General features: G+C 39.5%; 2 protein-coding genes across 3 annotated transcripts; one reads left to right on the top strand and one right to left on the bottom strand.

Moving 5' to 3' along the window:
* Positions 1–29,182: 29,182 nt before the first annotated feature.
* On the top strand, positions 29,183–141,928 carry pcdh1a (protocadherin 1a). 2 transcript variants are annotated; one of them, XM_026182570.1, is made up of 5 exons: positions 29,183–30,011; positions 37,831–38,645; positions 39,227–41,413; positions 110,288–110,507; positions 138,010–141,928. In XM_026182570.1, the coding sequence occupies exons 2-5, from the start codon at positions 37,851–37,853 to the stop codon at positions 138,378–138,380; spliced, it is 3,573 nt and encodes a 1,190-aa protein (XP_026038355.1). In that variant the 5' UTR covers positions 29,183–30,011; positions 37,831–37,850; the 3' UTR covers positions 138,381–141,928. The 2 variants fall into 2 exon arrangements, with proteins under 2 accessions (XP_026038355.1, XP_026038354.1); XM_026182569.1 differs by lacking the exon at positions 29,183–30,011 and adding an exon at positions 32,826–34,191.
* Positions 125,049–128,175, bottom strand: LOC113030836 (uncharacterized). Its single transcript, XM_026182571.1, has 2 exons — positions 126,048–128,175; positions 125,049–125,882 (listed from the first exon to the last, which is right to left on the bottom strand). The coding sequence occupies exons 1-2, from the start codon at positions 126,375–126,377 to the stop codon at positions 125,214–125,216; spliced, it is 999 nt and encodes a 332-aa protein (XP_026038356.1). The 5' UTR covers positions 126,378–128,175; the 3' UTR covers positions 125,049–125,213.
* Positions 141,929–144,179: the final 2,251 nt, after the last annotated feature.

Genomic DNA, 144,179 nt, shown 5'->3' with positions numbered 1-144,179 from the left:
CTAACTTTACATTATCACTGGTTATTTTCATGTCATATTTAAATGGTAAATAGCTATTACTTGAAGCTTAATTCACTATTAGTTCACTCAATCTATATCAAAAAGCAAACGATAATGCAAACAGTGGTGGTAGAGTTTGTCAATATTCAGTTTGTTGTATATTTGTTTGTAGTATAGCGATTGAGTTAGATTTGGGATATGAATATTTGCTTCACTTCAACTACAGAAATCTTTTTGGATTGGTGATTGCAGTCTGTGAGTGTAAGCTCTCACCTCTTTATCTTTCCAGCTACTTTGATCAGTGGAGACAGTTGTGCAGACAGGAGGGAGAAGCTGGCCCCTTGAATTAGTTGTCTGCCCAGCGTTGTTCTTATGGTTTGTTACTCACACACAGGCTGTGTTGTGTGAAAAAAAGAAATACGACTTTCTGTCACTTCTAATTTTTCATTATGGATGTATTATAGATGAAATCCCAACTTGTCAAATGTCTTTAACTTATTTGTAGAGTGATTGTCATCCTGCACAACCAAATGATAACTCCTGAGAATATATGCCAACTCATGCATTTAAGACTATAAATATCTGTACAACAATACAATTTTTGCATTGTTGTCTCTGTACCACCACAGTGGATTTTAAATTAAACAGTGAGAATATGATTGGAGAATAGACTTTAATTCAAGTCAATCACAAATGTCCTAGGTTAACTGTTTAGGACATATAGCCATGTTGTACACAATCCTGCACTGTTAGAAGCAGAAAAGTAATTGACAATTGACTGATAAGCAATTTCACGGCCAGGTGTTCAATTATCATGACAAATTAAGTAGTTAAAAAGATCTGGACTTAATGTGTTTAAGTTGCATTTGGTAGCTGGTTGATGAAACTCCCAATATGAGGTGAAAAGACATGTTGATGGAAGTGAAGGAGGCTGAAAAACCAAGAAATAAAGTGATTAGGGAAACAGCACAAACAAAGTCGCCATAACAACAAAAGGGAGAGTACATCCTTATCAGTCTGTTTACTCTCCTGCATCATATTGTATAAATCATATGTTTGTAGTGGCTGTCCTGGGGGGAAAAAAGACAAGTTGTTCATGAGCTCGAAAGCACAGGTTTAAATCTTGATTAAAAAAAACATTAAAATATATTAATACCAAAAGATCAGTTAAATTAAAGGCTTGAAAAGTGAAGGAATGTAGGTACTGATAGTGTAGGTAAATGCCAATACCTACAGGGGAGATTAAAAAAATATTAATAGAAAATTAAGGTTGGCAAACCAACTGGTTAAATGTATTATTAAGACATTCTCATACATGCTTATCAGAAAGTTCTGGCTGAGCCAGCATCCGGTCAGCTTGCCTTAATTATTAGACCTGGTAGGAGATGCCCTCTCCATCACAATCAAAGCTTCCTTGGTAATGTAATAAATCAGTTTTTAGGACTTTTTTTTTCACATTCCATCTTCTCTACATCACACATGCTGGCCAGAGTGGTTAGTCAAGAAAATCAATCACTGAAGGTCGTTTACTTGCTAATCCTAGCTGTGCACGTGCAAATCATAACTAATCTCAGAGCAGTGAATGCAGAGCCAGCATCAGCTTGTCTAGTACAGTAGTCTCCCATCAGTTCACCATAAAAGATAAGAGGTTTATCCACAATATACATACACAAACCATCAGAAAAATAAAGTGCTGGCATCTCAGCTGGAGAGAGCTACAGTTCCCTGGGAGCATGAAACAAGCAGCGCTTGTAGCCAACTGTAGCCACTAGAGGGCAATAATATAAAGATGGATCCAAACAGGGCAGGAGCTTTATGACATACAGTAGCTCTCAAAAATGATAAGGGACATTGATTTATTTTTTTGGTATATTTGAATTTGCTATATCGATTTTAGAATTTACATTTTTATTACTGTATCTCATGTTACTAAGCACGCCACATCATCCTTGAAACAAACTTATGTTATGGGCTAGTAAGGATGTCATTGGAACTGGGTTGTGAGTGTATAATAATGATGTGACTGTTGATTGAAGTAGCAGCATACATATTGAAGTGTAAGTTTCTCAAAGCAAAGAAATGGGATACCGAGTTACCAATAATGGATGCTTTTTGGAAAGCAAAAACTGAAGGCAGAAAGATCCACAAAAGAGCTCTAGTTGTAGGTGGCATTCAGCAAGGGCCTGGTGGAACTACTCAAGAGAAGAAAATTATGTTAAAATTATTTTAGATTCTCCAACTACTTTAGAGTTTCTTAAAACATCATACTTTTTTTTAATTAAAAAAAAGGTTGTGCATCACTTCTGTTAAACTACCTGAAAAGTGTGCAACAGAGGCAGAAGAATGCAAAAGTATGCATCCATTATATGTTGTGTGGGCTTCCACTGTCTATCTCACTGTTTCTTTCGATCTAGCTTGTCTTTTCGTACAAGTGTGGCTGACACAATGTTTCAGTTTTTACACCTGCTTTTCCCTGACACAAAATGTCAGACACAATTTCCTCTCTCACAGTGGTCAGTCTGCATTAATAAATCAGGCCTCTTTGCCGGAATGCCTTAAAGTACATATTGCAACAGACCAAACGTGTGATTTTCTGTGTTGCTGCGTTTCCTTCATTTTTCCAAAACCATTTCTTCTTGAGAACCTATGTGACACTTGATAAAGCAGACACTATTTGACTGTTTAGGGCCTGAAAGTAAATAGCATTTTGCTTACTAACAATTAATAATTAATTCTGTTAAAGGACTATTTATCTATTAAAACTATCTCAATTAATATGCACAAAAGATATTCAAATACAGACTTCTCGTTTCAAACCTTTGTCTTTAAGGAACTGAAGGCAATATTGCATATTTTAAATGTGGAAATCCTCATTTTCAGGGTTTTGTGAACATTAGTGGTCTGTTTTCTAATGACAATACTTGGCCAATGACATAACCTCTTGTAATTTGAGAATAAAAATATCAACTTCTGTAGATTACTGAAGTGAAAGCAAATTTTTATCTTCACAAAAGAAAATGTTTTATAATTGAAACATGGGCAGCAGTCACTTTTTTTAAAAAAACTGTGCTGTGGTTAGGAGTTATGCTCTAGGCTGTCTTGAATAGACATATGCGAGTGTATGCAAGAGTCTTAAAGAAAGGTTCTTATTTTATCAGTCCTTATAAGACTGGTTCTGTTAGGCAAACCTTGCTGCTCTTTCATGCCTTGCTCATATCACCATGGCAACACACCAGCCCCTGCAGGCGTCTGCCAAATTGACAGTGTAAAACAGAGCGCACACATCCACCCATTCATCCAACCCCTTTTCTTTCTTTGGCACAGAGATGGTGCGTATATAGTTAATTAGTTTACATATACGTATCATAGAGGTGATTTATCTCTTGATACAAATTACCATACGTTGCTTATAAAATCAATGATGTTTTTTTTCCCCCCATTTCCAAGGGTTAATTTGTTGGAATTCAAGAGAAGCAAATTGCAATAGGTGTTACTGACCAAAAGCCTTACAGGTTGAGATAGAATCAGGCGTAGGAGCAGGATCAGAGTGTAGGAGGATTTAATAGACCCTTACCTGCAGGGTATACAGGCATTTTCAGCAATTGAGCTGTGATGTTAGTAAGCTGTTATAAAGCTGGAGATGACACATGCTGTGACAGTTCACTGCTGTCTCTCTACATAAAGACCATCTATGTACTTTCAGCACACAGCATGCACCAATAGATATGCTTTTTAGCATTCTAAATCTATTATATTTGACATTTTGAATTTTGATAAAAGAGCAAAACACAGATGTGAGTAACTGCTATGACTAACGTATAAAATTGCATGCAAAAATTCTAAAATATATATCTGGCAGTGTGATTTTGGATTGGATTCCGTGAACACAAAATGAACAGTGCAACCTTCAAAAGACTTTTTTTTCTGGGATCTGTAAACTATGAACTGATACCCAGCAATCTGCAAAAGTATTTTTAATAAACAATCCCAAAGAATGGCAGGAATATTCATTGTATGATTTATAATGCACTTGCCACTCTCAAAATTTCTGGTAGCAAAAACAAATTATTACAATTAAAATGTTGCTTTGCAAAAGATTTTAGATCAGTCAAGACAAGTAAAAAATGAATCCTATTTACATAGTAAATAACGGTTTTAATCTATTTTGAAATCGAACACTCATCTATATAATGACAGTTGCACAGACATATTTATTGCACACAATAAACAGTTATACCACAATCTGTACATTCTTATGAAAAAAAACATTTCCACATATATGGTCAAAAGCAGGTGATGAGGGCCTTGCTGTGCTAAAGATTGAGATGATCTATGCTCATTAACAGTCCCTCGTGCAGTCTAATTAGCATGTAATAGGACACTAAATCCAGCACAGGAGGCTTGTTATTTAAGGATAAAGCTCATCTCTCATTTGAATGCATTTTTCATAAGCTGCTCTAATTAAGTTTCATTAGCATTATTAATTAAACATGAAAAGCTTCTCATTTCCTCTGTATCTTGGCGTCCACTTCAAAACAGCATAGAGTGACAGTTCTCATGGTCATAAAAATCTCCATCATGATAAGCGATAACTATGTCACAAAATCTAGGAAACTTGAACCATACAAAATATCAGCTCATAATATGACTCATGACTGAGTTGTAAGGTCAGCTGTTCCGAAATATTCATTCATAATATTCAAAATAACTACCTGTGTGAACTTCTAGCCCAATGTGACCCTGTGGAACACACTAGTGCTTTAAAACATTATAATAAAAAGTATCACAATATGTGGTTGAGGACTCCAGCAATGGATTAAAAAACCCTGCTGCTCAAAAAACTGTTGATCTGTATCCCCTAGGTTCACCCAGGAAGGCTGTGAAATTCACAACTATTCATTTTCAGTCCAAAGCTGAAGCACTGTCATCCTTACCATTTCAAAGAAACGACTTTTAAAACCATCTTAATTCTGTCTCTCTGTCACCTCTAAATCATGTAGAGTCACAATTGTAGAGGCCATCTGGCATACTGGCAGAGTCTGGCCTTGATTTCAGTTAGTGCACATTAAATACAACTTATTACCACATGATGAGAATGAAAAGCCTTAAATTATCTTATGGCATTATTGTAAATTAAACCCCATATTATATTAAATTAAAAAAAATAAACAAATAAATATACAAATACATAAATAATAATACAAAGAAGCAGATGCAAGTTTGGCATACAAAACCAAGAAATGCTTCAACCCCACTTTACCGTGCATCACTATTGTAACACTATTTATTTATTGATTCTTTTAATTTGCACAGTTTTGGGTTGTAACAATAATGAGGCAAAATGTTAGAAAATACTTATTTTGAGGATTGGGATGCAAACATAATATCTTTAGATATAATATCTATAGCCATTATTGGGTGATTGCAGGCAAAAAAAAAAAAATCTAATTTTAACGTTACACAAAATACACGCGTTTAGGCTTATACGTATGGAAGCCCGTTTCCGCCACTAAATGAAAACAAAAAAGCTAGTATCCATAACTCGAAATTTTGAGTTATTTTCTCGAAATTTCGACTTATTAACTTGAACTTTTGAGAAAAGTAACTCGAAATTTCGAGAAATATAACTCAAAATTTCGAGTTACTTTTCTCAAAATTTAGAGTTAGCTCTGCCAATCAAAAATATACGTGAATGAGGTCGCTTTCTTGTTACCCGGAAGCATATGGCGCAGAGGAATGCGCACTCAAAAACGGATCCTAACAAATTGGCGCTTTCGCGAGTACGTTTGCTGATAGTAACACCATGTGATTCAGCTAATAACACAGGGCTTTCATCATTTGTGAAGCCAGGCTGAAAACACTCAGCAATCTGTGCATTCACGACTGGATGTAAAACCGGAAGCTTAGCTGTAGCATTTGTAGCTGAGGGCTTCAGCTTCCGGGTAACAAGGAAATAACGTTATTCATGTAGATTACTGATTGGCAGCGCTAACTCGAAATTTCGAGTTGCTTTTCTCTAAATTTTGAGTTAATAAATCAAAATTTCGAGTTAATTTGTCAAAATTTAGAGAAAATAACTCAGAATTTTGAGAAAATAACTCGGAATTTCGAGAAAATAACTCAAAATTTTGAGTTATGGATCCTTTTTTTTTTTAGTGGCGGAAACGGGCTTCCATATACATGACAGTGACAGAGGAAAAGAAAAGAAAAAAACACAAATTGTGTTGCTGTTCACAACAGAAGCCACATTATCCCAAATACATTTATGTGTTTGTACCACAAAAAGTTGGCAACAAATGAAGTAGCAGTGTAGAAGGTGGCAGCAAAATAAAGAGTTGTGAAATAACAAACAAAAGGAAATGCAAGCATTATAGCTGCTGAACACACGCGTACTCCAAACGCTTTCCATGGTTGGCACACTCTTCTGGTAATTGTCTTTTTCATTGCCTATTGGTGATCCATCCAGTAGATAGTTTGCCAAATGTATATCAAAACAATTTCAAACTAGCAATAGATACAGCTGTGGTCAGAAGTTTAGATACACTTATTATGGCAATGGATGTCACAGTAATTTTAGGCTTTAAGTTGTTTATTTAAACATTTTTTTTTCTATGGTGGAATGATTGTGCAGCATGCATCTTTAATTACTTTGGAAAAACAAGAGGTGGGTGCACAAGTCTGAATGTCTTTTGGACTTTCTCTAATCGACACAGGGTAAAAACTATGTGTTATTATGCATAATAATTACGTAGTGCTGAAAGTTCTAAAATTTCTTTTAGTTTGACAAGGCTAAGGCCGATTCATTTCTTGTTGGTGATCATGATTGACTACAACTGCTAGTTTCTCCTTGCCAGCTTAAAAAGGATTTGTTTGACAGTACACATTGGACGGGCCAATACTGAGACCAAGTGAAAAGTCCAAGGAACTCAGTGAACATCTAAGAAGAATTATAGTTTACAGAAGTTGGAGAGCTCTTTGGGAGGTATTTAAAAAAACAAAAACTACAGATTCAGTTTAAACAGCTGTGCAGAAGTACAAGCTATTCAGATGTCACCACTTTGTCAAGGTCAGTTTGAAGACCTGCACTGTCAATCTCAGATCTTAGAAAAAATGAACTATCCAGGAACCACCAAGGGTGAAGACTACCATGAACTGGAAACTGCTAGAAAAGCTCAATTGAAATTTGCAGCTATATTCATTCGTAGGCCAAATGCCTTCTGCAGAAAATCCTCTTGGAGATTGGCAATATGCAGCTACATGGGGAGGCAATCTGCCACTACATTAGACTTGCCTGGTCAGTATTGGATGGTGAACCTAAAAGACTGAAATGAGAGGTACCACTGGTTGTCCCTCCACGGAAATGGTGTAAATGAATCAGTGGGCTTCCAAATCAAATTCCCATCCAAATAAATAATATTGGTGTTTCTTCAGTGCCCTCTTGCTGGCTAAGTCTTCCTTCTCCACAGTGAAATATGTAATTTCACATGGCAACTAGAAAATGTTCTTCTCCTTGGGCCAGGACTGCTCCAAGGCTGAATGAGGGAGCATCTACTGGCAGCAGAAATCTTCTGCTGAAGTCAGGGCTCCTGAGGACTGGAGAGGGAACACAGGTAGGCTTTCAGAGTATCAAAGGCATTACATGTTACTGGGTTCTTTTGGTCATTGCTGAAAGAGGGACTGGGGTAAATCTTCAACCAGTCCTAGAATGGAACGTAACTCCCTTTTTGTACGAGGCTAAGAGGAATTCCTGGATGGCTTCTACCTTATCCACCTGTGGAGACACTTTGCGTCACCCCACTTGTTAGTCAAGGTAGTGTGTCTCCTGCTGTGCACACTCAAATTTAGAAGAGTGTCAGTCACGCCCTTTGGTATCCTTCCAAGGACCTCTGACAGGTGCTGCAGGTGCTCTTCCCATGTATTGCAGAAGATCACCTGCACTGCAGTACTTGCTCCATCACCCTCCTGAAAGTGGGGGTTACCCTGTGCACAGTAAATTGGGAGAGTCCAGCTGGTGTTTGGAAGGCTGTGTATGTTTGAGAGGACTATTTCATTTCCACTTGCCAGTATCCCTTACACAAATCCAGAGTGGGAATGTACCTGGCATTTCCAATCTTCTCTAACAAATCCTCAATGCATATTCACAGCAACTCATCCTTCTTGAAGATTACTGGAATGCACCACTCTGAGTGGGAAGGCTCTATCACCCCAATCTTTAACATCTTCTCAACTTCCTGTTGCAATTTTTCTCACCAGTTGTTGTGGAACCCAGTAAGGATGATGCCAGATGGGTCATCCATTCTTTTGACCAAACTTTTGGTCATCCAAACGTTTGGCCGGGCTGGTATTCATGGTGCTGTGCCTGTTGGTCACACCAGTTCTTTTGTTTTTTTGGAGCCTTGTGCAGGTTGATCTCAAACTTCTCGCTGTGTCTTGCCAGTTAATCCATAATTTCGAGTACACACCATGCTAACCCTTTATCCCTTTTAGTGGAGCAAGGCGACATACTACCTAATGGGGAAAGATACCCTGATAGACAAGATGCCCAGTGGGAGGAGGAAATGGGTAAAGGAGGCCTATATCATTAGACTAAATGCGATTACAGTTACTTGTGGGTAACTTGTGGTCAAGCCGTCATGATAGGTTTTAGGATGGCTGAGTTATAGAAGAACTGAGTTTAGAGGATTTGACTTTGTAAATAGTGTATTTTTTTTCTTTTTTGTTTCTTTGTTTGTTTACAAATCGTCCTTTTGTGCACTTTGAGAGGTGGCATAATAAATTACACCTTCAGAAAATCGTTGCCTAGATTTTTCCCCGTCACCTATTGGACCAAGGTATAAAAAAACCCATTTGACATATGGTGTGACTGTGGGACATAAGGGGAGAATGTGTCTCCCAGTCCAGCACACAGGGCTTCCAGGTCCACCTTATTTAATTAAATAAGGTGGAACTGTACTTGTTGTAAATGCTGATATCTATATCTTTGGCAATTACAATGCAATGCACAGAAATGGTAGTGTGTCAATTTCTGTGTATGTTTTTAGATTGGAGATAAAAAGTTGGAATAAAACTACACACATGGCAAACCACATTTTAGTTTCTCTAACTTTGTATTTTTTTGTGGTAAGGCAGTAGTTATCATCTCCAACACTGGCAAGATGGATACTGGCTTTAATCTTTTAACACAAACAAGTATATAAGCAACTTCAGGATCCCCCTGGCAATTTTGCAGTATCGCCTAAAAGATATTGTATGGAGTACGTCAGATGGTAAAATGTATGTATCTCTTGGTTTCTTTAAGTGGCTTCCATTTTTCTTGTATTAACTAGTGTTACATTTCTCTTTTTGGTGGTAGAGGTGATTGAAAATTATGATACTGTCAAAACTCACTGCAAGAAGTTGCCCTGAATCCTCAGCATAGCGTATGTTACCCTGCAATTTTAATCACAACATTGACTAACACAGGGAGGGCTCAAATCACAGATAGAACTAAGAAACTAGCAATGTTCGGCCCCCAACTGATTACCTGCCAATGTGGCTGTTGGAAATAAAATGATATAACAAACTATTTTTAGTACAACCCACTTACTGGTATTGTACCACTGAAATAACAATCAACAGCATTGTCATACCACAAATAAACACTGTGGAGAAATACAATCTCTGAAGAAAAATTAATATAACTACAGGAATTTCAAATTCAAACAAAGAAACACCTAGGAACTAACTTTTTTAAATGCATCTTTCATTTCACCTCTGTTTGTGTGTGATTCACAACCCTAAGTTCTTTTAACAAACCCAAAAGTTCTACAGCATACTTAATGTTCTCACTGGTCATGACACAGTGGGCAGAAAAAGGGAATGTTTTATTCTGTGTCCAAGCTAAGGAGTTAAAAAAAAGGGGGGAAAAAACTTGTAACTGCCAAGCTTTACATTTTACTGTGAATAAAGGCAAGAACAACCAAGTGTTGAGAAAAAACAGTGACTTCATTTTAAAAAGTAAAAAGTATATCCCTCTTGAGCTCAAGTTAGGGCAGTCTGACAATGAATAGTAAAAAAAAGAAGGAGTGCCCAAAAATAGGTAAAGACTGAAGAATCTTTGAACCCATTTACAGCAGTGAAGTAGTAGTGAAACTAAACTCAGACTAGGATATTTTTTTACACAACTCAAGGTTTTTGCTGTTGCTTTTCAGTTGAACTAGTCTAATTTGCTTATTTACAGTCATAAATCAAATATTTAAACTGACAAAATTACTTTTACAGTGTAGCTTCAGGCATCAAAATAATAACCAAAGTCCCAATCTATTGGCAAATTTAGCAAGTGGAGGCAGTCAACAGATAACAGGTTTACATGCTCATGATGGTTACCTGAAACTATTAAATGCACTGGTTCAAGCATTGAGTATGATGGCAATTACCTGACCATTTAAAGCCGAGGCTGATACAGAGTGCTGTACACTGAAAAAAAATATGTTGTTGGATTTACTTAATTCAATAGTGGACATTGGTTGCACACAGATGTTTTGCTTTGGCAGCAACTTAAACAATTGAGTTAAATTAACACATTTTATTCATGTTCAATAAACCTGTGCAATTTTTGTTGATAAAATGTGACTTAAACATGTTTTGATGAAGTAATTTGAGCTCAACAGCAAGACAGAGATTTGTGAACTTTTCAGTAGCACAGAAGAAAATGATCCCAGACAAAAACTCTTGACTTTTTAAACCAGTCAACATGCAACACCAGCATCTACAAAGCAATATCAAAAGTTCCTGTTTGACATCAACTTTATAGTTTCCAGAACATATATTTTTAAAAAAAGATAAATTTTTCTCATTGGGCCAGTAAATGCATGATGAAAATTATGGCATCCTGGAATCAGTACTCACAGGTAATAGTTGACTGTTTCAATGGATGCAGCATTACTGACCTAATGCAATACATATACAATTTGTAGTTAAAGAATTTTAAAGTTCTTACTGTCATCATGGCAGCTACATCCTTTAGCTTTGTGGCCTGTTCCCCCGATCACTTTGCAAACACTTTCAGCAGACTGTCAGAGAGAAACTCAGCTCCGTCAGAAACCTTGACTGTAAAGGCATGGTTGGGATGCACTGGAATGCTGCATTTTATCTGAAATGACATAAAATTATTTTGAAATAACAGCAGGCACTGTGCTTGGTTAATCATTAATGTTTTGTTGAATAAAACCTGTGTTTCCAGATCTTATGCAATTAAAAAATCCAAAGATGTTTGTTTCTGATTTGCAACCCAACAATCCACAAGTTACAAGCTCATTTTAGTTCAAGTGTGCATTAATGTGAGTCCAGTAATCACCTTTCTGACAATACATATAGGTATAAGTTAAACCTTTGGCAGATTTTGGATTTCTCAGTTGTATTAATAGGGTGATCTGTTTGAGTATGCATGCACCTAATAATTAAAAAAAATCTATTATAATTAAGTTACAGACACCTTAAGCGAAAATAGAATATACTTTCTCACCATAACACCTTGAACCCACAATCCATCAGCTGACTCCTGGTGAAATGCAGAATAGAGGTCGTCTCTCAATGTGCAACAAAAAAAACAAAAAAACAAAAAACAAAAACAAAAGGACAGCAGGTGAGGGCAGGAGGGGTAGGGATGTAAGCTAGCATAATGCCGCTGATGATATTAGCTAAAGCTGTTCAATGTCCAAAATCTCACTAACACCACGGTGCAGTAAATACACAATGTAACTGAAGAGTCAGTTGGCAAATCTATTCACACAGAAAACCAAATTATGTTATGAGTGCCTCGTAATTAGGTTTAATGTGATATTACGGCTCTTGTGCCAAAGACAAATTCAAATGAAAAAGCACCAATTCTTTGACAACAGATAAAACAGCAAATAAGCTAACGGCTCTTTTTTAGCATGTTACATGGCGACACTCTAGACGTTTAACTACATTTGGCTGAAATATGGTAAATATTAATTCAAAAAATCTAGACATACCAAAAAACGTAGAGTTGGCTGCTCGACGTGACTGAGATGGATGCCTTTTTTAAACCATGATCCAAAGCCCGCGAGATGAAATCACACGTGGTTTCATGAGATTTAACGTTGCTATCTTATTGACTTACTTCACCTGAACATGATATGAACAATTTAATACACCCTTTCTGCATATCATGTAGTTTTTATACTATATAGTTACATTTAACTTTAAATGGTAAATGGCCTGTATTTGTATAGTGCTTTTCTAGTCCCTAAGGACCCCAAAGCGCTTTACACAACTTGTCATCCACCCATTCACACACAGGTGATGGCAAGCTACATTGTAGCCACAGCCACCCTGGGGCGCACTGACAGAGGCGAGGCTGCCGGGCACTGGCGCCACCGGGCCCTCTGACCACCACCAGTAGGCAACGGGTGGAGTGTCTTGCCCAAGGACACAACGGGCCTCGAACCGGCAACCTTCCAATTACAAGGCAAACTCCCAACTCTTGAGCCACGGGGCGATCGTGGCTCAAGAGTTAAAAGATGAGGCAATTGTGTTAAATACATGCAAGCTGCTTACATAAATCCATGAGACAAGAGGCAAGGGAGGGATGTCTAACTACTTGACAAGACTGCAATCCATCAAAATTTGCTCTGCCCCTGAATCCACTAATACTCGAAGCTGGGAATCCCAGAAGTGGAGGGCGTCAGTGCAAGCACGGACCGGAAACTCAATGACGGTAGACCGGAAGCACTGACCTTTCCTTGTTTCTCTTGCAAAGCCAATTATGTAATTGTAAAATGAGATCCTCGAAAGAGGAGGCCTTATCCCTGGATGTTAACTGATCTATCATATGATCATTCAAAGAGTTCAGAAACACACCAGCACATTAGCTGGCCAACCTGAACTTGTGATGAGAGTGTGAGATTCAATTATGTGTTCCACCGCACTTTTGTTACTCTGCCTAAGAGCTAGATGCATAGGCACCATGACATCACTAAGAGGATGGTCAAATGTCCCTTAAGCTCTTTAATAAATGTTTCATAAGAACAAGCAGCAACTGTTCTGGATAGCAGGTAAGCCTCTGCCCGCATTAACGCTTTACAAATAACCGATCACAAAAGAAACCTTAGAACCATCATCTCAGAAAGAGAGAGGGGAGCGCACAAAAGCCAAAGAGCAAAGGGCAGAAACCATCCACAGCAACCAACCTCTCCCGAAAATGGCTCAAATGGAGGAAAAACGGCATCACAAAAACAGCCAGTGATGCTGCTCCCTCTGAAGCTCCAGTGGAAGAGACGGGGCAGTGCGAAGGGAAAAAACTTACTAACTTTGACACACTTTATTCAGTTAACTGGGTTACATGGTCTAGTCACTGAGTTGTGAGTTTATGTTGGGCACCAAGGAATTGAAGGGCGGGCATGTATTCCCACAAAAAGGCTCCCGCTTATCCACGGCTCTTTTGACCAGGTTTGGTGAGTCCATAGGTTTAGATCAGATTACACTGTCAAATTTAGCAAGGTATGTCTTGGTGCCTGTTCAGTCATCCAGGTAAGTAAATCCCAAAAGGTTGATTCTGTTCGTCTGGACTTAACGTTTTCAGTAGGAGAAACGTTTCATCACTCATCCAAGTGACACTGGAAACAAGGAGAAATCTGTTAATTTGCAATTTGTACTTTGACTAATTTGTACTTTTTGCAATTTGACTAAGTGTCTTAGCTGGGTTGTTTACCAGGCTGGTGATCTGATAATCTCGCAAAGACTAATGGCCGTGCTGGTTATTTTGAACGGGTTTGATGGCTTGCAGGTGATCAGAGGTGGAGAGAGAAACTCCAGCTCCACCTCAAAACATACAGCAGGCTCACAAAACCAAGCCACTTATAACATCTACTAGTCTAATACTCCAATCTTTGCAAATTCTGTTACTGCATATGACTATTTTTAGAATTTCTGTTCTAGAAAATTCGTCACAGTATAATATTAATGCTAAACTAGCATTATTTCCTAAATAAATGGTATCCCACTTGAAACAAATGCTTTATATTTGATTTCATATCATGTTGTCAAGTATTCCTCAAGGAAAAGAAATGCCCCAGTACAGTATGTAAAATGATAGAAATCCCAATTGTAATTCTAATTAAAAACTGGAGGCCAGATGTTTTGCTACAGTCTTTTCCCCACAGTGTTATATTGGCAGCCTCTAGTCTCTGTATTTTTCAAGAAGCTGTTTGGATGCACAATAAAGCAAGAAACATTTCTTTCATTTTCAGCCAGTAGGTATTCATATATAGATGGTGTTTGCTGAATATTTCAACCAAAAATGCCCTTTCAGTCCACAATGTGTGTTTTACTGGCCTGATCTCTTATCATCATTTTCTACTTTATTACCAGCATAGTGAAGACTTTAAAACACTGGATTTGTGTGTCTTCTTTATATGCTACATTGCATCACATAAAAAAAAAATGAATGCAAACACTATTTTTATTATTATTTCTTCCTTTACAATTGTTTCACCACTGCTGATCCAATATAGCATGCCAAGGCTTTTGTTCATTGACCCATGAGATTTTCATAGGTAATTCTGAAACACTTATGTTTTATCATGTTATTATTTCTTTCATTCTCAGCACTTTAAAGATGAGGATTATCTTATCTTATTTTTCTTATTTGGACATTCTCTCATTCCTAAATGACAGCATAGCCGAAATGGACATGACTCACACAACAACACTAGTGCTTGCAGACTGAAATGCAACAAAGTTTGCTTTTTAAACCTGTACTGGCAGCATAGTCAAATGTATCCCTTTCTCCCTTTCTTCATCCTTATCTTTAGATTGTTGATTTATAGTTTTCAGGTTTACTTATGAATTTGTTTTTAGGTGTTGATTGTAAAGGTTTAGGCACATACAAAAAATGCTTGCTTAGTTGTAGGAAAACATTATGGTCTGGGTTTAAAATAGACCCTTTCACAACATTTACCACATGTTAGAGCGCCTTCTTGGCAGAAGGACTTGAAAGTAAACTTCTGCTGTGTCTTGGTGGAGTATCACACTGCAACTGAAGAACTACAGCTGATGAGGACAGTAGATATTTTACTTATACTTGTTCACATGACTGCATTAGGTCCCCTAATTAAGCACTGATAATTTAACCACAACTAACCTGTGCTGTTTTCTTTTGAGGTAGAGATGATTTTACAGAAAAACATATGAAGGCAACATATGAAGTGTATCTTAAAGCATTTAATCAAATCTGAGTCCAGACTTTGACTTTGCCACCCCAAAACCTTCTTTTAATTTTTTATTTTTTTTTTGAAGGATTCAAAGGTGGACTTATTGGTGTGTTTTGAGTTGTTGTCTTGCTCTGATTACTGATTACTCTTTAGCTTCAGGACATGATCTGATGTCAGGGCATTGTTCTCCAGCACTTTGCTGTAGAGAGAAGAGTTCATGGTTTCATTGATTTTGCAGCTCAAAAATATTATATAATAATAATATAAATACTGTTGCAACTGTTAATATTACGGAAAAAAATAAATAAATAGATGATCAGCCCAATTTACAGGTTTTGGATAAAATACAACAAATATTTTATAAAACCCCAAATCAAATATAGCATCCTGTCTCTTGTAGAAGAAAATAGTATCTGTATCAAGACAGTGTTTGTGGCAAAGAAATTTGGCTACATATGTTATTGTGTCAAGCAGTAAATGTCTTGGTATATGTTACTGTCATAAACCTGTTAAAAAAATTTACTTGTTGGGTCATTTCATGTCAGACAGTTTAAAGAGTGTTTTTTTTTTTAGCGTTTTCAGTAACTAGAATTTACTCATTTATGAAAAACATTTAGACATTGAACTCTTGAACACCTGTTAAAAACCTTGAGATGTGTCTAGACATAAACTGAAGCTACTCAACCACTGATGAGGAATTTAGAAACTGTTGCGATTCATTTAGTGTTTTTGAGTTATTTTTACAATTGTGATGCAGTCATATAATTGCTAATAAAAATAAATAACTGAGTATATAAAGCTTAGTAAATGACGTTTTACTGACTACATTGGATTTTACAGTCTAAAAAAATGCTTCAGTAATGTGCTTTTCAAATTAATGTGTTACTCTTGAAGTTAAATATGATGCTATTTCAAAAACATTAACTAGGTTGCACATTTACTTTTGTTTTCAGGCAGTGGTAGCTCAGCTGGAACAGGCTTAGCTTTGCTTCAATGGACTACTGTATAGTCAACAACAAAGACTTTGCAAAACTAGTAAAATTAACTTCAGTTATTGAGGGGGGGGGGGTATTTTGTTATGATGGCAAAACCCATATCAACTTGGATTTTTTTCAAACTACAAAAGTAATGTCAGGATAAAATGAATAAAGTGCCTTTAAATAAAGTTGTGTGTGCGAGTTCTGATATGTTCTAATAATTCATTCTAAAGATTATTTCAGCCAACATCTACCACCGCTTGAGGAAATTAGTGGCTGTAGCATTTAAAAAGACAAAGGCAAAAAACAACACAAAACAAATTCATCAGTAAATGGTTCAGTTGATTTCATTGGTAACTTAGGTCTAAATGTGTCTGTTTCTAAGGAAACAGCCCATCTACCATCATATGGAAGAATATTGTATGACAAGGTGAGCAACAGTGGTTTATGTAGTCAGGTACACACAAACACTACTGTCTTTTTATCTCATGTTTGTTGCAAATATGGTGTTTGTTAAGTAGACTTTCACATTTTAAGCATGATAACAAAATTTTTTTGATTTTGACCAGTATCAAAATGTGGAATTTAGACACCATTTTTACCAACATCACATAATCAAAACAACAATATAGTCTACTGTCTTTCTCAGTGTAACTCCCACATATTTCCAATTTATATTATATTTATATTTGAAGTTTTATGTTTTGGACCTTTTGGAAGTTTTACAGATTTTCAGTATTTTATTTTGTATTAAGACATTTAATTCTTTTATCCCTCAAAATATAGTGCACTATTTATTTAAGGGTTATGGATCTTTTTCCATGTGAAAATACACAAAAATGATCCCCAAGAGCCATACATGATAATACGTGTATGTGATCATAGTCTAATTTGCTTAAGTGCCTCACTCTAATGTTTGAACCAACTGGCAAAAGGAATAGGAATTCAAAATGAACAGCTAATTTAAAATGTTAAAGGGAGATAATGAATACCCAAATCAAAATGCAGGAAGTATTTTTGCAATAAGTCTTTTTTTACAAGCATTTTTTTCCTCAGATTTCTCTTCTGCAGCCGTGCCAACAGGTTAAAGCAGAGTAACTAAATACCAACCTGCTTCTTCTATTGTGTTGTTTTATTAGTAGTAACAGCACTGCCTAGCTTCTTTTATCTATTTCATCCATGTTAGACCTCTATGACTAACTAGACAGTCTTTATTTACAATTTTCTACATAATTTGAATCTTTATTAAAAAAATCAAAAATCAAAATGCTTAGTAGCTTAATTTAATCTCACTATCTCTTTCCCAGTTTCTGTAGATGGTTTAGGGTTAGGAACTGTGCCGTGTGACAAATGACTGGAGGGATGTTTAAAGCCTACTCTTTCTCTATCAGAAGTGTTATTTTTGCTGCTTTTTTAATCATGTGAATATAATCCAAACCCAGTAGCAAACAAAAACAATGAACACGAAGAAGAAATGCAAACTGCTCTAGCTCTTGGAATTCCTAAACACAAAGCAAACCAGCATGCTCCAATAAGAGGAACAGTGACATCCATATAGCACATGGAATAAATGTAGCCTACTCAATATGATAAGAAAGCCTTAGGATAAGACATGAAGACATGCTTTCATGACAGTAACAGGATTACTCACTCCCACAGTGCTATATACTCATCATATTCACTAAAGTGTTAATTAATTTTAAAACATCTCCCCATTCGTTGGTTGTTTTGAGTCCAGTCTGGTGAAAATGAAAGTGCTATTTCCATAGCACCTTGTTTTCATACATTTCATTTACACAAGGGACGGGTTATGTGGATCTTCCTGCCTCTCAATACTCTGCTTGCAAGAGAGCTCTTTCTGTTAATTAACCAAACCACATGGGTCTAAACACAAGTCCAAGTGTCTTCTCTAACTGTAGAGTCTCCTCACTGAATAAAACCTAGCAGCATAGTCTGCATGTTATTTTTCTACCAACATATACTGTCTGTGGTATTCTACAAAGGTGAGGGTGAGGGTCAGACTTTGTACAAAAGGAATAAATTCACAAGAATAAGCAAAGCCTTAACCAATGACTGCAGCCAGTCTTGACTTTTTACCGATGCTTTGGCTTTGTCACTGAGCTGACAATCTCTGTATCTCCCTTCAAGAATATATAGCACCCGTGTTAATGCTCCTCGCTGGTTTCATGTATGTCACTGTGTGAGGGGGAAAAAAGGAATTATACATTATATGTAACGACAACAGAACAGAATCAGGAGCTGCTGGTGGAAATATTACTGCTAAATTGTTCAGTCTTTTTAACTGCAGATCTTAAGTGCACACATACACACAAACACTCTCTCTCCCACACCCAACGCCTACCACACACTCAGACACCAAGGTAAATCTTGACAGGAGTGACGGTGAGTTGTTCATGTGGTGCTGACAGCTTTATAAACACACATCTTTTAAGTCTCTTCTGATGCCTGTCTGCCATTAGGAAATCAGCTGTCCATTACCACATTTTACTTGTTAGATCATTTCCACCTGACGTGACTAATATTGTTTCTTTTATTTATTTCATTTTTTGAGCTGTCTTTCCTATTGACATGAAAAACATCAAATTTAGAGTTTTACCACAAACTGTGGCTTGTATTGTGTGTTTGCAGAGGTATTAATATGTCTGCAATGATATAGGAACATTATATTATATATAATCCTCACTTTTCACTCATCACAAAGGAGGGATTTAAAGTTGTGTAATGAATCAGTAACGTCAAAATCAAATATGTGATATTTTCTGATATTCTAAAACTGTTTTCTTGGCTAAACTGAAAAAAAAATGGATTAGACCATGCAGAATTACATCACTAGGGATCTTCATATAATTTGCACCAGATTATGGAACTGAAGAATAAAGAAATATAATGGATTAGCAATATATTAAGAAACAACAAAACATAAACCCCAACATTTTTATACTTGCGAGGTTAATAAAGTTGCTGCTATGATCAACCTGTTACTGTTACAGCAAATTGATGGACGTGATGGATGGTTTCTTTAATTCCAACAACTGATGTGCACAGAAGTAAAAAATGTGTTTAATTATTTATGATCTCAGTCAAAAATATTTACATCTTTTAAAGTTCACCTTCAACAAATGAAAATAGGTTCATGTAAATTATTTTTGATTTATTTATTCGTTTTGGTATTCAGTGACATATTTATTGCAATTTAACATTTTAACCATTTCTCCATGACTAATTATTGTGTCAACTTTTTTTTTTCATCCATCAGCATAATCATTTACCATTTTTTCTTATATATTCATTTTATTAGGCACCTGCTTCAATTGATCAATTTTGCTATTTATTCATTACTTTTAGCTTTTTCACCATTTTATTGTTGAAACCAAGTATCTATTACTTGAGGGTAAATATTCTTAAGACATCCCTCTAGCATTACTGCAGAATTGTTTTAACATTTATCTCTTATTTCTATAAAATTATGAATCTATTCAACAAAAATCAGAAGCTATACATCTTTAAACAAATCAGATTTACATTTTTTTGGTCAAATCTTGCCTTATAAGTTTGTTGCTTGTCTGTCTCTCTGGGCTGAATGGCTAAAGAACAGTGAACTTTTTCTCTTCGCATCAGTGCTCCCTCTATCTGTCAGTTGACCCATATGCTTTGGCTCCACAAGTAGATTTTCTAAATATTTGAATGCATCATATTCTTCAACTGAGTCAGCCCAAGAAGGAAAAGGAAAAGAAAAGAAATATAAGAAAGATAAAGGATGCTCTTCCCCACAGCTGACATATCTCACTTTATTTTTATTGCAGTGACATTTAGAGAGTAAAGTCACTCCAGATCACATATGGCAGAGAACTACTGCTGCACTGATGCCTATGGGCTTAAATCTTGTAGTATGTCTGGCCACACCCTGTGATGGCACAGCGTGTCTGCTCAATCATCTGTCAAAAGGAAAAACTGACTGGGATGTGACAAGAGTTTCCCCAACTTTGAACATTTGTATCTATAGAGAACATTGTGGGAAAAGTTTTTTTTTCTTTTCTTTTTTTTGCCCATTATCATTCAGTATGGATTTGCTCATCAAAGTATATACTGACAGCATTTTCACCTCATTTTTTCTGCTTTTGATGTCCATTTGTGTTGCGTGTGTGCCACCTTGCTTCTGCATGTTGTTGAGTCTGTATTTGTCATTTCTCTGTGTATGCCTCCTCCGAAAGTATGTGTTTGTGGGAGGAGGGACGGTGCTCCAGGTGTGGTTTATGATAAGAGAATAGATGTAAATGTATACAGATCACATTCACATGCTGTGTTGCTGTGTGCTTGTGAGAGCAAACAAACCACAAGCTTAGAATTCTAACATTCCATCTGCCTTAGAGTATTCAAGCTTACAAAAGCTTCCAAGTTTTTCAGCATCAGTTGACGTAATTGGAAATGGGTCCTGAAAACATATTTTCTGGAGTACTTGCCAAGTTCTTAATTGATGTTTGTTGAATGTGCTGGCTGGACTAGGTCAGCTTTGAAATAAATCAGATAAAGCCAAGTATGAGACTGTAGTATTCAGGGTGCTGGCCACAGACAATGTGCTGGCTAGATTGTGCATGGTGGGCAGGCCCTTTTGGGAAATTTGAGGGCATAATCTGCCTTTCTTCTGATGCACCTATTACCCTTCCCTTGTCCTCGTTTTTTCCTCACATCATAATATGGCCACCAGGAAAAAGAGAATGGGAATCAAACCTGCCTGCGCTCTTTAAAGACATCAAATGCAGTGTTTTAAGCAGTTATACCTGTGTTACGGAGTATAGCATGGTGGGAAAGGACGGAGAGAAACCCCCCCCCCCTTAAGTTTTGTTGGTTTTGTTTTTGAGTTTGTTTTGGATTAATTGCATGTTTTTGTGTTTATTTACGGTTGTTGCACCTGTGTGGGAGGGGAGATTTTACTCTAGCCTAGCTGCCAGTGAGGCGGAGTTGAATACAGGGAGCGGCTGATTGGAGTTCCTCTTTATAAAGGGGAGAGGAAGCAGGAAGTGTTGTTGTTGTTTTTAGTAGGACCTCGGTGAAGCAGGAGAGCCCCGGAGATCCAGGACAAAGTGTGCGCATTTTTAATAGAAAGGATTTTTTTAGCCTGGCCTGGTTTTTGCTTTTAACGAAACGGAGGATGTGGAAAGGAGGACGTATTCCTATGGAGCTGTGAGAGGACGTGCTGGAAAAGAGAGGACGTGCTGGAAAAGAGAGGACGTGTTGGAAAAGAGAGGACGTGCTGGGAAAAAAGGACGTATTGGAAAAGAGGAAAACGAGCACTAGACTGGAGACCTCCTGCGCCCCGATAAGAAGAACTGGACCAGCTCGGGGAAGTTTAACTGCCGGGAGGTAATGTGGAGACCCAGCCTCGAACAAAGTTAAAGCCTGAAAAGGTGGGTGGCAAACCTGTTTTATGGAGCTGCAGGATTGATACGGTTGGTTGCGTGTTCGTGCAGTGACCCTCTCTCCCCTGTTTGTAACTAGGCGAAGAACTCGGACCGCGGTGGTCTTTGGGCTTTGGATCCCTGGCCGGGGTTGTCTTCAGCCGGTAGTTTGCCTAGAGGAAGAACGAATAAATTTTGTGTAACCCATTGCAGTGTGTGCGTGGTGGTTTGTTGCTGGTCCTCACTAGAATTCCTATTCTTTTTGCATGGAGGCTCTCTTAACAGACCTCCCGTAACATTTGGCGTTTGTCGACAGGATTTGTGACCAGTATACAAACCTACCTGCCTTAGACTGATTAATATGGCGGATGAGTTATCTGAAACCAGGAATATGGCGTCACCATTTTTTATCGGTGCGCCCTGGGTACCAAAATTTTGTGGGCTTAATACGAATTATGAAGATTGGGAGAGTCAAATTAGCGCAATGCTCCGTGCTCAAAAGTGGTCGATAGAACAGCAATGTGATTTTGTATTGAGTGCATTAGGAGGAGAATCACGACGTGAAATTCTTATTCTGGAACAAGCGGAGCGGGATACGCCAGATAAAATCTTTCTTCAGCTTAAAGAACTGTATGGGGACAAAACAGCCGTGGGTACCCTGCGTGCCATGTTTTATGAATGTAGACAAAGGACAGAAGAGCCTATTAGAAAGTTCACGTTACGCTTAAGGGAGTTGGGCCATCGCCTGCAGACAAAAGAGCCACAAGGGTTTCGGCGGGCTGACCTGCACCTGCGTGATCAGTTTGTCTTGGGTCTTAGGGAGGGTGAGATACAGCGTGATCTGCGGCGTTTATTAAGGCACGATCCTGACCTCTCATTTGAACAGGTGCGTAAAGAGGCTCTGCAATTGGAAGCGGATGCGCTGTATGGCGTACATGAGGACTCCGCTTGTGCTGTAGTAAGAGGGGATTTAAAGTGGCAGGATACTCTGAATTGGAGAGATAAGTTTAAAGTGGAGATCCTTGCAGAAATGAAGGAGCAAATTATGGATCTCAAAAATACTCTTCAGGAGGAGCTGAGGGAATTTGTCCGACCAGCACCAATGCCACGGACGTTTTCAGCTCCTAGAGGTGAGCGAGAAAGGTGGAACCTTAGTTCCCCTCAATATAGGGGAGGTGTTGAAGTGTCCGAGCCACCCCCGGTGACAAGGCAAACCCCACGGTTAGTGGAGCGACCACGGCACAAGTGGGATGAGCATGGGCAGCCTATTTGTAGTAGGTGTGGAGTTAGTGGACACATGGCAAGAGAGTGTCGGGGCACTTCATCTCAGATGGCTTTAAACGAGTAAATCCAGTCGCTATGGGCCAGGTGATTGGAAAGGATGATAGTGGTCCAATTCAGTTAAACCACCCTCAATTTTTAGGGGCATGCCGTCAAGTAGAAGTATTCATTGATGGTAAAGAAGTGACATTTTTGCTGGATACTGGGTCTAATGTAACATTAATGCCACAAGCCTGCTTTAGGAGATTGTTTGGTGAACAGGAGCCGGGGAAAGAGAGTGATCTTAATTGGCTAAAGCTGAAGGCCGCGAATGGATTGGCTATTCCTTACGTGGGCTATGTGTTAGCTGAAGTACAGGTGGGAGACATTACCCTAAAAGATATGGGAATTGTGATTTCAAAGGACGACCCCAATAATTCTAATGCATTACCTATATTAGGTATGAACATCATCGTTCCATGTTGGGATGTGTTTTTTTTGAAACCTCAGACGCAGACCCAGACCTGGCCTGTTGGCTCGACTGTAGACGCTCAACAAGCGTGGGCATCTGCTTTTCAGGACTGTCAAAGAATTCAGGCAGCTGTCCCCGTACCACAAGTAGGGACCCTGCGACCCGCTTACCGCCACCCGGTGAAGATCCCTGAACACAGTGAGCAGGTGATTTGGGCTAGGGCCCCACAGACACTGAGGAAAGGACAATGTATCTTGGTGGAGCCATTGGAAGGGCCTAGTACAGTTGCCGTTGCTCGATCGCTAGGAACTGTCTATAGAGGCCGGGTCCCTATCAAAGTAAGGAATCTCAATCCTTTTCCTATTACGTTACGACGTTATGAGGCCCTGGCTACATTCTCCACGGAAAATGTCGACATTCAGGAACCTTTTGAAGTCACGTTTGAGCAAACCAGGCCAGGCATCGTTGAAGTGGGCGTATCCCAGGTGAGCTCGGAACCATCTGGTAAAGCTCCTCACATTGAAGTTATGACACAAGGGCGGTCGAATCTATCTATGGAGGAGCAGGAAAAGTTAAATGGTCTCTTGAGGAAGTGGGGCGATGTGTTTGCTGCCGACGAAGAGGATTATGGCCACACAGATGTAATTACGCACTCTATTCCGACAGGTATGGCACCTCCTATTAGAGAGCGGTATAGGCCAATCCCCCCTAAAATGTATCAGGAAGTGCGAGAATTGCTGAATAATATGATTCGATCAGGGGTGGTGCGAGAGAGTACAAGTCCCTGGGCAGCACCCATTGTCCTGGTAAGGAAAAAGAATGGGGAATTGAGATTTTGTGTGGATTACCGCAAGTTGAATGCAGTGACACATAAAGACGCCCATCCATTACCTAGAATTGAAGAGACCTTGACGATGCTGACTAAATCAAAATACTACTCCACCCTTGATCTAGCAAGTGGGTATTGGCAAGTGAAAGTTTCTGAAGCTGACAGGGAAAAAACTGCATTTTGTACTCCTTTTGGCTTGTATGAGTTTGAAAGAATGCCTTTTGGATTGTGTAATGCTCCAGCAACATTTCAAAGGTTGATGCAGAGTTGTTTGGGAAGTCAAATCACAGAGTCCGCTTTTGTCTATCTGGATGATGTGATAGTATATTCACCGGATTTTGACAGCCACCTAGAACATCTGCAGGCAGTGTTTGCAAGATTGAAGAGCTATGGGCTGAAGTTGCGACCTGATAAATGTGTTCTTTTCCAGCAACAGGTGAAGTTCCTGGGTCACCTGGTGAACAGTGAGGGTGTGGCTCCGGACCCTGATAAGATTGCCGCTGTACAGAAGTGGCCGGCCCCGCAGACTATTCATCAGGTGCGTTCCTTCTTGGGCTTTGCCGGTTATTATCGGCGGTTCATTGCAGGGTTTGCGGGTGTTGCTAGGCCTCTTAACTCGCTGCTAGTGGGAGTACCGAAGAATAAAAAACAGAATATCCCCATAAATTGGGATGAGGATTGTCAGCAGTCCTTTGATCTTCTGAAGCAGAAATTGCTCGAGGCTCCTATTTTAGCTTTTGCTGATTTCAGATTACCCTTCCGGCTTTATACGGATGCCAGTAAAGTGGGCCTTGGTGCAGTACTGTCTCAAGTACAAGATGGGAAGGAATGTGTGATAGCCTATGCTAGCAGAAGCTTAGCACCCGCCGAAAGGGATGATGCAAACTATAGCTCCTTTAAACTGGAGCTGCTCGCTTTGAAGTGGGCGGTGACTGAGAAATTTAAAGATTATCTATGGGGGTCTCTGTTCACAGTTTATACTGATAATAATCCATTGGTCCATTTATCGACTGCAAAAGTGGGCGCAGTGGAACAACGGTGGGTAGCCCAGCTCGCAAATTATCAATTTGATATTAAGTATCGGCCTGGCCAGGAAAATGTGAATGCTGATGTTCTGTCTAGAATGCCATTGCAGGTGCAACCCCAGGATTTGGTGCCTCCACAGAGTGTGGACGAAAAAGCATGGGTTCAGGCTGTGAACATCGATTGGGATCCAGGATGCTGGCAAGGCTTACAAGAGCAGGACCCCACGTTGTATAGAGTGAGATACTACATGGCCCGAGGAAAGATGCCATCTGGGGAGGAAAGACGCCAGGAGCCTACTGCAGTCTTAAACTACATGAAACAATGGTCACGGCTGGAGTTGTTGGAGGGTGTTCTGGTCCGCAGGGGGGTGGATTCCAACACCTGTGAGGCGTACTACCAAATCCTTGTTCCTTTGGAGGAACAGCAACCAACATGGAAGGCTTTCCATGAAAGGAATGGTCATTTGGGGGTGGCAAAGACACTTTCGATGCTGCGCCGTAGTTTTTATTGGCTTCAAATGGAGAAGAGAGTGCGGGACTGGACAACATCCTGTGAACGGTGTGTACGTCATAAAGGTCGTGGTGACGGTCGGGCCCCACTTAGCCCTGTTCTTACACACGCACCTCTCCAAACCGTGGCAGTTGATTTCCTGACATTAGGTAGACCGGCAGACTCATACCAGTACATTTTGGTCGCCACTGATTTGTTTACAAAGTATGCTTGGGCAATACCTACCAGGGACCAGACCGCTGCAACTACAGCGAAGATGTTGTTGAGACATATTATTCAGCCAATTGGATGCCCAGAACAACTGCACTCGGATCAAGGGGCTAATTTCGAGTCCGCCCTCATAAAGGAGCTCTGTCAGTATTATAATTGTCAGAAAAGTCGAACTACTGCCTATCATCCTCAGGGAAATGGGGCCTGTGAGCGTTTCAATCAGACATTAATAAATATGCTGTCCACCCTAGAGGAAGAGAGGCGGACTCGGTGGGTACAATGTTTGCCCGAACTGCTCCAGGCTTATAATAACTCTGTCCATGCGTCTACAGGTTACACCCCCCATTACCTGATGTTTGGATGGAATGCTCGTCTGCCAGGCGAGCTGTTTATGGGGACGAAGAGACCCATGGAGTCAACCACGACGCAGGAGTGGGTGAGGAGACATCATGAGCGCTTGAGGCTGGCATACCAGATGGTGGAAAAGAGCAGCCAGAAGGCTGCAGGCCGGATGAAGGACAGGTATGATGTTGGGGCTAGGGCAGCACCATTGCTCCCGGGGGAAAGGGTTTTAGTCCATACGACAAGAAGGGACGGACAGGGTAAACTGGCAGCACACTGGGAGGAAGAGATCCAAATTGTAGTTGGCCAGCCAAACCCTATGAACCCAGTCTACAGAGTTCGGCCAGAAGGTAAAGATGGGCCTGTTAGAGTGGTCCATCGTAATCGCCTGCGCATATGTACTTTCTTGCCTTCCGTCAATGATAAAACAGGAGGTGGCGCCTTAGAACCAGGAACGGCAGCTGCGCATGATATAGCGACAGCCTCAGACCAGTGGTTACTTCTATGGAGTATGGCACAGCAGATGCCAGGGCCAGGTCACTATCCGTCCTCCAACAAGTCCGCCCCTGCAACTCAGGAGGGTTTAAGGAGATCGGCCCGTGAAAATCTCGGGAAGCCCCCACCTCGATATACTTAGTAGAGTGCCCGAGGACGGGCTAGGAAAAAGTTGGGGTGGGTGTTACGGAGTATAGCATGGTGGGAAAGGACGGAGAGAAACCCCCCCCCCCCCCCCCTCAAGTTTTGTTGGTTTTGTTTTTGAGTTTGTTTTGGATTAATTGCATGTTTTTGTGTTTATTTACGGTTGTTGCACCTGTGTGGGAGGGGAGATTTTACTCTAGCCTAGCTGCCAGTGAGGCGGAGTTGAATACAGGGAGCGGCTGATTGGAGTTCCTCTTTATAAAGGGGAGAGGAAGCAGGAAGTGTTGTTGTTGTTTTTAGTAGGACCTCGGTGAAGCAGGAGAGCCCCGGAGATCCAGGACAAAGTGTGCGCATTTTTAATAGAAAGGATTTTTTTAGCCTGGCCTGGTTTTTGCTTTTAACGAAACGGAGGATGTGGAAAGGAGGACGTATTCCTATGGAGCTGTGAGAGGACGTGCTGGAAAAGAGAGGACGTGCTGGAAAAGAGAGGACGTGTTGGAAAAGAGAGGACGTGCTGGGAAAAAAGGACGTATTGGAAAAGAGGAAAACGAGCACTAGACTGGAGACCTCCTGCGCCCCGATAAGAAGAACTGGACCAGCTCGGGGAAGTTTAACTGCCGGGAGGTAATGTGGAGACCCAGCCTCGAACAAAGTTAAAGCCTGAAAAGGTGGGTGGCAAACCTGTTTTATGGAGCTGCAGGATTGATACGGTTGGTTGCGTGTTCGTGCAGTGACCCTCTCTCCCCTGTTTGTAACTAGGCGAAGAACTCGGACCGCGGTGGTCTTTGGGCTTTGGATCCCTGGCCGGGGTTGTCTTCAGCCGGTAGTTTGCCTAGAGGAAGAACGAATAAATTTTGTGTAACCCATTGCAGTGTGTGCGTGGTGGTTTGTTGCTGGTCCTCACTAGAATTCCTATTCTTTTTGCATGGAGGCTCTCTTAACAGACCTCCCGTAACACCTGAAATAGACAATAGAAATGTTAAATCATGGCCTTGGTCTGCCTCAGCTCTCTGGTTAAATAAAAGCATGAATATGAATGCCAGATATCCTTATAAATTCGTTTTGAGTGAAGCTTTAACAAGGTCACCATACATGTAATCAGTTGTTTCACTTTAACTGTCTTGAAACACTGCCTTCAATTTCCAATTGTCTATTTAATTAGACAGGAAAAGATCAGCAAACAACCAAATAACAAAAATGATTCTTTAACACATCTATAATGAAATATAATGATTTTGCTCAAGTGGGTTGGTCACTTTGTTGGAACACTGACTCATAATCTCCTAATTATTTCGTAATTGATTTTCATTTGTATGCATAAAATGTTTATTTCTTCTCCTCCAACATTTACCCTTTCATTTTGTAGGCTACCTCGCAGTGTTCTTAGGCGCCTTCTGGGCCACCTGTGAAATTACTTAAATGTTATTAGTATGGCTGTTGAAAAGCAGCATAGCGGTGGCGATGCGTGGGCGGGAGCTCTAATATGATTGGCTCAGGGACACTGTAAGCCTGAGTGGCAGCCCTTAATGGGAGCCCTGGAGAGGTAACCCAACAGCTGTGTGTTTGCAGCTAATGAGAGATGGGGGAGGAGTAAAGGATCACAGACTGGAAACACTCTGATAAACTCTTGCTTCTGAATGGCTTGGGAAGATAGGAAATCAAGTTTTCTCCGGAGGACATTGCTTAAGGCTTTCCTTTGTGACAAAACCCTGCATTTGACTCATTACTCCTGGTCCATTGCTTTATGCCTAAGCAGTTATGATCACTGGCATCAGTGTTCAGGAAGAAAGGAAGAGAGTAACTGTGGCGTGGGATGAATTTCTCTCCCTGCTGAGCCATGCTGATTTATAGCCCTGAGCAAAAGCATTGTTTTTTTAATTACACTGCTGCAGTTTTAACAGATGATGCCACACATTACTAGTTTATTCCATTGTACACCAACAGCACAGTTTGTTTCACGTGCGGTTGATAGTCATTGTCTCCAAGAACAAGACAGTGTAGCGCATATTACTCCTACATCAAGCATTATTAACAGTTTCCTCAGCAGATATATGTGCTGCTTCTCTTCTTCCCTATCATAACCGCCTGAGGGTGGCGCCAAATGAATAAATAGTGGCCAAACAGCTTCCATTTTAGGCCGCTCATTTTGCTACATGTAATGCATATCAACAAGTAAACCGCCGGCACTGGCTACCTGTTACATCAATTTTGGACACGTTGTGCGATTAGTGAGCAGTTTTGAGGGGAAAGGAAAGACTGACACGAATTAAAATAGTGCAAGGCAAGCGGAGTGATTTCTTGATAAGCTTATTTAATAAGGTGCATCCCCCTGTTTGAGCTGACCCACTTTAATAAGATCCTCTTAAACTGTAGGCATCACATAATTTCCTGGTAGGCAGCCTTGGCATAATGTAGAGTATGAAGTTGCTGTGTGCTGCGGTGGATGGGAGCCCCACCTCCTCCCACGCTCTGATGAGTAGAGAGAGAAAAGAGAGAGGGAGCTAGGGGAGCAACTAACGTACCCACTGTATCTCACCACTTGCTGTCTGGAAATGCTTCAGATGGGCTTCTTGTTTAGGACCGGTTAGCGGTTTCTTTTTGCACGTTGCGAAAATGACATTTCTTTTGCTGTGTTTTAGACATCCAGTGCGTCCTTAGAGTGCGCTCTAAGCTACTTAGATCAGGGCTGGAGAAACTTGGACCAAAGGGATGCGACAGCGAGTGCAAATCTTTCCAAGGATCAGTTACTGAGGATTGAAAATGGCACACAGTAGGGCATCTTTATGGAATGAGATTCTTGGTTTCCCATCTCTGTCATAAAACAGTCTATACAATATAATTGCTCATAAGTTACAGCCGCATATTCTCACGGACTGAAAACTGTCTCTGTTCTTCACACTGTGGGACGGCGGTGAACGAAGGATTCTGAATTTTCATGCGGAAAGTTCTGAGTACTGTCTATGGATTTTGTGGCCGCTGAAGTGATTTTTGATCTCAGCACTGTGACGGAGGTTTGAGGGTTAGACACCTGCCTCTGGGAGCACCGCTGGACATATCAGCCGCGGGAAGAATTGGCTACGCGACAAGCGCTCACGTAAAAAGTCTCTGGCTCAGGTACTGAAATTACTGCAGAAATAATCAAGAAAGTTGATTTGACCGGTGGCCACTGTGCGTGATTCATGATGCAATGCCAATGAAGTTTATAGGAATGCATTTCGGACTTGTCTGAAGTGTTGTCGCTTAACACAGGCCGTGGCTCAAACAGATCGTTTATACAACAAGTTGCACTTTATAATAGACACACACAGAGCACAAAACAGCTGGCTGTTCGGTGTTACAGGTTGATAGGCGGTACAAAGGCTAGATGTGCCACCCGCAATAAGGATCCTCTGCATGATAAATTAGACGATGCATTTTAATTAAAACCTATGCGAGTAGACACGAGTTCCAGCCTGCGTCGGGGTTGGTATTAAGTCATTAACTCTGCATGTCATTGCACTTCAGCGACAATATGAGTGCGTGCGCTTTTCAAGCTGATCTGTACCGGCGATCGGCTAATTGCATTTTATTGCACCATTATGATTCTGTGAAGCAGAAAATGTGAACCATTTGTATCATCCTTCTTTCGCCATTTATCCCATACTAGCTGCAAACATCATACTAATTGCCTTTATTCGTGCATCTTGATTTGGCGTTGTTTACTCTGAACAATTTCTTGCAAACAATTCGGACTTCTCCTGCAGCCTGTCGTGTTCATAACTGTTATACAGTTTTTCTATGGAGAGATTCGTGATTATAATTGGGGGGTGAAATCTTTGATCAGATCGTCGGCACGGGTAATCTCCTGTGCTCTCCAGTGAGAGTCTGGGGTGTTGTTTCTCGCCACTCCACCGACCACCAGGCACATTTTAATAGTCTGCTCTACGTAATGATGTCGGTCTAAGTTCCCACACATACTTTAGGCTACAAGGCCGTCATAACAGAGCAGATCAAACAGGCCTATAACCTACTTGTAGCCCAGATCTGAGAAACTGTCTGTAAGACATGAACCTGTTAAATGTTATTATCTAAATCATTCAGTGAATGAAACTTCTATCTATCTATCTATCTATCTATCTATCTATCTATCTATCTATCTATCTATCTATCTATCTATCTATCTATCTATCTATCTATCTATCTATCCATCCATCCATCCATCCATCCATCCATCCCACATAAGAATAGACTGTAAGGCTAATTTCCTCTGCCGATTTTATTTTTGAATTATTACCAGTAGGGAACTTTCCTCTGAATATTGTACAATAACATGCAATGTGCCATGTAATGGGGTTGCTGAAGGAAGGGTAAGTGTGTGGTAAACGGATCAAATTGTGGAAAGGGCACAAAAGGATTTTTTTCTGACTTCTCCAGCAGGTATTTGAGCTTGAGGGAGCGAACCTTTACAGCACAAAAGCAGTACAATAACCCCTATAAGGAAATTAAACTCTGTTTTAATCATGTTACACAGAGCAGTGAGGAATCCAAATTATACGATCTGCCAGTTTCTTTATATCTTTATATAAAGAACCTTTTAATATTGGAATGTGGCCTTTTTGATCTCAGTGTATTTCTTTTTTTTTTTATTTTACTTCTTTGTGACAGGAGTGACACAAGAGTGTTCTGTGTTTCAGCATGCATATGGATAATTCCAGTGCTCACGCCTTTAGAAAGTGTTTCCAACCAAAGGCTGTTGCTTTCTCATTACCGAAACCCACAGTTTGCAGTCAGTATAAGAGTGCAGCCTTACATTTGGCAGTAAATTCCATTGGTAGATCAGCAGTGTAAGGAGAGACCCATAGCTGTGATACTACCTATCATAAATCATGCCGGTGGGAGGGTAATGGATTTTACCTGTTATACTAGCTAAAGGCGCAGAGTCAGCCAATACATCAAATCACATCAGTTGAGAAAATCATTAAATCATCTGTTATCTTTCCACACTCTGGCAAAGCAGGAAGGAGCACAGAACAGCGTTGTACAGCACAAATTCATGAACCTGAGTCCCAGCATGTAACAGGTGAAAATTCAGGTCCTGCTTTTATCAGTTGCTGCAAAACAAGCAGCTACTACAAAATATCCTATTTAATTCCTCTGATGATTTTTTTTCTTCCCGGCACAACTCTAACCTTTTTTCTTATGAGTAATTTACTATTATGCCTCAGTTAATTCTGCATGTGAGTCATTTCTGCTGGACCTGTGGAGCGGCCAACTTAAAGAGCAAATGTCACCCAGTCAGTCTCTGAGTTGACTCAGTCAGAAGATAGTCTGTCTCCATGGCAACCAGAGCAGGCGCACATGCTCCGCAGCACAATTATATTGTTCTTCATTTTTATAACTACCTTTTTTTTTTAATGTATAATACCAACACTTACATAATCAGGCACAAACTCCTTTATCATTTTTTAAAATAATTTCATTTTAAGCCAAACATTGTTCTAAATCTTTCACAAACAATGCAAATTACTTTTGCTTTGCAATAAATTGTTACATACTGGCACGTAAAAGATGTGTTATTTATTTTTCAATTACAAAAATGAAAAACAACATAATCACTCCATATTTTATACAATGTTATTGTTAGCTGAAGTACTGCATTAACTTTTTTATTAGCATTTATCTTACCAATTATTTCTGTTTAATCAAACTTCACCCTCCTACTTGTATTTCCTTCCCTATATTTATCAGAGTTACTTACAGTAAATAAAGTAGTGCTAATTCTATCTCTGTCTCTCATTTGTCTCTCTTTCTCTGTGTTTGTGTATATATATATATATATATATATATATATATATATATATATATATATATATATATATATATATGTATATTGTGTGTGTCCTCAGAATGAAAATTGTAGCACCATCTTTTATAGCAGTAAACAGTGGTAAAGATATCTCTGCACTTCTCTCCAGTTGATTCAGGACTGGATCTGTCATATAGGCTTGGATGGTACCAATTTTTCAGAGGTCATTTTTATGACTGGGTTCAGCAACCACAGCCTTAGCGAGGCAGGGACTTGTTTCCTTGGGAACCGCAGCACAACCTGACACAACCTAGGCTGGCACTTTGATTGTAGACACGCAGAAGTTGAAAAGTTCTCTTGAACAGATGGGTCAACTGGGTTGTGCACTGTGTGAGGGCTCAGTGTGAGGCTCAATCAGACCTCGTAGTTTGACTGATGTTTTAGCTGCCTGTGAAGTTTTTCACCTTCTCCTCAATGAAGAACAAAAAATTGCAGCGGTGGAGTGGAGGAGTCCTGCATTTTTATCTATTCATTTATTTTAGAACATGGTGAAGCGCATCAATGATTATTACTTCTTCAATCTATGATACGCAGACATCAGAAGGATAATGATGGAAGATATATTGTTAGGAGACAACAGTATTGTTCTGAATATATTGCTGAAATTCAAATCAAAACAGCATATTTTCCCACGGCACCTTTTGCATGTTTTTTCTGGCAAATAAGCAATGGTCATTTCTTTTAATTATTACAAAGGTCTATGGTTGTAGAAAAGACAAACTAAATTTAACACATAACACAATTTCACATTTAATAGTTCTATTTGTTTCTTTTTCTTTATAAAAATAATGCAGCAAAAAGTACCACAGTACTTTACCAGACACTTTTTTCAAGGTTTGTTTTTTTGCCTTCAGGTCAAGGAGTTGTGTAGTCAAATAGCAACCTCTACACCTCTACACTACATTTCAGTAAAACTTGAACATAAGTGACAACAACCTCCCAGGTGTGAAAGTGGGCATGAGTGAGAACCACTTTTCTTCCCCTCTTAGAGACACTCTTATCTATAGAGATCGTTGACAGGTGAAAAAGTATGCTTGGGTGAGCTTCTCCACCAAATTGTGAGTCTGTGTAATGATGGCCAAACTGAACATAAGTCATAAAACATTGACTCAATTGTTTGGACTTGTACTTACAGTTGGCACTCCTGATGGTCTTAATAAGCTAAGGTTTGGCCAGGCAGAGTTCTTGCTGTGTGGCAGGTCAATCCAGATAAACCTTGGGCTCTTAAACTCTACTGCTAAGCAGTTTTGCCTCGACTGCGTTTTCTGTTGCAAAGTTAAACATCTACACAAAACAAACAACAGACACTAGACCCATCGGGCAGTTTGAGGCTCTCTTTGAAAGTCCACCTCCATACTGTGGTACAGGCTGCCTTCAGCATTCATTTTTCAGTTTTTTCAACATAGCAACCATCTGGACCATTGCGTGATCACAGCATGAGGTTTTGTGGTGAGTGCTGCTTCACTGGTAGACTTAAAGTTCCCTCCTCAGTCAAACAGTGGATGCCTTGATTGTATTTGGAAGGATTTTGTTTTTTTCCCTAAGAATATGTGTTGCTCTGGATCACCTTCATAAGGTCTCTGGCTCAGTATGCTAATTGGATTGTCTATTTGAACATGGTGTATTTTCCAACAAACAGTGCTCAAGGGAATTAGAGTCACCTAGGCAATACACAGTCTCTACAGTTCTGCCTCCTGGACTTACACAAGTTGTACTAGAGTTACCCAAGCAAGCAATGTCAAAGTTGTCCCGTGGAGCAGCTAGCAAAACATATTTTAGAGTTATAATTGGTTGTTCAGACGACAAATGAAAAAAAGTTTATATTCAGTGATTCTTTTTTAGTTTATTACAGCAGTGCTGCCACAATACTTGGTTGTTGACAGGGTGAATTTTAATAACCAAAAAGATTTCATTTTCTCAGCCTAGCACTTTCTCAATATTGCAGTCTTGCAATGTCTGATCCAGTTCAGTATTTTTCTTCCAGAGCTGGCATTTTTATAGCTGATTTCATTCATTAAGGAAGCTAAAATCTTAATTTTGGAAATGACTAAGAAAAGTATTTGATTTTTTGAGCAGTTCAACAGGACTCAACTATGACAAAAACATTTTATCACTCTGAGAGAACTAACCTCTTGTTCCTCCCTTTGATTTTCTGCTGAATTATGTATCGCGATCTGCCTGAATCAGCTTGTAGTCTTGTGGGTCTACCATCTGGGATGACAGATGATAACTAAGTTTTTTGGAGAAAAAGAGCTGAGATGCAGGGAATGTCACTCCTAGTTGTGTTCAGCACTTCTAATTTATCAATTTTGCTGCTCAGGTAGTAAATTTCAGTGAGACATCCAGTAGTCCAAGAAGTTTCACATCCTCCAGTAGGGAAAAATCTCCTGTTTCCCTTTGCCACCACCTCAGAGCACTTTGAGATGAGAAAAGGAAATCTGGCACTGTCAAGCTTTTGATAAAATATTTGTGGGAAAGCTGAGGAATGTGAGATAAAACCCAAAGGCGTGGTGTCAATGATATTCAGCAGAGATTCTCGCTGAGTGATAGCAAAACGCATATTTTACGAACAACATGAATTTTAATGTAAATGTAAACAAAGAAAAAAAAGGACACTAATTCACTAGACTGTCAGGCATGGTGCCATCTGGAAGACAGGCATGAGGCCAACTGGAAAACATTAAGTCATGAGTGTCATCAACCATAACAATCATGTCACTATCAAAGCATGGCTATTCATTGCAGAAGTGGCTATAATATCAGGGGAGCAGTTACAACCAAACCATTATAAAATCAGCTACGGTATGCCATTTTTAGATGCCACATTGTATAAATACATTTGAAAACTTTGAAATTTAACAGTGAATTTTAAAATAGAAATGAAAAAAAAAAAGATGATGCACATATCAAGTAAGCTAAAGTAATTTTTACTGAATTCTCCAAATACCAATTTAATTGAAGCAATACATACATGCACACCTCATAAGTTCACATATCTTGTTGAAAGCATGTGTTTAATGGAATGGTAGGCAGCAGTATGAAACATTTACAGTGTGATTTATAATTCCCCTTAAAATTATATCCCATGGGATGCTGTTAATGTCAGTCTTGGGTATAAGAAAAGTGTATCTGCTGATTGCGTTTTTGCTTCTTCCTGCCTTTTTATACTGCAAACATGAACTGGAGAAAGCGCAATCACTGTTCATGCCACATTGACTACAGGTTCTCCTCACAAATGTAAAAAGGGAGACATTGATTTTTGAGCAATTAGTGCATCAATAACTAGCACTTTCAATTTTAATGTATTCAAAAGGAATTGGATTTTTCATTGAATTTCTGTATATTTGTGTTTTGCTGTCTAGCTTAATACTCATTTACCTTACTCCTGTATGGAACATTGCGGCATGCAGTTGCATTTTAAATAACTCCATTTGCTGTCGTGTATGTATATTTCTATCAGCTCTCACCCACACTGACTAGGGAAGCATTGATTCCTCTTGTTCTTTTCCTAATCCCTAACTGACGACATAGACCCACACTAGACTGAGCACCTGTGTTCTTTTCTGTTTCAGTTGAAAAACTATTGTGGAAATAATTGGAACTATTCACCTGTGTTTGGATTAACATAATGATTTACTTCTACATAACTTTTTAAACTAGAAGTAGCATTTTGTTTTCGCTGTAACTTTCTTTAAAAGCCTGTGAAAATAAAGAAATGCTGTAAAACAGTGCAGCATTGAAGAGACAGTGACTGCGACATGGACTGCTGTTGTCTAATTATAACCCGAGTCATTAAAGCTGGTATTGATCAGCATATTGAAGTTTTGCATTAGTAACACAAACATAGCACAATAAAATCGGATGCACTGAAATGAACTCTACTTGATTAGTAAGTGGACACTCACTGATTCAGCAGACACACAATTTTTTTAAACTGTTTTCACGATGAAGTTTTCCAGAGCATGAGACCTTGATACTTAACCCCAATGATTGCTCCTATTTCAATTACCAATAGGACTCAAACACACACACATGCATATACACACACACACACACAGAAAGAAAGAAAGAGAGAGAGGGGAAATAATTATACTCTAAAATCATTGCAGCATGAAAAAAACAGAAGTCTTTTGCTAGAGGGAGTAAAGATCAAAGAAGACACTAAAATAATGGGTCACAATTGTAGAGTTGAAAGGTTCAAAATCAAACACAATAATTACAGTGTTTGAGGTAGCCAGTGGCAATGGAGTGTGGAAATGTCTGCATTGTGCAATGCCAGGTGGAAGCTGGATGTGATGATAGTAGCAAAGTTGCATAATTGGCATGAGAAAGAAATTTGACTCTATGACCTTTAGTATGCAAGTGTTCATTGTCAGACGCCTCTTGGGTAAACAAATTGGTCAAATATATCATTTCTCTCAGCAGACAAAATCTTCGCTCGTAAGGGTGTATTCTTGAGCGTGGATTTCAAACCATAGGTTATTTTAGAGCTACATTGCTTCCCTACTCAATGTCTAGCTGTGTAATACAGAAATAATGAGTCTCTTAGGCTGTGAGTTTTTGTATTACATTTTTATTTGATTATTCAGCTGAAACAATCCACACTGGCCCTGAAGTTTGTTTTGGATGTAAGCTCACAAGATATAATTTCTTGTTCCTACATTCATTTTTCCATGAATTTCATAAAGCTGAGATATTCATTGAAAATCTTGAAGCTCTGAGACTGAAAAGAAGCCATGCTGGGATAGCTATGATTGCATTTTTTTAAATGCCCTATTTTCTCTTTGTTATTGTTGTTGTCTAATTATTGTGTTGTTCTTCTAGGTATGCTGTATGTTTTACTGCAAGTTATTGAAAAAAAAAAAACGATTAATTTTATAGCTGTAGAGTCATTATTCAAAAACACAGTGCTGCTTGCTTCCCCTGTCTAATGTTTCACTTTGACCCTCTGTTAGTTTTTTTTTTTTTTTTCATTTTTGAATAATTAAATAAAAAGTAACAGCTATGTAAATATTGCTTTATGGAGCTAGGTTTCAGCAGAAAGGGAACCAGCTTTTTAACCCATATTGTGTTTTTTTCATTTTACAGGCAGATCGTCTGATGACCTAATGGAACTGAATTTACAAGTGATATTGTGTTGGGTCGTGGTGCTGCATTGTGGCTCTGCTGAAGGCAGTATCCTGTACCGGGTCCAGGAGGAGCAACCTCCAAATACTCTTATAGGTAGCCTGGCAGCAGACCAGGGACTGCCAGACTCAGGTCACCTTTACAAGCTAGAGGTGGGTGCCCCTTATCTTCGTGTCGATGGAAAGACAGGGGACATTTACACCACAGAGATTCCTATAGACAGAGAAACCCTGAGGGACTGTCGCTCCCTGGCTAAGGGTAAACCCTGCTACCTGGAATTTGAAGTATCAGTGACTGATCTGATACAAAACCAGAGCCCACGGCTTATTGAAGGACGCATTGAAGTACAGGACATCAATGACAACACCCCCCAATTTCCTTCTTCTGTGCTTACCATCTCAGTCCCCGAGAACACGATCATGGGAGCGTTATTCTCCATACCTCTAGCTACAGACAGGGACTCTGACAGGAATGGGGTAGCTGACTATGCGCTGACTGCAGGGCCAGATGCTGCAACCCTGTTTGGTTTGCAAGTGGCTGATGACAGGGGAGGGAAGCTCCCACAGCTCATTGTCCTGGGCAACCTAGATCGTGAGTTAAAGGATTCTTATGACCTCACCATAAAGGCAGTGGACGGAGGAAACCCTCAGCGCTACAGCAGTGCATTACTCAGAGTGGTGGTGACTGATGCCAATGATAACGCTCCCAAGTTTGAAAAGTCCACCTATGAGGCAGAGGTTTCGGAAAATAGCCCTGTCGGACACTCTGTGTTGCAGGTAATTTAAAAACTTTTTTTGTATAATGTTGTAGTCTGGATTGCAAAGTTAAATTGTAACCAGCAATGTCTTTCTGAATAAATGTATAGTTTTAAATTTTGGATTTTACCTTTTTCAATATATTTTTGAAGAGAGCATTAGCTCATTATCCTTCTACAGGTAATAAATGCTTATATCTTGTATTGACAATGTAGTTGCAGAACAGTGTGAGATATTATTTTCGGAGTATAAATTGCTCTGTGCAGGATTTTCACAGCATGTTGCTGCGGATTTACACTGATTATCATGAAGGAAATGTCAGGCCTAATAATTTACAACCTTTCATTGAATCCTAGAAAAAAGAGAAAAGAAGGCTAGTGATGTAACTATCAAAAAACAGAGGAAAAGCAATAGCCAAAACAAAGTTATCTACATGCTGTGATTTAAAGTGATCAGACCCACACAGATTCCTGGATTAATTTATTCAGTGACCAATGATTCATTAGTTACATTCATTGTTAGTGTTGTAAATAACATTAGTTACAACACTAACTGTTGCGCATATTTAATGACTTTAACCATTGAATATGTTTTGATTACAGGTTAAAGCAAACGACTCTGACATGGGCCCGAATGGAGAAATTGAGTACACCCTTCACCAGGCAGTAGACCCAGTGCCGAAACTCTTACGAATTGATCGGTCCACTGGCATCATCTATGTCAAAGGACCACTGGACAGGGAGGAAATCAGCAGCTTGTCCTTCTATGTGATAGCAAGGGATAAAGGCCCTCAGCCTAAAAGCTCTAAGACATTTGTAACCATTGAAGTGACTGACCAAAATGACAATGCTCCAGCTGTGGAGATTCGTGGGATTGGCCTTGTGACGCACAGTGAAGGAGTGGCAAATATTTCCGAAGACATGCCAGTGGGAACAGCTGTTGCTTTAGTTCAAGTATCTGACAAAGATGAGGGAGAAAACGCTGTGGTCACTTGTGTGGTAGCAGGTGATGTGCCATTTCAGCTTCGCCCTGCCAGTGACTCAACCAGTGACAACAAGAGGAAGTATTTCCTACAGACCACCACACCTCTCGACTATGAAAGAGTTAGAGATTACCGAGTAGAGATTGTGGCTGTAGATTCTGGAAACCCAGCACTCTCTAGTACAAACTCTTTGAAGGTTCAAGTGACTGATGTGAACGATAACTCTCCAATATTTTCCCCTACCTTGTTTGAGGTTGATTTTGCTGAAGAAAACCAACCAGGAGAAAAAATTTTAGATGTTATAGCCACAGATGCTGACAGCGGCACTAATGCCGAACTTCTCTATAATATTTTGCCAGATTCATCCATCAAAGGCTTGTTTGAGATTGACCCAAATACAGGCGAAGTAAGAGCCAAAAGCTCTCTTGATCGTGAACACAAAGAACAATATGAGTTTCGTGTCACTGCAGCAGATAAAGGGTCTCCTGTCCATAAAGGAACAGCAACTGTTGTAATAAAAGTAATAGACCGCAATGACAATGATCCCAAATTCATGCTTAGTGGCTACAGTTTTTCAGTCTTGGAAAACATGCCACCTCTGAGTCCAGTTGGTATGGTGACAGTCCTAGATATGGACAAAGGCGAGAATGCCCACGTTCACCTCTCTGTAGAGCCTGATGAAGGAAAGTTTGTTGTTCAAAATGGAACAGGAACTATTCTCTCAAGCATCTCGTTTGACAGGGAGAAAGAAAGCAGCTATAATTTCCGTCTAAAAGCAGTGGATGGAGGAGAGCCACCCAGGTCTTCATATGTGGGTGTTACAATCAATGTACTGGATGAAAATGACAATGATCCCGTGATAACTAAGCCCTCCAACTCTTCCTTCAGACGCTTATCACCTCTAGCCTCCCCAGATAGCCACGTTGAAGTAGTGGAAGCTGAGGACCTGGACAATGGCCCTAATGCAGAGCTGGTGTTCAGTATCGCTGGTGGAAACCCTTACCAGTTATTTCGCATTTCCCCCTCAAGTGGAGAGATCACTCTAGCAAAGGAGATGACACGCAAACATGGTGGATTACATCGCCTAGTGGTGCGAGTAAGTGACAAGGGGAAGCCTGCACGCCACGCTACTGCCCTGGTCCACATCTATGTCAATGAAACCATTTCAAATGTCAGCTTAGTGGAAGCCTTAGTGGGACACAGTCTTTACACTCCACTGGACAGGGACATTGCTGGTGATCCCGACAATGGTTTTGCTGCTCAGCGTAGTAATATATTGTTTGGAAGCCTTGCTGGTGTAGCAGGTGTTGTAATGTTGATCTTGGTGGTGGTATTTATTCGCCACCGCATCCAAAGAGAAACCAAGAGTGGATATCAAGCTGGCAAAAAGGAAACCAAGGACTTATATGCACCCAAACAGGCCCCAAAAAACACCAAAGGCAAACGTGGACGGAAAGGCAAACCTCAGAAGTCTCCAAAACCACTCGGGGAAGACGAAGAGGTCAGCCTTCAAAAAAGTCTGAAGTTCAATCTTGATGGAGTCAATGATAGCCCCAGGATACATCTGCCTTTAACATATTCACCAGGAAGCCCTGATATAGGCAGACACTACCGTTCCAACTCCCCTTTACCCTCCATCCAGCTGCAAGCCCAATCGCCATCTGCCTCACAGAAGCATCAGGTGGTCCAGGACCTCCCTGCCACCAACACCTTCGTAGGAACAGGAGGGGACGACAATTCCACTGGCTCAGACCAGTACTCAGATTACAGCTACAAGACGGGCCAACCGAAGTATAACAACAAACAGGTACAGTTATCTCAAGCGCATAGTAAGGTCTGTCTGAGGAATGGGTGATTGGTTTGGTGGATTTTGTGAGACTGTTGAAAAGCAGTGATTTCATTATAAGACTTGCAATATTTTAGTCTTATTATCTACAGTCCTGAAAATCACAGATTCAACAACTCTCATTCATGACTACTTTGGCAGTTCTAGTAATTTGATATGATTTACTTTGACAATAACAGTCCCAAATTTGAATTATCTGAATGCCATTTTTGTCATTGTGCCATCTATCTGGATTGTAAAAATGTAAAACGATAGTTAAAAATTTAGTACAAATTTGTTACTGGCTGTTTTACTCAGTGCATAACTGTAAATTGTGTGTGATGATATACGAAGAACAGACCAAATCATTTCCAAAATTATATTATCCATTCTTTCTCTTACTAGTAACTGTCTGCTTTGCTTCTCTGGGTAAGGCATGTATATATGTAAAATTGCATAGACAGAAAGAAAGTTGCTGCAAGTATTTGCTCAATTGTGGCACTGCTAAAAAATAAGATTTTGTCAGGTTGGCAGAAGAGTTGAGCAGGGATGGTCTGTTCTCACTTACTTCTGCTCTTCTGCTTGACCTCTAGTACTCTGTAGTGATCTCGGCAGGTCATTTGCTCTTATCTCCCTGCTCCTTATGCTCTTATCTCCTCTTATCTGTACAACATTTGGGCTTGAATCACCATGGAAACAGAAATATTAATAGAGTCAGAAGGGATTACGAACAGAAAGATTTTAGAGAGTAAGGCTAGAAAGCTAGTGTGTCTCTGGGTTTCTGTGTCATCTGCAACTGTGTAAATGTGTGTCTTGGACTACACAAATATAAATTTGTGTGCAGGAGGGGATAAGGCAGATTATCATTATCCTTATATAGTAGAACATCCCTTATTATACAGAAAAATGTCCAGATGTCTTGATCCCACCAGTTACACAGCCACGCTTGAGCCACTGAAATGGATCTGTGGTTTTTATTTATTTACTTTTTTTAGTTAAATATGTGCTGAACTCACATTCAACACAGAAAAAAAACAGCTAGTGTCAGTGAGAGGTAAGATGCTGATAAGACAACTTCAAAGAATACCCAGCACCAAAGACAGCTTTGCGCAGGGGCATTCCATCACAAACAACCACAAATTCAAAAACTCAGGGTATGATTAGCAACCTAACATGACTGATTCCTCTGAACCACACTGAGTGAAAAGTGATATATTTGTGAAACACACACCAACTAGATCTAACAATACTTTATTCATGTCGCTACTGTGGCATTCAAAGGATGGCTATTATTTAGTACTGAAAATATTTGACATTGATGTAAACAATTTATTTTCAACCAGGACGAGTTAACATGAGCTTTCAAGACACTTCCTACATTTCAGCCGTACAAAACAGTTTGACATTCTCCAAGGCTTTGCAGATAACGTTTGCCACATAAAAATTAGCAAAAATAGAAGGGGAAAACATGCCGCTGAGTTCTGAACATGTGTAGGTGACACATTTTCTGTGGAGATATCTTCAGAGCCAGTCTCACAGTTGGCTTGTTGGTAGTTTTAGCAGATGTTAGTTGACAGCTTAGGTGATCACAAGCCGTTGTGGGTGGAGTCAGTTTAGAGAACAGTCACCACTGTCTTCTTGATGGACAACATAAGGGACCAAAATGACTGCAAGCCACAGGGTGTGTCTGGGTGTTTGTGTGTAGTGCCAATCTCTCTGTTTGTATGTAGATTTGCTCCTTAATCTAAGAGTGTTAATTGTGTCTGGCACAGATGTAAGCTCTCAGCATTTAACAGTATTGTGTGTGCGCTTTCTCAATATGATCGCATAAATACATATGCAACATGACTCAAGTGAGTGACAGGCTGTTTAAAAACATGGACAGATGTTGAAGCTCATGTGACATACCTCAGCAGATGTTGTCTTGTGTATGGCATCCCCTCTCACATCAGGAAGAACAGATTGACCAAAATATATAATTAAAGCAACTGCCAAGTGATGTGACAGATCTAGAGTGGTGCCATTGTTTTAATTAACTGTGCTGCACTCAACAACTAGTTTTGTTTTTTTGTTTCCCCAATATGGTCAGATGTCTATTTTTTTTTTTTTTGTCAAATCTCAAAGTCTCAAATTTCCAGCGTGCATGTTCAGGGATTATGAGCATATGAAACATTATAAGCGTTTAATGATATTTTTTTGTTTCAAGCAGTATCTTCATGCTTTAGGCTTTAATTAGAGACAGTTTCCTTCTGAACACAAATCTATTGTCAGGTGGCATCTGAGCGGATATTAAACAAATTGATCAAAAAAACGATATAAAAGTGTGTGAGTGTGTTTGTGAGTGTGTTAGTGGTATTAGACGTTGATTGCAGAGATATATTTAAAAGATGAAAATATTTTCCCAGGTTTAGATTGCAGGTGCAAATAGACTGATAATGTAAAATTAGATGGAGTGTAATTAAAGACTGTCATACATGCATTAGTATTTATTTGCAGGTAAAATATTGTCTTGTTTGCTGCACCTACTTAACTCTTCATTTTGAACTTATTTGTGGAGCTGGTCATTACAAAATGATTACTTTTTCATCTTCTCTATTTGAACTTATCAGAAGCATCTCTACATTAATATGCTAGATTAATGAACAGCCCATGGCTGAATAGTAGAATATTAAAGTACTATATTACTCAAGAACCCGAACAGATGTTTCAGATGTGCTAATTAGATCATCATATTACCTAAGCATGTGCCAGCTATATGTGCAAAATAATATTTGTTTAGTTTCCTACACCAGGAGCTAGTACTGCTATCAGTTCAGAAACATTTTGATCTTTTCCCAAGACTCTGTGGAGAATGTTTCAGCCCTGTAATTGTTTTAGATTAACCCACTTCTGCAAATATTCCTAAAATGCTGTTTCCAGGATGTAATGTTTTGCAAAAAAGAAACAGCAACAGACACTCAACGCCACTAATCACACTTCTAATTTTGCATTCCATGTGTCTACAAGCAATAACATTCAGTAACATGGACAGTGCTTTTGCTGCCAACTAGCTCCAAAGCTTCTGAGAGCCATTGCATCAGAGGTGGAAAAAGGATGATAGGCACTAAAGAAGCCCAGCTTCATTCCTCTGTGGTCTGTGTCAACACCCTTTAGAATAACACTCATCAAATGCTAAATTAGAAAGTTTTAGATCAAGGAAAATTACTGAGCACTAATGTAGCATCATAGTCAGCCCAAATGGTTCTATACTAGATTCAAACAAACATGTGGGAGACTTCAAATAGTGGGGTGTTATAGCCTCACTGTACTGAATATGCATAGAGGTTCTTACAGTTTCTGCTTGCACCTGTTTGGGTATTGTTGTAATTAAAGTAGGGACACTAGGAATTTTCCTCAGGGTCTTGGCAAGTTAAGCCATTTTTAGATATATGCCACAATTTTATTCTTGGGCAAACAATATATTGTACTAATTACTGCATGTGAAGTTACCATCCATACAAATAGTGGTTCCTTGATTCTTAAGATTTAAAGGGAAACTTTTTATTTTATTAACAGAATATGAATATTTTAAATAAGTGTGTTTTACCCAGTGTCATCCATTTGGACAAAATAAAGCAAATGAATAGTAGTAGTCACGAAAGTAACATAGCAAAGCAAATGTTGGTACATAGTTGTATTTTGAAAACACAACATTGTAAGCTGCACATTTCTAAATCCAGGCTGCTAAAGGTTGCACCTTTTGTAGTTTACCCCCTCATCACCTTTGAATGTGTGATATTGCATGATGGTTGCTAGAGAAACCAGTGACTCACGTTAGCCATTAGACCTGATAATTAGCTCTGTTGGGTCCAAGAGCTGGCACCTTTTTTCACACTTCATTTAATGAGAATCTTACATATGAACAAAAAGCAAAATGAAAGTCAGGAAGGACTGAAAATCATCTGTTACACAACAATCATTACTGCGTCACTGTATTTTTTATGCATCAACGCATGCTGATAAAATGTTCTATTCATTCAATGAGGATGAATTTTGTCCAGCTCTGGCTTACTTGTTCATCTCCATGCCCACCTGTAGTAGAGTGAGTCAGTGTGAGTCTTAATTAACCTGCTTCTTTGTTAAGAAGGGCCCACACTTTGTGAACTTTAGGCATCCCTTTGAGCTGGGATTAGCCCGATTTAGTCCAATGCGGGTATTTGAAGTCAGCCGAGGTATATTACAGATGAGGCTGGAAGCACAATTTGTTCTTTGAGACTGTGACACACTGGCCCTCAATTACTTAGGTGTGTTTGGAAGTCTTCTTACCGTGCACGAAAAACAAGTGCGTAAAATTACTATCAGATTAATCGAGCATGTGCACTGCCCTTTTTTGCCCTCATCACTATAGTCATGTTAGCAAAACAGAATCATTCTGAACTAACAGATTGGTACAATCTGTATACACGCATACTATCTGCACACGACATTATCTATATAAGAAAATGCATTTACCTCTAGGTTAAGTGGGGAAATTAGTGGCAATGAAAGCACAGAATGAAAGAAAGAAAGAATGAAAGAGAAAACCCTGTACGCTTCACTGAAGCAAGGAAGCAAGAGAAAGTCCAAATGAAGAAAGTGAAACATTTTTGTGCAAACAGGAAGTCAAAAGACACAGATTCCCACAAATGTTTCCACCAGACTGAGGATTGTTGAAAACAAAAAGTCTGTGGCTGAAATAATGGGGGTTCTGAATGTTGTTTCCCCCTGAGACAGGCACTGTGACTCGGGGAAAAAAAGTTTGGCTATCAAACATTCTATAAAAAAGAAGAAAACAGTGAAGGGGAAGGAGCACGTAATCTGTCAGCTCAAGATGAGAACCTCACTGCAATGAAAAATGAAATTAATTAATTAATTAAAAAAATGTGATAGTGCCAAGAAACTGACTTAAGAAAATGACTGTAATGATGTCATCCAGGAATGATATGGCATTTTTAATACCGTTGAAGCCTACAGTTTTCCATTTAGTATTCTGTTCAGATTTTTTTTTTTTTATGTTTTTGATTAATTGTAATTCTGAACATTTTGCGACTTATGGTGTTTTAGAAAACAGCAAGTACTGGCCAAATTAGCCCTGGGTCTTTGATCTCGTCCTTTAGATGCAGTGATAATAGCATTTAGCCAAAATTAATCGTTCTGTCTACAAACAACAATGGCATGGTATCTTCATATCATCATATATTACCATTCCTTTTGTAGGTAAAGTTAATAATGTCTATTTTTCAACAAGCCTGTCTGAAAAGGGCTTGATTATTGCACATTTGAAGAAATAGGACTGATGAAGTCACTGGTATCAGTGAAATAATATTTACATCGTGGCTTTGCCTGAAATTAATCTTGATTCAAGCTGCAATGACTCTGAGCTGGCTGTAAGTGGTTACAAGTTGTACAGGGCAGACAGAAATAAATTAGGTGTAGGCGTTGCTTTTTATCTCCAGGAACAGTGATAAAAAATGTTTAATGAGTCCAGAGATTGAGAATTTTTGGTTAAAGATTTGTTTTTAACATTTATGCCTATTTTATAGGCTGTTGTTACAGACCACCTAATTCTAATATACAGTATTTTGAAAATTTAAGTGTAATGTAACAGAATAGAATTTTTTTTTCTTCCTGGTGACCTGAACTTTTATTGGTTTCTATCAATCTTAATGAATCTTAATTTCTTAATAAGTACTGCTCATTTAGAAATAAACCTTATCTGAATTACAGGGATCTCTAAACTTTCCTCAAATTGTGACAAGGTCAACAGTTTCTGTAAATAACCGTAGTAATAAAATCTCTATGTGCACTAATCACATTTGTAAATAATAAAATAATATGATCAGGGTCTGTATTGGTGGCAGTTGGGTTCAACATTCATAATTTAAACTTGGAAAACAAAATTGTCAAAATCTGTAAAATAGCATTGTCCTTTGTAGAAGTTATGGAAATTTGATATGGATTTATTTTTGAATGATGTTAAATTGGTCAGAATTATGGTAAATGGCCTGTATTTGTATAGCGCTTTACTAGTCCCTAAGGACCCCAAAGTGCTTTACACATCCAGTCATCCACCCATTCACACACTGGTGATGACAAGCTACATTGTGGCCACAGCCACCCTGGGGCACACTGACAGAGGTGGGGCTGCCGGACACTGGCGCCACCGGGCCCTCTGACCACCACCAGTAGGCAACGGGTGAAGTGTCTTGCCCAAGGACACAACGACCAAGCCGGGACTCGAACCGGCAACCTTCCAATTACAAGGCGAACTCCCAACTCTTGAGCCACAATCGCCCCATTATGTGGGGAAATCTTGCAAATAGGGCTGTAACCGTGTTTATGGATGATCTAATGCAGTGGTGCCCAATCCCGGTCCTCGAGAGCTACCGTCCTGCAGCTTTTAGATGCATCCTTGTTCCCACACACCTGAATCAAATGAATGGCTTGTTATCAGGCCTTTGCCAAACATGATGGCATGCTGAAGAGGTAATCAAACATTTGATTCAGCTGTGTTGGAGTAGGGATGCATCTAAAAGCTGCAGGATAGTAGCTCTCGAGGACTGGGATTGGGTAGCCCTGATCTAATGTATCTGTTAACCCTTTTATACATGAATTATGACAACCTCAATCAGGATTTTTTTCTTAAGTATTTTTATTAATCTTTAGCCATGAAAATATTAATAAAAATACTTAAGCAAAAAATCTTGATTGAGGTTTTTTCAATTCATGTATGAAAGGGTTAAATAACAATAATTACAATGAAATACGTCATACATCTATAGTAACATTAAACAACCAGTGGGTGGCAGGGTATGGAGTGACACATCAGTGCCCAATGTAGTGGTTTATGTGCAAGTATACCATCAACACTGACACAAATATAAGAAAACAGCTTTTGAATAGCTGTCCACTGTAGTGGCCACTATGCGTGAAAGGGTTCCACTTAGGAAGCGCTCAGTGAAGGAACCCTGTCTTGATGATAAATTAAGATTAGCAATGCTTTACTGAGATAAGGCTAAAGAGATTCCTTAGAAATGATGATGTATTTCTGACAGAAGATGCTAGTGTAGATTAAGAAATATGTCAACTAAATTGTATTATAACAAAAAGAAGTAATAGATTAATAATATAAGGAAATCCTATACATTTAATAGGCTGGCAGTTGCATTATGGGGTACAGTTGAATGTTATTTAATGCTTTGATCTCAGCAGGGAGACTAAAATATGTTTGTCCTACAGCATTCACCGTAGCTAGGATTATTCACTTAAATTTGGGAGGGTAAGAAAAAAAGAATTCAGTTGACCACAGTCTGCGATTTACGGACTTCACTGTAACTTTAAAAAATATATAATACATACATTTGACATAGGAACATTTTCGGGCCCCAAGGATACTAGCAACCACAATGGAGAAGCTAATGGGAATCCAAGTTTTATAAATAATCATAAGAATAATAGTCAGCATGATTCATTATAGTAGTAGTCATAGTAATCATAGTAGTAGTAGTAGTAGTGATGGATGTATTCATTTTAACGAGTTGTGTGTATGTTTGCTAAAACAACCTGGGCTTTTTTTCATTTTTTCATATACATGGTTAGGGGCAGTTTTCAATTTGTTTGTGAAGCACAAACAAATTAAGGTGCGAAAATAGTGATAAATCACCGATTTGTGTGTGATATGTTCGTATGCACGATTTAGCAGATTTGTCTTATGCTTATTTTTACTGAAGACCGGTGGAACCATGAAATCACTGAAAATTTGTCATCTGCATTTTACTGAATAGTTGGGAAAGCATGGCGTGCTGCTAAATTATCATTTCCTATCTCACTTTCCAATCTGCCTCCCAGTATTTTACAAACAGACACAGGCACACACGCAGACATACTCACCCACAGACCAGCTCTCTCATTCACACACACAGGCAAGCACACAAACACACAAACAGCTCTTTGTGCACCACATATTTGCCCTGGCTGATTACTCAGAAAAAGAAGGCTAGAAGGAAAGTGAGGTAATGGTGGAGTAATTTGCCCTGCCTGCACGGCATGTTTTCTTACTGTTTTATAGTGTCAATGCATGATTCAATACACTGCATCAGTATTGCATTGTAGTGAAAGCACTGCACATTTGGTGCTGCTCCTTCACAACTTAATACAGCCAGATAATAAAGAAAAAAATATGCCACAGTGATCTTAGTTCAGAGCAGTTTATTACTTAAGAAATGCAGTAGTGTATAATTTTGCACCTACCTTTTTATAAAGCATAGTTTTTCCTGTGGGTTTTTTTTCCGGGATGGATGGGGAAGTTGTACAACATGTACATGTACATGCCACCCAGCCCCAAAACTGGTGAGCTCTATTAATTATCATTTCAATTTCTCATTATTTGATTCATTTTTCTTAACAGTGTGGAAAAATATTTTTTAATATTTACATTTTTTGGTAATAATGGTTGGTTAAAATGTCGACCAAAAAGTTTGTTGAAAGAAATGCTCAAGTTTAAACATGCCAGGCCCAGATAGTCAAGGGGAGCCCATTGGCTACGCGTACCTAAGAATAACCACATTAGCCATCATGTCTCTTGTTATTCTCTTTGTTCAATACATTACTGTGTTTGAGTCCACATAGTAAGTTTGATTAAAATACTGACACGATTGGCTTAAATAATTTGAGGCAGGTAGTCCTCAACAAGGAGAGTGGTCTAGACATTCACAGTAGAATCTGTAGCTTTATAGCACTCGAGATCACCTAAATTTTAGACATCTATTCACTGTAACAGGTACAGGCAGTTACTGTAAAAGGCAAACACGCAACAAGAAAAATGGTCAAAGTCAGGAAGGTAACATAGCCTGGTAGCATGCAGCCTTCTGCCTATACTGTGACTAATTGCTGATAAAAAAAAACAGCCTGGCAAACAGGTGACAGCACAAGGTGATGTACAGTTGGAATTGACAAACATAGGAGAATTTTGGGAAAAGCAAGAAACAGAGGCTTTGTCTGAATTTGTGTCTCTGAAGCTGAACAGAGAATGAGATGATGCAAAAGGTGCTATGACTTTTCCTATGTGTAGCTAAGCTGTGGGTGTATGAGTGAGACAACTTTATAGGATATATAAAGGCTGTGTATTAAATATATCTCTAAGCCTATGTAACTGCTAGGTAAGAACTCACAGGTCTTACTGTATTACAGAGGAGACAAAAAATACAATAGAGAGGAGACAAAAATACAAAAATATAATAGAGTTTTGACTGAATGTGAACTTGGCATTTGAATGAGCACAATAATAAGCAAAGTGTTGCACTCCAGTTTAGTGTAGGAAAACAGAAAATACCAAATTCCATGCAGTTTTTTTTGCCCAGATACATACAGTAGGTCTTTTGTAAACACTCGAGCTACTTCCATACTGTCTTTGCTGTTAGAGAAGGAATTCAGAGACATCAGAGCCTGTTCGTTATTTTTTGCTGAAGCATTGCTTTAAGAGATAGTGTGCTTATAATTTCATTTTGTTTAGGATGGGTGAACACAAAGACTCAACTGGCAACCTCCCTTGGAATGATAATTAAATTAAAGCATAATAAAATGTTCTTCATGCATCCCAAAAATGGTTAGGGCTATTGTACACATAAAAAAGAATATTCACACCAAAACTTCATATAACTGTTTTGCCAAAAATAACTTAAAAAAAACAGCACATACAAACCTGACATTTTAATTAACTGCTTTTCACTTTTCTATATTGCAGTTTTTCAACAGTTCAACTTACTGCCACAAATTGTGGGCTTTGGACTGCGACCATTCTGTATTACTGCATGTTTATTGAACAAAAGTGAAACGATAAGCATCAAATCTCAGAACTTTATTGCATTTTCTGCAGTATGAAGAGAATACAATCACTGGCCCGCATATTAGGTACAACTGTTCAACTGCTCATTAGCAAAACTGTCTAATCAGTCAACCACATGGCAGCAACTCAGTGCATTTTAGCATGTAGACATGGTTGAGACAACCTGCTGAAGATTCAAGTGAGCATCAGAATGGGAAAGAAAGGGGATTTTAAGTGAGTTTGAATGTGGCATGGTTGTTGGTGCCAGATGGGCTGGTGTGAATATTTCAGAAACTGCTGATCTCCTGGGATTTTCATTCACGATCATCTTATCTACAGAAAATGATTAGAAAAAGAGAAAATATCCAGTAAGCAGCAGTTTTCTGTGCTGAAAATGCCTGGTGGAGGCCAGTGGTCAGAAAGGAATGGCCAGACTGCTTTGAGTTCACAGGATGTCAGAAGTAACTCAGTTAAGCTATTGTTTAAAAGCAATAGCTTCACTGAGCCAAGGTATGTAGAAGCGCATCTCTGAACACAAAACATGCTGAACCGTGAGGCAGATGGGTTTCAGAAGACCACACTGAGTCCCACCCCTGTCAGCTAAGAACATGAAACTGGAGCTACACTTCACACAGACCCATTAAAATTTAACAACTAGGCTGATTTGATTTCTTGTGTGACATTTGGATGGTAAAGTCAGAATCTTGCGTAAACAACATGATAACATGGACCAACCCTTTTGTTGTATCAGTGGTTCAGGCAGATGATGTAATGATCTGGGGGATGGACTCAAAAGGCTTCCACAGTCACATATCATAATCCAGTAGAGCACCTTTGGGATGTGGTGATTAAAAATTTGCGATATAATTGATAAATCAATGCCAAGTTGTTAGGAATACATCTGTGTTCTCATGCAAGTTCCCTTGCATGAACACTTGATTGCTTATTAAACTAGCATCTACACTTTCAGTAAGTTCCCCACTTTATTTTCTTTGAAATCCTCTTTATTTGGAACAAAACACTTGTTTTTGATTGGGCTGTAAAACAAACAAACAAACAAACAAACAAACAAACAAACAAACAAACAAACAAACAAAAAAACCATTAAAAAAAAAAACCAAGTTAATGAATATCAACAAGAAGAAAATCCAATGTTGAGAAAACTGCTGCAGCTAAGGGCAACATCTATGAAGATGGTAATACCTGAACTAATTGGGGCTAATACATGTTAAGCAGTACAACTCAATCTCACAGCAGTATACAAATGTATAGATGTTAATGGTCATCCTAAACTGATCTAATATAACATTTAAACATTAATATTTAAACATCTAAAAAATATAACATTTAAGTTCGATAACACTAAGATTAAGATATGGGTTGTAGTGAATGCATGCACATTTGATGGCTGCATGGAGTGACTGGAGAAAAATCTATTCTAAATAGTAGGGAGTGAAAGTGGGGTGCTTTTGCCTACTGGAAGTCTAAAAAAACAAGAGGTGTGCAATCTCAATTATATACTTTGTTCTATAAAATGTGCACAAGCAAGGCAGCTGACAAGAAGGCTCAAATGCTTTAGCCGATGATCAAAATAAACCTTAATAACATAAATAAGTCACTACAATTTGATCTGTCGACTATTACGTTATTCTTCTTATTTCCAGCAATCATTTCACTGTATGGAGCTCGTGGGCAGTTGCCTAAAATCGTTAAACTTCACCCATGACAATCTTCTTTGATGTGTCTGCTAATTAATGTTAAAAAATTGTGCTAGGCAGGCTGAAATATATGCCAATAATATTCACATAACATCCTCAGACATCCTTTGAAGTGTCTTGCCAAGATAGAGAAGGTGTGTTACCTTGAGTTACTGTAGACGGAGATGGATGTCAGCTGTGCGATCTGGCTCAGCACAGTAAAAAAGATGGCACACCTCAATAATCAAGGCTTATGTGGAAACACTGATGTATAGGCTGCCTGTCATATTGAGCACATTTACAGTTTCTTGGCACCCTCCATGCACCCTTCTGATGCTTTCTGTTTCATGTACTGTTAAAGGCTGACTTAAAGTCCAGGATACATCCTAATTATTATCCAATCAGCTGTCAGACCTTGGATCTATATTGTTTCTTTAAGTTTTTATAAGTAAACTAAGATGGAATCTTAATTGAAATCTTTTTATTGTGTACAGTGCTCCTTAATATGCATATTTATGTCTTTGCATTGAATTCTGGGCTTGTTAAAGGGCTCCAGGTGGTTGAGAATATTACTGTATAACATGTATCATGATGTAAAGATGGAACATATTCTGCACCTAAACTGCACTTTTTTTTTAACTTTGTAAAACACTTTGGTCAACCTGTGTTGTTTGTTTAAATGTGCTAAATTGATTGAGAAAGAGGAAAAAAAAAAAAAAACCAAAAAAAAAAACCAACAACCATCCACTGTTTTACTGTTTTGTAAACAATGATCTTCTGCATTGTTCACAAAATACACTTTAGAAAATATAACAAGTTTGAAATGATGTACTTAATGTAGCATGGATTTGTGAATCATATCATCAGAGTTAAAAGTGATGGAAATGAGAAATTCTTTACGAACACTCTTGTGAGTAGATAATATTATACTCTGAGCTCAATGTAATATAATTATATTATAATAAAAGTTTCCCAGTAGGTTACAAAGGAGTCATTTATTCCAAAGGCTCTGCATGAAACCCTTTAAGGGCAAGTGAGACAGCAGAGAGGCAAGTGCATTCAATTAGCAGGCTTGTCCTAATTAACAACCATCCCTTCAACTAGGACATAGGGATTGATTTTATTTGCATTTCCTAGATTGAATTATTAGTGTTAGCCCTTTGAAACGGTTTGCCTGAAGTGTGATGCGGCTGATATGACAGGTGTGGGTAATAGGCAACGTTTATGTGTGGGTTGGATAGAAGTAAATATTTTAGTTTGCAAAGGATGATAAACTTATTTGTAAAATGCTACCTGGAGATCTCCTTTTCTCAGGTAGTCTTTCTTCCTTAATCAAGGTTTTACAAAAGATGGAAAATGTGCCTACGAAGTACATAATGTGAACAATAGGGCAACCTCGGGAGCTGCAAAATGAAAAATGAGGCTGGTTCTAAAAATCATATTTACAGCCTCGTATAAAAATTTGTTTTGGCCTCTGTAGACAGTTTCTCCCTTCACAATAATGCTGACTAGCTTGCATGTTTTTAGTTTTCTTTTGCATTTCTGTAACTTATGGACCAGAATAATTGAATTAGGTGCGTGGTCACTGTAACTGACAGGTGTCCCAACACAGGCAGCTATAGCCCTAGGTCCCATCCATTACTTTGAGATATTTAACCTTATATCATTGCTGTGTGTGCTGTTGGAGCATTTTGGAGTACTTTTAATAAATTATCTATGGCTTGCTGAAGGGTACAGACCATCCAAAAAGTCTGAGCTTCACTTTTAGCCAGTGAAATTCTGCTACTTTTTAGTATTTTTGTTTTGCACTAATTAGCTGATATATGTGTGTTACACCTATATACAACCAAGGTAACTAGTGTTAGCAGATAAAGTAACTTTCACTCGTGTTATACAAACATGGTGGTGGCCTAAAACCAGCAGGTGATCTCTTGGTGGTTATGTCCATCTTTTATACCTTTTTATACTATATGTGAGGGTGATATATATTACTTTTACATGTGTTTTCTAGATTATCCTGGATTGTACACTGACAACATGGCGAGGTAGCTCAACATTTTCATTGCGCCATGTGGAGTGTTTTCAACAAAGGCAAATGTTGTAACACTGCTTTTGTAGCACGCCAACATAAAACAACAACATTACTAATCTCAGCTAAATGAGAACATAGCAAGATTCTAACCTTTTATACCTCTCACAAACACTCTTGTATTTGTTATGTCAGCTTTCATGTAGTAATTATTCATTAAAAACATTTCTAATAATGTAACAAGTTCTTGATTTATGTAGAATGAGCAATTGCCAAATTCTTCCTGATGGATGGCAATTGCAACTTTTTGTGCAGCAAGTCCTGACTGCCAGCCATCAGCCCTCTTGATGTCATCAAGATGCTTAGCACTGCTGACTTGCTCTTTGATGTAGAGGGGAAATAGACCTGATTAAAGTGATGCTGGTGATCCATGTGCGCATTAAAATGTGATGGTCTCCCTATTGATCAGGTTTAATGAAATATCTGATGAAAAGCTATTGGTTGCTGTCATTTTCCCTCAGGCTCAAATGCTTTCTGTGAGTGGCACATGGTCAGATTCCATCTTTTATGTAAAAAATAAAATAAAATAAAATAAAATGAGTTCTTCTTTAGGTAAAGCTGTGTGGAGGCTCAGCTCCCTGATGGCATTGCCTTTAGCTGAGATATTATATCACCACACAACCCAGCCTCCTTACCTTCTGCCAGGCAGATTAGTGCTTTTATCAATAAGCAGCTTAGCACCAAAGTGTTCCTCAATAATATGCCATGTTTTTTCTCCCGCTGCTTTAACTCCTGGGGTTCTTTTTAAAAGTATTTTGCACTTACATATTCTCATATTCTCACATTTCCTTATTTTCAACCTTCCTCCCTTTCTCCCAAAAATTCTTCTATAGGTCTAAGGATTACCCTCTGACTCAGACAAACAGCAATACATTATGTATTCTTCTCTTCAGGTCACATTAGGAAACTAGACAGGGCCCAAGAGGGCAAGGGAGCAGCATCCCCATCAGACATACTACCCCATTAGAAGCCTGGAGTTCACCATAAAACCCATTAAGATCCATTAGGGAAGTGCTCTGGTCCACAGACACCTTTAAGGCCAGTCAGCCACAAAGGTGCACAGTTACAGATGGTGTAAAATTTGATTTGTCACTGGAATGCCATGTGTTCCTTAGGATATTTACTCAAAGCCATGTGTCAGATAAGGTTGCATAAAAGCATCGGCCCATATGGCGATGTGGTAAAAGTTGTGTATTTTTCCACAAGATTCTGACATAGTTTCAGAAATTGTATTGAAAGACTCATTTCTCAATAATTCTAACCATCCTAAAGTGCAGTGATGTTTGATGGCACCTGCTTTAAAAATATAGTTAAATATATAGTGTTTTATTTTTCCAGTTTGCAAACCAGTACACAATGCAAAGTATAGCTATAAATATAAATTAGCATAAGCATTATTGAGCCCAAGCAGATCCCAGCTGAGATTTCACTCACTCTTTTGTAAATGCTTGAACAAGCTCTCCAGCAAATGGCAGCTCTTTCACCCTGCTCCGATTGGAACAATTGCATACAGCTGTGAGGTTCCAGCATACTGCCTCTCTTGTGATTAGAGTGCTGCTTATTACATTTGATGAGCCTGACCCAAATCTTCCAGAGGCAGACACATTTTCCAAAGTGAGTTTGAAATTTTAAATCCTAGATCAAGTCAAAGTTGAGTCCTTTGCTGGGCCACAAATAGCCATTTCTGACACCTTTCGGGATAGAACTGGGCATAAAAGGTTCGCCATGACATGCTGTCTACCAATTCGTTTTTACAAAGGGTTTCATGACATTTAATAAATGTTATCAGCACCCAAAAATAAGAATACTAATTTTAAAGCAGTTTGATGTATTATGACCTCATTAACCATTAAAGTTTGCCATATGGAGGATTGCCTAATGAATGTTTTTTTTCTCTAGCTTCAGGAGTGTTTCTCTTTGTGACAAACTGTTGTGAAGTCGTGATTAATTGTGTGTTTTTCGTGCTTTGTTTGCCAACTCATAGATCTGACATGGAAGCATGAAGGAAAATGGATTCTTTTAAGTTAATTAATATAATTTTTTATACATCCAAGAGTGTATAGCTCCTCATTGCACTTCTCTTGCTTAGATTTCCATTGCATGGCTGCAGCTTTGAGTGTGTACTATAGCCTGGAGGCACAGTTTGATTACCAAATGGGAAGAGAAGCCAACTACCCAGGGTCCCCCAGAAATGCTCAGGTTTACTACTATTTTCTGTGCCATCTGCTGTAGACTGTTGTTTAATTCTATTTTTAAGACCTTCATTGTTTGTAACTTTGCTCAGATCAAGGTATTTAGGATACATGTAAAGCTGCAACCAGTTTTTCTCTGATAATTAAACTTCTTAATATGTAAACCCCCCCCCCCCAAACGCTCACGATCAGTTGAAGAAAGCAAATTTTTCCCAAGCAACCAGTGTTTGCCAGGCAGTTGCCAACGAGTCTCTAGGCGTGTATGACTGGGGTCTAATCTGCTTTTCTCCTATGTGGGGATTCATATGTCAAGTATGAAGTCACTATGACAGGTGTTCATATTTTGGTTGTGTTCTGAGACACTTTTACATATTTTTTAGTGATTTTCTGTTTGGCTAGGAAGAGTTAGCAGTATAATTTTATAATTTATGTAATTAATTTAGCTTTTAACAGAGACACGTGCCCGCTCTGACATGTGCCTTATAACCGTAGTAACGCACACAAGACAAACTCTGCAAGGTAACATGAAATGGTGTCTAGGCACATAATGTCAATCTAGATAATGTCATATATCTGCAATGCAGTTCGGATAAGACCAGCGTTATTAAATCATTGCAGTTAAATGTTGGCAGCAGTGCATTTGCTGACACTTCCTATTTCTCCAAATGACTTCAATCGCTCACTGCAATTCGCAATCAGCCTGATCCGAACAGGCGTGTTCTGAACAGGTAGGGCACTAGTGACTTAAATGATCCATCAAGAATTAAAATTGTTGGCAGTTAATTCTGTCACTCATATAATCAATGAATCAACAATTCTTTCTGCTATGCAGTATTGGTTATTGTTGGTTGTGCCTGTATTTAATGAAAATCTCACAACAATCTTATTTAAAGTGATGATCACAGGAGGATAATCCTAATATAGGTGGGGTTGGGGCAAGCTATGGCGTTTGCTATGAAAAGAAAATTCACCATTAAAGATCCATCATCTTTTATGTATATAGTTATATATTTGAGAGTTTTTGTTATTGTTGTTTTATTTCTACAACAGTGCCAGAGAAATTGAGATAAGCAGCATAATAAGGGAAATTACTTCTCTGCCTAAAGTATCCCACTGAGCAAATTTCTCTTTACACACATTATATTCTTCTGGTGTTTCACTTCTTTTCCTGCACACCCAATAGGTCTTTTAAAATGTCTTTTGCAAGTAATATATATTTTCAAACCTTTTTTATCTGCCTTATTGCTTTGCATTTACAACACCTTTATTCATGTTGTAACTTATAATACATATTTGATTGGGGAAAAGCCTGTTGATGAGTTTGTAGAAAATACTAATTTTTTTTATGTGTATTTAGCCTTTGATATAAGAATAATAACGACTACCCCTAGAAATATTGTACTGAATAGTGTGTAACTCACGTAACATGTAATCCACGAGCATGATTTGTGATTATCAATACCAGTTTAAAAGAGCTCTGCAAGCTAGTTAATAGGGCTAATCTAACAATGCCATTTATGTGCTTAGACACCTTACTCGTCATATGGTTCTTAACAGAAAGGAGAAAAGACAGAGGATGAACATTTACAAAAGGAAAGAGTGTCATTAATTTTGATGTGTGCAGAATTTAAATATAAATAACAATGTTACATCAGAATTTCTCATAAAGGTTTCACTTAATTAGTGGAACGAGTTTGCCTTTCCAATTAACATTTGTGAATCTGCATGTCCTGTCTGATTATGTCAATCTTTTACTTTAACTGGAGAATATTTCAACAGCTATTAAGTAATTAGTTATTCATTTTAGATTCAGATAGTGGTGTAAATAGTTCCAGTCCCATTTAGTTAGTAACTTTTGTAAAAGCCATGAGAAGTGTAAGAGCAGATCCCATAAATGTGATAACAGGAAACAGCTTTTAATTAAAAAAAAAAGGATGTTTTATTTATTTATTTTTATTAATCTGTTGGTTTTCTAATAGCTAGATGAGATTTTACAATTTGCTTTAATTTACCTCAACAGGTCTACTTGAGGGATCCAAAGTTTCTTATACACAGTCAGTAGCAGTTTACAAATTACTGTAATCAAGATGTTTAAGACAATGCAATTTTTGTTAGCGTTTAGAGACTTTGCTGCTTGATTCACTCATAAACTATTTCATAACTATAACTATAACTATATCATTTCTAAAACGTTTTCACTTAACTATTGCAAGAACTTTCCCTTCCTATTGACATTTGTGTAAAAAACTGATATACTGTGAGTATATCTCAGCAATTTCAGCAATGCACAACCATCTCCTGACCACGCTGGTATGTAAGTATAGCATAGTATAGCAACTATTTAAACCTCCAAAGCTGTAGCTGCTTGGCGTTTGTGATCACAATTCCTCTGTCAGTCAAACAGTGCAGTACAATTTGTAGTACTAAAAATATTAATTTAACTACTCGGCAGTTGTCAGTCATGAAACCAAACTGCGATTATTACAGTTCTGAATAATACTATATATGCCAAGATCTACAGGGTTGGTTGTAGAACAAGCAGTGAATAAGTTCAGTGGTATGCAATTTTATAATACTCTGTATTGATCAAACAGAATACAGTCTCCAAATGTACAACATGTTGTGTATTCCTTTACATACCTAATATCTTCTCACAGACATGGATTGAAACTGTTATATGTAGCTTTACTAATTCAGCAATTTAATGTGGTATATATAAAGGTACACAGCACTCACCTACTGATTTTAAAGTAATTATGTATATGAAAGATGAAAAGCTAAACAACAAATGGGAAAAAACAAGTTGTTTATGATAAGCCAGAGAGGGCTGGAAGGAAACCTTTAATAAATAAATAAAGAGTCAAAAGTAAGAAATGGAATCCGTATGGAAACAGCCATGAACTTTTTTTTTACCTCTAAAACTCAACTGCTTGTCAGGAAACTACACGAGCAGCAGAAACATCTCACAGTTAGGAGCAGTAATTGCAGAGTTACCTACACGCCACAAACAGTTCAGGTTAATTACACCCGGTGAAAGATGCGTAGACACATTACCCACAGGGGACTAAACATGCAATATGATTGCCAAATACATTACGCTTTCTGAGCCAAGAAAAGTGTTTTTTAACCTCCGACTGAGAGATTTTTACTGAGGAAGCACCACCATGGTGCTCATTACAAGGCCCAGGTTGGTGTAGACACTCAGCCAATAAAGGGTTGTCGAATTCTGCCTGTGATGCATCCAGGAGTGCTATATCAGCATGCTGCCTCGATTGCACTGCAGGAGGTACATATAAAGAAGAAAAAGGGACTGTGGTCAAAAAGAGCTGCAAGTGGCTCTTCTGCGTTTGCATTATGTTTCATTTAAATTAAACAATCATCTTCTATAGACAGTCTGACGTTTATAGAAGACTACAGTTGCATGGCTATACCTCAGGACTTATTAAGATCTGAAGAGCTCATATATTTTAGACATGCCAATGGATTGAGGATTTTACTGCAGGCTATAGGTTGTTACTGCTACTGATTAAGCTCAGTGAGCTTGTCCATACAGGCAGACACAATTGTGTGTATACTGCGTGCACTGCAGCATAGTTTATATCCTCCAACCAGTAATAGGAGAGAGGGCAGGTGCTGGCAGAGGTTGGAGGATAGATGGTGATGGGTGGTTGGCTTAAGAACGGGGAAGATCGGGGCTGCGTTGTGGGCCAGATCTCGTCCTTGCAGTTATGAAGGAGAAACAAACTGATCTGACAGTGACAAATGAACCATCTCCGCTTCCCCAACTGCCAGTTTTATGTCTCTGAAACTCCTTTCTCACCCTCAGTCTCTACCCTGTACCCCCCCTCCACCACCACCACCATTTTCTTCTTGAGCGCCCTCACCCCCTATTCTATTCATTCTCACCTACCATGCTCTTTTTTTTCTGCCTCACTTTCCCCTGGCCTACATTTTTACTTTTCTTTTGTTCTCCCAGCGATGCTCTTTCACTTCTCCCACCATTACCTTCCCCATTCTCTTTTTGCTCTGTTGCTTGAGAAGTATTGGAGGTTTTTGCATCTGAAGAGGTCCTGCTGCCTTCTATTATGCAGTAATCTTACTGCATTATTTAGTTCATATAATTGATAGACTGATTCTAGCGCACCATAATTACTTCCCTGCTTCAGTTTCATGTCACCAACTAACATAGCATTTATATACTATAAATTGCATTCCATGTATTAAAATGTGACTTCGTTTGAGTGGAATTGTCATAGCTGAGTGCCATTAACGAAGAAACACTGAAGTAGCACAATGGATGAAGGCATAGCTCAGCAGTGATTATTGTTGAGATTTAATGACTGTCCTGCTCCTGTAATAGACCTTCTGGGGTGTTGAAATGAGATGCCAAGCAGAGAAGACAATTAATTGCTTGGTTTCCTTTTGTCCCCGCCCCCATCCCATGTGTATTGGACTGAAACTTGATAAGATAAAGGCTTAGGGCCACCCTAGTACCTTAAGAGACTCTTCTGTCTTGCAATATTGTGGTTGCATTGTGTGAGTTAAGTTGCCCCATGGTGCTGTTTGACACCGTGGACTGCACCTTGTCAAAACATTCTATTATATGATTTGCTGCTTCTTATATAGACTGAATAATCTCCTTACTGATTGAATAACAGTTTGACTGACTCGTAATGAGCATATTGTGGCCACGTTGCTATTGTAGTAAGGTACCCGACATTAATTATATTGTTGTTCTATTATAGTATTGATGAATGATATAGCATAGTAACTAATAGCAAGATAAACGCATCATGCGTACTACGTCCTTGTGCAATTTGTGGAACTGTAGCGTATGACAGTGGCAGGTTATTAATATAGGGAGCATCACATGGCAAGCCTGATACTTCTTTCAGGCAAATCTGTTTACATCTAAAAATTCTCAAACACAGTTTTGTCAGGAATAATTTCTCTAATTTAAAAAAATTCATTTCCCAGTAACTGAGATATTATGTGTGACTCTAGAGGAATGAAGAAGTGCTGTACTTTAGCGCCCCCTTGACCTAATTTAAAGCAGTGACATGGGTAATTCCCTCAAGTTCTGTCGAAAGCTGATCAGTTTCTAAACAACAGTTCCACTCGACAGTGATAAGAGACACACTATTAATTTCTCTCAAAGGCAAGCTTACAAACATATCACATTTTCTACATGGCTATGACCAAAGTCCATGTAATTTAGTGCTGCAGCTCACATCTCAGTCATCTTTGTATTTCTGCTAAAATACATTTTTCGTCGTGATTAGTCTGATGCACAAGCAAGAGCAATTTCATACCAAGGAGTTGGTACAAAATACTACGACCATGCACACAGTTAAATGGTGGCGTAAACATATTCTGTGAAAAAAAAAAGCCACAGTACACACTCTTGTTTATGAGCATTAAAAATGCATTGGTGTTCTAAATCATTATAATGCAAATTCTGAGTCTGTTAAGCAGCAGTACACTGCACACGTTAGATGAGTGCAAATCCATCAGGCACAGCTAAAAAATACAGTGCACTGAATGTAATTGGAATAACAAATAGTAGGCTATATTATTCAACATATGGTCAATACCATACAGATTGGAGACAGAGTAAATAAAATAGCAAAATGTGCATGTTTGCCATACCATTTCCTTTGGGCAAGCACAATTTGCAATGCTATTAAGAGAACAGCTCGCCACGGTTAATGGAAAGTGTGATGAATAATACAACCTCACATAAATGCTGTCAATCAGTTAGTGGTAAAGATTAATAATAAACAAAGCTGGCCTTAACACTGTCATGCAATTTCAGTACTTTGTTTTCACATTTATATACTTTTGCATGTGTTACTCAAGCAAACCTAACATAGGCATTGATTTTCAAAACTGATTTCTGCCTCTTCTTGCTTTGTGCTAAGTGTCAGTACAAACAAAACACTTAGACTGAGGACTAAAGCATTGCAGTGTGGAATTTCAGCTCTCAACATAATGACTCTCAGAGGCTGCAGCAGCTCATACAGGGAAGGATTGTTTCTGGTTTGCAGTCATATGAAATGTCATCTGGAATTTGACAAGATATGAAGAAGCAATCCCCTTTGAGAGCTTCACTGAACTGCACATTTTCTTGTATTGTTCTCTTGTTAAAATCAGGCCCTTACGGCTGACCCATGTCATTGTGTGATAAAACTAATTATTTGCCAGACGAATTATTGTAGGCTCTGCTGTCTCGAGGTCAGAATAACTGGCAGCCTTCTTATACTATTAAACTGATTATACCGTGTCACTGGCCAAGAATTTAAACACAGTGTTGATATCAGAGCCAAGCAAATTCCAAGCTTGTTTTTTATTATCTCTATATTCTCATTATAAGATGTTAGCAAACCTGTGCTGTTTTATTTTATTTTTTAATATCATTTTTAGAGCATTCCCTTAGACACTTGTCCTTTGTAACTTTTACTGACCTGATTATAAGAGTTCAATGTAATTCGAGTTAGTGAGCATCCAGAATGATGAAATGTTTCCTTTTTTCCCTTTGAAGTCTTGCTTGCAGTTGCATTTTATGCTTGACAATGAAGAAAAAAATCCTCTGATCACAGCACTGATCAGATATGTTTCTGTGATAAATATATCTGTAGAATTCTCTTAGTTCATAGACTGGAGATCAGTAGGTGTTCAAATCCCTATTTTTTTGTTTTGTTTTTCATTTTTTATTTTGCAAAGTATAATGTATAATTCATGCATTCAAAAACTATCCTTGTTTTGCCTGAGAAAACAGGTCTTGAATGCAGGGTTCCAGCTGCTGAACAGTTCAGTAGCACAGCTGGATTAGGTTTGTGTCTAAAGCTTCTTTTGCACATCACTTTGATATTTCCATTTCTGCACAGTGTGTGCTCCAGGGCATCCTACAGTAGGACAATTGTCCAGCTTCCACTTCAGTTCAGACACTATGCATCCATTGCAGCTGCATTCACTGTTGCATACTAAAAGATACGATTTTGTGCATACAGTCACAGGAGAATGCATCTCATGTTGTCAAATGCAGACAGTGTCTGCTGAAGGGTTAACATAATAAGCATACCATTCCTATAACTCCAGCAAAACATATTAAGACTCACATAAGGCATTTTATATTTCCAGAAAATCAAGTACAGGAGAGATGAACCAGGAGAAGGAAAATCCATTTACTGGATAAAATGAACTGTTTGGTGTATAAAAGTTTCATTTAACATGAAAATTTCCAGTATTCTTTGTTCAAGTGGTCTTTTTTGCCTAAAGGTTTTTCAATTGCATCTTGTAATATATATATATATATATATATATATATATATATATATATGGTTCAATTAGCAAAAAAAAGCAACAAAAAAAAAAGTAACAGGCTTCTTCATTTAATTTGTTATATATTTCAAATGTAGACCATACAGTTCAATCAACACCTACAATTGATGTTTATGGCTTCAACAATTCAACAATTTTTTTGAGTTAAAAAAAAATCTGAAACATTTGATGCTTCGGACACTAAATTCACTGAAAATTTAACAGCACAGCTCTGAAAAACCAAGGAACATGCCATTTCATCATCTGCTTTGAAACCCGTTATCTCCAAAAATACCAGTGATGTAAGACATTTACAATTTAGGAAGCAGAAAACAGCAAACTTAGACATAACACATCGTACCAGGTCCACATTGTTTTTTTAATCAGTTGCAGTTGTGTGACTATTCTGACTCCCTGCGGACCACACAGTAGTTATTACCAAAGGCATGAAGGTCTTAGCAACCATCAGGTGGTAAGTTATCGAACGGTTCCACAGGCTAGAGGTACAAATAAGCAGGCTTTGCTATTCTCCCCATGCACTTTGCTGAAGCCAGAAATGCTTTCCCAGGATATGAATATGTGAAGATATGGGGAGAAAAAAGTCTTGATATTTTTGCCTGGAAAAAAATTGGAATTAGGTACAGCAATTTATTCACATATCTGTAAATATATATATAGAAATATTCAATTCTAACAAGCTTCAAATTTAATATTTGGCAGGATCACCTTTACTCTTCAGCACAATCCAAATTGCCTTAAGGAAATTTTCTTGCCTAACACAGTTCTTGAAGATTACTACTTTATATAGTCTTCAGGAATAGGCTTCTTGAATGACGTTCCCAAGCTCTTCTCTGGATGTTGGCTGCCATCTGTTTCATTCTCTGTCAAGACGATCCCACACTGCTTCAGTAATGTTTGGGTCCAGCCTTTGGGGAGGACAATCCATGACTGATAGTGCTCTATTGTGGGGGGGGGTTTTCTATCCACGTTTGCATTTACTGCATGAGCAGTGTGTTTGGAATATGGCGGAGCTGCCACAAGAGGCCAGGTGGATGAGGGAAAGGGGAGGCAGGAGGAGAGACCCAAGGCGGCCGCCGGTCCGAGTGTCAGGTGAACTGAACTTCAGGTAAGAAGTTATGACCTGCAGTCTGTCTGGGGCAGATATAATCCAAGTTTAGGTGGAGTTTATTTTGGTTGTGCTGAGTTTTTACAGTCAGTTACAATAACTCGTACTACGTACTAGCTAGCATGACAGAGTTTCTAAACAGCTGGGTGGGTGCTATGATGTTACTGATAGTGAATTTTATTTTATTCACAAGGTTGGTTAGTAAAGTTGCCAACCGTGCCATAAAAAACGGAATCATCCCGTATTCAGAGAAAATATTATTGAGCTGAAAAGGAACACAGTTTGTCCCGTACTTCAGCTAGGATGGAAAAAGACACAAAGCTGGAGTTATTCTGTCTTTACTCTGTCAGCTGCCTCTTCTTCTCTCATTCCCTCTCCCTCTCTCTCCTGTTGCTCCTTCAATCATGAAACTGATCAATGATCAGCTGATTGGCTTTTCTCTCATGTTTGTTTATCGCCGACTTTGCGCCAGAAAGAGGAAACCAGCGGATGTCACGCTAAACAACAGCAGCACGTTTAAGCTTGATCAGCTGTTGTTAGAATTTATTTAATATTACTTTCTAGTATCAGCTGATGTTTGCTGGAGCCACAGCCGTAAAAGCTGCTGGTCATGATATCGGTTTGGTTATGTGATGAGAGGGAAACATGAAGATGAAACCAGGAGATGTCCTTACTGAATCATCAGAGCTGAACAGGTGATGGAGAAACAGGTTTACCTTTTAGGTGACATGAATGAGTTGAAGGGAAGTTATGAACTGTTTCTGAGAGACAAATAACACCAGGATCCTTTTCTAAGTAGCTGACAGCTGGCAACTGTGCAGGGGCGGGTCTAGCAAAGTTTTGCTAGGGGGCCAGGTAGGGCATTAACAGTGAAAGGGGGGCACAAAGAAATACCTTTCTTTCTTATTCTCATTTAAAATGTCTCGCTTTTATTAAATAATTATCTGAATCTTACAACCAAAGTTTTTATCTGATGTACAACGTATAGAAATCATACATATACCAAAAAGACAGTGTACATCACTGTCACAACAGCGTTTGACTAAGGTCCTGCATTAGTAGAATTTTTTCATCATTTTATTCAGGGTGTGACACTGTTAATCTACTACAGATAGGTACAGATAGTTTTTTAGGCATGCCACAACACTGGTTCATTCCTTTAGTTAGGTAACTTTTGTATGCTTGAATGATTCATGGGTCAGTATTAAATGTTTAATAACAAAAAGTGTGTGTGTTTGTGTAAAGGTGACTCATATTCACAACAATATGCTTGTTATCAGGATGCCTATATTCTGGCTCGCTTGTGCACTTCTTTAAACTTTTCCCACCTTGTTAACTGGGTAGGAGACTGTCCGTAGAAGTGGATAAGCTCAAATGTAATATATCAGAAACCTGATTCTGATATACAGAGATCTGTTTGTGAAAGCCTCAGAAATATGTTAGAAATAGCATATGTATTTAACCTATGTGCTGCAAAGTATTATTGAGGGCCATAGTAAAGAAACAAACTATAGACTTGAGTTTAATAAGCCCATCCCTTTTAGTTTGCTTTCTTGAATTTAACAGGATGTTTTTGATCCTGACACTGCATATTTAACTTGAAGCTTAAGGATATCTGTCTGCAGCATTATACTGAGTTGAGTATATTATCAAGAGAGATTTTGTTACAATCAGTGAAGTACAATTGTGCTTATATCTTTGTGCCGGTTGTATTTGGTCAGATAAATTTGTGTCTGACCAAAGAATACAGCCATATGGTCATAAAATATAATTATTTATAAACTCAGGGAATACTGAATCTATATGTAGTGTAACACCTAAGCCATCTTAATTAATTTTTTCTCTGAATGCTATGCTGTTTGCTTGGAATTACAAAGTCCATTTTTGTTTACTGAAAGGTAAAGCAAGAGTTATAATGATAACTTGTTCAATGCCAACTTGTTTCACAGATTGACACACTGTCTGGTTGTAATAATAGACCATTTGGTTTATGCTTCTGATAAAAATCTGTCAGATAAAAGAGATAGGTATAGCACAGAGAGATTTTATAGTGTTAGAATATGTATTTGATTTTAGCCATTTGCAGTTTGCTTGATTCTATGATTTTGTGCATGTATCTCTCCAGCTGGGAGCTTGTTTGTGTCTTTCAGCTTGTCTGCTTCACTGTCGGAAACAGTTATTGACTCAGAAACAATTACCCTTATGACTTGAATATAATTCAATTAATTTCCTTCATTTCACATGTAATAACGCATAACGGAGTTCATTTTCCCAGTTTCTATAAAAGACATAGGGTTTTCAGAAAAGGGTAATGTTATCATTTTTTCTGCTTTCTCTGAGACATTGTTCAATCAGTCATACAAGATTATTTATGAGTTTGTGGTGAGATTTTAGTTTCTTTAACAACATGTCCAGTAATTTGTAGAACAACAAAATAGGCGCACTGCAATTTTGCTTCCTTTTAACCCCTTTATAGTGTTTTCCTCCTGCCAGTCACAATGAGGACAACTGAATAGTTTGGGAAGGAGAATTCACTTCACACTTTCAGTGTGAATTTGACATCTATTTAATAATATGCCACAGCCCTGTTCCAGACATCTTGACACTTCTAATCTGCATCTTGATGAACATCGCTCTTATGTAAAGACTTCACCACTCTTTGAATATTTTCAAAGAATCTGTGAAAATGATGTCAGGGCTTTATGACAATATTTGATGCAAGACAAAACATTTCATCAACGTAATCCTTGCAAAATGATCTTTTGATATATAATTTCTTTGAGATAAGATCAAGGATATATAATTTTGATTATTATATATATATATATATATATATATATATATATATATATATATATATATATATATATATATATATATATATATATATATATATATATATTATATATATATATATATATATATATATATATATATATATATATATATATATAGATATATATATATATAGATATATATATAGATAGATAGATAATCATTCAGCTTCCCTAAAGCTTAAAAATTTGTTCAGATTTATTATCTGAATTTAAAGCAGAACTATCTCCATACTAACTTTTTGTTTCACTACATTTTTAGGCACATTATCCTATAAATCAGTGTTGTCATCATATTGATAGATGACAGATGATTGATAGAAATGATGGAGATCCCTAATTTTAGTTGTAAAAAAGAAAGACATGTTTCTGAAGCAGAGGTATCACAGTGGCTCCATTTACTGTAAGTGGGAGGTAGCTTAAGAGGAACATACCATAATGAATTCTAACTGTCGGATTGCAAAGATGATATAAAGCAAAACTGTACAGTTTATGTATATAGTAGCATTAAAGAAAAGAGAGCACTGAGGTTCCTGTTTATTCTTTCATAGATGTGTTTCTGTTGAAATGAGTGGGTTAGGGTAAAGGTGAAGAAATAGTCTAGTAAGAAATCGTAGGAAGCTACTCACCTGGGGATGGGGTCGGGTACAAAGAGCAGAGACAGTAGGCAGCGAGAGGTACGTGGGATTATGTAGGAGTATGTGTGAGTTTTGCAGTATTGTTTGAAATGTAGGGGGGTTGCTAGGATACAAGGAAAGAGATTAGATGGTCTTGAAGAGCATACGCATTTTGTCGACTGGATTTGGCATAAAAAATAGAGCCAATGATTAGTACTTATTCAGGAGAAGACTACTAGATTTTAGACTATGTCAAGGCCCAATGCAAAATCAGCATTTTACCACCTAAAAACATAGACAAAACATGTTTATTACCAAGTTTATCACATTGGATCATTCACACACTTTATACAGAAAAAAAACAACTCTTTTTAAGGTAAGAGGTATAACATTTTTGGACTCGCTTTGGTACACAGAGATGGCCGATATCATTGTGATACACTAGCACTGAATGGACATGTTACTGAGACAAATGGGTAGGTTTCTCTCTGAAGAAACAAGTCTGACACAGCAGAACACTCTGCAACATGTCAAAAGGAGAAATCACTACACACAACCTTATCAGCTCTGTGTATGCATAATTTAAAGGGGAGATGTTCAGTAATTGGCAAAGTTTAAATATCTTGAGCTATAGTAATTGAATAGTCTCCCCACTAATGGAAATGTGTCAGACATGCTCTTACATCCAGCAGACCGCAGACAGTGAGTGACGGAGCACCAGGGCAGGAAAGTGAGGCAAAGAAAGAAAAAGAAAGGAAATGTCTGCTTTCTTATTATTTGCTTGGCTGTAGAGAAGAAGATGTCATGATGAGAAAGAGTGGCTAGGTCATATTGTTCTGCTGCCATCAAGCTTGGAATTATTCCATCTCTTTCTTCTAATATTTATCTTATGATAAACCCACTGTTAGCTCCAGGGCTACCCAAGTCCTGTTGGTTTTGTTCTCATCATAACCCTCCTGGCTATTTAGTTAGGCCTACTGCAGACTAAGAAAAAAAAAAAGAAAATAACAAAAATCTATTCTTTCTCTCAGGAGTTATCTTACGCACATGAAAAATACTTTTTCAAGATACTTAGGGAAGTTTGAATTTGTTTTAGCTGAACTATTGTCAATATGTGTCAGTCTGAATCTTTGGGAACTACAGCACTGCAAATTGCCATGTCATAAAAGGCGTTGGTTTGAACTGAGTAAGACTTAACAACTGTGCTCAGGGCTAGAGAATGACTACCATACACAGTCAAGCTGAAGTATTTGGACAAGGACACAAGGAAATTCCATAAGATGACAACAAATCAGGGACTCATAACTTTCAACATCTTAAAGTCCAAGGAAGGCATTAGGTTTATTATTTGCAACTCGGCTGTAAAAAGACAATAGTTCAATTCAATTTAATTCAATTTTATTTATATAGCGCCAAATCACAACAGCAGTTGCCTCAAGGCGCTTTATATTGTAAGGTAGACCCTACAATAATACATACAGAGAAAAACCCAACAATTATATGACCCCTTATGAGCAAGCACTTTGGTGACAGTGGGAAGGAAAAACTCCCTTTCAACAGGAAGAAACCTCCGGCAGAACCAGGCTCAGGGAGGGGCGGGGCCATCGGATAGTGACACTATTAAAGCTATTAAAAGCTGACAGGAAATTGAGCACGGACGTTATTTTGAAATGCTACATTGCCACACAACACGCCTTCAGTTGGCAATGAAAAAACTACACACAGGGACAGAAGTATACATTCGCTTCTGAAATAAGCTTCTGAAATATTTCATTTAAACTGGTTGGTTTCCTGACATGGACCAAGGTTTTAAGCATCATCTGCAAATTTTAGGCTTGAGGACATGGCTTTAGGAATGGCCTTACAAGGCTGTACCCTATCCCAGCTGTCATAGGGCGAGATGAGGCTATACCCCGGACAGGCTGCCAATCTGTCACAAGGCCAACAGAGAGAGACTTACCACTATTCACTCTCTCATTCACCCCTAGAGTTAAACCTAATCCACACGTTTTTAACTGGACATTCGGAGAACATGGAGACCCTCTAAAGAAAGCACCCAGGATCTGAATAACTAAGGTAGCAAGATAAAGACAGACAGACAGATAGTTCGTCTGCCTGTCTCTCTCTCGCTCTCATAATTATACAAAATATAATTTTTCATAAAAGTAGTCTAGACAGCTGTGATCCATTTAATAATAACCAATATTCAGCAGTCCCAGTTTTCATATTAAGTCAGAGATATAACATTTTCAAGGTGGCATTGCTCTTAAGAGCTCTTTCTCATAGTCCCTTTGTCTGTTAGCAATATTGCCTACATATTGCCCAGACACAGCTTTTTTCTTTCCAATGTGGTGACTGTGAAAATTAAATCTGTCTATCAAAAGTTGTTGTGTAATATAGCAGCAATCACAAGGTTAAGTGGTTAAGTCTCTGTTGTAGAAAGATTCTGCAATTTTGAGCAATAAGCATCCCAGCAAAAAAGCCCTTTTGAATTCATTTTCACCAGGATATCATAACAAAAGAAGCACATTCTAATATGCTGTTGTGGAGGATTGTTACCTACAGCCTCCTGCAAGGCTCTACCTTATCTTATAATATTTATTCTCCAAGAGAAATGTATCAGAAAGACTGAATACTCCATTTCATAACTGAGTTTCAAATCCTATAGTGTTGTGAAATTAATGTTGCCAGTTAATCATTTTTGACATTTCAAAGACGTCAAAAATCACATTTTGAAGCTGAGGAGAACAACCTTGAACTGCTGAAATTTGAGACAGACCCACGATATGGCATGAGTTAAAATAGTGAGGTTCAACAATTACAGCTGAACTATGAAACAGTGAAGAGAGAGAACAGATTATACCACGAAACTGGATTAGAATGTAAAGGATGTGTGCAGATCTGCATTCGTTTTCTCATAGATCAAAGCTATACTGAGGCACAAAATGGGTTTTTGTGGGCGTGCATAGAACGTATCTGCAGTCATTTTGTACCACCCTTAGTAATTGCTAAGTTCAATACATCTTGTTCTTTATAAATCAAATTAACACATTGATCAGCCAGGAAGCTGCCTAATAACAACAGAAAGGGGGCCAGGAGAAAATATCTCTTCAGTATTTGAAGTCTGCAGCACTTGCTTCTTTCATAATTAATGTAAATACACATTTGGCCTTATTGAAATGGTTTTTGCTGGTGGATTTCAGAACTACAGAAGACTAACTGTAGACTAACTGCATGTGGTTATACTTTAGAAAACACGCTAAAATACACTATACAATTTGTGAAACGGAGCATATTCAAGTAAACGGATTAACTAGCAAGCAATATTGTACCAAGATGGCGGCGCGCACAGACGCAGCGGCCCGGAGCTCCTACACTTTTGCACTTTTGGTGGTACTGTGTATTATTTCACACAGTCTGGGGTTACTTCAATACAACAGAGATGATCTACTACAACTAAGCCGTGGAGATCTTCAACTAACATCCGAGTATCTCATCCCCCCGGAGATCGTTAAGCAACCCCCGGGGCTACCCGCAACAGCAAGCCGCAGGAGGAGACGTTGCGAGCGGAGGCAGAAGAGAGGCAGGCGGGGAGGCCTGTGGGCACGGCTAAAGACTAGTCCGTTTAAACCACCACTCCCGATCATATTCCTCTCCAACGCCCGTTCAATCCGTTACAAACTGGATGAAATACGACTGCAGATCGCCACTCGACGGACTTTTAATAACTGTTCGTGCATGATTTTCACTGAAACCTGGCTGGACAGCGCCATTCCCGATGCGGCTATTGATCTAGCAGGCCGCACCGCCTATCGAGCCGACAGGTCTGCGGACTCGGGTAAGAAGACTGGCGGGGGGCTGTGCATCTATATTAACAACTTTTGGTGCACGAACGTCACGGTAACGGAAAGACTGTGCAGTACAGAGGTAGAACTGTTGGTGTTAAAGTGCCGTCCATTCTATCTCCCTCGGGAATTTTCTGCCGTTTACATCTGCGCTGTTTACATTCCACCAGATGCTAATGCTAAGCTAGCGTTAGCACAATTGAGCAGCAGCATCAATAACAGCCTGGTAGCACACCCGGACAGTGTCTTTATTGCGGCTGGGGATTTTAACCACGCGGACCTGAAATCTGTACTTCACAATTTCCACCGTAATGTGAAGTGTGCTACAGAGCCCAGGCTTATCCCCACCTGGGTCTGTCAGACCATCTCTCCCTTCTGCTACACCCAATATACACACAAAAGATCAAGAGCACTGGGATTACAACCAAAACAGTGAGAACATGGCCGCAGGATGCTATTCCGATGCTTCAGGACTGTTTCCACTGCACAGACTGGGATGTATTCAAGGTGCAGGACACTGACAATCGTGTCGCATTGGAAAGTTACACCTCCACTGTCTTGGACTACATCTGTTTCTGTGTGGACAATGTAACAACTTGGAAACGATTCCGTGTGTTCCCTAATAATCCACCCTGGATGACACACGGAGTTCAACAACTTATTCGAACAAGGAACAACGCTTTCAAATCCGGGGACCAGGAGGCATACAGTGCTGCCAGGGCCAACCTGAGAAGAGGCATCAAGACTGCCAAGCAGCAGCACAGGAGGCGTATCGAGGCCAGGTTTGAGAACAACACAAACCCAAGGCAGGTCTGGGAGGGCATCAGGGCTATCACGGACTACAAAAGAAGAACACCATCACCCTCAGCCGACAGTTCTACTCTGGCTGAGGATCTAAATCTCTTTTATGCCCGTTTTGATAGGGAGAACACCGACCCTGTCCTGTCCCCTCTCCCCTCAACCGATCCTGCTCCAGTCCTGAGCACTCATGAGCTGAGGCGTGTGTTCCGGAGCATTAACACCAGGAAGGCGGCCGGGCCAGATGGAGTGCTGGGCCGGGTGCTAAAAGACTGTGCGGACGTCTTCACCTCTATATATAACACCTCGTTGTCCTGTTCACTGGTACCATCCTGTTTCAAAGCAGCAACCATCGTTCCCATCCCAAAACAGTCAAATGTCACATGTCTGAACGATTTCAGACCTGTGGCACTCACCCCCATTCCCGCCAAATGCCTGGAGAGACTGGTCATTAAACACATCAGAGCTGCTTTTCCACCATCCCTGGACTCGCACCAGTTTGCATACAGGGAGAACCGGTCAACCGAGGATGCGATCGCCACAGTGCTGCACACATTACTGAAGCACTTGGAACACAGGAACACCTATGCACGGCTCCTCTTTGTAGACTACAGTTCGGCTTTTAATACCATCCGGCCATACAAACTCCGTCCCAAACTCCACCAACTGGGACTTAACTCCTCTCTGTGCAACTGGATTGTGGACTTCCTCACTAACCGTAGACAGAGTGTCAGAGTGGGTAAGAACACCTCCTCCACCCTTGTGGTCAACACCGGTGCCCCTCAGGGGTGTGTTCTGAGCCCTCTGCTATACACTCTCTTCACCCATGACTGTATTTCCTCCTGCGCGTCCAATCTCGTTGTTAAGTTTGCAGATGACACTACAGTGCTCAGACTTATATCCAACAATGATGAGACAAACTATAGGACAGAGGTGCAACAACTAGAGTCATGGTGCCACGACAATAACTTGGTCTTAAACACCAAAAAGACCAAGGAGATCATTGTAGATTTCCGGAAGAGGGGTCATAACAACCATCTGCCTCTCTTCATTGGCAGTGAGGCGGTGGAGAGGGTGAGCAGTTTTAAATTCTTGGGGGTAACTGTGACCGAGGACCTGTCCTGGGGCAACCATATCACCTCAGTTGCACGGAAGGCCCAACAGCGCCTCTACTACCTGAGGAGACTGCGGAGCGCACACATTCCCAGATCTCTGATGTTGAACTTCTACAACTGTGCCATCAGCAGCGTTCTGACGTATGGATTTCTAGTGTGGTTCCCCAGCTGCACCAAGGCCGATCAGCAAGCACTCCAGCGGGTGGTGAAAGAAGCTGGCAGAATTATTGGAACAAGTCTGCCAGAGACCAGTAATATCTTCCCCACTCGCTGTCTGAGGAGGGTGCACAGTATCCTGCGGGACCAACATCACCCTGCGCGCCACCTTTTCCATCTGCTGCCCTCAGGGAGAAGGTACAGGTCTATACAGGCCAGAACATCCAGACTGGCCAACAGCCTGTATCTACAGGCTGTGAGGCTCCTGAACTCTCTGCCCCCCTCTCACGGACAATAACCATATCCAACTTCTTAATAGCAATGAACTGGTCTGCATTGGTGCATCATATCTTTATTCTCTTCCCCCTCCTGCCCCCCCCCCCCCCCCTCTTTCTTAAATAGATAACTATCATATCTGATATCATATCTCACAGTACAATAATATTGAATGGGTTGCATTGTTGTATTTTGTCATGTTTCTCAGGTCTTTGTCTGAATTTCTACGAACATTATTGCTAAGGATTGTCTTATTGCATTGGAGTCACACTGGGTTAAATATGTACACTTGGGTTTTAAGGGGTATTTATTATTTTCTTCTTTTTTTTGGGTTGTATGGAAGCCCCAAACGCAATTTCATTGTTCTTGACAATGACAATAAATAAATACTACTACTACTACAAAACTGGCAATGCACTGTGTTTTGAAAATCCACTTTTGTTTTTCTTTTTGCCTGTCTTAAGACTACTAAGTATGAGCAAATGACAAAGGTATTCACACCAGAGGCCCTAGTTAAATTGTTTTGTCTTTGGTGAGGTGAAATGCAAAATGTCAGCAGTCTCTCCTGTCAGACAGTACGAGCTCCCTCTGAATCTATGTCGGGAGGACGGTTCAAACTATTTCTGTTGTGATTGACTGGCATGCCAGCAGCTGAGCAACCATCAACAGCTGCAGAAATAACCCCACATGGGGTTATAGCTGTTTGTTTTATGGTTTGATTTTTGTGGGTCAGGATGCAGAAGAACATTACTTAGAAAGGAATATTTAACAATCTGCCAAAAACTGAATATCTTGGGACACACACACACTGTTGAAACCAGGACATATTCATCTATTTCAAAAAATTTCTCTGGACACCTACTGTGTCACTGAAACTGGAGATACAAGCTATATTTCAAGTGATCTATCTAATATCTCCATCTGTGACAGAATGTGGCGTGATCTTTGTCCTTTAAGCCAATAGAATGGATGGGCATTCCCATTCTTCCACCAGGACTAAACAGTTTAATTGGCAAAAGAAAAAAAAGGTGGGGGGAGAAGCATGCAATAGAACATAATTGAGCTTTGTTGCATTAAGCACTGCCAGATATACTGTTTCACTCACTCTTTGAACCCTTGATTGCATCACCCTGCAGGATAATAGGCCTACTATTCCCTTTGTGTTGGTCCCCAGTGTAAGTAATGGAACCTTATATGTGCTTAAAAACAAGCTAGAATTTTACTGGTGCTGTCTGAATCATTACCACCAACAACAACATAATATAGCCTACAGTATATTAGAGGGCTGCTCTATCGTAATATTCAGACCATTTGTCAGATTGAGGACAAATAATTGTGCTTCACCCGTTTAACTAAGAAATGTGAGTCATTGTAGATAGAGAGCAAAAGAGAGATGGATTTGATGGGGGTTGGGAATAACAGTCTGACACGAAAGAAATTAATCCTCAATACCCACTGCTCCCAATGCACCTCCACAATTGCAGGCTCAGGCTGTCTAGTCCATTCATGAATCACTGGGCCTAGGAGACACACTGGAGAAAACCACCAGCTCTCATAAATAAAGCAGGAACCTACTACTGTAGTGCCAATGAGTCATCCAGGTCTGTTCTCATTCAGTTTTGGAAAGGGGAAAAGCACAACAAACCACCTCGAACACTCACGAAAACTGGCCATGACTGTATTTACTCGAAAACTTAACCTCACTGCCACCGTTTCCATCAGCCCAGGAGCTGTATTAGACACCAATGCCAGAATGTGAAAACAAACTGTAGTTATGAGAGGAACTCTATTAAAATGACACAAAAAACACATTAGGTTTCCCTTTATTGATTGAGGGTGTTCATGTGGATTTTGGATGTAGCAATTGAACACTTTAACAAAACATTTTGAATATCTATCTATCTATCTATATATATGGTAAATGGCCTGTATTTGTATAGCGCTTTACTAGTCCCTAAGGACCCCAAAGCACTTTACACATCCAGTCATCCACCCATTCACACACTGGTGATGGCAAGCTACATTGTAGCCACAGCCACCCTGGGGCGCACTGACAGAGGCGAGGCTGCCGAACACTGGCTCTGACCACCACCAGTAGGCAACAGGTGAAGTGTCTTGCCCAAGGACACAACGACCGAGACTGTCCAAGCCGGGGCTCGAACTGGCAACCTTCCGATTACAAGGCGAACGCCCAACTCTTGAGCCACGATCGCCCCAATATGTATATATATATATATATATGGGTGTGTGTGTGTGTGTAGCCTACTATGATGTGAAGTACTCAACAGAGGTACTTCACATTGAAATGTCACTAAAATGCCACCAGGGAAACAGAAATATTTTTTCTCAAATACCTCTAATATCTGAGGGAAAAGGAGTTGTTTATCTCTATCGTATAAAATGGAAATGGTAATGCGCGGAATTTGGTCTTTAATGGCAGTAAGACTGTTTAAAAACTGTTTACATATGCAGCAAAAGTAATGTAAATTCTCAGTTTAACTGAAACTACATGTTATTGTAGGTAAAAGTGCTCTTTTATATATCTGTTGTCATGTATAAGAGCAAGAAACTATACAAACTGGTCTACAAAAGCTGAGGACTGGATTTGTTATGCTCTGCACCAAGCATTCAAAAAACTACTGACGGTCTTTAGTGAAGAGGTGCAGAGTCAGCTTTCTAACTGAAAGGCACGGACAGTTACTTTTACAGCTGGCCTTATTGCATATGTATTTGCATATGCGTTTCCCTTTCAGAGTGGGAGGGTTGATATAAATCAATCAAACAAATGTGATTTACGACACACAATTTACTGCAAATTGCAGAAAAAAAAGCATGTCTTATTTAAGGGGCATCCAACAGCCAACATGGAAAAAACACTGCAGGTTCTCCATGTGCCAGTTGAGGCTGAATCTAAAAGGGAGGCAATCATTCACAAATTGAAAAAGTTGATTTAGATTTTTCTTTAATGGTTTTGCTTTCAGTGGATCGTTTTCTCCATCAACAAAGAACTGACAGGGGTGAATTGTTTTTGCAGCTTTTTCACTTGGATACTGTATTTAGCGTGGCTAACTGCCTTGATTGACAGTTATCCTGATAATAACACCTCGACCCATTTGGTGTGTGCTAGGATTCTTTCTTTGTGCGCTTGGCTTCTCAGGGCCACTGTGCTCGTCTACAGCTACTGGAAGATGGGACCTCTTCACTGCGTGTTTGTGGAATATTGGTGTCTGTTGGAGCATTTCTGATTTATATTTGAGTAATACGATGGATCACTGTAATGTACAGACCACACAGGTAGTGTTTTATTAGTCCGTTACTGAGAGCTAATTATCCAGTATATATGTGTCTACTGCATTGGTAGTTTTTAAAAATAAGGTTTAGTAACAGTTAGTTGCACTCCATCCTTTTATCCATGTAAGGTAACTGCACTCAAAAAAATCTGTTGTTGGATGAACACAATTTAATCATGGCACCTTTTTCCAAGTGATTTATCCATGTACAATAACCCATTTTTGACCATGTCAAACCAACACGTTTGGCATTTGGTGGTTTAATGTAATCAGATTATGTTGGATCAACGTAGTATACTTGCATTGACTTGAAGTGATTTATTTAAGTATGTAGAGTGAAATTTGCTTTAATTCATTTTACACAAGTTAAAACTTTAGGAAAACACAATGAAATCGTGTTGTTTGAACAAGTACTTTGTCAATCAACTCTTGTTTGGGCACACATCTTCTCCTCTTTTGGAGACAAACACGTAAAATCTGCAATTAAACAGTAGTTATATTTGTTAGTACATTACTCGCTTTCACATTCAAAGGAAATCTAAAACTGTTTCTAAAGTTCTGAAGTGTAGCCCAGGCACTTCTATTTCAAGCTCTACTCAAATTAGAGATGGATTTTTGTGTAGTTGCAAACTATAGCTTGTAAACGCAACAGTTAGACATCAGGTCAGTGAATGTTCTCTGTCACATAAAAAAATAAAAATAAGCAAATAAATATAAAGTGTCAGCTTATGCATGATGTTTCTGCATTTGCTTTAATTATTTAATTCTTGCACGACAAGCTCTGTCATATGAACTGCAGGAGCCGTGTCCTGTGAAGAGATTTCAAATCTAGAGCTGCACAATTGTGGCCAAAACGATTATTTCATTCAATCCTGGGAGGATTTTTCATGATTATTCATGAATCTTTTTCACGATTATTCATTGATTTTAGTGAGGGGTTGTTGTTTTGTTGCACTGTCATACAAATAGAACATTGCTTTTGGATCTGTGAAAGACTTTCAAAGACCTCAAAATAAAATTGGCCTCCATTCTCTTAGAAGAAGAAAAAAGTCTAACAGAAATCTAACACAACATTAAACAAAAATGGACACTGCTTTCGCTTTTACATTGTGCTAATTAATCTTTTTCAAATTAGTCTTTGCAAAACAAAATGGAAAAAAAAAATAGGTGCAATAGATATAAATAGCTATATAAATAATTAAATAGAGCTCCAAGATTTCTTTGCATTTCCTCTGCAGTGTTTAGGATCCAGCAGAGGTTTTGCCACTTTGTGAAAGTAATTGCAATAGGATCAAAAATCTTTTGTCCAGCATGTTGTCCATTTTCCTAAAATGTTCATTACTTTGTTTGTTAGGCACATCTTTGGCCAAGTTGAATACGATTGTGTTGATCATTTCATTGTATGTTTATAAGCTGGATGGACACGTTGGCACATCCAGAGGCATGCTGAAGGCAAACTGCACTGTTTTTTCCTGACCCCGACTCTGGTTGCAGTGTCTTTTCAGGTGGTTGCTTTACAGCACAGACAGCACTCTTTGGATCTGATTTGCTTATAGTTAACATGTGTGTTAAATCCAAAGTATTTTCAAAAAAACAGATGATGATTTGTTTTGAAGGACAAACTCTTCACTTTCTGTTTTGTTAGATTAGATTTTTGTTATGTATCTCTCTTTTAATATCTGTCCATTACTCATCCAAATTAGTTCAGGAAGCTTCAAGCTACCCAGTGCAGGGAACAGCTGGCTCCTGCAAGCATGTGAGACAATGATTTAGGAAGTGCTTGATTTGCTATTGCTTTGTGTTTTAAATAGTTGACCAAGAAATTTAAACATTGCTCAATCATGCTCATTTAATTGCAGGAAGCCAAAATTTGATTATTGTCCAACCATACTAAAAACTTTATCCCACATTGATGTCTTCATTCTGAAAATGCTTCGAGTTGTGGCATTGATTATTTAACACCGTTTCTTTTGCCAAAATCACACAAATTTATGTCTTAAGTGAGTGGGTTTATAGACAGCTTGACTCACATCAAATTGTGAGGACAATAAAATAGTTCCAATCTAAGTCAAGTCTGATGAAAGCCAAACCACTTTTAAACCCATTAACTTTATTCACTGTGGCTTTGTGTGTTTGTCCCCCTGAAAATGGAGCTAAAATTATCATTCAGAAAGAAGAAAAATGTTTTCCACCAGCTATCATTAAAGAGTTTTTGTGAAAAAAGATAGGACTTGTTCACAGCATTAACTAAAAGCTAAAAGTGATAGATTGACTCACTAAAGGTCATACTGCAATGTCAAAAGAACTTACTGGAGGTCATTGGCTAAATTATTAACAATATGTTCATGGCTAGACAAGTAATATCCTTGTTTTGTAACTACTGGATTCCTGTAATCCTGTGAAGTTAATTCCTTTCAGGTAGTACTGAAAATGCCTTGCAGATGGTGATCAGTATTGACATTTAAGGTTGTTGTTGAATGTTATGAAGGAACAAATAAATATGGCATGCTGGCTTTTAGGAAGCCTATTGATCTGTGTAACATACAAAATATTTCATAACAGGCCTCTGGTCAATTCGAAAGCAAGCCTGAGAGTTAAAATGAAGAACATGCTTTCATTTAATAGATCAAATAAAAGGTCAGATAACTGAGCAAGATACCAGGAAATTCTGGACTCATAGTTAATTTCACCCCTGTTGCTCTTTAGGTCTCGCAAACCGTACCTATTATTTAGAGTTATTGAAGTGTGGCCCTTTATCTATTAGTGACAAAGCTTCTGACTCTGTAGTGTAGAAGCCTTTCCATGTGCTTATGGACAGGGTCAAATACCATGATCTGTATTTATCAGCAGGATACTGCTCCTATGCTGTAAATGTGATTTTAAAGCCTCTTTATCCTCTGTTTGAGGATTTGCAGTATAGCAATATGAGTCTCCCTGCACTTAAGCTACACTATTTAGCAGATTGGTAGAGTATCCATAAAAACACTTTCCCTTCTGATTTTTTTGTTTGTTTATTAATTTTTTTCTATTAATTTTTATCTTTTTGCATTTATGGAGGAGCTATTCTCATTGGATACTGTTCAAATTTATAAAGCAATCTACTAAGTGCCCTAGCATTACTACTTCGGCCCAGTGGAAGTATTGTGGAAGAAGTATCAGAATTGCATCTGCCTTTTGTACATAAAAAAACCAATCATAAATAACTAGTTCACTTTACGAAAAGAAGAAAACCAGATTAGATGAAAAGAAGCTTTAGTCTGTTCAGTAATGAGGTAAATATTTAGCTTTAAATTTAAAGGCTTCTCCCCAGAAATACGAAAACTGCTATAGTGTTTGTGTTAGTATAGAGGGGAATGAAAACAGATGGAGACTAAAGCGAACAGAAGGTGTATTCATTTGATGTTGAAAGCATCACAAAATGTGACTGTTTCTTTATTGTGTTTGGTGAGACGAACTATCTCAGTTGCTTCCTTTGTGGTTGAGATTCATTAAGAGATACTGAAATAAAGACTCTTGTTTACTTATTTATGCAAAGACTAAAGCTTAGATCTCTAAAATCATGTTTAAATCAATAACCCACTAAAAGAACTGTAAAATCAAATGGAGATCATATGCAGAACCGCACTGACGATAATTACACAGTACTCTTTGCTAAAGATATAATAATGAATGTCCATTTTATTAGACTATGATCCAATAAGCCACCTGCTATCTCCATTTAAGGACTATTCACTGATGTTAGAGTATAACCAGCTAAAAACAGGACATATTTGAATTATAAAGGTTAGATTTGATTGTATTTGATGGCCTGTTGGTTTAGGTGCTGTTCTAAGACATTCATGAGCCAATGCTGGTACAGAAGCAGCTTTTGGATATGTGCAGTTATAAATACCTGCTGATGTCAGAAGCCTATGGAACTCTTATAAAATAAAGATTTTGTTGATCAGGGCTTGTGGTTATTATTGTTACGTCTCCCAAGCTTCTAAAGCTCCTCAGCAGTGTCATCTTATTGTAGAGATGGCTTTCAAACATGACATTATACAAGCTTACAAAAAGCAAAGGTAATATGTAAGTGAATCTATTTTGGCAGCATGTTCTGTAACCACCCAAACAGACTTCATAGGGAATAAAGAAAGTGGGGAAGCTGAAGGGGGAGGCAGCCAGTGAGGAATCATGGGCTGTCAGAACCGTGTCTGTCTAAGCTTCAGGAATCCAGGAAGCTAATGCTGTTTGATGTATTAACCATGATGGAGGGGGCAGTGTCTGTGTGTTCGCACGCAGTCCTGTAAGGATTTGGGTACACTGTGTCTGTGCGCGCGGGAGAGTGTATATGCATGTATGTGTGCGTAAGTTTGCCCCTATAATGTGTACGTGGGCGTGTATGTGCGTGCGCACTCATTGACAAGTGGAAAAGGAAGGAGAATTGATGTTGTTTGATGTATTAATCATGCATATGTGGGATTGAGAGGCTCTGTGATGGGTTGCTTGGGTGCTGATTCTATCTTCAATCAGTGGCTCATTTGGGTCCCTTTGTTTAAATGCTTAACATTGTTGGAAAATAAGCAGTCTGCTTATTTGTGTGTGTTGCATTTGAGAGAAGGAGAAGCGGAGTGTGGGGGGTAGAAAGTGTTTCTCAGATTTTTCATCTTGCTTATACATAAAGCATTTTTGACGCGTTGTTTTTCATGAACCAGTTCATGATATGATATTTATCAAGCCAAATGCCAGATGCAAACAGGAAATGTGTTATTCAAACAGCAGCTCTGCGTATGAGTTAATCAATAATTTCATAGAAAAATATGTGACAGTGATCTATATACTATTTTGATTTATCAGCTTCACGCCCACCCTCATGATTGTTCATAGATTCTAGCTGAAGGCAGATGAATAACAGCTTCCATTAAGACGGTCCATTTAAAAACTGTACAGTTAATTAGTTGTGCTTATTTTGTGCTCATTCAGCCATCCATATCAGGTAGCAGTCAGTGTTCAGAAAGTTATTAAAGTGCAGAAAATTATTTGCCTTTCCCAATTCACTTTGCCCACCTTACCTATTGAAATCTTGTCCAAGAGGCACTCCTACTGTCTAAAATTTAATCCATGTTGCCTTTGGATTACAAATGTATTTCGTTTGACACTTTAATTCACTGCAGAGCTCTAGTTCTGTTGCCAGGCAACTCTGTTAAGGTGCACACAAAGGATCATTATAGATTTCTGGGGTGCAACTGTTAACTTGTACTCCTTTTAAAATATACTGTACCATTCTGTATCCTGATAAGGCTTCTGTTGCATTTCCCCATGCTTTCAGTGCACTTCTCGCATACAGTTCAATATAAAGCAGTCAGGTTCCCTCTTTCTTTTTCTTTTTTTTCCTCTCTCCTTTTTTTAAAAAATATTCAGCTAAATAGGCTTTCTTGCAGAAATCATTCCTGCCTGTAAATTTGCCAAGCCTGGGCTCCAGCTCCTCTGCAACACAGTGAAAGAATCAAGTTGAGTGCCTCTTCTTATGCATCTATCAGACATATGTTACTAACAGGAGATGACAGCATGGCCCACAGTATTTAAGTGGTTCATGGTGCTTGTACTCTGATGGCTACGATATGACATGATGAGCCATAAATATGTCAGATATGACTCAAATGAGCTCTGAAAGGATATGGCAATAGAGTATTCATACAAGATATTCTGCTTTGAGGCCCTGTCTAAACCCCATTGTGGAGCAATCCGCCAAAATTTCATCAGTAGATTAATCAAATCTGTCATCAATATCATACCATATCTGTATCAACAGTCTAGTGGGTTCTTCCTCAGTGTTACCAAAACTGTAAAGGTGTGACACAAATATGTTTATATTTTTCAGGATTTTAAAATGTGATTTCTCCTTTGCTGCAGTTGAGGCATTTATTTTAGCAGCTCTCTTTTCAACAGTTTTTTTTTTATTTGTTTGTTTGTTCTTATAACTGTGAACTTTACCAAGCTTTGGTAATATTTGCTGCCTGGATGTATGTATGTTGAAATTTTGGAACAGCTCAAGCATTCTCCTGTGTGGAAATCAGCAGGGCATCATCAAAAGGGCTTTTTTGTCTGGATGAAAGTTGTAAGTCATCTTTTGTTTGAAGCCTCCAGGAAGATCAATGCTCAGTTGCAGACTGTTGTTGTGGATAGTGGACAGCAGGGATACAAAAGAGAGAGATTGAACATAGGATTTGATAATGAGAAATGCGGTGGGATTACATGTGCATGTCTGGCAAATGGGCCTTGAGACAGAGGGCAGGACTTGTGTGAGTTTGTTTGCACAGTGATTGAGATGCAGTAGGTGGATTACAGAGCTCTTCTCACAAAAACGTGCTAACTCCTAAAGGCCTCAAAAGAGAGCAGCTCACTCAAACAGAGTAATCTCTTCATCTGATGATATTTTTGATATGTTGTTTTTCTGCCTCGTTTCACTGCGCCATGGTCTTCTCAATCCCCAAGTCTGCAGAAAGATCAATGTTGAGAACACATTCTGCTTCAGCAGTGACTGGGCGTTTGTAGCCAGAGATGAAAAAGGTCACTATGAATCTAATTAACCATGATTTTTCAGTTCCCTGATAAGATGGCAGAACATGAGGGCTCCCCATCCAGTTGCATTGGAACAATTACTTTTAGTGCAAGCATGAGATGCAGACACACTTCTGAAATCGCCTAGCTCTTGGAATGTATTGCCAATCGGCACATCTTGGATGTGGGGTAACAAATCAAGGCAAGCGAGACCATGAGAGATGCTATTTATAGCAACACATAGATGCCCATGCACAAGCTTGCACATGCTGAAATACCAACTTGCACACCCCTTGTGCACATATTAGGGGAAGTTTTAAGTATGGTTGAAGGCTTTTTTTTCCCACTCCCAAATCCAATTATGTTCCAGTTCAAACAAATGGAAGTGTATGCATGGTTTTCAGCCAAATGCTGCAGCAATAGAGATATAAACTCTGAAGATGGGAAGTTTGAGAGGCAATAAGGTACCCAGCAGAGACTGGATATTGAGGATTAATATCTCTCATGTTTGGTTCTGACTTTATTTCTGTCATCAGTCCATCCTCTTCAGTGTATGTCTTTACTTCCCTGCACTATTAACTATATTTCTTTCACAGAGACACTTTGGAAGTTACTTATATTTTACAGTATATTATAGGTAAGGCACAAATTAAATGTGTTCAAATACCCTCTGTCTCTCTCGCTCTCTCTACACACACACACACACACACATACATATATATATATACATATATATATAGTACTGTTATCGCTACGTGTTGGATACACTGTGTATGTTAACGCAGGTCAACAGCAAGCCAAACTCAATTTTCATGAGCCAGGAAACTGTGCGTCTTGCTCCTTTATTACAGTCTTCTCGACGGCTTACAATCTTTTACAACTGTGGCTTGAATAGCTCGATGAAAGTGCTGAGTGAAACTAAAAAATAAACCAGAAAATAAAATATCCTTTAGCTCTTTGACATTGTGAAATAAATGCACAAAAGAAATAGTTAGTGACAGAAAACATGTATCAAAGTTAGTCTTAGCTGCTAAGTAATGATAAACAATAGTTTTAACAATCCTCTGATATGCAAATTAGATCGCTAGCATCATTGCTATGTTAATAGACCATGCTCTAAGCAAAATCCGCTTCTGGGATAAGGCTAATTCCTGGCACAAACACATTCACAAAACGATCTCTAAATCAGCTCTTATAAACATATAAAACAACCAGAACATGTAATAAACTTACAGCCATTGCTTTCGATGGTGTATATAAAGATTCAGGCCACAGGAGATGAAGTTTAAACACAGATAGGCAGGTTTTCTGTACAATGCTTTTCCCGACTGACTGCAGCGTCTGCTTCCCACAATGCATTGCGAACACAGATATCTCCTTCAAAATAAGATACAGAAAAACTAATGCTGACTGTATAGAACATATTTTTAACTAAATGACTCTCTTTTTTAACATAAATTACCACAGATGAAATATGACATTTTATCACTAAATTATTATGAACCATTTTTTTTAATCTTTTACTTGGGACAGAACACTCCCCGCCTGGCATTACTGATGCCACTACTACTTTTTATCAGTCACTTCCTTTTCTAAGAGCACAACAACATCCGAAATGGGACGCAGGTAAGTCTTTAAGACTCCCTGGGAAGATGTCCTCACTTCGACCTTTCTGACCTTCCCATCACTGCTTGGAAAGGTGGCTGTGATGATAGCCATTGTCCATTCGTTTCTGGGTGCTTGATTTTGTTTCAACAACACAATGTCGCCTGACTGAAGATTGCGGTGTGTTCCATGCCACTTGCGCCTTGATTGGAGGGTGTTGAGATATTCGTTTCTCCAGCGACTCCAGAAACCATTGGCGAGTGCTTGCACTTGTTTCCATTGGTTCTTGAGCAAGTCTTTTCCACAAAAGTCTCCTGGTGGAGAAGGAACGCCCTGCTTTTGGGTCAGTATCATTGCAGGACAGAGTATGAATGGTGAGGAAGAGTCAGTCGAAATAGGGACCAAGGGCCTTGCATTGATTATAGATGATACCTCAGCCATTAGGGTACAAAGCACCTCATGTGTGAGACGGGTGTGTTTGTTCTGCAAGAGCATAGAATCCAATATTCGGCGAGTTACCCCAATCATCCTTTCCCAGACGCCCCCCATGTGAGAAGCATGTGGGGGGTTGAACTCCCATGTGCAACCGTTGGCATGAAGATGGTTGACAATGTCAGGAGGGTTCTTGTTTGGTTGTGCCATGCCAAGCTCCACGCTTGCTGCGATGAAGTTGGTGCCCCTGTCTGACCGCATTTGTTTGGCTGGGCCTCTTATTGCAAAGAATCTGCGTATTGCATTTATGCAGCTGCAAGTGTCCATAGATTCAATGACTTCGATGTGTACACCTCTTGTAGTCATACACGTAAAAAGTATCGCCCACCTCTTACTTTGTGCTGCGCCACCTCGTGTGCGTCGAGTAACCACTGACCATGGGCCAAACACGTCCAACCCAACATACGAAAATGGAGGGCATGTTTCAAGTCTTTCAGGCGGGAGATCTGCCATTTTTTGAGTCTCTAGTTTCCCCCTGAGTTTCTTGCATGTTACGCAACGGTGGATAATGGATGAGACCAGTCTTTTGCAGCCTACAATCCACAGTCCAGCTTGCCTAACTGCACTCTCTGTGAACTGCCTTCCTTGATGCACAACCTTAGCATGATAGTGCAGGACAAGCAACTTTGACACATGATGCTTGCTTGGCAGAATTTTTGGATTCTTTAACGATGGGTCCAATGAAGCATGTTTGAGGCGACCTCCAACTTTGATGAGGTCTTCACCCATGAATGGGTCGAGGGCTACAATGGGGCTAGAGGTGTGGATGGTTTGATTGGCTTGTAGAGCAGCGTACTCATCAGGAAAAGCGTCCCTTTGAACAGACTGGAGAATGAGGTTACTGGCCGCATCCATCTCCTCTGGAGTGCGTGGTTCTCTGCATTTATGCCAGCCCCTGCATGAATGATTTGACGAGTTGCTTGATTAGTGAGAACGAGCTTGGTGAATTAAGAAAGCAATGGCACGTACCAGTGAGGTCCAGCTTGAAAAGCGTTGGAAGCGTTCTGGTGTGAATCCGCTCTTCTGAATCTGAGTAACAAAGGTACTAACTTGTCGGATTTCAGCATCCACTTCAGGTTCAATCAGCTCAAATGATTCATTCGTCTCTGGTTCATGTAGTTTGTAAAGGAAGTCTGATCCCTTAAACCACATAGTGTCCATGAGCTGCAATGCAGGTACTGACCTGGTTGCTAGATCGGCTGGGTTTTGCTCTGATGTAACATAATGCCACTGTTCAGGGGATGTGGACTGGCGTATACGATGAACTCGATTATGTACGTAGACATAAAAGCGCTTTGAATCGTTGCAAATGTACCCAAGAACCACCCTGCTGTCACAGTAGAATTTTACAGTGTTTGGTTTATGATCAAGTTCATCCAGAATGAGCTCCGCCATCTCCACCGCTAGAACTGCTCCACAAAGCTCAAGACGAGGTATTGTCGGTTCTGGTTGGGGTGAAAGTTTTGCTTTGCAAAGCACAAATCCGACTTCACATTGTCCCTCTGCATTGACTGTTTTCAAATATGCTACTGCTGCAATAGCCCAACTTGAGGCATCACTGAAGACACACAGTTCAGTGTAAGTGGACATGGAAAGGGAGGCTGGTACATAGCAGCGCGGCACTCTTAGGCGGCTCAAATCTTGGAGGGACATTTTCCACGTTTCCCATGCGTCCATCTCCTCTTGGGGGAGAGAAGCATCCCAATCTTGGACTCCATTTGACATTTTGCGTAACAAGAGTCTGCCTTTGATTGTCACTGGCGATGCTAGTCCCAAGGGGTCGAAGATGCTATTAATCACTGAGAGAACCCCACGGCGGGTATAGGGTTTGTCATTGACGGCTACCTTGAAGGTAAATGAATCAGTGTTAATGTCCCAGCACATTCTTAGACTTCTCTGGGCCGGTAAAGCATCGTCGCCGAGACTCAAGTCTTTAATACCGGAGGCCAAATCCTCTGGCTTGAATGCTTGCATGACTGAGACACTATTCGAGGCGATTTTGTGGAGCTTGAGGTTAGACTCAGCTAAGGATGCACATGTGCGCCTGAGCAGATCGATGGCTGCAGACTCTGTGGGAACCGAAATCAGCCCGTCATCGACGTAGAAGTGTCTCTCGACGAAGTGTCTTGTGTCTGCTCCAAACTTTGCCTCACCTTCCTGGATGGCTCTTCGAAGGCAATAGATGGCTACCGCTGGTGACGGACTATTACCAAAAACATGTACCCGCATGCGGTACTCCTGCACCTCTTTTGACAAGTCATTGTCCTTGTGCCACAGGAACCTCAAATAATCTCTGTGGTCTGGTCTAACCAGGAACCCGTAAAACATCTGCTGAATGTCAGCAGTGGTTGCAATGGGCTCTCTCCTAAACCGAATCAGGACACCAAGGAGGGTGTTATTGAGATCAGGGCCTGTTAATAACACTGAATTGAGTGACACACCAGACTGCTCGGCACTAGAGTCAAAGACCACCCGTATCTGACCAGGCTTCTGGGGGTGATATACGCCGAAAATAGGCAGGTACCAGCACTCAGTGTTATCATCAATGGGTGGAGCAATCTCTGCATGGTTGTTTTTAAACAGCTTGTCCATAAATTCTGAGAACTGCTCTTTCATTTGAGGGTTTTTGGTTAAGTTGCGTCTCAGTGAGTTGAGTCTAGACAGCGCTTGGTCTCTGTTATTTGGAAGTGGCAAGCGAGGGGACTTGAATGGTAAAGGAGCAATCCAGTTATTGTTTCCATCTTGGTGGACTTCCTTTTCCATTATCTTAAGGAAGGTCTCGTCCTCAAAGGACAGGGCATGCTGGTTGTCATACTCTGTGCGCTCAAAAACTTTCTCTCCAAGCTTTTCTTCTGCTGCATTGGGTTTCGAACTGCGTTTTAAGAAGCTACTCTTGTGCTCCCCGCCATAGCATGGTTTTTCTTTGATCTTCATGCTGTTAGGACAAGGAGTGAGGACGTCCGTTGGAGAGCACGTGGGTTTTATAGGCATTGACCGTTGGCCTGTGAGCATTGAGGCATACTTCCCCCACGATTACCCAGCCTAGGTCTAGGCGCTGAGCAAAGGGAGCATTGTGGGGTCCGTTGACTTGTTGTCGTGCCTTGTGGACTTGTATGATGTCTCTGCCCAGTAGAACTGCAATCTGGGCAGCTGGGTCGTGCTTAGGTATCAGAGGAGCCAGATGTTTCAAGTGGGCATGGGCAAGAGCGACTTCAGGTGTAGGTATTTCATCTCTGTTAAATACTATCTCATCACATTCAATGAGAGGAGGAAGGTCTAGACGTGGGCCTTCACCTACAGGCTCAATTTGGAACCCCACTGCTTTCCTGCCGAGCATTTGAGTTAGACCAGCACACGTTCTCATATGGTATGTCAGAGGGCTATCCTTGATTCCAAATAGCTCGAAGAATTCAGGACGCGCCAGCGAGCAATTGCTCTGATCATCAAGAATGGCGTACATCTTAACAGACCGTTCTGGTTGACCTTTAGGGAAAACTTGAACTAGACATACCTTGGAGCAGGAACGCGGAGGACAGACTTCACCGCAGATCTCAGTGCATCGTGACGTTACCTTGGGTAGAGTGTTGTATTGAGGCTGAGGCTCTGGTTCAGGTGCATTTTCCGGCTGGGGTTTTTGACCTGTGTCAGGGTGCATGGCAGAGCAATGTCTTTCACTTTGGCACTCCTCACACTTGACCTTCAGGTCGCAGTCCTTTATTGTGTGCATGGGAGAACAACAGCGAAAACATCGTTTGTGTTCTTTGAGAATGTTTCGTCTTTCATGTAGTAGTTTGATCTGGAAAGCTCTACATTTGGCTAGAGGATGTGTTTTCTTGTGGACTGGACAATAACGTGTTAGATCATCCTCTCTGATACTAGCAGAAGCACTTGTATCAACCTCTGTTCTGTTTACAGTTAGAGGTGATTTGTAGCTAATTTGTTTGAATGGTGGTCTCTCACCTTTGTTGAGGGGTTGACTGCTGCATGACACAAAACTTGGATCGTTTCTCGCTTTTGCCTCCTCTTGGACAAACTTTACAAAGTATGAGAATGGAGGGAACATCACATTATATTTTTGTTTGTATTTTGAACCAGTGTGGAGCCATTTATCTTGTAAGCCTGGAGGCAGCTTTTCCACTATGGGCTTAACCCCACGTGGTGTGTCAAGGTAAGCGAGGCCTGGGAGGTAGGCTTCGTCTTTAGCAACCTGCAGCTCTAGGAGCAAATCTCCTAGTTCCCTAAGTTTAACATTGTCTCTGTTTGTAAGGCGAGGAAAACTGTCCAGTTTTTTAAACAGGGCATTCTCTACTACTTCGGGTGTAGCATAACACTCCTCCAGCCTATCCCATGACAACTGGAAGGCAGCTTTGGGGTTAGTGGTATAAACAGCCCTGATTCTTTTAACATGCTCTGAGGACTCTTTACCGAGCCACTTGACTAGGAGATCTAACTGCTGGCTGTATGTAAGATCAATGCCTCCAGTTGCATTTAAGAATGAAGACTGCCATACTCTAAATTTTTCAGGGGTGTCATCAAACTTAAAGAGCCCTGTTGTGATTAACTCTCTGCGTGCAAGGAACTTAGCAAAGTCAGCCATAGGTGCATCACTATTGTGAGGAGCATGGTGACTGTTCGGCTCAACATACTCTCTTGGTGGGTCAAAAGTTTCCTCCTCTACGTACATTTTTGAGAGTACAGGTGGAGAGGAGGTTGGTTTCCTTGGAGTGAATGATGGCGCCTTTGCTGTCAGTTTGACTTGAGGTGTTCCTTCTTCAGCCGGATGTGACTTTAGCTGGGTTTGATGTTGCACGTACTCCATAGTTCTCTGTCTGATAACTTGTGGTGGGACTGAACTTTTTAAACTTTCTCCTTTTTCTTGTTCAACAGCTGCGGCAGCTTCTAGAACCTCTGCTTTTGCCGTAGCAGCTGCAGCTTTTTCCTCCATCTCCAACATCTGTAAATCCATTTCCAGATTTTCTTGCTGCTTTTTAATTTCCAATTGTCTCTAACTGTACGAGGCTTTGGCGTTTGTAGCGTCAGCAGAAGCTCTTGCAAAGATGGCTGCTTCCAATACACTGGACCTTGAGGACAACTTGGAAGATGAGCGCTTGGAGCCAGAGTGTTTGGATCGGGAGCTAGCCTCTGATGGTGCTTTGTCTCCTGAGTTAGCCATTTCTTCTGCCTTCTCCCCGTGGGCATCCATCGCTGTGGCATAAACTTTATCTTCCACCAACTGCTGACCTGGCTTTTCACTGTACTGTTATCGCTACGTGTTGGATACACTGTGTATGTTAACGCAGGTCAACAGCAAGCCAAACTCAATTTTCATGAGCCAGGAAACTGAGCGTCTTGCTCCTTTATTACAGTCTTCTCGACGGCTTACAATCTTTTACAACTGTGGCTTGAATAGCTCGATGAAAGTGCTGAGTGAAACTAAAAAATAAAACAGAAAATAAAATATCCTTTAGCTCTTTGACATTGTGAAATAAATGCACAAAAGAAATAGTTAGTGACAGAAAACATGTATCAAAGTTAGTCTTAGCTGCTAAGTAATGATAAACAATAGTTTTAACAATCCTCTGATATGCAAATTAGATCGCTAGCATCATTGCTATGTTAATAGACCATGCTCTAAGCAAAATCCGCTTCTGGGATAAGGCTAATTCCTGGCACAAACACATTCACAAAACGATCTCTAAATCAGCTCTTATAAACATATAAAACAACCAGAACATGTAATAAACTTACAGCCATTGCTTTCGATGGTGTATATAAAGATTCAGGCCACAGGAGATGAAGTTTAAACACAGATAGGCAGGTTTTCTGTACAATGCTTTTCCCGACTGACTGCAGCGTCTGCTTCCCACAATGCATTGCGAACACAGATATCTCCTTCAAAATAAGATACAGAAAAACTAATGCTGACTGTATAGAACATATTTTTAACTAAATGACTCTCTTTTTTAACATAAATTACCACAGATGAAATATGACATTTTATCACTAAATTATTATGAACCATTTTTTTTAATCTTTTACTTGGGACAGAACATATATATATATATATATATATATATATATGTATATATATATATATATATATATATATATAAATAAAATAGGCCTTTGACTTTACTCCATTCCATGTCTTTCTGTTAAAGTATTGCCTTTAAATTCTGTTTGCCTTTAATTCAGTTTTGTTTAGCACCACAGCTCTTTGAGATTGAATTGGAAACTTGCCCTAGGGACATTTATTTAGATGAAAAATACAGCTACAGTTGACCATTACAGGGCTCTGAACCCACAGCCAATCACACACAGATACTGCAATTTGCAATGCTGCCAGGGCTCCTGCTCAGCAACATTATAGTTTATGACCAGATGTGATCTGACCAAATTTGGGGCCAATTCCAGACATTTATGTAAAATTTGGGTTCCTTTTTGCTCAGAGGGGTAGTTTTAAAGTTATTTAAGTGACAGGAAGCAGTTTGTGAAATTAAATGGTTGTTGCTCCTTATGTATGGACACTGCTTGTGGTGTACCCAGGGGTCAGTTTTGGGCCCATTTTTTTTTTACTTATACATCAATGACATTTGTAAAGTGTCAAAGTATTAAAAATGGTACTCTTTGCTGACTATACAAACTGCTCTGGTCATGATCTGCACCATTTACTGGATGAAATGACTAATAAAATAAGTAAAGTGACGTTCTAGCTTGATAAAAACAAATTATCGTTGAATTTTAATAAAACTAAAATAATGGTATTTGGAAATAGTAGTTTACTGTATGTACAAATGCTAAGATTCAAATAAATGATGTTGATATTGAAAGAGTCAGTGAAAATACATTTCTGGGGGTAATAATAGATGAAAAACTTAACTGGAGAGCTCACATAAGATATATTCATTTCAAAGTATCAAGAAGCATTGCAATCCTAAAAGAAGGTATTAAATGAGATATTACTTTATATTCTCCACTGTTCACTGGTTTCACTATATTTAAGCTATTGGCAAAGGTCTGGGGCAATAACTATAAAAGTACATTACATTCACTTTTTGCTCTTCAAAAAAAGCAGTTTGAATCATCCACAATGCAGGTTATAGGGATCATACAAACTCAATATTCTTGCAATCTGAAATATTGAAAATTGCTGATCTAATGAGATTTCAAACTCCACAAATTCTGTTCAAAGCAAAAAATAATGAACTACCAATTAATATTCAGAGTAGGTTGTTTGTTTTTTTTGTTTTGTTTTTTTTTTGTAAGAGGAGGAAGCTGTAATTTAAGGGGTTTTTATAACTTCAAAGCTGTGAAGGCACATACCAGAAGAAAGCTTTTGTGTTTCTGTGGATGCAGTGAAGCTCTGGAACAGCTTGAAGATGGAGTTAAAGCAGTGTTCAACCATAAAGCAGTTCAAAAAGGGTTATAAAGATATGATCTTCATGAAATATGCAGAAATTCAGTGAATGTCTCTGTTTAGCACATTTTATGATGTGATGTATATATTATATCAGAAATAGGTTCCTTATTATTACTGCATTATATCAGTAAGGAAGCTGACTAAATATTGACCAATGACTTATGACAAAGGATTGGGATTAAATATGTGTATGCTTCTTCCCACCTTCCTTTTTGATATGTAACTGAATCACAACAGTTGAAGCAATGTTGAAATGTATTAGCTTTATTTTGTAAAGCAATTTTCCATCTTTTTTCTTTGCTAAATGAACTTTGTGTATTTTTTACATAATCAAAATAAATTAACAAACAAACAGTATAAGTACGATAATAAAAAAAAAACATACAGTCTTCAAATGTTTCCACATTTAGAAACCTTTTCAGAGTCATTGGATACAAATTCCAAGAAACACGTTTTCAAGAAAACACCAAGAAAGACAAAACGATTATGCCACCTCTCCTTCCTGCCGTAGCTGGCCAGTTTCCCGAAATAGCGTCTTATCCCTCCAAAGGGCAATACAGAAAAATAGGAAGGAAAACTACCATCTCCAGAACAAAATTAAACAGATTGAAGAAGAGAAACTTCAACTGAAGGAGAAGTGCAGACGAATGGAACCACAAAATAAACACCTGGAAGAAAGACAGCTATAGCAGCCCGACATCAAAATTATTAATGAGGGCTGGGGAATAAAGTTTGGTCAAGCCCGAGAGCAGATTGTGTTCCTGATTAAAGAAAACAAGGAAAAGAGTGCTGAACTAAAATAAATGTCCGACTAGCTTCAAGACAGGAAAACTACTATTAAGAAGAAGCTAAAAGGAAAAACTGGAAAAACAACGTTCACATATGGAGAAAATGATCAATCAAATGGCGAGAAACAGCTCAGAGCTCATTAAGGGGGTATTATTGTCCGTCAACAATTTGAAGCACGAACATACTGAAATGCAGGCGCAAAAGAAACAACAAGACAAAATACATGAAGACCTGCAGTGTATGCTCCAAAAATTCCAGAGAAGAACTCAGCAGTTAGAAGACATGCACAACGAAGTACAACAGAGAAATGCAGACCTGCACAAGGCAAAGTTAACACAGGAGGCAACATACAAAGAAGTGAAAGAAAAGCTTGAAGAAAAACAAGTAACTTTAGAAGAAGTGGAACAAAGATGCAAGAAACTTGAGAAGCAAAACAGAGAAACAATCAGACAACAAACAAACAAGTTGAAAACTCTCATCCTGGAAAAAAAAAAGTACTTCCACTTCCTCCACCTCTGTTCACCCCCAACCAGTCCCAGCAGTTGACTGCCCCCTCCTGAGCCTGGTTCTGCCCGTTTAAAGGCAATTGTTCCTCCCCACTGTCGCCCAGTGCTTGCTCAGAGGGGATTCTTGGGGGTTTCGCTCCTCTCTCTCCCCTTTTATTTTTTTTTACCTCTTTTTACCTTGTTCCTCTATTTACTTGTTTAACTTTTTTTTCAACTTATCTAACAAAATAATAAACCAACCTTAATTGATCCTTTGAGTATTTTTCATCTAATCTTTACAGGATTTTTACAAAACATTTTCAAACATTCAGACCTGTCTTTTATTTTCTTCTTGAAACCTCATCAATGGTGACCTAAAAACCTTGGAATGGTTTGAAACATTGAAATAGTTTCACCTGAAAGTGGCGAATCTATACGTGCGTTGTCATTTCCTGTTTGCCAGTTGTTTGTAAGTTGCTGTGTCTTGCTTTCACATCCACTTAGTGTCATTGCCTCATTGGAAACTTGATCAATATGGAAAAAGGAATAGACATTGAACTGGAGAGTTATTAATTCACATTTATAACTTGGCAAAACCAAGGTGGAGGAAGAGTGGCCTTGAATATGGAAAAAAAAAAACCTGAAATTTAATGTGGTGGATAAGATGATGATAGCAATTGAATAAGGTACTGTAATGTATAACAGTTGAAATGTTTAAAGAGTAAAAAAGTAATCATTAGCGTTATATACAGAGCTCCAGGTAGTAGTAGACTGGATAAAGAAAGAGCTCACAAAAAAACTTTCATTTGTGGAGATCTCAATAATCATTTGCTAAACCCCCATGAAATAAAAATCACTGAGGAATTTAGTAACACAATGTACTGTTTGAACCTATTCCCTAACATTACTAGACCTACCAGGATCACATTATTATTGTGCAGCTCTCATAGACACCATTATTACAAATGACATTGTACGTGTGATTAACGACATCAGTGACCATCTCCCAATTTTTACAGTCTACGATAGGAATTACAAGATTAATAAAGTGGACAGTAAATAAGAGCACAGACGAGTAAGAACAGAGGAATGAATAAATGCATTTAAAACATTTTTAATGAAACAGAAGTGGGGTGAAATATATCAGAAACAAGACATTAATGGCACGTATGATGAATTCCTTAGAATATTTATATTATTGTGTAATACAAACCTTCCAAAAAAGCAATATAGTAGGAAACATAAATATATGGACTGTCCATGGATAAGAAAAGGTCTTCAAGTAAAAAGAAAAATGCACTATACAGAGATTTCTTAAGAAAGAGAACTGAAGATGCTGAAATGACATACAAAAGATATAAAAATAAGTTAATAAATATACTAAGCTATAGTAAAAAAGAATACTAAGGACCAATTAGATAATGTAGAAATAATATTAAAAGATTATGGGAAATACTGAACAGTGTTATAAAACATGGGGGGTCTAGACTGAACAACTATCTGATGTATTTCATTGATAAAATAAAGAATATATTATGGATGTTGTGGCATTTTTTTGTAACTACTGGACCAAATTTAGCAAGAACAATCACTGATCCTGGGTAAGCACAGGAAAAACTGGATACACTGATGAATACACTTATTGAATGTTTCTCACAGCCGTTGATGAAAATGAAGTTTCTGAAATTTGACTTGAAATTGTCAAAAAATGTAAAAAGCTGAAATCTTTGGATTGTAATGATATTGATATGATAGTGGTTAAAATAGACATTGAGACTATTTTAAACCAATTTACATACATCTGTAATTTATCGTTTCAAACTGGTCTATTTCCAGACAGAATTTATTTATTACCAAGATATGCCGAGCTGCAAATAGTGCAGGCATCTATCATTTATCTACTTAAAAGCGATCCCTGCTGCTTACTTTCCCGCATGCTCTCCTGGCTTCCAAGTTAGCCACAATATAGTCACTTTAATACAACAGCTCTTGGCTAAATGCAAAATTAGTGGTCGTTAGAGGAAATTACTCAGGTTGCAAGTGCACTTCAAGAGTGTAGATGTCTGGGTCCAAGAAAACGGACAGTCTTACTGAGCTTAATCACTCAAAGAGAACCTGATTAAAGTTTAAATCTAAATAGTCAGAGCAGTCAGTGTGACCATGAGAACTTCACATGAGGGAAATAAAACAATATGTTTAAGTTATATAACACTTTCTTATGGTGTATTGGATAATAAAACACAAACAATGGACAAATGAATAAAGGCACATTTGAGATCACAAGCTCGTGACTCATTAAACAGATATTTCGAAACAAAAGATTACAATGTGGAAGAAAATTAAATATAAAACATACAAGATTTTGAAAAAAAAATCATGGCAAGCTAGAGCTTCTGGACTCTCTTTACATCTCTACGTTTCACTCTTGTCTTTTCTGCACTGTGCCCTGTGTTTTAACCTGTCCGCTTGTTTTGGGTTTTTCATCCTTTATGAGCATTTTTTTCCCAGTGCATAGTAGCATTTTCCTTGCAAAAGCGCAACACTAAACGCTGCCTTCATTATATTTCCTATTAGCTCAATCATATTACCATATAATATTAGCATATTTAATCTCTGAAGTTTAAGACAATGAGTGTGTCAGACAACACCATCTAAACCCTAAACCAATCAAAATTTTAATCCCGTGCCCTTCCCAATTAAGTTTCAACACTGATCCTTTCTCTGGCTTCCCCAAAGCTAATCCCCCCCGTCTCCAAATCTGACACCAAAGAATATTCCACTTGTGCTTTCCCATTCCATCATCTTATGGCATTATGTCAGAAAAATACTAATTAACCAAATATAATATGCATTATAAACTCGGTCTGTGTGATAGTCAGAACTTGCAGTTCAAAGCTTTGACTGTGATTTTTATATATCAGTATTAATGTTAATATTAAACCCACCCAAAGTTAAAGAAATAGTTTGCCATGTGACTTGAATTACAAATAAAGGGATTGTTTGAATATTTGATTAACCAACATCATACTTAATGTGTTCCTTGAATTCTTCAAAAGGTACTTTTTTTTGTCAGTCCAACTTTTTATGCAGTTGCTTGCTGGTCCTACATTAAAGTAACACATATAGCCCTTTTCCAGTAACACCTACTTGGCTCGTCTCGACTCGGTTTTGGTCATTTTTCATTGGAATCGAGTACCATATAAGTTGCGTGGCAAAGCAACCGAAAGTCTCATAAGGTCATTTTGTATGCGACATAAACGGCACAACAAAGGATTATTTCAAGGCAATGGTATGCCTGCTGCTCAGAGTATAGCTTTATGCACTGGCCATGCCGCACATGAAAAGGAGACCTGATACTGCTATAGTACATGTTCCAGTCTGAGCAGCAATAACCCTCCTAGGAGTGGGCAAAACTCTGCCTGCTGACTGTCTAATGCTCAGCTGAAAGATCTGCTCAACAAAGATGGTACCTTTACTCCTGAAACATAGACAGGAAGGCAGTAGCTGTTTGTTACTCCGCTAACATGCCAACATCCTATAATTGTCTTTTGTGTCTGATGACTCAGGATCTCATCTATGCTTTATGCAGATGATGTGGCTCTGCTGGATCCTTTGAGGGATATCTTCCAGCTTGCACTTGGGCCACTCACAGTTGAGCTGATAGGATGAGAATGAGCACCTACAAATCTGACGCTGTGGTTCTCAGCCAGGAAAAGGGTAGAGTGCCCACTTGAGGTCAGGGAGGAGTTAGTGGCCCACTCACAGAAGAGCTTCACATCTAAAGTAGCCAGCTGAGGTGGTACACGCAGTTGATCAGCATGCCCCTGAGCTTCTTCTAGAGTATCTGGGGATCTTGTTCATGAGTGACTGGAAAGTGGAGGGGGAAGATGACTGATGGATTGGTGCAGCATCTACAGTAATGTGGACTCTGTACCAGTCTGCTGTGATGGAGAGAGAGCTGACCCAGCAGCTGTCGATTTACAGGTCGGTCTATGTTCTACCCCTCACGTATGGTAACAAGCTCTGGGTAGTGATTGAAAAAAAAATGAGATTGTGGATATGAGCAGAAATGAGCTTCCTGCGAAGCGTGTCTGGGCTCTCCCTTAGAAATAGGGTGAGGAGCTCAGTCATTTGGGAAGGACTCACAGAAGAACTGCTATGCCTTCACATCCAAAGTAGCCAGTTGAGGTGGTACAGGCAGTTGATCAGAATGCCCCTGGGCTTCTTCTAGGTGAGGTGTTTTGGGCATGTCCTAGGAGATGAGGAGGCCCCGGGGCAAATCCAGGACATACTGGATCTTTGGGCTGGCTAGTTCTGTCTTTATTTCAGTGATTTTATACATAGAAATGATGCAGATTCATTTCATCTGGCCGATTTTATTATTTAAATGATGGTAACGCCATTGCTGTTTTGTGCTAGATACAAGAGTATTCTCTTGAAAAGGAGAGAGGACGAGCTCTACGGGGGTTGTTTAGTACATCATGGTAGCACAAAGCATTCACAAGGTATTGTTGTTTGAATACAGACAGAAAAATCAGCTCTGCCCAGATTTTACCATGTGAGCATCACATTTTCATAACTCCTCAACCATTTTGGTGTATGAGAGAAAATTCAAATAGTGTGCGAAAGATGATTTTTTTTTAAATTTTACATTCAAAATGACAAACTAACTCCAGGCATCCTGTATAGTACCTAGGAGATAAAGGATAAGTAACAATATGGAGCATACTTGGGATGAAAGTTGCAAATTGTATTAAAGACAAGTATAGATTTCAATTGGATAAAATTATCAACCTAATTGTAAAACTGCAAAAAAATAATATTCATGAAAAACCTTTTTTTTTTTTTGCACCAGGCTAGGGACCTGTCCAGTGTGCACCCCACCTCTCACCCTACGGTAGCTGGGATAGGCTCCAGTCCTCCCTGAATTGGAATGAGAAGGAAATTAATGGATGTTAGATAATTAAAAGATTAATAATTCTTAAAGATATTAGGTTTTGCTATTATCATTATTTTTATTATTGCTAGTGGTGGTGGTATTTTGTTATTATGATTACTTCCTACGGTAGTTTAGTCTTGAGGGTCCAGCTGGCAGTTCCTCTGTGTAAAATATATTGGTAAGATGAAGGTTAATATTGAATATAATAGTCAAACGTGCTGGTATTGTACAGTAATATCATTTTATCTGTAACTGTGGCTTAGTGGAAAAGTCAAGTTTAAATTTTTTGGACCATCTTTATGCAGTTTAGGGTCTATGCTCACATAAGAAAGCCCAACACATACACAATGCGTGTATTTATTTATAGACTGCAATAAACCGGCGCAGAGCATCTATACATGTGGCGTGTGGAGAGGAGTTCAACAACTTATTCTCTACTGCTCTCCTCTTCCCGTCAGAACAAATGACTGCACCACCAGAGCAGTCTTAGCATGCACCAGAATTACCAAATGAGTGCAAGCAGGGGCAAGACTTCTGTTCCTAGTTTTCACAAGAAAAGATGACTTTTTAAAACTGACTTGTTTATCAGCATTTTGCATCTTTCATGTCGCTAAATGGTTGTAATTAACTTCAAATAAGGTCAGAGATGGTGGGAGGTTTGTATTTGTGTGTATTAATGTTAGCTGTGGCACTTGGACAAGATCATTGCTGGATGATGGCGTGCGGCTGACAGCAGCGAAGCTACCAGAATCAGGTTTGTAGGTTCACTTGAAATGTGTTCAGTAGTAAGAAGTGTTCTTGTAATGGGAAAAAAAAGACATCCATAGCTCATTGTGGGACAGAGAGGCTGACGGAGATCTTTTTGTCGAAGGGTGATGCATTCACACCAGCACTCCCACATCCTGTCATATGGAATGGCATGAACAGTCAGATTTGTCATTAGATGTGGCAGCTATATTCACACTTGGTGGGTCCTGCTGCAGTAATACTTGGTTTTACTGTGACAACATTATGGTATTTCAAGGCCAGTGCTCCCATTGAAATGTAATTCTGTGTTGAATTAAAAAAAAGAAAGAAAGAAAAGAAACTACTAGAGAATAGGCAGCAGCACAGACAGTGAAGAATGCAAATCCAGTCTTGCCTATCAAGACCATTACGGTCTATGTGATTGTTTTTTTTAATGCATTCACTGAGCTTTCTTCCCCCCCTCTCCACTTACAGTATGCGAACAAAAGGACTTCTGGTCTTTAACCACTCCTCACCCCCACCCATACCCTGTCTGATCACTTCATCCTCCACCCAAACCCATGCTGACTCCTCTGCACTCTCCCTCCCCCCCCTCCCTGCCTCATGCTTATGTTCTTCCCTCCCCCTCTCTAGCGTGTCCCCTAGTTTTCTGGTAGCTGTGTCTCTTTGATAATCCAAGACTCTTTGAAGACTCCAATTCCACGCTGCTTGCCTCGGAGCTATTGCACCTACAAAAACAACTGTGTGTGTGTGGGTGTGTGTGAGTGTGTGTGTGAAGAGAGACAGAAAGAGAGAGGAAGAGAGCAAGAAAGAGCAGTAGATGGGATGAGAATGGAGGACATAATGGAGGAATAGAAAATAAAAACAGTTCCATATGCATTTGCTTTGCAACTGCTTCTGTCTTTATGGTTTTATGCTTGCTGCATACACTGAGAGGTGCACTTCTTCATTGTCATATTTGTTGGTGCAGCTCATTTTTTCTGTGCCTTCAGAGGCAGCAGCTCATTGATTCCTGCATACACGCCCAAAATGCCAGAGCCAGGATGTACTCACAAACACGGTAACAAAATGAAAATTCTTGGTCCCGCACCAGGAGAGCTCTCCCGGGCTATCAATGATGCACGTTCTGTAGCTAATGGTACACTTAGAATCAGGCGCGCATATACGGCAGGCTTACTGTGAACCACCCCGAACACCACTTCACCAAAATTAGAAGTTTGTCCTGTTGGACCGCAACAGAAAATGACTTTTTCTGCTTCTGTCAGATGCTGCTGAGAGGTAATTAGAGAAAATTAGTTGGCTTTACTTAAAATGCCACAGTGATCAAAATAAATCATTACTAAAACATTTCTCTTCTATCCACTTCCCCCTCCACTTTGTATTACTGTCTTCTCCTCTTACCTTCCGCTAAGTGTGGCTGCTCTCTCTGACTCGTCTCCATTTCTTCATTGTTTCAGTCTCAGTCTTTAGTGCTTCTTTTTCCATCTTAGTCTCCAACCCTCCCTTTTTGTCTCTGTCATTCTGCCTCTCTTTGGCATAGGAGCTTGCCATTGGGATTTAGAAGAAATTGAATTGAATTATGAAGGAATTTCTCCGCAGTACGATTGGCATCATTTCCTCCACACAATAGAACATCATTCTCATATCTCTCAGTGTGAGGGAATGAAAATAGGCCGTGCACCATTCTTTCTCTCATCCTTTTAAATTGAATTTTTCATATCACAGGGGCACTGAGACATCAGCCGTTTCCTTTAACATGGGCAGAAAACCCATTTCATAATATCAGAGAGACACATAACTGTGATTCAATAGGAAAAGTCTGGCTGCCAGCACCAATACACACACGATATACCTCAACTCAGGATTGATAAACAGAGCCACATACTGTAGGTTTACTGCAGCTTGAAAAGTTGAGAGTATTCTAGTGGAGTATAGTATTGCTGTTTGGCCTCACAGCCGGTTAAAAGCATGCCACAGTAAGGCAAGGCAAGGCAAGTTTATTTATATAGCACAATTCAACAACAAGGTGATTCAAAGTGCTTTACAGAGACATTAAAAAACAAAAACAATAAAAAGCATGATTTAAAATTGATTAAAAAAACAGTAGATAAAATCAGAACACTAGATAAAATCAGTAGTTAAAATATAAGTTTTGAAATTTAAGCTTAAAAGTGTGGATTTGGTGCTTTATTCAAATGCAGCTGAGAACAGTAAACTAAAGAATGTCCTTGTTTTTTTTCTCCGTCTCTCTTTTTGTGAAACATAGTCCACATTCTTTACCTTCTGAAGTCTCCTATTAAACCAGTTTACTTTTATTACAAGTGCTCCTTCTTGTTCCCTAATTATCTTTCCAAAAGCTATATTTTCCACTTTCAAATTGTACCCGAGATGCTATTAACCAGTAGTGATTGTGTTTAGTTCATTATTATCCCCATTCATGTGTCTTGTTCAAAGTTATGAAACTTGGGCTCTTGTTGTGCTCTGCTTCTCCAAGTGAAATTCTGAATATTCAGCATGTTTTTCTGGCCACAGTGACTCAGCTTGAACAATACCACTGTGTAATAAAAAATTTAAATGAAAACATTTGGCATCAAACTAACTGTGACAAATACAGTGTTAGCCATTGGACTTGGAAGCAATGAAGAGATTGAACTTTTTTGTTTTTTTTAGCATTGTTGCAATGTGGCAGTGAATTGTAGTGGCAAATTTTGATTCTTTTTCTTGCATTTGGCATAGCTATTTTCATTGTTCTACACTGATTTAGTACAAGTTGCTGTCATCACTGGGATTAAATGAAAACTTGAGTGATTGTGTTTATCATAAATTCATTTTAAAAAAGACAATAAGGGACTATGAGCCAGACAGGTTTTAGCAAGCTTACAGAGTAGTATAAATAGAGGTAGTAGTCAGATGCAGAATTTTGAAACCACTTTGGTTTCAAATTCAGACTTTGATGTGGCTTATATTAAATGCTAGTCTCAGGCTAAATCTTAAATCTATATTTGGTAGGTTAGGTTAAATGGTGGTTCTAAACTGGCCGTAGGTGTGAATATAGAGTGAATGTTTGCCTGTCACTGAGCCCTGAGACAGACTAGCGATCTGTTCACGGTAAGACTCACTGTGACCCTGAACTGGATAGGTAGAAGAAAATGGATTAATTCCATATTGTATATAGGGCTGTGTGTTATGACCAAAATCTCATATCCCAGTATAAGTCATCCCATATCCCAATAACAATACATCATGACATAGTGCATACACAAGTTTAGAAAATGTGTAAAATAGTGTATTTTTTGTAAAATTTTAAATGGCATGCTCAAAAAAGAATCATACATGTTCATATGTGATTATTTTTATCTTTTTATTTAGAATGTCAGCTCAAATCATTAATTTAAAATGTTAAAATATTAATTCATAATAAACAAAACAGTTTAAAAAAATGATTACAAGCCCAACATAAATGATTTTTATATAAGCACTCTTTTGTGCTTGTCATTTGTAAAACTCTGTCCATACTCTCTGTCTAATAGTTCTTGTGTAGGTGGTAGAAGAGGTTCGTGGTGTTTGAGCCTGTTGTCATGACTGGCAGAATACAGTTTTCTGGTTTGTATCAGATTTTCACAGTCAAACCACATCCATGCTACAGAGGTAGAACTTCATTTAGGAACGAGCTCCTCGATTTGCCTTGTCTTGTCCGTTTCCTGTTCCGTCTCACCCTCACCAACCATGCTGTTATTCGCGTGTCCATCTGCATCCATGAGGTACCGTGTAAAATTGACATGGCATTTAAATGCTGAAATATATTGTCGTAAACAGTCGTGAGTGCATAATTTGGTCATCCAGTGTATATAGTCCTAACTGTATAAGTTTTGAAGCACATACAATTCAGTCAACAGCTCGATCGCCATATGTTTACTCATAGATGAATGAAAAGACAAATACAAACTTTGGAGGAGATGGGCATTCAAAAATTCAATGTACCTCACCTAAGATTCTTCCAGGAGTTTGCCTAAAAAGTGTCTGAGAGCATGAAGAATTTGCACATCTGCATAAGCACTAGCAGTGATGTCCAGGGAAGCCTGGCTGAATGACAGGGCACCTGACAACATGGTGTTGGGTAGCCCTAGGACATCTACAGTAAACTGAGACCTCCAGCACAAGAGCACAGCAGTATTGGGGTCTGTGGTCCCACCAGGGAACAGTAGTGCAAATCAGCAGTAATATTAGAGATGATCTAAAATGCTATCCTTTTTGATAAAGCACAGCTGTACACCACCACAATGTCTTTCTACTCTTCCATTCAAGCTGCAGGCACCTACATTATTATTATTTTATTTCAAAACCAATCCTTGGGACAAACTGTCCACGCTATTCCAATATAACCATTGACGATAACCCATTTGCGTCAGTTGCTATGGAAACGGCATAGGCGTAAATACATTCACAAACTGGTAGTGCCTTTTCCCAATGCAGACACAAAACAGCAGGCCACAAGCTGGGTGAATAATGGAGATGTATTCTCTCACTCTTCACACTGTAGCAATATCTAGTCACAGTGCACAAGTCTTCGATCACGCCAGAAAACCTTAGTGACAGTCCGCACCGAGCTAGCAGTTCTCTGGGTGTGACGTCACTGCTGTCTGTCAAATACAAAGTGATGTAAAGGATCATTTGAAAGCCAGTTTTTAAATCAGATAGCAACCCGCTCGGGAATTTGGATTAAATCTGATTTGAAAAATGAAATATTTGTTCTGATATCTCAGTCTGCCAAAAATTTAATATGGGCTGCCAGTTTAAACATAACCTAAAATGCACTCTTGAGTTCAGACCAGCAGGCTTCTCTTCCCTTAACCTCACACTCAAGATTTAACTCACATAAATCATCACTTGTGATTATCTGCGCCAGACTATTTCACTCCTTATCAGTTCGAACGTAACCAGTTCTTGTTTCAGGCAAGACATCACATAATGTTGTGTTATTCCGTTGATTTGATATTTTGATGTATTTAGATGAAAGTCTGGTCCTTGCAATTCAACTTAATAGATTTGTCCCCACTGTGTTATATGTTTGCTTCTACAAACCAATGAAAGGGTGAGATAAAGAGAAGGTGCAGTCCTCATTAATTTTTTTAATTAGTTGAATAGATAGTAAATTAAAATAAGTAGTTCCAGCTTGCATAACAACTTCAGATGCAAGCACATAAAAAGTCTTTCGAAAATAGCCTTTTTTTTCCTTTTCTGTGACAATCCTTATTTATTTGCCACTTTGTCCCACATTTTTTCAAAATATTTAGATGGTAAAAGTTCAAATCACATGACCATTCTAGCATTCATTCAGTTCAATTCAGTTTTATTTATATAGCTTCAGATCACAAGAGCAATCACCTCAAGGCACTTTATATCGTAAGGTAAAGATCCTACAATATCACAGAAAAAGCCCCAATAATCAGATGGAAGGAAAAACTCCATATTTTGTCAAGGGACTCACCGTTATTCACAGTCACAGTAAGTTTACCTGTGGACAATTCCCTGGCTTTTATTTTGAAAGTTCATTTGCTGCTAATGAGACAGCTCATGTCTGTTTTGTGGTTTCCTGCCATTTAGCTCACTGTTGCTCATATTTAGTACCAACTCCATGCAGAGAAGAACAAGGAGTGCAGTCTTCAGCTATAGTCCAAGGCCTTACAGTCAGGTCATATATGCACTGAAAAGGCTATTAATCTGTTATGTGTTTATCACAAAGCACTTGGTTATTATGGTATTTGCAAAGGAGCACTGTATGAATGTATAATTAAATAGCCTATTTAAGAAAGCACACGGCAGCCTGCTCTCACAAGAGTGGAACATGGTCATGTCAGCAAACTGTAAAGAAATTAAGAAATAACATCATCATCTTACTAGTAATCAGCATGTACGTTCAGCTAAAACTCATTCAGTTATAACCATGTTTAGCTCGAAATTGTTCTGTGACAGCCTGACTAAGAATGCCGGGGGGAGGGGGGGCAGTTAAGCAGTGGACAATTGCTGTTTATGTAAAAATGTATCTTGGTCCTCTTATAAAGACAGAATCATGCAATATCTTTCCATCTGCTTTGGGACTACATTATTATGAACAAGGCCATTTTAGCAAAATCTAAATAGGGTTATGAATTCTAGATGTCATCATAAATGTCCCGTCCCTCATTCTCAGCCCTGTAGCTTCTTACTCCTACAACAATGCCCAAACAATCGTACTCTCCCGCCTCCAGTCTCCCAGAATCTAATCCTTCTGCTTGTCCCCTCTAGCCAAAGCGCCGCCCGTGTCTGCCTGACCAACTCCCCACTCCTGCTCAGCCTCCCCTTCCATCCTTCCGTCTTGCCGCATCCCTGCAGCCCCCAAGGCCTGGCAAAGGATTTTTGTTCTGACTAAAAGGGGAATCTATTTCCCATCTCTGCAGTCTTTGCTGGTTATCATACTCAGGAAACATGCTGACTCTCTGGACTGATGCCTTGAGGAGACGTGTAAGCAAGAATCCATATTTGAACAACTAAACGCCCCCTCACTTTAAACATATAAGGAGCCGAAGAGATGACCAATCGGATTTTAAGAATGCACCACTGGAATATATAGTTTGTCTAGTCATGTTTGTAAAATACCATAGAAGTGAAAATCCTTAGCAGCCAGGGTGATGGAGGAGTCTCTATTTTGAATTTGTGTGTGTTTGTCATGTGTGGGATCTTTCCACGATTCATACTAGTAATATTTTCAGAACTGAATTAGATCAGCTGAAGTTTGAGTGGTATAATAAACAGCGTGTTCTTGCTTTGTATGTTTAATTTCAAATGAAGCTTAAAAATATTTTATGTGTCTATGTACAATCAAAGAGCACATTTAATAGAACCCAAACACCCCCTAACTCCACCCCCACCCTCCCAGCACCTTTTCTTCATTTGTTTACACTATATCTGAAACAAAAAAGACATAGAAGTCTTTTTTATGTTTCTTATGTATATAATAATATACATAAATCTATAGAATCCAAGATGAGACTATAATTTATTGATGTAGTGTTGTTGTAGCTTTCTTGAGAGGGAAAAAGAGAAAAAATAACTACGAGGCACCAGCGAACTCACATAGTCATTATTCAGATAAAAGTCGAGATGCATCAGTGCACTGAGAAAAAACAGTATGATGGTTTGGGATGATGGAGAGATGAACAGGTTTCTGGAAACATTTTGGAGCCCGCTAACATGCTGTTGATAGCACTTACCTAAGCCCTAAAAGCATTTCTCAATATCTGGTGTGTGTATGTACTAAAAGCTGATGGTTCGAATGATTTCTAGCATGGATTTGTTTGCCAGAAAAGTGGTTGAACGGTAGAAAGCGCAGACCCGTGGTATTGATCGGGGCTGACTCGTGCAGCACTGGCAGGCCTGTTCTGCTGTATCAGTGCTTTCCTGACTTTTACGAGAGGTGCTCATGTGTGGGGGTGGGGGACGATTGCATGTGCACTGCAAGGAGTCATCTTTCTGTTGTGGATCGGTGGGTAGGTAGCCATTAGTAAACTGATCTTTGGAAGAGGAAATTTAATGGTCTCCTAACTCTATTTACAAGCCATTCAATTTGATAAAGGGTGTGATCTCAAATGATTTATCATTTGTTGCTCTGCTCCTCTTCAAGCTATCAGTATTTTCATTCATTCATTTACTTTTTACAATCTTTCATCAAATCTTATCAGCATAAACCACTGAAAGCAAATTTAATGAAATATTCTAATGCTGGCAAATTGATGTGTGTCACAAACTTTATTTGCAGTGCCCTTTTTGTTGTTAGACTTATTTAGATCTTCTTTGGATTCCTTTTTAGTTAGATTGTGGAAATATTGTCTAGCTTTCCACTCAGTTAAACATCAAAAGCTGGGGAAAGAGAAATATTAAAATATGGAGATAGAAAGTAGCTCACTGGGGCTACTGATTAGTGTACCAATCATTGTCATCAGAATTCATTTGGCAGTGGCAGATTTAGAAAATGAAACTTTTGTCTGACTAATAATGACAGTGACAGCAATAATCGTACATATCGCGGTTACAATTTCTATGACACCATGAGACGTTTGTTTAAAATGTTTACTTTCATGTCCATGGATATCAAGGAAAATCAAACTTTGACAGTTTGCACTACAAGGATGCAAAAACGAAAGAGAATTGGCACTTATTTGTTGCAAACTAATTTCAATCACTTTCCATAAACAGTCAGAATATTTAAATGCATGCCCCCCATTCACACTTTGATGCATCTATTAATCTACTGTAGAATATATTGGAATGTTGTGGTAGTTAATTCATTTCTGTTCCTTGTTATTGAAGTCCATCTTCACTCCTTTCATATAATTCTGACCTATTCAATCTTCAGAATAATAATAGACCAAAAAACGATTTAATATTTAAAGGTCTTTAATATTTAATACTATTTTCTGACTTTTTATTAGTGAACTTTATATGGCCAGCACAATCTACAGAATAATTCTAAATGGATGTGTTTTGAGCTGTGAATGTAACTGTGCAGACCAAAAAGGAAACAAAAAGAAAAAAAGGGTTATAGGGGGTTAAAAAAAAAGTGTCTTTATACTGAACAAATTCATTTGTTTTCTCTCTGTGTTTTAGCATCCCCATCGGCGAGTGACCTTTTCCACCACCAACCCTGTGCAGGACCTGCAGGATGCCTCTCAGCACAGCTACTATGACAGCGGCCTGGAGGAATCTGAGACTCCAAGCAGCAAGTCATCGTCTGGTCCTCGCATTGGACCCCTGACCCTGCCTGAGGACCACTATGAGAGAACCACTCCAGATGGCAGTATTGGAGAGACTGAACACCCAGAAAATGGTACACTGACAAGCCTCTTTATTCTGGCATATTCTTTATGAATATGCATTTGAATGTTGATGGCTCTAACGGGCTTTGGTTGAGACATGCATTATGTAGAAGGTTTGTTTGTGCTCCCTGGCCATTTCAGCCCAAAAATGTTGTGGCACGCTTGACGTTGACTTGCTGTGGTTGTTGATGACTGTGTGGAAATGTTATTGGTTTTTGAGCAGATCTGTGCTGCGTGGGTGCGTGTGTATGTGTGTGTGGGGAGTGTACCAAGGCTGGAGTAAGCAGTGTCTCCATCCCCCTCATCAGCAGGTCCTCTGTCAGACATCCTTAATGACCCTCTCTCACAAGTGTGCTAATTAAAAAGCCCAACTAATGAAGCATTTGCCCTCTAAATAAATCTGAACCTTGACATCTGTGCAGACTACACTATGTTTACTCATAGCAGTTCCTTGCTCCTAGTCGGACACGAGTTACACAGCAGCTAAGGCGTGCAGGTGCCATAATTTCTTGGTTTAATAATCAATCCACCAGCAGAACACTGACGGCCTCACTATTAGGTTTATATTGCAAAGAACACCCCCCCAAAACAAACAAACAAACAAACAAACAAACAAACAAACAAACAAAAAGACTTATAGCTAAGGCCATAGCTGCAAATCTGTGAGCAGTGCATCAAAATAACAATTTTGCTGCCTTACGCTGCCAAACACAATCCATTACATGTCTATGATAAGTGATACATATGGTGCATTTCCAATTATTGTAGCATTTTGTGTTGCAGTGCTGCCCGGTCTTACACTTGTAAATTCTGATATTTCACTTCTGACCTACAACACCTCGCCCTCCTGCTTGCATTTCTAGAATGTTAACTTTCTTCATTAATGTGGTCTTATCTCAAAAGCAGTGAGGGCTCAGCTCTGTTAGCATATAGATTTTAAAGGTAGACCTTTGACTGCCCCATAAAAGACAAATGCATCATTGAGGACTTGATGAATTGCTGATCAACACTGACAGTTAAGGTGTCACACTGTGGGTGAAACAGACCCAGATGCATCTTTTGTCAGTGCAAGTATACATCACGGTTGGAAAAAGATTAAGTGATGAGAGGGGGGAAAAAAAGGAAGACTATTTCAGTCTCAAGCATTCCCAAGTTACAAAACATTGCAGGATCAAAGGCTAAAATGTGTCACTGTCACCTGAAAGCAGCAGATGATAAAGTTCCATTTTTAGTAAAGCATCTTGCATTGTGATGCATTGCCTCTTCTTGTGCTGGGTCACATTAGTTAGTTTATTCATCTCTGCTGCAAATGTTGGTGTCAATTAGTGACATTGGAATTCAAGACTGGAGTAGTGGTTGTGCAAAAAAGGACAAGTCTCCCAAATGTTGCACTTCCTTCTGCCTCTACACAGGTCTAAGTTTACTAAACATCAGATTAAGTCAGCCCATATACAGTCTCGCTCTTGCGGGTTCAGGAGCCAGCAGTCAACTAACACATTTCTATCTTGCCTTCATAATTATGTTATGGGATATGTATGATTTCTTTTTTAGATTGTTGTGGCTTTGTTGCATTTTTGCCATCTGGAAAACACATGTTTTTGTGATGTTGCCTTTGTTCTCAGCAGCAAGGGAGCAAGATGGCAAGTGAAGACAGAGCAGTTAAAGAATGGAAAGGTGGCACAGGATGGGGACAACGTTAGATTGTGACAGGGTGTAGGGAATCTCTGACAAGGATGCAAAGCCCACAGGATGAACACATAGGACAGGGAGATGCGAAGATGAACTGCTAACCAAGGAAAGACCTAATTAAAATGTGATTTCCACTCCAGGGAGATAACAGGGAGCCTACATAAAATGAAAGATTAGACAGAAAAATCAAATGAGACAGAGGAATTCCTCCCAAGCTTCACCTGAATAGTGACATGAAGTCTTTTTTAAGCATTTTGAGTGACAGGCTGTACTGGTACAGAGCTTTATTCATTGCAGTAAAGATGACTGACAGGCAAAAAATGGGGAGGTGAGGACGATGTGTCACTCCATTTAAGTTGGATAAAACGCAATATATGAACCCCAGACTGTCAGCCTTTGCATCACCAGGCTTGGAAAATATCGACATGGATGTGTGTTTTGTTATACAAGTTGAACTCTGACACTGGCGAATCTACATTTTTACAAACTTTGTAGTTCAGTAGTCCATTTCAGTTTGGGAATTCAGTGAAATTCTGATTGTAGTCAGGTTTTTCATTCCTATAATAAACTGGAAATACAGAATCACTTTTATTACTAATAAAATTACACATAGAAAAATTACTATTATGCTTGTCGCTATTAATTTTAACACTGCTATTAAAGCTGTAAATAATTTATGAGGTAAGTATATTAGCTTTTCGGTTTATCTATAATTAGTGGTACTTTTTTATTGATTGATTGATTGATTAAATGCTTGCGAGTTAACCAAGACTTGTTGCTTTTAGGCTGATTTTTTAATTCCCTTATCACTAAAACATAATTTAATATGGTGCTGACACATGCATCATAATGTTGTGGATAAGTAAAATGCCCAAGATTTTCACACCCTTCTATTGTGTTGGCACCCAACTAATGATCTCTAAACCAATCCTGCTAGTTTCTATGTATATTCCCATGCTGCAGTCCCAAATTTGTTCCCTAAAATAAATCATTTACCTTTGACTGACAATTTCCATCATCTTAAACAGAATTTTAACACATTCCCTCTGACAGAAGCACAATATCATCTGCATATGGCAAAATGGCAAGAATTAAATTGTCAAATGTGTACTTACAGTTTCTTACTTTCAAGAGCCTAATCTGGTTAACAGCAATGGGAGTAGTGCTGGGTGATATGAAGATATATATCGTGTGGGCGATAGAAAAGTGTCTATCGTGCCATTTGTCTTCTATTGTTCCGAACCTAATTTTATAAATGATTACATAAAAAATATCATTAAATAGCTTGTGGCAAATATATTAGTGTTGTATTCTCACTATACATACTCTTAACTTTAGCAAGAGAAAATAAATTATGAAAAATGATATTTTTCGGAAAGAAACTCCATCTTGTGGTTTTGCGACATGATGCTGCTTTATGTGCACCCGGATTTGCGACATGCTTTACGGTAACTCAAAACCATGGATGTGCGACAGTTTGCATTTTCATGCCCGGACATGCAACAGGCAGAGACAGCTACACAGGCAGCCCAAGAAAAAGCACTTTTACCGAAAAGAGGGGGTACGTCTATGATTTGGTTACATTTTGGGTTCAACAGCACCAACATGGAGCAGAAGACGCCCATTTGCAAGCTATGCTATAAAACTATTCCTGCACTCAATGGCAACACAACAAATCTATCACCTATAGAAGGTCCACAAAAAAGAACACTCAAGAATCTATTAATCTAGTGCTGGGACAAAGTAGAGAAGGATGTTTGCAGTGTCGTGCATTATGCCTTGATGATTGACCTATGGACAAGCAGAGATATGCAGCCCTACATGAGCGTAACCATCCATTTCATTAACAAAGACTGGACCCTCCCCGCTCGCTGTTTACAGACCACGTACTTTCCAGATGACCGCAGGTCAGGTGGTATATCGTGATATATATCGTCATCGTGATATAAATAACTATAATAATAATAATAAAACTTTATTTATAAAGCACACTTAAAAGCAAGGGTATGCCAAGGTGCTTAACAAGTAACATCGAGAATAAAAGGAAGATAATATGAAAAGGACCAAAGCAGATCCCATAATTCATATCGTGATAAATATTCTTTCCATATCGCCCAGCACTAAATGGGAGTACTGAGTAATCAGTTTGTACATGGGGAACATAACAGCTGCATAGCCATGTAATACTTAAGAAGAAAAAAAAATCTAAAAGAGGTGTCTGTGTAAATACAATCAAAAGCCTTTTGAAAGTTAAAATGAACAAAAGAAAAAAAATTTCCCTGTCTGCTAAGATTCTTGCAGACTAAAGTAATATGACCTTGGTTTACTGGGCTGAGTAGCTCAAAGGAAAGTGTGTATGTAGTCTGTAACAGCTTCGCTCAAGTGGGCATAAACATATTCCGTTATGATTCTTGGCTTTGGTATTAAGAGTTCATTCAAAGTAGAGTAATAAAAAATTCCGCTATATGACATCTATGCTGTCTGATCTGCAGAAATTAATTTCTGGAGTTCCTCCCCCCCCCCCCCATGCCTTAGCAGCTGCTCCCTCCTCCCACTTTTTCTTATTCTTGTCTCCCGGCTGTGTTAGTGCACTCCATTTCAGTTTACCCATGTGCATTTTCCACTCTTACGTTCACAGTGTAGCATGCACATTGCTCAACTGTTAATCTAATCAGAAATGAGCACATGCATCCAATGTCCATTGGATGCATGTGCTCATGTGGGGGGCATGGGTGGGTGCGCATGTGCACCTGAATACAGTACATGGATGTATTTGTTTGCAGTGGCGGGTGTTGCATCGTGCTCTAAATCTCTAAATCATTTTGATTACAGTGCTATTTTACTTTAATAGACTCTCATCATAATCACTGAGCTCTGTAATTCCATTAAAATTGATTGCTTCAGACAGCATGAAAACTGCTTATCTTGTATGTCTGGTTGCTGTCAAGATGCATGATTTGTCATCCACAGTGAAATCACAGATAGACTGACGACTGGTCTCTGTTTGTCCCATCTGTCCATCCACTCTATATCAGACATTACTGATTAGATTTTGATTAGTGGTAATGTCAGAGTGATTTACAGTATTTATTACTGATTGGCTCAAAAAGAAAATGCATCGTTTTGGGGATTTGATAAATAAACAGACATCAGTATCAAAAAACTCTCAGTTATACGAGATAGCATCAGGCATCTTTAATCATCTTTAATCCTGAGTTCACTTGATTTAATTTAAAGTGTTTTTTCTTCAGTTGCTTTCAATCACTTATACTATAAGGAGAAAAAACATGAATGACTGGAGTTTTTGTTCATTTTTGCCAACATTAGCTTAAGCAAAACAAATATATTGTGTTTCAGCTGGAGTCACATAATACAACCTATAAAAAAGGCTCACCTATCCCAGACCTCTGAGTAATAAGTCCCAGGACCTACGATAAGCCCTCCTCTCTTTTTGGGACACTGGTTTGACCATCAGTCCCACCTTGTTCACTCCAGCCTAGACAATAATCACTCTTCCAGGGATCAGTGGATGGGGATCTTGGCTGTGATATGAGGGCTAGTACAGACATAGGTAGATTGCAGACAGGTACTTACATGCGCACCCCCCCCCCACACACACACACACAAACCCAATTGACCACAGATGGAGGAATTTTGATGTGGCCGCTTGCCCAGCATGAGGTCTCCCCGTGTCTTCCTCTGTGCGGACTCACTGCCATATGGGCTATTGAGAAGGTTGAGATAAAATGGGAAAAATGGCATTTGCATGATAATAAGGTTCTTTAGAAATGCTGTCTGATTTTCCCTGCCTTAGATCTCACAGATAATGCATGAAGCGTCATATATTTGTTCCGTTTGAACTGTTGTCATGGGGCTTTCCTTTGCTTTCCTCTGCTTGCCATATCAGTATCACACAGGCAGCACTACTGTTTTTGCTAGTCTTCACTCAGGACATTGAAACACACACACACACACACACACACACACACACACACACACACATATAAATGTTAGGGGTCGATATTGAACCGTTCGATACAGTACTTTCGGTTCGGTACGCATATGTATCAAACAATACAAAATTTTTAATTTATTTTATCAACTTTCCTTCTGACGATGCTGTCTGTGTTGAGCGCTCAGTGGATCAGCGCTCGACAGTGCAGCCTAGGTGGAGTAGTCGAACGCAGATTCACTGAGCACAGGGCAAGCTAGCGAGACAGAAGTTAAGCTCTCCTTGCAACATGGCAAATTGAACCTCCCCCACCCTAATTCAGATCTGGCGTTTGGAACTATTTTGGTTTTCATGTGAAGCATGATCCTGAAGGTAAGCGCATCATGGACAAAAGTAAAACAGTATGTCAGATGTGCCACGCAATGCTCAATTACATTGGTGGGAACTAGTGGTTAGCGCAGTTAGCTCGTTAACGTGTTGGCCGTCCAGTCCCACGCACGGGGTGATCCGCGGTAACTCGTTAACGGAGATTTGCCGTGTTGTGGCGTTAACGTCATTTCTCGGCTTGAGTGAACGCTGGCGCGTCTGGCTGCCGCTACTCACCGGTTCATTTTTCGATTATTTGGATTTATTTGGATTATTTGGATTATTTGGATTCAGATTTGAATGAACAGGGACATTCACACTCAGGACCAGATCGATCTCTGCCAGGGATTGAATTGCAACGCTTGTCCTCAACTTCTGTTATTTCAGCTGAATGTGTTCTCACGTCTTCTTCTCAGTGAGCAGCACTAGCTTAACTGTTTGAGCTATTTTAGCCTACCTGTTCGTTGCTCCGGCCGGCTCGACTCCTTTTCCTCCACACAATCGAAGATGCGGACCAAGATGTTCCTGAGCTGGTTGGCACTATTTTGGATTCTCCTGACGCTCGTCTACCATCCTACAGCTGGACTGTTCCGCTATATCCTGCGCCTTCGCGGGCAGCTATCGCTCCCGTCGCCGGCGGAGCTCCACTACCACCCGGGCATCACTTTCCAGCCTCGCCGGAGATACATCCATCGCGGGTCCCGCAGGATTTTCCATAACTCCAATGGAACTAAATCGTTCTGGTCTGCTACTCGCCGCCCTCGCAGGAACCCTGATCGGGCTGTCAACCATCGATCTCTAGCCCACCTGCCTAGGGCGCCCACCGCGATTAGCAAAAAAGAAGATACTCCACTCAACTTCGGTCTTCTAAACATTCATTCATTGACAAGTAAGGGACCTCTCATCCAAGACCTCCTATCTGACCGTAAGTTTGACTTTTTCTGCTTAACTGAAACCTGGCAACAACCTGATGACTTTTCTCAGCTAAACGAATCTGCTCCTCTGGGGTTTGTTTACTTTTCTAAACCCCGCTGCTCAGGTCGTGGGGGTGGTCTTGCTATCCTTTTTCGCCAGCACTTGAAAGTCCTGCCAGTTAATGTTGATACCTTTAGTTCTCTAGAGGTCCTTGCATGTGAGCTGACTGGACCCATTCCCACTATCATAGCTACTGTATACCGCCCCCCCAAACCTAACCCTGTCTTCCTCAGTGACTTTGCTAATCTACTAACCCATCTTTCATCTCTATCCCCAAATGTGATCTTGGTGGGAGATTTCAACATTCACATGGACAATAATGACCTTCTGCTCACCAGAGACTTTTCCTCCTGTCTCGAAGGCTCTGAATTTAAACAATTTATCGACTTTCCCACTCACTCTAAAGGACACACCCTGGACTTGGTCTGCTGTTCTGGTCTTACTCCCTCGAATCTTTCTGCTACTGAAATCCCCATAACTGACCACTTCCTCCTTTCATTTAACCTCACTCTCTGCTGCTCTTCTACCAAGCCAACCCGTCTCATCTCGTTCCGCAACATCAAGAACATTGATATGGACATTCTCACTACCAGTTTGGACAATGTTCAGATTCTGGACTTCTATTCTACTCCTGATGATTTGTTGTTATATTATAATAATTGTCTACGCACTGTCCTTGATTCTCTGGCTCCTGTAAAAACCAACTCTGTTTCCTTCGCTCGCTCTGCTCCCTGGTTTACCTCTGACCTCCGAGCTCTGAAGGCCAAAGCTCGGCAGCTAGAGCATAAATATAAGAAATCTGGTTTAACTGTTGATTCAGAAATCTATAAATACCACGTACTTCAGTATAAAGACTCCATTAACAAGGCCAAACAAAGCTTCTACTCTGGTATTATCAGTTCTTATGAGGGTAATGCAAGGACTCTGTTTTCAGTTTTCAACAAGCTAATTCAACCCCCCAACGCTTTACCACCGAACTTCTATTCCTCTGAAACATGCAACTCCTTGATGCTGTTCTGGACTACGAAAATCAATAACATCCACCAGCAACTCAGATCAAATGTTGTGTCTACGCCCTCTCCAGAACCTCTTCTCCTTTTTGAGCCGTTTTCCACTTTTCATCTTCTTGATTTATCTGATATTTCCTAGTTAATATGTAAATCAAAGCCTTTACTCCCACTCATTTCTGCTATCTTTCACTCTTCTCTCACCACCGGTATCGTTCCCTCCTTATTGAAGACTGCTCTAGTCACTCCTATACTGAAAAAACCTTCCTTAGATCCTAACAACTTTAACAACCTTCGTCCGATTTCCAATCTACCCTTCATTTCTAAGATACTCGAAAAAGTGGTTGCAGCTCAACTTCATTTACACCTGGTTAATAATAACATCTACGAGAGATTTCAATCTGGTTTTCGCTCATGTCACAGTACCGAAACTGCTCTACTTAAAGTCACTAACGATCTTCTAATCGGAGCTGACTCTGGTCTTCTCACCATTCTCGTCCTTTTAGATCTGAGCTCAGCCTTTGACACCATTTCTCACTCTGTCCTTCTAAGCAGACTTTCCTCTCTCGGCATCTCTGACACACCCCTCGTCTGGTTTCAATCATATCTCCTCGACCGCTCCCAGTTTATTCAACTAAGATCATTCCGCTCTCGTCTATTCCCCGTCACCTCTGGTGTACCCCAAGGCTCAGTTTTAGGCCCTCTTCTCTTTATAATATACATCCTCCCTCTAGGTACCATCTTCCGCAAATTTGATCTTCAGTTTCACTGTTTTGCTGATGACACCCAGTTATATCTCTCTTGCTAACCTGATTCCTCCCTCCCACCTTCTTCCCTTACAGAATGTCTATCCGAGTTAAAATCCTGGTTTACCTCTAATTTTCTAAAGCTCAATGTGTCACGGTCCTGGGTCTTATGACCCAGTGTTTTGAGTTTTAGTTCATTTTGATGTTTATAGTTTATGTTAAGCCCTTCAGGTTTTCTAAGTTCATTTGTTACCATGCCTAGGTGATTTTAGTTCTTATTAATTCCCCCTCGTGTTTCCAACCCATGTTAAGTCTCCCCTGCTCTTCATGTGTTTCATGTCTGTGTCTTACGTTGTCAAGTTCTGGTTGTCATGTCTGCGTTTCATTATGTTTCCTGTTTTATTTTGGAAGGAGTCGTGTGTTCTTGGTTCTTTGTATTTAGCTTCACTGCTCCTGTCATTAGGTTCATGTTAGTCAGCTGTTTCCTCATGTGTCTCCACTTCCCCTGATCACCTCATGTGTGTATTTAAGTCCTCTGTTTTTGCATGTCATTTGTCAGGTCGTCTGCTCATCCATACCCTCACTTCAGCATTCTATGTCAGTTCACCCCGTTTAAGGTTTTTCATGTTTAGCTTTAGTTCACCCAGTTTAGGCTATGGTTTAGTGTTCACCTGTGTCCTGCTGTTTGTACTCCCCTTTTGCTGGCCTCAATAAACGGCTTATTTTCTGTTAAAATCTACGCCACGTTCAGTTTATGGAGTTGCGTTTGGGTCCTTTTTGCCAACACCTACAGTCTGCCCTCGCCAGACTGTGACACAATGAGGATAAAACTGAGATCCTCCTTATTGGCACCAAATCCAACCTTTTGAAGGCAAGCCATTTCTCACTCACCATCGATAACTCCACAGTTTTCCCTTCTCCTCAGGTTAAGAGCCTTGGTGTCATCCTAGACAGTTCACTTTCCTATAAATCTCACATCAATAATCTCACCCGTTCTTCCTACTTCCATCTACGTAACATTAACAGATTGCTTCTCTTTCCACCCACTCTACGTCCATTCTTGTACATAGTCTTGTTACCTCCCGTATTGACTACTGCAATTCTCTTCTGCATGGTCTCCCCCAAAAATCCCTCCATAAGCTTCAACTGATTCAGAACTCTGCTGCTCGCATTATCACCAGAACCCCCTCCTACCAGCACATCACCCCTGTTCTTCAGGAACTTCACTGGCTCCCTGTGAAATTCTGGATAATTTTCAAACTTCTTCTGCTCACCTTCAAGGCCATTCATAACCTCGCTCCTTCTTACCTTTCTGACCTGTTAACCACCACTTGTTCTGCCCGTTCACTTCGTTCTTCTTCTTCTATCCAGCTTACTGTAGCTTCCTTCCGCCTCACCACCATGGGAAGCAGAGCTTTCAGCTGCTCTGCTCCCAGGCTGTGGAACTCTCTGCCCCCTGAAATAAGAAATATTGGTTCTCTCCCCCAGTTTAAATCCCAACTCAAAACTCATCTGTTCAAATCTGCATATTCACTGTGAATCCACTGTTTGTTCATTTTATCTTGTGCTTGTATTTTATTGTTCTTATTCTGCCATTGTTTTACTAAGTGTTTTATCCTATTGTAAAGTGTCCTTGGGTGACTTGAAAGGCGCTCATAAATAAAATTTATTATTATTATTATTATTATTTCAACGAGATTAACGCTGACAGCACTAGTGGGAACACAACGAATATGACTGCACATTTACTCCGACATCATCCTAGTGTAAAGACAAGTGGAAGCAGACAAAAACAACAAGCACGCATGATACAAACTTTACCAGAGTCATTTAGACAGCCGTTAGCACATGATTCTCCTTATGGGGACCTGATATGTTTAATATGCTGCTGAGAATATAGCCCAGAAGAAGCGTATAGTATAGCTTTTATTTTGGAAAGAGCCATTTCTCTGTAATAAACTCTCTTTTCCAAAGATGAGTGATTTCTCGATCAGATAGATTTATTTATTTTTATTACTTTGTTGTTTCAGCAACATTAAATTTAAAAACTGTACTTTTGAGTTAAAATATATATTTAGAATTTTAATAAATGACAAATTAAAAAGCATGAAAAAAATTTTTGTATCGAAAAAATATCGAACCGTGACACCAAAGTATCGAACCGAACTGTGAATTTTGTGTATCATTGCACCCCTAAAAAATATATATATATATATATATATATATGTATATTTTAGGGGTGCAACAATACCGATACCAGTATCGGCCTCGATACCACATTTTCTAAAGTACTCGTACTCATTAAAAGTCCCCCGATACCGAGGACCGATACCACGGTCTGAGACCTGTCTATGTTTGAGCGGCATGTAAGGGGTTAATCACAGGCGCTGAGTGCCCGCCCCCACGCTTATTAGCACAGAGGGGCATAGCTGATGCTGTAGCAGTGGGACGGAAAATAGTTGGGCATTTTAAACATTCCGCCTTAGCCTACTCCCGCCTCGAGGACATTCAGGGACAGCTCAACCAGCCAATAAAGAGACTGCAGCAGGACGTACAGACGCGCTGGAACAGCACGTATTACATGCTCCAGTCCATATGTGTCAAACTCTGGCCCGCGGGCCAAATTTGTTCCATATTCAGTTTTCCAGCAAAACTTATTTGAGTCCATAAGAAAAGATTCATTCTTATATGTGGAGGAAGATTTTTTTTTTCAATAAATATTAACGTTAGCCCGCGACTTTGTTCCAGTTTTGAATTTTGGCCCACTGTGTATTTGAGTTTGACACCCCTGCTCCAGTCCCTCATTGAGCAAAAGCGAGTGCACGAACTCCCTGACTATCTCACCGCTCACCAATGGGCTCTTATGGAGACGACTGTTGCCATCCTCGCCCCCTTTGAGGAACTAACTAAAAAAGTGTGCAGCTACGATGCACTAGCCTCTGATGTTATTTATTCTGTAATATGTTGCATGCAACATGCTTTTCATTTTAAATAAATGTTCTTAATTCCAAACTAGTCCCTTGTTTGTTTGTTTTTGTTAAATTATAGGACTAAAGCTGTTACCTGCAAATTTAAATCATGTTTTTATTAAGTACTCGGTATCGGTATCGGCGAGTACTGAAATGCAAGTACTCGTTTCCAAAAAAGTGGTATCGGTGCATCCCATCTATCTATCTATCTATCTATCTATCTATCTATCTATCTATCTATCTATCTATCTATATATATATATATATATATATATATATATATATATATATAAGGAAATTATTATTTAGCAAATAAAGATGTACGGAAAAAAAACAAAAAACTGAAAGATGGAATAACTGAGCCTATTTGTCCATGAGTGCCTGCTTGGGCTCCTGCCTAGGTGCCAGTAAAGCATGCTGATGCAGGGGTGTGAGTTTCTTCCAACTGATGCCATTATACATTGTCAGTGTCTCTGCCTGTTTGTACTATTGAGTGGACTAGAGTATGCCAGGCTACAACAGCACTGTGGCCTATGCCAGCCACTGCTGGAACTGCCACCACCCAGAGAAGGGGCAGGTCATGGGACTGGCAAGTTTGTGGAGGCTTCTGCAGAAAAAAAGTCCTTACAAGCGGTCCCCTGAGGCATGTTGTCATGAGTAATACGCTTATAATCCTGAGCTCATTCTAGCACACGCATTACACTATGCTCACATCAGCTGCTGCTATTTTGTTACCCCCTGATTGTTTGTAGGTTTATTTCAGAGCAAATAGGTCACTGGAAGAGCCTAACTGGAGCAGAATTAAACTCAATAACCTGAATGTGGCTTTGACACCATGGACAATGGTAAACTATAACGCTTTTACAAATGACTTCATGGGACAATACAGCTGAATCCAAAATGGCACTGATGATGTGTCAACACGTCACAGTTTTGAATGTGTCTAGATTTTCCTTTGCCCAATTTGAAAATGTGCTCTCGCTTGTGTGATCACTAACAATGAGCCCCGTGCTCTCATCCCAAACTTTGGCCACACATATTAGACTATTTGTCAAATGACTGCAGACCTTTGAAAGGGGCTTTGTGACAGAAGGGACATGTTATTACATCTCAGACCATTAACTGTAGCAAAGTACAGAGTTGGCTTATTGTCTCTTCGAGTGAACTGACTTATTGTGTGCCAGAGATTGCAGCCACATGTGAAATAGATGGAACCCGAACAGAAGTCCCATTATCCCAATAAATCTAGGCCTTGCATTTGATTTCAGACTACCTTCTTTTACACATAAAAGTGATTTCTCTGCAGTTTCATCATTGTGACCAGCTGACTCAAAGGCTGTGGTAACATCCCTTATAATAGTATGTTTTTATCAGAACCTGGAATATATCTGGGCTTTAGTTCTTAATATTGTAATATTTGTCCAGTTTTATTGCTTGTTTTGCAAAAAAAAAAAAAAAAAAAAAAGGAAAGCAAATAAATGTGAGAATTTGTGGAAGGTCTCTGTTTCATAGGGACAAGTCCATTGCCCTCTTCAATATGATTTACACAAGCCACTCAACTCTTATCCACATGTATATAACATGGCTGAAAACCCAGATAAGTGTTTAGAATTATGTGCTGAAAGGCGAGGACATGCATATAAGCGCACATTAGGCTCCATAAATAGTGCTTTTTACACCATGCTGCCACTGAAATTGTCCGGTTTTAGCACTAAGCTTGTAAAATGAATGAGTGAGCCAGTGTGCCTAAGCCACTATCCCTAAGCTTTAGATGTGCTCATGTATTACTCTAACAAAAGTGGATAACTCCCTATACTTAGGCAAAAATTGGATAGCACACTGCCTGCTCTTGCCGTGCCAGTGAGTCTGGGCAACAGAGTGCTGAAGCAGCAGGTTTGGAGGTGGTGATGTGTGTGTAAATTTGTGCTTAAAACTACAAGTTTATAAACGCACATAAAGAAAGTTTTCTTAATTAGCTTGGCGTCGCTCGTGGCTTCTTTTCAGCTGAGTGTCCACCGGCAGAACCAGGGGATCTTGACTTGAAACTTCAGGGATCGTTATGGAGGCAGAAATAGAAAGTGGTGGTAGAGCGCTGTTGCTCTCACTGGGTCTTACCCAGTCTATGTGATTCATAGAGCAGGTAGAGTGCTATGCATCGGGGGGGAGGAGAGGCTGGCTAGGGGCCAGTTCCACTTCAACCTCAGTTGGTTGGGCAGCTCAGGCCGGCATCAGAGTAAGCCCGGGGGTCATCTTTCCATCATATTGTGATGGGGACTGAGAGCCGCTGAACCTCCCTCTAACTAGTGTTCTGCCCTTCAATGATGGATGGCACTTGAGGGACTGGAATTGTACTGTATGGGTCTGACATGCATTTCCTTATTTCCAGTGAGTCTCACAGGGACAGAGTCGCTCTCGCTTTACAGTTTTTCTCAGTCGCTTTGGTGCATTTCTCACAACAGAATTGAACTCTCCACCACTACTAAGGCACTTCTCAAAACAATTAGTGCAAACTGCAAAACATGGTGGATAACTTGCAAAAGTGAGTCACTCCATCAAAAAGAAAAGTCAGGTGTCCAAAATAAGTTGTCAATGCATCAACAACAAATCCCTTGAGCAAAACAGACAATACATTCATCAAAAGCAAGTACTGATACCAAACAAAGTGTCAGGGCTGTCACAATTACAAGTCATTAGACCAGCACCTTTGGTCACAAAATCACATGGTCTGAACATGTTCCCATTGTGACGGATGTCTTTGTAGGTGCTTCCCAATGACATGTCAAGTCCGGACCGCATGCATGGCATGTTGAAAACCATAAATTGTAAAGGACAATCAAGACACTCCATATGCACTCTTGATAATATTTAATTGAAACTGTTCACAGCATTGTGCAAACTGGGGAAATACAGTAAATCAAACATTTTACAGCAAACAAACTCACCTAGACAGTAAACCTCACTGCAGTAGTTACGACTCAAAAAAAACAAACTGAAAAACAGACACTGCTGCATATCAATCATTGATATCTAGACGCTCCCGTCTGTCTGCCCACATATTTGCATCAACATCACAGCGTATGTCAGCTCTATCGATGCATCGGGGAAAGTATCTTCTGGAGTGTCGAATCCACCCTCTGCAGGACTCTGCTGTGATGTCATCACAAGCTGCATCCATAGCTGCTAGCAGGGTCATTTGGGTATGTGGATGCCTGTCATATACCTTCCACCTCCAAGAAGAGAAAAACTCCTCAATTGGATTCAGGAATGGACTGTAAGGAGGAAGAAACTCCATAAGCATCCTGTCGTGTGCTGCAAACCACTGCCTGACTACAGCAGAGTGATGGAAGCTTACATTATCCCAAACCACTACATACATTGTCCGATTGTCACCAGGATCATCCCTTCCATTTTGTGGGATCAGGTCCCTATGAAGAGCATCCAGAAAAGCCAACAGGTGTTGTGAATTGTATGCACCAATACGAGGAATATGGGTGTGAACACCATTCTCTGAGATTGCGGCACACATTGTAATATTCCCTCCTCGTTGGCCTGGGACATCAATGGTGGCTCTTTCTCCAATGTGATTCCGTCCACGCCGTCTGCCTTTTGCGAGATTGAATCCCGCTTCGTCAAGATATACAAACATGTGCAGGGGTTCCCTGGCCTCCAACTCCAGGATATGCTTTACAAAGGATGAGAATCAGACAGGTCTGTAATGGTGCATTTGGCAGAACAGATTGTACAGTTGGAATTGTACATAGGATTACAGTAACATGCATAAATGTAGGTTGAGTACATGGCCTAAACTGTTACAGTGAACAGAGGTACATATGCGAACATGTGTTACCTGTACATACTGGTGACGGAGCTCCTTCACTCGATCACTGTTCCGTTCAAATGGCACTCTGTACAATTGCTTCATGGACATTTCATTCCGTCTGAGGACTCTGTCTATGGTGGAAATTGATATTGACTGAATATTTCCGAAGATGGTGTCATCGTTTACGACAGTTCTTTGTATTTCTCTCAGTCTCAAAGCGTTGTTTGCAGCCACCATTGCACAAATTCTTTCCTCTTGCTGCGGAGTCATAAGTGGACCTCTTCCACCTCCTCTAGGTTGTCTGGCAGTCCTTTTTGAGATGCAGATGGGAAAACACACACATGTAAGCGCAAACATGCTTACAGTGATTGTCACAGGACTATCATTCAAAACTCCTTTCTTTACAGCATTACTGTATTGTACCACAGCACACTATGCCACACCTGGGCCAAGTCTGCGCTTCAGTTACAGTACGTCTATGTGTAAGGATCTGTAAGGTCATGTCCTAATGCAAGTCTCCTGTATGACTATGAAAGTGCAGAGCAAATTAGTTTGTGCTGCATACTGTAACTAGATTACGGTGTGCTCACCTGTTTTCCCGACGAAATGTCTGGATGATAGAACTTACAGTAGTTCTCCCAACATTTGGCTGCACCCTTCGACCAGCCTCGGCCATTGTGAGGCCATGGTTTATCACATGATCCACAAGTGTTGCCCTGATTTCGTCAGGAACGTGTCTATGTGGTTGGCCTCTTCTCACCCGGTTTTGTCCTCGTCCTCCACCGATCCTCACTCCTCTTCCACGAGGCTGACGTTCCATGTTCTGCTGTTTTGTAGATTCAGTATGCACCTCATGCCAATCCTGTCTGTTGGTTTACATTACAGTATATATGTACTTGTGGAGTGGGGGATGCTGTGCCGCGGTTCACCTGTGACTGGGTAGGAGAGGCTTTTCATTGGTTGCAAGTAGGAGTGACACACACCAATTTTCATTAGTGTGAGATAAGGTTCACCTGAGACATGTAGTTTATGGAGATTTTCATGGGAACTCCTCCAAAATAGGGTTTTCAAAATGGGTGTATGAATCGTTTGACAAGCTGTTCAGCAATTTTGAGTGCACTGACACAAGCAATGCAATGAAGACTATTAGTTGTAAGGACAATGACTATTCAGCCGGTACAAGTATGAATAATTGTGACATTCATGATGAAAGAAAGGAGATAGTGATGAATAGGAAGTCAAACGTGACCATTCTTTAGATATTTGTACTCACTCAACTGCTTCATGTCCAAAGGCATTTGCCTTTGGACGCAGTGAACGTGAAACCGCCACAGGGTTGTGCCAAAACGACTACATGTTGTGGTGGTTGAACTAACTGTTGTGCAATGTTTAATTCTGTTGTGAGAAATGCACCAAAGCGACTGAGAAAAACTGTAAGGCTTTCTTACAGATATCGCAGAATTCACTACAGTTCGGGGACCATACAAACTCAATGAGGCCTGCATCCAGTGAAACTGAAACTGTCCTCTGAACACAGAATGAAAAGGAACCGTGCGTTTTTTTTAATCTCTCTCGCTTTTTCCTCTGGTGGAAGAATCAATTCTTAATTTGCAGTTTTATGTTAACATGGTATATCAGGCAGTCAATAGCATACATGCCTCGAGCTAAATAAAATGACCTGAATTAGTCTTGCTTACCCTCATGGCCAAATATAATACAGTTGTGCATTTAAGGTGACATCACTGACATTTTACTTCCATACTGAACTAAATCATCAGGATATTTCCAGGGCCCTGCCCGTGTTTTTGATCCATGTTGCACCTCACTGATTATTTAATCAATTCTTAAATTCTTTGGATCTTTCAAAACTCTGTTTAAAGCTACATTATATAGTGGACTATCCCTAAATAGTCCTTGTTTCAAGGCAAAGTAATTCTGACAGAATATTGCATGACTACGCAGCTCGGTCTCACCATGGATTCCTGTTAGATCTTCGGTTTAATTAGAGCGTGTATTGACTCTGCTGTTTAATCGTGACTGATATTTTCTAGTTCCCAACTACAGAGCTGGAACAGAGACATGTACTGTTGGTTTTCATGCAACCTCTTTTAACTTTAGAAATTATATCTTTTTCTTTCCTTTTTTTTTTTTTCAATTTCCCTTTGGGTAACTTCCTCTTGGATGGTCATGCCATGTGCAAGGCCCCAACACTTGTCACTCATCTTGATGAGCTGTCTACTGAAACAGTATCTAGCCTGGAGATGAGGTACCCATCAAACATACAGCCGCCACAGGCCCTGAGAAAACAGATGGCGAGAGAAGACACTTTAATGAAAAGAAAAATCTTCAGATGTTTACTCTTGTTGTGCCTTTGGTATTTGCTTTTTTCCTTCAGGTATTGATTTACCACTTAGTTATTTTTATTACCATGGCACTTGATTGCCTCCCACTAAGCATAATTACATGGTAGTTAAAATGTAACACTAAAAAAAAAAAAAAAAAGACATGTTTTAGCCAAACAGGGACTGCATGCCATGCACACCCAGGGTCACAGACAGACCCAGACGACTGCTGTGTACATGACCCAATTTGCCCATCAGTGCATTAAATTTTCATTTTATTATCTCATAATGAAGTATATGTCCTGGCCATTTATGACATTTTAAGCTGATAAAACATTTATGGTGCTCCTTTAAAAGTGCCTTTAATATATTAGATGTTACTTAAGTGAAGGTGTGGTCCTCATTCTAGTAACCAAAATACTCAGTCTCCCAGACAGGCCACATTACAACTACTCCTGATTCTCCACTGAGAAAATATTAAGTTCATTTTGTTATTTTATTAGATGATTACTTCAGTAATGTCAAAAAAACATCAAAGTTGACTATTCTTCACCAAACAAAAGCTTCATAAAAGTCAAACAGTAGCAGCTAAACGCAACAGATCAGAACAACAGGAGAGGGCCGAATCAAGCTGGTGTTAAAAGCTTGATGACCCCCTGCCGTCTTCGTGCATATTTAAAAACTGAAATTTTCATTTTCCTTTAATAATTACATATTCAATCATGTTTTTGATTCCATGTGTTATTTTTCCCCTTTCCCTAATCAAAGCCTTGTCAAAAAAAAAAAAGAGGATAAATGGGTGGAGAAGCACTGGGAGATTGCCGCTGTTCTTTTCCTGTAGAATTTCTGCTACACAAAAGGCAATTTTCATATTCCGCTGTGCTACAAATTTGAATTGTCCTGCTCCAAACACATAGCTGTATTGTTGAGAGCATTGTGGTAACAGAGCTTTCCATCTCACTGCGTTAGTATGCTGACTTTCCAGAGAATTGTCAGTCATGCAGCAACACTATCTACAGTAAATAGTCGAATAAAGCTTTGCCTCTCCTGGGTCATTATTTATCTGCCACATGGGCGGCTTACGCGATTCTAAAGATCGGATTTTGTGAGATTATGTCAATGTTTGTCCATACTGGTGGTGGAAATTATGTACCTCCTGTTAATGTTTTATTTAAAGTTTTTCATAATAGCTTTATATCGCATCAATACATGGCCTTCAGTACATGTAGATGAAAAGATACTCTGCTATAAATCCAAGTCTGCCACATTGGTTTCTGGTTAAAGGATATGAATTAAGATTAGGTGTTAAAAGTCATCACGGAACATGCCGTAGGCGAGGTTCTGTAACCTACTAAAAATATATCACCTCAGATTGGATACAGTCTCTGTGTGTGACTTTATCATTTCTATTCTTTTTATTCAAAGCCCTGTGCAGGTGTAGGCTAATTAGCAGCTAATGTTAGTGCTCCCAAGTTAACCATGTCTCACATTGCAGACTGCTGAGATCAAAGGCAGAATTAGCAAAGCGATACCATCTTGATCGAAAGGTGAGGAAGAACAACAAATGGATTATGGAATACATCCGTGTTGCATGTCAATAAGATCAATGAGCGAAAGATAGTGAGCATCAAAGTTCTGCATAGAAATATACTCCAGGGGAAAATCCTGAGAAGGAAATAATTCCTCTTTGATAATTAGACATGGACATCACATGTAAGGAAGGCTTTGATTTTCTTATTGATGAGGGAAAAAATGTTTCCAGTGCAACCACTTTTTTTTTTTTTTGCTGTCATTTGAAAAGCAGAACATTAATATTCATTAAGTATATTGTGCTTCTTGGAACTTGAATTCGACAAACACTAACAGGCCGGGGACTCAATGTTTAGATTTTCTTTTCAGCATTTACAAAATGAAACATCTTCTACCTGCTAGTATGTGGCCATGAAGTGCTGCCACTCTGAAAGGGGCCATAGAAAGGGCCTAAAGCAGGAAAGGAAAGCTTCAAAGGCAGGGACTAAGAAAGAGACATTCAGACAAGAGGAAGAAAGAACGTTTGGGTGTGAGACAGGAATAGACAAGTGACTCTTGAAGTAAATGTCACACAGTAATCAGAGAATGGCTTGGGTGATGAAACGCTCCGCTTAATTATCATGACAATATTTCCCAACCGTAAACTTCACATAAAAGGTATTTTTGGTGGTCACATTTCTCGGCTTCATCTTCTCTTCCAACCTCAGCACTGTCACCAGTCATTACACCATTTTGCCTTTTAATAATCAATTAATTTGCTCCAGCAACTGACTTCAGACAGACACATAGGAGCACAAAGGATAGCAGTTGATCAGATTATTAGCTAGAAATCAAGATTTTATATGCTGATGACAGTCACAATGTTATATAGTTGTATCAAGGAAAAAAAAAGAACACTTGATTATTGAGCATTCAGTCACAACCCAACACCACAGGGATTTTGTCTGCATCTCCAGGAGTATTTCTAATTAAATTATAAGGAAAACTGAATGGGAAATTTGAGGTTTCCTATTTCAGGAGTAAGAGAACCACAGCGCGGAAGAAGCAAAGTGGGTTTAAATATAATTATGCAAGTATAAATATATTATAAGACTGCAAAAAGCACTGGCAAAAAAACCTGCAAAGCTAAAATGTGTATGTAATCATTTTAATTCTTATTTAATTTAAGATGTTCTTCGACTGTATTGACAGTGACAAATAATTCATGTCCCTTTATATTGTATTTAACTGTGTTTAGCATCGTAGTTAACATATTTCTGAAACTGTATATTTTAATCACAATCAGTGTCTCCCTGCTTAGCATTACATCCTTCATCAAATGTGGCACAGCCCACGGTAAAGATTTAAATGAACAGCATTAATAAAATACCTGCATTGGCCTGAAGAACATATGCAAATTTCAAGATTTACAGTAGATCACTGATGTCTAACTAATGTGATTCAAACTCAATGCGCACATTCAACTCTGTCCCCGAAGCTCTCTCTGAATGAATATGAGAGTGAATACAGCATACAGAGTAATACTGTTTATAGTCTCCAAGCTTCCAAGCTGACTGCCTTAATAAAAGATTTAGGTGAAGTGATATAGGTAATTAGTTTTACTTTAGTAGCGTAAAACATGCAGAGTAACAAGCATGATACATCCACATATATATGGACATGAACTTTATGCTAAGTTTGGGCTTTTAAGGATTCTTTTCATTTCTTTTTTCACCCCCACTAATATTTGTTTGAATGTCCCTCAGCAAGTTTCACCTCAGTCAGATGCTTGTGGTAGCCATCAGCAAGCTTCTGGCAAAACTTCTGGCTGGATATCTGACCGCTCTTTCTCGCAGAATTGGCAGAGTTAATTTATTTATTTATTTATTCGGCACAGACCTGTTTTTTAAGCATATTCAGCAACTCTTCAGTAGGACTGAGGTTAGGGCTATTCTCTAGTGTTATCATATGAAGCACAATGATTAAATCAAAGGTTATTTGTAATGATAAAATAAAATAAAATTCTCAAGAATCCTTTTTTTTTTTTTTAAACAATCCCTGTCAACCTTTTAATACTGAGAAGTTGTTGTGAAACATTAGCTTACCTTAAAGAAATAATCTATCACAGGGATAACACAGAGATACAAATAGCCATTCATGTTTAAATCCACATTCACAGCCAACTTAAAATTATCTGTTAAGTCATGCTTTTGGACTGTGGAGGGAAATGAGAGACTCCAACGTCCAACGAGGCAAAATTTGCTTCAGATGCTATATCATGCTACTCCTTTGAATATGTCTCATAGATAAAGGTATAATAATCATGCTTTTGTCCTAACCTAAATATGCCCCCAGTCAGTTTACAAAGAGTCACTCTCTGCAAGCTCTTTATTGAGATTGGTTAACATGGTGATTAAGCCTTTTTTTTAACTTTATTTCTTTCTTCCAAAATCCATTTGACCTTAGTTGCAAATAATATTTGATATTAAACAGATTCCCCAGTCTCTGGCGACCTTGTTGCTGGTTACAGGAATGCAATAGCTTGAATTTAAGTTTCGTGATAATGAAATGATATGTTGAACTTACTCGGTAGTACAGGCCCCAGGTGTTACAGATCAATACTTTTGCTGTCAAGTTTCAGGATCCAATCTCCAGTCCGTAATTGGCCGGCAAGCCAAACATACAACTGTCAGCAGAAGCATGAAGCTTTTCTCCACACACATTTTTCAAACACATGTTTGTGCACTAACAGAGAAACAATTATATCACTCACGAAACAAAGCGTATTGCTATCTTTCCCAGCCTATCACCTGTGTTTTGAATCTATTTTATCTGAAGACGCCTTGCGTATGTGTCACAGTTTGACAAAGCCTTAGTATTGGTTGACATATCACACCGCATATCAACTTCTCAATTGGAGGAGCTGGTGCATAGCGTGATCTGTCAGCAGGTGCTAAGGCTTTGTCAGACGCAGTGACACAAAAGGCAGTTTTCAAATACAGGAACTCTAAGACAAAATGGTGGATGGTGAGAGAACTGACAGGAGGTGTACCATCACCCAATGAACCATCTACAGCATATTTTCCTGACGTGCGGCTGGCCGACATGTCCACTCATCAGCCTCTGTCAGCGAGAGGCCAGCCCGCTCAGCAAGCTGAGAATTCAGATCTTAAAGAGTCTTTGAAGGAGGTTCTGACATGCGTTTTAAAACTCAATACACATTCTTATCCTGCCATCATGTTCTGTACAGTTTCACTGAGAATTGCTGAACCTGTCTCCACCAAAACAATCAACCATTAAGAGTTCAAACAGACTGAAGTTTTTCGTTAACAGAAACTAAACTATGCTTAACATCGTCATCTTTAGAGCATCATTTCATGAAAGAAAAACATACTGATCTTGAAAGCGGGGGTTGTTCCACAAAAACGATGCTTTAAGAAATCTACATCATCTTTAGCCACAGTATTATAACAAAAAGAGCTTTACCGTGCTTTATCTCACCCATCAGTTTCTGTGTAGTTAAGGTGACAAAGCTTACAAGCCTGCATGTTCTAGTTAGGCTGGCAAGATGTGAAAGTGCACGTCTGAGGTTACAAACTCTGTTTTTGTTCTTCTGGATTCCATTACAATGAGCAAGGAAAATGTGCATGTCAACACTATGTTTGTGCACTTGTAGCAAGTTTCAGTCCTTTAAAAATGTACTCCTCTGGAGAGAAAAAAATGTTTTTGGTAGCTTCTGCTTACTGTGCTTACTGAGAACACTTGAATAACAAGGCTTGACATGTCATAGCTAAAGAAATACAAAATCCTGGTTTCTTGTTTTTCTTCCCAGAGGATGACAGCCACACTATGCATTCACACCCAGTTATTATACCGATAGCCACCACACACACACACACACACACACACACACTAACGTCTGTGATCTGGGATATTTCTTCTTCTTCCTTTTGTTTGTTGGAACTTCTGTAGTCATTTACCTCATAAACTGTTTGCAGGTACCACAAATATACCGTTGATATCTCTTGCACACTCCCAAATGATTGTAGCTGGGTTTTTTCCACTGTTATCCCTCCGTAAGCTGTAGGTCTCTCATATTTGTTCACCATCGATCATAGCGGTCTGGCGCGTACGCTGGAAAGCAGCCGGTGGGGAGAGGCAGCATTTGCAATCAAACAGAGAGGAGCAGTGTGAAATCTCAGGAAGAGGCAGCTTCCCCCATACCCGTGGGCAGGGGATCAGACGATGAGGAAGCCTGCCTCAGACACTCAACACCTCCCACTGGCACCCTGATGCAAGCAGCATGCAAACCCACCCCTCACATGTATCTGTCAGCCAGGGGGTTAAGCTCTGTGTGTACCCCCACTCTGTAACTGCACTGTGGAGTACATGTTATGCTACTGCAGCTGAGGTGCTTTTAGAAGCTTGGCTAAGGTTCACTGCAAGTCGCTGATGTGGTTCTGAATTTGGGAGAAGGTAGAAATTGCTGTTTTTCTTTTCCATGATATTGCTTTAAGCAAGCAGATGGGACTGACCCACTATAAAAGGAGAACGCTACAGGTGCAATCTATCTGTGAGTCTAGAGGAAAAGGATTCTGCTGTGCAGAAAGGAAGCAATGTCATTGAGTCACTGCTCTTCAAAACCAAATCGCAAGCTTTCTAAATCCAGTCAGCCTGTTTCAGCCACTGGCATAATAGTGCTGTGGTTTGCCCATCTGTTCTCAATTGTCCACCTTGGCTCGCCATCCATGACATACACGACTATAAACTCTAAAGGGTTTGTTCCAGACTGTGAGCAGATTTATTTCAGGTATAGGTACAGCAGAAAACAGGCTTGAGTGGGTGAGAAAATACCTATTTTCCCACTGCGCCTTTGGCTGCTCCTTCAACCTGTGGTTGACCCATTTGCTTCATTGTGTCCACCAAATATTCAAACAATGATCATTTCAGCTAAGCGTGGGAGTGTGTTTTGATGCACAGAGTGGACAGTTTTGTGCCACACTGTAAGTGGACTGTAGTACAGCTACAGATGGCTAATGGCCACAGCAAAAGGCGGACACAAAAGTATAATTACCAATATTGATTTTGTGTGTGTGTGTGTGTGAAAATGGATTTGAGTGTGACAGAAAGGTCAGTAGAAGCAAATGTAAAAATTTGTGCTTTCACAAATGAGACACACTATCATAACATTCTGTCATCACTACACAATAACTAATCCATTATTATTGCACGTTAAAAACTGTTTTGAGCTGACATGGGTGGCTGGGAATGACACGCACTGCAGAGTGCTAATGACAGCATGCAGCAGCACAGCGAGCTGAAGTTGAATATACCCCTGCTATTCGCTAAATTGTGCATTAAGAACAGCTTGTATGTCAAAGCTAGATTATAAATAAAACCATATGAAATTTAGATAAAGCACTAACAGTCAAGGTAATGGCCTACTAAAATATCTGACATTAAAGTATCTGCTGTATGTTCTCGCTTAATGACGTGTGATATGTACTTTGGCACCGTCGGAAGAAAATGGCAGACTTTGGCAAGCTAGTCGTGTATTTAGCTGTCACTGCTGATTTTCTGGCCCTTGATGATGATGAGCGTGGCTCAGAATGTGCTCTAATTCCTGTCAGTGGTGCATGGCATCATTTCACATTACATGTTTTCTTTTAGTTAAATAATTCCACATTATATTTTGTAAAAAAAATAAAAAATACAGCCGACCTGAAGTCAATAACCAACCTGACAGTGAGTGAAGACGTCACAGTATTCAGTGTTCCCCTATATGGCATTTATCTCTACTGAGTTCAAAGAGAAATCATAAATTAAACAGACCAACAGGACATTTGTGAATTTCAGGAGTTTGCGGTCCTATATGCAGACACATAATGGCAATGCCTAATTTATAAGGAACATGCCCAGTTGTGGCATGTGAAGTCTCTCGGAAACCAGTACAGTGAAGTCTTTCCTTTTTCCTGTACAGTAATTCGTAGATGTGGAGCTGTGCTGATTTTAACACGAGGCCCTCTTGGTGTGGCATAAACCTCCTGGAAGCTGTGGAGAGGTTTTAATCAAGTGTGAAATCCTTTTGGGGTAGATTCCTACACAACTGTGCCTGCGCTTAGAAACAGACTCCTCAACCCTCTCTCCAGCTCTCTTCCCATGAACATCTTTTTGTAGCAAGAGTCCACTTTGCTGCAGCGATGCATACAGACAATGCTCTTAGCGGAACTGAGAAAATGAAACTCCAGTCATCTTGCATGAGGCAATAAACACACACACACACACACACACACACACACACACACACCTCAACGTGTACATGCTCGCATCCCTCATTTATTGTAGCTCCTTGTTCTTAATCAACCATAAAAGTGTTGTTCATTCTTATGAAATTAATATTAGTTCGCTGACACTGACCTACTAAACAGATATAGGAATTTGCCACTTAAGCATAATGATGTAATTAAGCATGAGTAAGAACAGTGCTCAGTTGTGAAGTGAAAGTATTAAATAGCCTAAACATCTAGCTGTTTAGGATTACAGGAACAATGAGATTAACTGCAACAATAGATGCCCGATCATTATTATTATTATTTTAATAAACAAAGAGGTAATTGTATGTAGCTTACCCAGGGGAAATGAATATTTTAGACACAAATAGGGACAATGAATTAAGCTAAATGCCATGCTTTTATTTTTAGTAAACATCAGAGCTTTTAACATCTTTAGCACACAAGCTTTTCCCACTTTCGCCTTTGATTGACTGAATTTTCGTTGAACCAGATGCTGTGCTTTTTTCTCTGTGTTTTTTCCCGTAGCCTCAGAGATCTGGCATTTTTGTGAGATAATTATCTTGCCACTGGTCATGAGCACAATACTGATGTTGTGTCTCACAGGCTTACAGTCAAACTGGCATTTTCTCTGTTAGCTGTGAACCGCTGCCTCTAATACGTCACCTCTTGTGGTTACATCATTCACATGCACCAGCTTCTTTCAGCAGCGGACTTTCTGCTTTCTCAACAAGAACATTTGCTCTCATTCGCGCGCCGTCCTGTAGCCGCAAAACAAGACAGCTCTCCCACGACGGATGTCTCGTTCGATGGTGTGGTCACTATTGTGGCATTTGCAGTAATGCATTTATCACGGCAATCAAAAGTTTACACATCAGCGACATTGCACGCACACGCAGATCTCAGCTGTCTGCTCTTCAGACATTGATCTGGCCATCTCAGGCTGAGTCTGAAGGGATAACAAAGATAAATTGAGTGGTATTTAAATTTAATATGGGCTGTATGTTTAGTTTGTCAACAGGTGGTCTGCTTAACCAGTCTGCTGCCTGGCACCTGAACATTAGCGATGAATAAATAAATGGGGCCTTTGTCGCTTTTACAAGCATGAGAGAAACATGTGAGTTGTGAGAGCTAGCTGAAGCAAACTTATTTTGGAAGATTTCACAGCTTCCACAGTGAAACGAGGTCACTGGGTCGTGGACCCATTTATTTAATTAGGAACAGTTGAATAAAAAATTGATGAGAATCAAGGGCAGGGGAACTCATTTCAGTACTGTCAATCAATAACTCATTCAGCAATGGTTTTGCCCAGAGGGATCGAGCTATTCTCTCTGTAACCAAACACTGTACTTCCCCAGTATGTGTGGCTGTTCCATTATGTCCATTCCTGTAGTATTTTTTTTTTTCATGTTGACACCTGCTTGGAGCATCAGTTGCAGCATGCAAATCACAACTAATAGAAATTAACTCACTGCTGTTGAACATGTTAACAACACGATGATATATTACAAACATAGCAGACAAACTGCTGTTGGATACTTCTAAATGACATAGACACAGCATGCCGTCTCTTGAATGTATCACATCAGCTCGTGGGCTACACACACACACACACAGTAGTGCTCATTACACAGTGCATAGCAACAGCTACATAGCAACTGCTGCTTACTGCTTAGCAACAGCTGCAAAGATCTCAAGGAGGGGGGTGGGTTTCACGGGGTGTTTCAAATGACACCATTTCTGTTCACAAATGCCTTTTTACAACTTTTTTTTAAATGAAAATTGCTCCAGTGTTTGTCGCTGTGAAACTCCCTCTGATGGTGCTTTTCTTCTCTCTCCTGCCCACAGATATCCGCTCCCTCCCTGATGTGGCAATGACTGGAAACTGCACAACCGAGTGCAGTGAACTGGGCCATTCAGACGCCTGCTGGATGCCTGGGCATCCCTCCCCTGTACGCAAGACCAGGAACCCCCCGAAACTCTCCACCTTCGTGCCTTACCAAGACAGAGGGAGCCTGGGACGCCTGGCTAATGGGAACGCCAGGCTGGGTGGTGAGGAGCATCGGCCGCGCCTTCCGCCCTCCCGCAGTGCCTATTCCAGCAGTGGTCATGATGCCAATCAGGACTGCCCCTTAGAGGAGGTGCCCCTGAGCGTAGCCTCTGAGTTTCCACCCACCTCTCCTTCTGCTCACACTCCAAAAAGAGAAATTTACCTGTGAGGAACATATTCATCTGATCAATACACAATTAAAGAAAATACACACTCCCCTCAAGAAGGAGAAACAGGCTGTCCACACATTGAAGCCAATGCCCAATCTGAAGTTAACAATATAGGCTGTGACCCATTCGATCACTGCTTTTCTCATTTTCTCCTTAAAATATTAATTTATTAGCATATTTATGAGTGACTCCACAAAGTTAATTGATGCACTCACTCATTTATTTATTGGAAATCTTGATGGGATACAATTCAGTCAGATGAATAGGAAACACAGATTGAACCTAATCATTACTGTAGTTAGCAAAGTCCCATTCTGTGAAGTGATCTCTTGAAACTGAAAGTTGTGATCAGTGCTCTTGTGCCATTGCTACATCTAATTTAATAGACAGCCAGTCAGGCCATATCAAAAGGCTTAACACTTTTGACTAACAATCAAATAAAATGGTCTATCTTAATGTACAGTGCTGTAAATACATTTGAATGGTGTGTTCTACATATATTTTTGTCTGGCATAAGCTGAAAAAAAATGCCTCAGAGTTTTAGCATATTTAAGCTTTTCTTTATGCTGCTGTTTAAACTTGATTAAAAACCATCTCCCGGAGTGGAGCTCAATATTGTGGAAGGCATTTATCCGCTTCACACAATCACACACACGCACCCCCTTCGACCCCTAATCATAGTAGAATGGCCTTTACCTCTGCTCCCTGTAGAGCTCTTCCACTTGGTGGAGAGAGCTGTGTGGCAGCATTTAAACTGACATTATGTCCCACTGACTCGCAGCACTGTGACCTATCGTTCATCATGAAAACGGTTGACTTGGCCACAGTACCCCAGAGTCACAATGACCAAACGCAGAGTACTCGCGAGACACGTTCTGATTGGCTTTTTACTCTGCTGATGACAGTATACCAGTGTATCGGTTGAGAAAGCTCTTCTCTGTTGTGACAATCAGATGGGCTCTCTGTGTAATTCACAGTCCATTTTTTCTAAAACTCATACTGCTTTCCGCTCACGGCTTAGGAGAACTTGTGTTGATCTAATGAAGGCCTAAGGAATTATTTACAGGAAAGGGCACTTGAGTGTTGAGAGACACTAGAGAGATAGAGCACTTATTGAGCGTGAATATGATGTGAACTGGACAGGTGGTATGTGCTATTTTCAATGTTAATTGTCAGCTCTCACTGGACACAGGCTTCTGCAGAGGTGAATTCAATACACACTGAAGTGAGTGATTTAACAATGTTGGTCTGAGATGAAAGATTCCAACAATAAAAGCTGAAATAAATATGTAATTCATTTCAGTAAATGAATACCTGCAAATACAGTGACAGTGGTAGGAGTAAGGCTCAATTTTGCTGCAACTGCCTGTTAATTATATATTTCCTTGTATTGAGGACAACATGCTTAATAAGTTATTAGGCATTTATCCTCCTCTGGCTATTGAGTAGAGAACAAAAACAGGGCATGCCCATGGGCTTCATTTATCTTCGCAAAGATTTTCCAAGTGAATCTGAAGGATACTGTGTGTCTGAAGGACACCATGTATTAGTCAGTAATTGGGTGTTAATGATGACTCCACTAGCCTGCCTTACAACATCGAAGAGCTAGTCGTTGTCTTTGATTTAAACATTGATTTGATTAGATTTGTAGATACCTTTCACCTCTGTATAGTATTTCCACAGTAAGACTGTGTCTCTGAATAAGGGCGGAAGAGCCTGGAATGGACATTTCCTAATTAGGGTGAGTAATAAGTCCTGAGCTGGGGCATGTGTGAGCATACCCCAGGACACGGCACCCACCAGATAATGCAAATCCACCCACAGAGCTACAATCAGTTAAAGGGGGTATTTTTTTATCAGCACTTACCTCATCATGCTGCCATTGAAAGCCACGTTTAGAATAATTAACGCAAAAACATATGGAAATTACTGGACATGGCCATGATTAAATAAGGTGGGCGATTATCCTGCCTTGAGGGGGAGAAAGCACATTATGCTGTTTTCAAAGCCATTTAGCGACTTACGTAAAATTCAAACAACAGCCATGATACACTGTGATTAAACCCCCACGGCTCTCCCGAGCTCCCCTCTCATAGCTGTGGCTAGCTGCTTCATGAACTGAAAACAGCGGGTAAGATCACTGACCTGGAATTAATAACAAGTGAGAAAGATACCAATGAGGGATAAAATCAGTGTCACATAGCTTCAGTCAAAACTCGATCTGTCTAAAAGCATTGACTGGATTCAGATTCAGCTCCAGCCTATGTGTCACGATGTAAATTTGGAATACATGTTTTGATTTGTGTCTTTGATCACAAAAAAAAATATCTATATATATGGAATAAATAGGCTTTTAGCAGATGTGTCAGAACTGTCGGTTGCTGATCCGAATGGATGGCGAGAGTTTGATTTAAGTCCAAAACAAAAACAAGCCTGGGTTTCTTTTCCCACTCTCTTGATAAGTTGGACTCTCTTGCTCCAGCCAATAATGACCTCCTGCTACTCACTTCTGGAACAATACATCACCAGGTTTGACCTTTCTTTTGAACTCATGCTGAATGAACTGTGGTTACTTCTTTCTCAAACACAGAACAGTTCTCCTTGATCCAAGTAAGAGGACATCACGGAGCACCTAAATACACTCGAAACTATGTTGAATAATGTTTAATTTGTACTTAACATTGATTTAATGTTGAATTCACTTGAGTATCTTTTGCCTATCTGTAGTGTGTATTGTATGGTGATCATTTCTGTGGACAGATGGACAAATTACTGTTCTGAAATTGGCAAGAGATTTTTTTTTCTTTTTCTTACTGATCAAAGACTCTTAGCAAACTGGTTGTGTGAAAAAAATAAAGAAGTCTGTTGGTGGTGTAGTGTACATAGATCTCCACAACGCTGTGCCTGCTGTCAGGCAGGCAATGATTTTAGCATGAATTCCAAAGATAATTGGTAGATACTGTTTACTCTTTTTTCTTTATTTTTAACTTTCTGAAATGTCAGTGCTGGTTCATATTCAGAAGGCCCTCTCCCAAACGAACTGAAATTATCTGAACATTTCATTTTTTCACTGTTCATCTAGAACAAAGACAATTGCCTTGAAAATACGTCTTTGCAAGAGAGAATCTAGTTGTTATCCTAATTGTTGGTATATTTATATAGGATAAAATGCTTGTGATGCCATGTTTTTGTACAGTTTTATGTACATACAAGTGAAGCTTTCTAAAAGTACTGAGAAAAGCCGATGGCATATAAAAATTGTAACATGTTTTCTTGAGATGTGCACATCTTGCCTTGGTTGGATTGACCTTTGCTGAGTCAGTGTGAATGTGGCCGTTCTATGCCTGCACTGTAGTCATTCACCGGCTCCCACCTCCTGAGGACTTAATCAGTTTTTATGTTTATCGTGAACAGTGGATTGTCTTATCTTACCAGTTTGTTAAATCCTGTGTTCTGCTTTGTTCTGTTTCAGCATGTTGACAAATTCTCTTGTAATACTGTAAGTCCTCATGAACTTTGTAATAAAATCACTTCAGGGAAAAATGAACACTGTCAGTGTTTTCTTTGTTTGTCGTCATTATTCATCACTTCCGGTAGCTAAACAAGTGTTTGGATGTTAGGGTTTGGGGTTTGTTTGTTTTTCTTGCTTTTTTGTAAAAGGTTTTGCAGCCTTAGAGATACATTGTGTAAAATGCATCTCACTCCAGGACCTGGGCTCATTAAGAAGAACTAGTATTCTTGTCATGCGGGAACAGGCGGCTTATTTCTCAGTCAGGAAGCCTCTGAATGTTGAGAGGGAAGCATTCCGGAGGTTGAAGTAGGAAAGTCCCAGGACCTGTGTTCACTACTTCAACTAGAAAAACAATGTGCCAGAAGTACACAGACCCAGTCATGCACTTAGGAAGGAACATTCATTCAAATTGCTTGTTGCGACACATTTAGTGCGAGGATAACAAGGTTGCTGCTGTGTTTTTAATATGCATGTGACTGTAAGATATTTAAATGCCATGGCTTGAAGTCAGAGAGAATAGATATTAAAAAAAATATACTATCCTATTTTTCTTTTTCTTTATGTGTACCTACAGTGTATGTTACTTTAATACAACTGCTGATCTGAAACATATTAGTTAATTATGCGGTAACAACAATAACGTAACATATTTAATCGAGAAAGGTTTAAACACAATATTGTGTCTAACAGCACAGCAAAAAAATCCCTGTTTTGTTTGTTTAGTTACTCTTCTGGGGCGTTTTTTCACCTGAAAACAGAAAGCCCACATCCTACTGAATTTACCAGAGGGGTTGGATGATATAGATGACAAGAGACTGCCCTAAAGATGAGACAGTGAAACGCTCCAAATAGTTCATAGTAATGCCAACAGCTCTGTAAGGCTATAATACTGTACCCTCTGAATCCACTCTTCAAACTACACAGTGCATTTTAGGTACCAAAGGAGGAGACAGACGCCCAATGAATGTCAGTCTTCAGCAACTTCTCCCAACTCCTCCAGGGGGATAGCCATCCAAACCCAGAACAGCTGCTAGCCTAGTCAGCCTTTTCCCAGCTAGCTATTCTTAGTAGACTTCTGTGAGTGGCACTCACATCAGGTGAACCTCCCTCAAATGGCTACTCACTGCATTTACACTGAGACCAAATGATAAATCAAGACATTTGTCTTGTGGCACAACTACCTCTACATTTCCTCTTTACCAGTAAGGCACAGTACAGCACCCAACTCTCACCGTCTCGTTATCCTTTCTTGCTGTCATTTCCCCTGAGACCAAGTATTTTAAGAAATGTTTGATACTTTATGTTATATGATTCCCCTTTACTAGAAAGGAGAGTGCTATCCTTTGGCAGAGCAGAACAGTGGCTTTCAAATTTAGATGTATTACACTCAGCTGAAAATCATTCGAATAAGCACTGGAGGTCCTCCTGAAAGAGGCACAGAAAAACACTGGAAAGCAGATCTCCTGGCTTTTCTCAAGCTATGTCTTTAAATCACATCTGGAAAAACTACACCAATGGAGTTGAGACAATGGCAAAGTTTGCCACCTATCCTGTCTAAAATGCAAATATAACAGCTGGCAGAAGTGGTTTTAACATCCCTTACTCCTTAAGAGCTATGGAATCCCTTGGGTAACCCAGGCATAAGCCTTCTTTTAGTCTGCAAACCAATCCAAAGTAAATTGGACTGGCAGACTTCCAGCCCCCTTGATCATTTGTTAGAAAGTAAAAAGCTGGTCCACTGTTCTACAGCCTCAACAGAATCTGTGTTGCCCCTCTGAGAGCTCAGATATGACCATCACTTTTAAGCTCTTTTCCAGTACACAGCGTAGGGAGGGAAGGAGGCTGAGGATATTGGCGAACAAGCGCCCCCCACCCCCAGTATGCAAAAACAGATCATTTAACATGGCTAAGTGAATAACTGTACTCTTGTTTTTCACAGATTATCTCAGTGAACTGTGCTAAAAAGAACAAAAGGGGGACACTGATTTCATAAAATGATTTCACAAAATCACATTTAATTGGATGTGTTAAGGATCACTGTTTTCATTCCTAAATATTTCTTTTTCAAGTAAAATTTCATATTCACTTTAACATTAGATCTACCCATGTGAATGCGATGCTATAATCTAATAAAAAAAAAGCAACACATTTACCCGGTACAATGAGTATAATACTTTAGATGCACTGAATGGCTAATTACGAAGGAAGGGAAGCATAACGCTCTTTTACTTCCTTCCGTTTTCACCTTTTAGCCTTTAAGTGGAAAGATATATCCATGTCAAGATGT

This window comes from Astatotilapia calliptera, chromosome 10, assembly GCF_900246225.1.
Source record: "Astatotilapia calliptera chromosome 10, fAstCal1.2, whole genome shotgun sequence".
NCBI classification, from domain to species: Eukaryota; Metazoa; Chordata; class Actinopteri; order Cichliformes; family Cichlidae; genus Astatotilapia; species Astatotilapia calliptera.
Note: the sequence above shows the minus strand (reverse complement) of the source record. Positions and strands in the feature narration are given on the sequence as shown.

What these genes read in the sequence shown, in the direction of transcription:
- LOC113030836 (XM_026182571.1), bottom strand. Translation starts at nt 126,377, where the DNA reads ATGTTTGCGCTTACATGTGTGTGTTTTCCCATCTGCATCTCAAAAAGG. An exon ending in TCCGTCACCAGTATGTACAG is followed by an intron (nt 125,883 to 126,047) that starts GTAACACATGTT and finishes TCCTTTGTAAAG; the next exon opens with CATATCCTGGAGTTGGAGGC.
- pcdh1a (XM_026182569.1), top strand. An exon ending in TCGGACACTCTGTGTTGCAG is followed by an intron (nt 38,646 to 39,226) that starts GTAATTTAAAAA and finishes TTTTGATTACAG; the next exon opens with GTTAAAGCAAACGACTCTGA. An exon ending in CGAAGTATAACAACAAACAG is followed by an intron (nt 41,414 to 110,287) that starts GTACAGTTATCT and finishes TCTGTGTTTTAG; the next exon opens with CATCCCCATCGGCGAGTGAC.